This window comes from Crotalus tigris, unplaced genomic scaffold (genome assembly GCF_016545835.1).
Source record: "Crotalus tigris isolate CLP2741 ecotype Arizona unplaced genomic scaffold, ASM1654583v1 scf7180000018371.15429387391:27106975, whole genome shotgun sequence".
Lineage (NCBI taxonomy): Eukaryota > Metazoa > Chordata > Lepidosauria > Squamata > Viperidae > Crotalus > Crotalus tigris.
The window spans coordinates 9959457-10103635 of NW_024096970.1; the positions used below are offsets into that span (position 1 = coordinate 9959457).

General features: G+C 39.1%; 1 protein-coding gene across 1 annotated transcript; it reads right to left on the minus strand.

Annotated features, from left to right (window-relative positions):
* Positions 1 to 1850: 1850 nt before the first annotated feature.
* On the minus strand, positions 1851 to 79032 carry TOP1 (DNA topoisomerase I). The gene is made up of 21 exons (XM_039351364.1): positions 78875 to 79032; positions 78042 to 78066; positions 45993 to 46089; positions 42435 to 42570; positions 40264 to 40319; positions 39445 to 39522; positions 38789 to 38864; positions 37423 to 37520; positions 32359 to 32474; positions 27268 to 27389; positions 26476 to 26598; positions 24530 to 24717; positions 22358 to 22502; positions 21999 to 22142; positions 21201 to 21386; positions 20404 to 20472; positions 16458 to 16572; positions 15323 to 15450; positions 8450 to 8544; positions 5171 to 5320; positions 1851 to 3276 (listed from the first exon to the last, which is right to left on the minus strand). Exons 1-21 carry the CDS (start codon positions 78905 to 78907, stop codon positions 3174 to 3176), a joined length of 2283 nt encoding a protein of 760 aa, XP_039207298.1. The 5' UTR covers positions 78908 to 79032; the 3' UTR covers positions 1851 to 3173.
* Between the last annotated feature and the right edge of the window lie 65147 nt (positions 79033 to 144179).

Consider the following 144179-nt stretch of genomic DNA (forward strand, 5'->3'; position numbering starts at 1 on the left):
CTGGCTTCTGATCTACTGTACCTGACAGGGCTAACATTATTTGTGAACTTCTGAGTCATTTTGGAGTTGAATGGTGTGTGTCTACATTGAATTAATTTATAAAATAATAAAATGTATAAAAGAATAAAAACAGAGGAAGAAACTTACCTACCTACATGTGCAGAATTGCTATATGGTAGTCCTATTTAGTGACAGAGTTGCAATTAGCAATTTGGTCATTAAACAAAACAGTTGCTAAACGAAACTCTGACTATGCTTGTGATCTTAGTGCAATCTTTCTTTTGCTTTCATATCTGCAAAGGTAGCAAATGTGAGGATTGGTTGTAAAATTACTATTTCATCATCCTCTTTAACGTGAACAATTGTTAAATGACAGTCTCTATAATAATACACATATATATTTATCAGGTGGTTTTAGCTGCTGAAAATAGTAAGAAGCTCAAAGCCATTAAATACATAGAAAAGGCAAGGATACAGATGTCTTCTTCAATGTTTAGTGTCTAGTTTCCTTTCCTCACACTAATCCCATTTGTCCATTTCGGCAGTTCATTATTTTTTTAATGAAATTCTGACTTCTACAAATAGATCAAACTAAAGAACACAATGTAATATGTTAACATGCTGCTTTTTATATGAAAGGACTTCTCTCCAATAAATGTGACTTTGGAGGGGAATGGGGCAAGAACACATTTGTTTGCTTTGTAAACCTGCTGTTGCAATTGTTTCTATTTAAGTATTTCTTTATCCTACGCATTGTAGGAAAACCATATTAATCTTATGATGGCAAAAAATCAGACATAACCTGGTAATAGACTCCTGATTTTTTAAATCATCTACTCCATAATACTGAAAATGCCATTTTAGTATGTGGTTTCTACATGCACATTCAGATGAACCAAAGCATCATGGCCATAGTTTAGCAAGCAGATTTGTTTTTTTAATTTATTAAATAGAAAATTGAATTAGTCAAGATTTGACAACTAAGTATGATTAGATGTAGAAGCAGTCCCTAGGTTAACAACATCCAACTTAAGGATAAACCCTGCCTATTATTGGTGGCACACTGGTTAAAGTGCAGTGTTTCAGGCAATCTCTGCCCACGGTGTTGGGGGTGATATGCAAATAATGCTCAAATTGTAAACTGTCCAGAGAGTGATATATAGGGCAGTATATAAGCTTAAAGGCTATTGCTATAGATGGGATAATTTAAAGTTTCTTTTTAAGGCATTGTTCTTAGTTTTCAACTGGTAAAGAACAGATACCCTTTTCTCACCTCCAAACTGTAGCTGTGGATACAAACCTAAGTCAAAAGCTATGAACATGCAGAATTCTGCCATTTATGCAGAATCTTATCTGCCAAACATTACATGAAGGACAAAAAATTATAATCTAGGTAATGTTGAAAGCCAGTGGGCACTGGACTACTCAACTAAATGAGCCAATCTGTTACTTTCAGTTTCTCATCTTGTAGGAAACTCCTTTCATCCAATTTCAGCATCAATTTCTGAACAGTTCACAAATAGCACTAACATTTGTATGCATGTCCAGTGTTTTCCTAATTTCAGAGTGTATTTTGAAGATACTGTTAATTAATACACACTTTTTAAAATCTCAAAACTATAATCAAACTAACAGAAATATAAATGCTGAAGTAAAACTATTTGGTTAAGAGGGAATTGGGAGAATTTAAACAAAAAGATGAATAAACCCGATTTCTCCATCTCTAGTCTTGACCCGAATTTTGGGGGGCAATCCATTCTGGAACACCTCTTCTCCACAAAGAATTTTGCAGCTCTTGGTTTGCAGCCAACTACTGGCCTTCTGGGCACAAGAACACACAGATGCTGGCATTGTGTTAAGTTGTAGGAATTTATTTTAAATAACCTACAATTGATTAAAAGGGAATTCATGATAAAAATAGAAGATACTTGTCAAGGAGACACTGCGGGAAACTTGCCTTTGCACCACACTAAACTAACAATGCTTCTAAAACTAATGGATTATAGCAAAAAAAAGGTTCACATTAAAATTCTGCTTTATTTTTTTATTATTTTTTGTACACAATTACAAAAGAAAAAAAATAAAAGCCCTAAATCTTGATTTTTTTTATTTTTTTTTCCTGGACCAAAGCTCACTTCCCTCAAAATTTTATTGACCTTTGAAAGTTCTTTTTACACAATAAAATCTTTCAAGTAAAAGAGAGCAGAAAGGGTTTTTTTTTTTATTAAAAAAAAGGGGGGGAAAGAGAAAAAAAATCTGCCATAGGAAAAAACAAAACAAAACCCACAAATGTGGATATTCCTCATATATATATCTATACATATATATATAATGTACTCAGAACAAAGTATGATGGGAATACATTTTGTCACAAATTTATTTGTACTCATAATCTATTAACCCTCCCCAGCCCTTTGCCTCCTATCTTCTGCAAATCTACATGATCTTTAAGATCAAGAAGAAAAAAAAGTTTAAATATTTTAAAATAATTAAAAGTACTAAAAATTCACATTAACAAAAAAAGTAACACTCAAGTCAGGAAGGATCTTCCCATCATGCTTTGCTTTGAAGAGATGTTGCATTTTTTAGTCTAGGTTTCATTACCATGATGGTGATAAGTAAAAATGAAAACAACAGGGTGTTTCCAGGACCATTGTGGCCAAAACCAGTGTGCTAAGGGCTTCAGTTGTGTTAAATTAATGAGGGGGGTGGGGAGAAATTAAGGAGTCCATTTTCTATTAAAATATAGAAGTTATTGCAAAACCCTAACTGTAAAAACATATCGATATCTCATTGGATTCTGTATACAGTAGATAATGATTTCCAAGCTCTTCAGTGTAATGGCAAATTTGTCAGGTAGAACATTAACAAATTGTTCCATTCATTTGTCCTTACTGTACTCCAGAGATAAAACACAACCATACAGCTAGAATTTAGGTCTCTGAAACAGATTTAAATAAGTTGTCCATAGGACAACTGTCTTGGCTCCTCTACAATATTCCAGGCATATCTTTACTCAAAGATGTTGGGTATTCCATCAGACACTCACTTTCCCCTCTGACACCCCCCCCGCCCCCCAATATAAAGAACAAGTAAGGCTCACAGTTTATCAATCTCCCTAAAATCAGGCTACGCTCATTTTCTTCCATAAAATCCAGCCCATTAAAATCACATTAAAACTCGAAGTCTTCATCTGCCATGTCAATTGCCCAGGCAAATTTCTCTCGTTGAGTTTTATTATATATTTTTTCTATCGGTATTCCAAATTTCTTGCACCTTAAAATTGGGAGGGGGGAGAGAAAGAGAGAGGGTGAGAAATAGAGACAAAACAGAAGCAGTTGATGACAACAAAACTTAAGTACTGTACTCTCAAAAAGTCAAAATTTCAGAGATATACTTTCTAAATCCATAATACATACATGGTGGAGTAACTTGATCACCTCTAGAACCAATTCTTAAAATCTTGTCTGAAATCTTAGGAAACACTGTAAAGTAGGCATTCATGGAGGGTAGGAGCAAAAGCTTATAATTATGCTTGAAACTAATATTTAAAGTGTGTGTGTGTGTGTGTGTGTGTGTATGCATGCGTGCAAACATAGAAACATTGCATTTCTACAAATGATATCTTGATCTCAAAGTCACTACAGTGACTCCACCTTGAAAGTAATCAGAATCAGCCAATCCACATCTCTGATGGAACATATTCTACAATTCTGAATCATGTGCATTTTGCAGAGCACTACCATCCAAGGTTAAAGCATCAATGTATTGTTCCCCTGAAATTTATTATGCATTAGTTCAAATGCAGTCAAGAAACAGGAGTCTGAGGAAAAAGGCTATCCAATTTAGAAAGCAAGTGTGACTAAATCCTTATCCTTATGTTCAATATAGCATTTTCCATTTTTAAAAAAATTCATAAGAATCATCACAACAAGACCTCAGTATGACTTCAACACCAGATACCTACATGGCCTGTGGTTTCCTGAATCTTCAGAACATGCAAGTCATTATTTGCAACCCATGCTTACTATCGTTCCTTACTCTTGATTTGATTTGAATAGAACCTGTATTTCCAGGTTTGTGCATTTCTCCTTATGTTACATTACTGCCATTTTGGTCAGAGAGACTTCCTACTTACTGCCAGAATTGTCTGCTCCAAGTAGAATTTGCCTAAGAAAGCATGCTGCATCTCTTCTTACCTGAATATTAATAGGGCAGGACATTAAGATGGCTTTTTTTGCTCTAAAAAATTATTCACAAGGTCAAAACTATAAAACCTGCTTTTTGCAAAGAATTTGAAGCAGAATGCTGGCTGTGGAATTCTGGGAGTTGAAGTCCACATGCCTTAAAATTGTCAAGGTTGAGAAACACTGGACTACATAATGGGTGATGATAAGTTAATAAGTGATATTATTTATAGGTAACTTATTTATAATTTTTCTGTTTTAAGGATGTAAGCTGCTGAAAATGTTAGAAAAAGTGACAAACAGATGCATCAAATAATCTTCCATTGGTGTTTAGGCAATGTCATATTCATAAACTGGGAGCTTGGCTTTGTGCTGGAGCACACAGAAACTTTAATCCAGTTCTAAGTAAAGTAAGTGAACTATTATGAGTTTCATCTATTCTGTAACTAAAAAAGCCCCAAGGGCATCATTCAACTGTTACTTTTTTTTTAAATACCACAATATGAAGCATTTATTTTCTCCAGACTAAGTAAATACACCTGTTTGACTCACCTTCTTTTTCTCCTGAAGTTATTTTGAATTTGAGAAGGCTTGTTCCCACAGTTAACAGCAGTACTAATGTCATTCCTTTGTGCAAGTAAGATATACTATTTTGTTTGATACACCATTTTTGACTAGATGTAGAGAACTTCTTTGAATATTTTGGCATAATAAAAACACCTCACCAACAAAAATCCTTTGCTTTAACATGCTGCTTTTGCCACTACAATAAATTTCTACTTCCCAAAATCTTATTCTACCTCTACTGGATGTAGGTTTCATAAGATTGAACTGTATCTACATCAGCCTTTTGAAATTGCTGCACGAATCAAGAAAAGCGAAATGTACCCAGCTTAATAACAGAACTGTCTTTGAAAGCCAAATATGAACAAAAGCCTAATTTACTTCAAAATATTACCCCCCTTTCTCAAACTAGAACCTACCAAGCAACAGAAATTCTAGGATCCAGATAATTTAGTTTGGAGGTACTCAAGGCTATTTGCTTGTTTTCCTCTCGGTCTGTTGCTTGAACTTCCAGCTTCATCAGCTGTTCCTCCACCCTTTGTACAGCCTTCTTCTTAGTTTCCACAGTCCTGTAAAAGGTGAAAAGAAATAAACAAAACAGGTGAGAACATTAGGTAACTTTTTGAAATATATTTCTCCAAGAGGAATTAAGTATCCAGCAGGAAAAAAAATCCCTTGTGGACTGCTAAGCACATGTTAAGTTTACTCTTGTGCAGAACTGAGAAGGGATTATCGTCATTTCCCTGTACTACAAGTGTAAAATGCTTAACAATGCTTATTTCCCATAGTCTCCGAATCAGAGTTTATGATAGGTCAGGACTACGTCCCTTATATAGATTCGATGGACAGATAAGATGACTTATCTAAAGTGGCCCAGAAAGACCTTGGTTGGGAAGGAAATTGAATCAGAGGCCTTCTGGGCTTCATTCCAACAAATGTCTGTTCGTGTTAAAATTCCAGCTTTTGCAGGATGCTTAAATGCAGAGACTAGGAAGACCATAGCTATTGTTTTGCTTTGTTCTTTTGTATAGATTTTTTTTAAACTGAGAATATATATACCTGAGCTTACATATAATAGCTAAAGAAAGGAATTATCCTGCTATAGACAGAATGCTGCTCATAACCTGATTAGCCAATTCTGATGTATGTTTCTGAACAGTACAGATACGAGGGAACTCTGCCCAGGGAGAGAGCAAAGTATATATTACTGACTTCTTAGAGTCATGAGAAATCTATATACTACTAAAAACTGATGTCTATAACCTTCAGTTGGGTGAAATAGTGCGTCATAGGGCTTGAACCAAGGTCCTCAAATGAGCTAACCTGCAGTTCTGTGTCCAAAATCCAGGAGACATGATTCATGGGATTGAAATTTGGCAAATTTGGTCACTTCAATGCTGCTGCACTACCATGTTGCTATCTGAACATTTAATAGACTGATCCTGCCCTAGCCCTCCATAGCCTGGGTAGACTGATCCTGCCATCAGCTGCCAGAGGATGATCAGTAGTGATCAGGCTGATAGGAAGTTAGAAGTTGCTCCCACTCCCACTGATTTTTTGCCCACCCATGGTCATTTTATTTCTCTGTTTAGGTAAGGAAATATCTCTGAAACAATGACCCAACAAGTCAGACGTCTACAACATCCTATAGTTGAAGCATCTTTCCAGACATATCTGGGCACCTTTCTACTTGGTATAAGAAGGCCAAAATCTTGCTGGCTCAAATGTGCAGGACAGTTGCTACTGATATCTTTTCATGTCTTGTGACTCTTGTATATCCAGGTATTTATTTAAACAGTCCTATGTGGGTGTTCACTGCCCTTGCATTCAGAACCATATAAGGGAAGAAGAAAGCCTATTCTCTAGCAGGTTAACACTGTCATACCCCATTGCTTAACAATATTGCTCTTTACACATATGAAAACAAAGCTGCCTTTAATAGGCACTTCACATGACTAGGGGGCCAGATGAAAGGGATAAAACTCTGTAGCATCTCTCAACTAAAGTCATGTCTTTTAAATTTCCTATACTACTCAAGAATCAAAAATGCAAGATTGCATCTTCTTCTGCAGATGGCCATCCCAACATGTTTTAGATCAGTGGTTCTCAACCTGTGGGTCGGGACCCCATTTGGGGTCGAACAACCATTTCACGGGGGTCGCCAAACCACGTTGTCCGCCATTTTTTTCCCTTTTCCCTAGCTGACCTACTCCCTCTTATTGGTGGCCACACCCACTTGGGGGTCACCACAACATGGGGAACTATATTATGGGGTCACGGCATTAGAAAGGTTGAGAACCACTGTTTTAGATTATACTGATATATATGTATACTTACTTATATATGATTTGGAATGCAGGGAACCTACTAGTATACTACTAGTATACCACTCCTATCTATCTTACCTGTTCATTCAATCAATCACCCAATCAATATGATGCCTCAATCACAAAGGCAATTCTAATCTTTCCATTTCAAAAATGTCCTTTCCATGCCTGCAACAGCACTAGGGATTTGATACAGGAAGCAGTCCCAATCCCTTCTTTATGTTAAAGGACAAAATGATAAATACTGGTAGTCCATGATTTATGTCTACAATTGGGACTGGAAGCTCAGTTGTTGAGTAAAGCAGTGGTTAAGTGAGATGAAACATGACAGCTTTTGCTCAATGACCACAATCTCGGCTCTTCCAGTTGCAGTCGTTAAAGTAATCGCTTAGATCGTTAAGCAAAATGCTGGCCATTCTCCCCACACAGGAGGCCCCCTCACTATGGGTTTTTACAGGCAGTCCCCATTCTTGTGATTATTGGAAGCACCAAATCCCATGATTTGGAGAAAGGTTCTTTCAAATTATTGTGATAACAATCATATTACTAGCTTTTCTAGCCTAGAAAATTCTTCTAGTCTTCAGTGCAGTGATGTTTGCTGAAAAGAGGGTTAGAATGCTAGCAAAGGTCATTCTTCTAAAGCAGGGGTGTCAAACTGCCAGCCCACAGGCCGGTTTCATCATACCGGAACCACGCCCACCACATTGCAGGCAATCACGAAAAAGCTCCAATACGTTGCGCGACGTCACGTGTTGTCACAAGTTTGACATGTCTGTTCTAAAGGCTAGAAATCTTTCTACCCTTCAGAAGGATGATGTTCACTAGCTTTTCAATGCTCTTCCGTGTGCAGAAAAGAATGCTACTTCCAGAAGGTTAATTTTTCAAGTTGCAAGACAATCTATGCACAAATTCAATAAATGTGTCTATACAGAGGACATAAGAAATCTTAGGAAATGGAAGGACTGAACAGTATTTCACATGTTAGAAGGCAACAACAGCAACATAAATGTGTTTAAAAAACCAACTAAGAGCTTTTTAGGAGTAGGAGGAAACTATAAGATAAAAGCAAAACATGAAAGTTAACTACAGATTTCTACTTTATGATACCTTGCCTAGGAAACTTTTTACATACACAGTGCTGGGAACTGATGTAAAAGAGCAAAGCAACCTGTATGTATTTATTCAGAAGGAAGACTTATTATCCTTGTTCAAATCAGTAGGCACAAAATTGCAGGTCAAGATCTGAAACAGCATATTCAAAAGCAGAATAAATATTCAAATGACAGACATTTTAAAAGATCTTTCATTTGGGGCCAACATGATATAAGGAAATACTTGCAAATGTGGCTAACTCAAAGCAGTCAGACTTACTTTTTAGACTTCTCATCCCTTCGGATCTTGGCATCAGCTTTGGCGCTTTTTAGTTCTCTCTTGGCATCGGCCAACTGTTCCTTCTTGGCATCAATCTAGATCATGCAAAGAGATAAATCATAGTATAGATATGGGAAGAATTGCTATTGAAAAGCTGAAACATTTGGACAACTTTTTTTTTAAAGACGCTGTACTTTAAGCTTCCATAACACAATATCTAGAAGGAAATAAAACTCTCAAGAATATGTTTTCTATCTCATGAATAGTAAAGTCCAATATTTATTTATTTTTAAAATTTAAAAATATATTTGTAGAAGAGCAGAATTAATAGCTGTTTACAGTACCCTAAAGTGGATCAGCTATGGTTTTTAATAGGCAGAAACGGTAATGGTTTTGTTTGCAATGTATCTAGATTTTATAATAGTGAGAAGTGGGGCCAAAATTGCAATAGGCTTATATAGGTCCACACTACAGGAGAAAACATGGATAGCAAGATTTTAAGTCTGTGATGCTCGTTAAACTAGATAATTGTTCCCGGTGAAAGATACAAAGGTCCTGGTGAAAGATACAAGGGTCATCCCTGATCAATAGGGCAGCCAGCTCAGAAATGCACCTGGCTGATATGATAGCGATCAGGAAAGCAACCTTGTGGGGCAAGGACCTTAGAGCACTGGTTGTGAGGGGTTCAAAGGGTGATCTGGTGAGGGCCCGTAGGACCCGAGGTAATTCCCAAGAGGGATACCTGTGTACCATGGGTGGCTTGGTATTGGTGGCGCCCTTGAGAAAGGCGCGTATCCTGGGGTGGTAGGCCAGAGGGACCAAATTGGAACAGGTAAGTAGGGTTGATAGGGTCGACACCTGTCTACGGATGGTAGCAGGGGCTAAGCTCTTATCCAGACCATCAAGAAAGTATTCTAGGATGTGGGGGTCAAGTCCAAGATATCCAGTTGCCGCCTTCTGCACCACTGGCAAAAATTCCTCCATGTGGAGTTATAGATGCGATTGGTTGCTGGCCTGCGAGAATCCTGAATCATGGAAATCGCTCTGGCTGAGAATGACTCCTATGTCATGATCCTGCATTCAAGTGCCAGGTGGCTAACTGTAGCCACTGGGGTTCCGGGTGTCGCAGAACTCCCTGGTGGAGAGACACGCGATCCAGCAGGATTTTCCATGGAGGAGAGCGGAAGAGATTTACCAGGTCGGCGAACCAGGACCTCTGGGGCCGGTACGGGGCCACGAAGATTACCTCTGCTCGCTCCTGTAACAGTTTGCGAATGGTCGCCGGAATTAGTGGGAGGGGAGGAAATGCGTAAAGGAGACCCTCCGGCCATGGAGCTCAGAGGGCATCCATCCCCTCTGCCCCTGGGGATGGAAAGGAGAGGAACCTTGGAAGCTGGGCATTCACCGGTGAAGCGAATAGGTCGAGAACCAGATGACTGAACCTTTGTGAAATCTCTGCGAAGAGATCTGGGTGCAAGCTCATTCTGAGTGATCCACGGTCGACCTGCTCAGAAAATCCGCTTCTTGGTTCACCTCCCCCAAGATGTGCTCGGCCCTGATGGAGGAGAGGTTGGACTCTGCCCAGGAACCCAGTAACTGAGCCTCAGATATGAGGGACCTGGACCTGTACCTCCTTGCCTGTTCACGTGGGCCTTTGCTGCCACGTTGTCCGTGAGGACTAGCACGTACTGTTTCGCCACTATGTCGCGAAAGTGGCAGAGAGCCACTTGTATGGCTCTGAGCTCTAACCAATGTGTATGGCTCTGAGCTCTAACCAATTGATGTTGTGTCTCAGATCTGCACAAGACCAATGGCCCTGCACGAACTGAGACCTGAGGTGAGCTCCCCAACCAAATAAACTGGCATCCGTCGTAAGGGTGAGATAGACGGGTTCCTTGAAGGGTGGCCCTCTGGCTACCGCTGGCGAAAACCACCAGCGGAGGGATCTCAGGGTTTGGATGTGCACCCTCACCAATTGGTTGGATGAAACTGTTCCCAGCCTCTGCAAAGGGAACAGGAACCATTGTAGGTTCCTGGAGTGGAGCCTGGCCCAAGGAACTATGGCAATACAAGAGATCATTTTTCCCAGGAGTTGGGAAAGCAAGGCCAACGACACCACACGCTCCCTGCATACCTTGAGTGCTAGCTCCCGGATGCTGTCCCGACGGTCTTGTGAAAGATAGACCAGGCAGCCGACTGTGTCTATTATGGCACCCAGATGTAAAATTCGGGTCGAGGGAACTTTTTGAAGTTCACCAAACACCCGTGTTGTTGAAGGACCTGGATTGACAAACTCAAGTCCGACTGGGCTGTCAGAAGAGAGGACGACTGGATGAGAATGTCGTCTAGGTAGCATTGAATGCGTACCGGCACCAGTCTGAGGTGTGCTGCAAGCACTACCAGGATTTTGGTGAATACTCTGGGAGTGGAGGAGAGTCCGAACAGTAAGGCCCTGTACTGGTAGTGGTGGCCTTTGTAACAGAACCTGAAGAACCACCGGTGGTCGAGAAGGATAGGGATGTGGAGATACGCCTCCGTGAGGTCTATGGATGTCAGGAAATCTCCTTTTCTGATGCTGCCCAGGATGGATTGGAGCGTTTGCATCTTGAATTTCCGGTATGCAATGTGGTAATTCAGACCTTTGAGGTCTAGAATTGCCCTCCATCCCCCCGAGGTCTTGGGGACCACAAAGAGGATTGAATAGAATCCCTGACCTTTCTAACCAACTGGGACCGGTTCTACGGCTCTTACTTCTAACAGATGATGAATGGCCTCTTGCATGAGGCTCCATTTGTTTGGATTCCGTAATTGGGGGCAAGAGATGAAACGTCCCGGTGGAGGAGACATGAATTCCAGGGACAGTCTGAATCGGACGTTCTGGAGGACCCAGGAGTCTGAGGTGGTGAGCTTCCACTGCTGGCAAAAGAGGAAGAGCTGCCACCTATGGGAGGGGCAGCCCGGGAGTCACTTGGACCTCCTGGAAGGGCGACCTCCCCCACAAAAGAGCCACTTGCCCTGGTATTGCTGCCTGGATCTGAATCCGGATCTGTCGGCTGGACGATCCTGTCTGGCCGTGAAAGGGCGAGGGGGTTGAGAGGCCCCCGAGCCTGTTCCTGGCCAAAAGGACTGCCTGCGAGCGTACGGATAAGCGTGCCTGTCAGTCCGCCTGACGAGATGCATCATGACTTTTTTCTTGTCCTTATTCTCAGTTAAGTACGGATCTAGGGCCTCTCCAAACAAATTCCTTTTTTTGTAAGGGGCTGCCGCCAGGCACCACTTGGACTTGTCATCAGCTTGCCGGTATTTGAGACATAGCATCCAAAGACCGGATACGTTGGAGGCGATGGATTTGGCTGAAAATCTGGCTGTCTGTAAAGTGGCGTCTGAGGCGTACTCTGTCGCGGCAACCAGCTTGCTGAGATCCTGGTGGGTGCGTATATCGTCTGGGGGAATCCTGGCCTGAAGTTGCCTGAGCCAGAGAAGAGGATCTTGTAAAAAAGGAAGTGCAAGTGGCTGTTTTTACTGCCCATGCTGCCGCCTGGTGTGTCCTATGGAAGGCCATGTCCCATCTCCTGTCCTCTGCCTTCAGTGCCTCGGACAAGTCACCCAACACAGTGGACAAGGACACGAGTGAGCTTAAAGGGTCGTCCACCTTTGGCACCTCGAGGGCATCAGTCAAATCTGGCGCTGTTGTGAACAATTTTTTATCCGTTTGTCCTGGAGGTGGAAAGGTTCCGGGTGAGGTCCATTGTTTACGGACTGCGCTCAGAAACAGGGATGGGCAAGGGACATGGTGTTATGCCGCCAACGTCACAAAAAACACTGGATTGGCATCTGAAGTGGATGGGGGGTCCTGTTGAGAGGGACCTATGTTGGCCGTAGTGCTGGCCTTGTGCAGAAGCGGCACATAGAGGGCTGGATTGAATAGAGCCCCGGTTGGAGGGGGTTCTGGGGGATCATCCTCCTCTGATCATGGAATATCTAGCTGGTCTTGCTCTGTGGGCGAAGAGGCCCCAGTATATGAGGATCGGGAGGATGAAGGAGAACCGTGGTACACAGGGAGCCCTGATTGGGCAAAATAAGTTAGAGGTATGGCTGCCAATGGCTCCGACCCGGGTAAACGGTGGGACCATGTGGCCAGTGCCCTGTCCAATGCCCTTGCGATCAGGGCTTCAAGATAGTCATCCTGAGGGTCACCCCCTTAGCCCTGCTGCCGTTGGGGTAAAGGTGCTCTGGAGCTTGATCCATCCCGGGGGGTGGGGGAAGAGCGATGGAGCTATCCTGTAAGGACCAAACCACCTGGTTAGAGGTCGAAGCACCCAGAGGGAGGTCAAAGTCAGGGACCCCTGCCTGCTCAGATTCTACTCTGGTCTGTTTCTACACCCTAGAAAACTCCTTTTCTAGTACCTGGTGCCTCCTGTTTGCCTGTTTTTCTGCCAATTTAGAGGTTTTTCTGGAAATGGCCTTTGCTTTGGCCTTAATCTTGCCTGCCGCCTCCCGTTTGGAGGATCTGTGCCGTTCCTGGGCGGATGATGGGGACGCAGTGGCCGTAATTTCTGGCACCGTGGAATGGAGGATCATGCAAGGAGCTATCTCAGGGAGCACTGAGAGGAAGGTTTGGCAGGGGATAGATTGGCGGTTGGGTATAGCAGCTGTAGCAGGGAAAGTGCACTGCTCCACCTGACCGGTAACTCAGTTCCTCTGAGATCACTTGGAGGTGATGAGAGTGAGAATAGTACGCTCACCGGTCGGGTCAATTTCCAACAGAGGCCTTGAGGCCAACTGGAGCGCAGCCCAAAGGAATTGCTCAGTGGCCAGGTCAAAAAAGCCTTGCATCAGACAGGCTGAGTTTGTTTGGGCGCAGAGCAGCCTAATTCCTGCCTTAAGTCACCACCAGCTATGACACCCTCGTGTAAGTGATCTGCCGAGCCAATTTATAGGTTTTTCTGCTCAAAATGGCGGTCGCGTGTCCTATGGGTGGCGGCCAAAATGGCGGTGATAAACCGGCCAGGCTAGAGTAGCTATGATAAAAGGGAGGTGACCGCACCAGAGAAGTGTCTTGAGATGTCAGGAGGAGGCCAAGAGGTCCAACTCTCCCCTCAGGTGCGGCCAAGATGGTGGCCACCCCAATTGCCGGGCAGCAGCTCTAGAGAGAAGCTCCCCTCCCTCCTCGGAGCTCCTGTTGGCAGCCGCGGCTCTTTCCTGGCAACTAAAATGGTGGCTGCGACTGGCCAACGGCTATGGATAGCAACGGAGGCCAAGGAGCCTCGTGCAGCCTCTCTGAGCAGTCGAGGGGAGAATCGAGTTGCAATGCTGAACGCAGCGCTGGCGCAGGTAACACAAGGGGTGAGGAATCGTGCAGCTCCCTTGAGGCTAATTTACGAAATTCCCTAGAGCCTCTGTCTCTGTCTTCGGTGAACTGAGGATTGTGCGGTCCGTTTGCGGCAGCCAAAATGGCGGCTGCAACGAACAAGGCGAGAAGGGATAAGGCTGAAGCCGAGGGCCTCGTGTGCCTTTCTGGGAGCCCGAGGAGCGGTTCGGGCTGTAGTGCTGAGACCAGCACTGAAATCACTTTCACTGAGAGATTGGAGAGAACTGCAGAAGCCTCAGCAACACGAGTGGCAGCACTGATTCCAACGCTGAAGTCCTGAAGGGAGAAGGGGGAAACAGATGCTGAAGCCTCAGTGATAGTTCCCAGAGTCCTGGGGCAGGGAGAAGGGAAACAACCCCACCCCTCAGATTTTAAATGAACTATCTGGAACAGCACTGTTCCCAGCACTGCTGAGATAGTTTTGGAGGTGAGAAAAGGAAGAATCCACTAATGCAGTGGTTCTCAACCTGTGGGTCGGGACCCCATTTGGGGTCGAACGACCATTTCGTGGGGGTCGCCAAACAACGCAGTCCGCCATTTTTTCCCCCTTTTCCTTAGCTGTGCTACTCCCTTTTATTCTATTGGCTTTTGAAAGCCAATAGGAATTGTCCAGGCTGTCTCTGCCTTGCTGAGCCCGCCAAAAGTCCCATTCTGCAAACGGTGCTGCACCAGTTGAGTAGTCCTCGACTTACGACCGGTTGAGTAGCCCTCGACTTACGACCGGTTGGGGGTCGTGGCATTAAAAAGGTTGAGAACCACTGCACTAATGGATAAACTCACTAACTGTCAAAACTTGAGAGAGCCAAACCTGTTACATCTCTTCGAGCTGGAGACCAAGTCAAGACTGGGTTCTCCTAGCAACAGGGGGCGTGACAAGTTTGGCTAACTTGATCTCAAGAGCAGGCAGACAGAGAAAACCCATGGGTGGATTCTCCATCTCCTGTGCTGGAGAATACCTCTTACATCTAAAACGACAAGATCCTGAGAACCAAATGCATTTTCTTTATATTGTTATTGCTATCACAAATTAACTCACTGCTCAATGAATGTCTCATGCTGGTTCCATACAGGTTGGTAGATTTCTTTTTTTAATTTCCCAATCTAGGGCTGAAAGAGAGTAACTAGCCCAAAGTCATCAGGGCTGGCTTCCAGGCCTGAAAGAGGACTTGCTTGCTTCTAATTCAGCACCTTAACCACTACACATATTATTCATGTAAATCTAATTTATTTTGCTTTTACTAGATATCGCTTATTACTGTTTTTCAGAGTTAAAAGTTACAGACATAGAGAAACACAGATTTTAGGATGGCTTAATATGATGAGATTGCACAGAAAGAAGGTATTTCTGTAATAAAACCAAATAGAATACATGGGAAGTCTGTAAAAAAACAAAAGCCCCAAACATTTGTGTAGTACTTTGAGAACTACGACAAGAAAGAGAGTTAACAGAAATTAATTAACCTTAGTATATCTTTTAACTAAAAATGGAGCACTCAAATTACCTTGGACTGTAAATTCATCATCGATTTTTCAAAGGTTTTTGGAGGTGCCCTCTGGTGGTTGCAAAGAATAGCAACAGCTCTGTTGGCACGGTTGTAAGACAGGATCTTTGCTGCGATGTTATCATCCGCTGGAAGAGTTCAAAAGAAACACATTTCTTTCTATATAGCAAGATTAACATTTATGAAAAGCTAACTTCCAACAACTGAAAAAGAATGTCAGAGAGTCTTGAGCACATATAGCAGTTGTGTCCCTAAATTATGAAGGCCAGAGGTTACTTTATGCAGTCTATATCTTTAGTAACTACTCTTAAAGTGAAGTGTGTATTGCAATTAATAATAATAAAGTTGGAAGGGACCTTGGAGGTCATCTAGTTCAACCCCCCCTACTCAGCAGGAAACCCTATACCATTTCAGATAAATGGCTGTCCAATCTCTTCTTAAAAACTTCCAGTGTTAGAGCATTCACAGCTTCTGGAGGCAGGTTGTTCCATTGATTAATTGTTCTAACTGTCAGGAAATTTCTCCTTAGTTCTAGGTTGCTTTTCTCTTTGGTTAGTTTCCATCCATAGCTTCTTGTTCTGCCTTCAGCCGCTTTGGAAAATAGCTTGACTCCCTCTTCTTTGTGGCAGCCCCTGAGGTATTGGAACACTGCTATCATGTCCCCCCTCGTCCTTCTCTTCATTAAACTAGACATACCCAATTCCAGCAGCCATTCCTTATATGTTTTAGCCTCCAGACCTCTGATCATCTTTGTTGTTCTTCTCTGTACTCTTTCTAGATCTCAACATCTTTTTTACATTGTGGTGACCAGAACTGGATGCAGTATTTCAAGTGTGGTCTTACCAAGACACTATAAAGTGATATTAACACTTCACATGCTCTTGATTCTATCCCTCTGCAGCCTAGACTGTATTGGCTTTTTTGGCAGCTGCAGCACACTGCTGGCTCATATTTAAGTGATTGTCCACTAGGACTCCGAGATCCCTGTCACAGTTACTACTACTCAGCAAGGTACCACCTATACTATACCTGTACATTTGGTTTTTCTTGCCTAAATGTAGTTTTCTGAAATCAGAACTGTTTCAATTCTGATTAACATAGAAAAGATGAGACAGGCTGTTTCAAAGGTACTTACAGGTTGTCAGTTCCTTCAGTTGTTGCTGTAGCGTAATAGAGGCATTATATGTTCGGAATACCTTAGCTGTCAGCCCTTCCATAAGATCTTGAAGATGCTTATTTAAAATGCTGGTCTAAAAGATGGAGGGGAAAAGAGGAAAAAATATATACCAATTCAACAAATGGTAAAGAATATAAATAAATTTAACTGGGAAGTGCAAACCATAGAAACAGTAACTGTACCCCAATCAAGAGGAGCTATAAAGTTGTGATATTTTGTACAATGGCCTGCATTCTCCTTCATATGATCCAAATATTTTCATTAATTTATTCTTATTCAACCTGGCCCTAAAACCATTTCAAATAATGAGAGTTGCAGACCTAAAAGTAGACTCCTCTACTTTTGCTTCCTTTTTACTCAGTTGGATAATTGCTGATGTCTGTATAATAACAGACATCAGCATGATGACTATTAAAAGGATGGTAGACATAAATGAAATACATGACAGCCATAGCAATATTTCTTTATTTTTTAAAGGAAGAGCAAACAAACAAAAGTTCTCTATACTTCTGCATCTTCTATTTTAGTATTTAAATGCATTATAAAACAATTCAAAGGGTATAAATGCTATATTTTTTTCATTATTGGAAAGATCTTTAAAGGAGATAATTAAAACAGTAATTTTTCTTGAGCAAAACAAATCCCAAATTAAATAACAATGCAAATATTGAATAAACAGTATCCACACATTCTTATTCCATTTCTAAAGGCTGTATAACATTTTTTTAAAAACTTAATTCTTTGCAAAAAAATATTGAAAATGCAAATCTCTAGAAAACTAAAAATAGAAACAACTAATGAAAATACAAGTCTTACTCTCTCCCCAATATTCCAATATACAGTAGTGGCCAAAATTGTGGAAACCTTTTGGGAAAAGTGTACAGTAGAAATGCCACCTTTGGTTAAGTTTCCACCAATTTTTCTTCTAATTTCTTTATAATTGTAACCTTGTTCACTTAATAATACTATTTTACATCGCTTTCTGGGCAACCAGTCAATCTCTGTACCATTACTTTAATTTTATTATGTTTTACAAGCTCACTAAATGAAAGAACACAAAAAACCCCCAACCAACTTGATAGCGATCACATAACACACTGACAAATGTCTTCCTCTCACCTTCGATACATGACATCAATAACTGAATCCTACTGTGATCTGATTGGCTCATTGCCAAAACAAGATGACACCTAACTGGCTCTCTAAACACTCACGCTCATTGGCTACAATCAGGTGAAGGAAAGCTACCTGATATGAACCTAAGCAAGTTGTGCTTCCTTTTTCTGGTTATTTGGCCATAACTTTTCATAGCATACAGTACAGAAAATTGAACAAACTTTGTTGCATTACATTCTTGATTATATTATCTTTCCACTGATATATAATTTTATGGTATTACTCCCCCCCAAAAAAGTGGTGTTATTAGCCATCAAACCTCAAAAATACATTTTTCCCAAAAGGTTTCCACAATTTTGGCTACTACTGTATGTATACACATGAAAGTATGTATACACACACATATATAAACAGCATAGCTTAATTAATTTTGAAAAGTCAAAAATCGTAAAAAGTCTTTCAGAGGGATGCAACACTCTTAAAATTGCTAAGATATTGGGGTGTGATCACAGAATCATCAAACATTTTGTTGGAAATAGTCAACAGGGTTGCAAGAAACATGTTGAGAAAAAAAAGACACACATTAATTGCCAAGGATTTGAGAAGAATCAAACATGAAGCTACCAGGAACTCATTATCCTTCAGTGCTGTCATATTCCAGAACTGCAACCTACCTGGAGTGCCAAGAAGTACAAGATGTTCAGTGCTTACAGACATGGCCAAGGTAAAGAAGGCTGAAACTCAACCATCACTGAACAAGACACATAAGTTGAAACGGCAAGAAGGGCCCAAAAAATATCTGAAGACAGATTTTTCAAAAGTTTTATGGATTGATGAGATGAGAGTGATTCTTGATGGACCAGATGGATGGGCCTGTGGCTGGATCAGTAACGGGCACAGAGCTCCACTTTGACTCAGATGCCAGCAAGTTGGAGATGGGGTACTGGTATGGGCTGGTATTATTATAGATGAGCTAGTTGGACCTTTTTGGATTGAAGATGGACTCAAAATCAACTTCCAAACCTACTACCAGTTTTTAGAAGACGCTTTCTTCAACCAGTGGTATAGGAAAACGTCCGCATCTTTTAAGAAGACCATGATTTTTATGCAGGACAATGCTCCATTCGCATGCATCTAAGTCAGCGGTTCTCAACCTATGGGTCGCGACCCCATTTGGGGTCGATCGCCCATTTTTCGGGGGTCGCCAAAGGCGGCGATCTGCCATTTTTTGCGGTGCCATGCACGTGCGCCGCGCATAGGGGCGGCACCGTGCACATGCGCCGCGCAGGGGGGGCGGCACCATGCACGCGCGCCGCGCATGGGGGGAGCGCCACGCACGCGCACCGCGCGTGGGGGGCGTCGCACATGCGCGTTGTGCATGGGGGCAGCAACGCGCATGCGTGCCGCGCGTGGGGCCCCCGCCCCCATGCGCGCGGCCTGGCGCATGCGCAGAACGTTTGTGTGATGGGGGTCGCCGTCACACAAACGTTGAGAAGCACTGATCTAAGTACTCCACTGCATGGCTAGCCAGTAAAGGCCTTAAAGATGAAAGAATAATGACATGGCCCCCTTCTCCACCTGACCTAAACCCTATTGAGAACTTGTGGGCCATTCTTAAATGGGAAATTTACGGTGAAGGAAAACAGTACACCTCTCTGAACAGTGTGGGAAGCTATGGTTGCTGCTGCACAAAATGTTGATTGTCAACAGATCAAGAAACTGACAGACTCCATGAATGGAAGGCTTATGACTGTTATTGAAAAGAAGGGTGGCTATATTGGTCACTGATTTTTTTTTTTTTGAAATGTCAGAAATGTTTATTTGTACATTTTGAGTTGTTTATTATTCTCAGTTTAACAGATACAAATAAAAGAGTGAGATGGGCAAATTTTCATTTTTCATTTAGTTGCATAATTCTGCACACGTAGATATTCTCCTAAGAAAGCCAAAACCTCATTTTTACTTTCTTAAATATTCAGGTTTGAGGTTTATTTCATTTTGGATTGACTGAGAGCACTGTAGTTGTTCAATAAGAAAATTAATCCTCTAAAATACAACTTGCCTAATAATTATGCACACAGTGTATATAGTACTTTTTTCACATTATTTTTTTCTGCCAGTGCAAATTACCTCATAGTCCTTTGTGATCTCTGAGCTTAGTTGTTTTCTTGCACACATTTCATTATCAAACTATGTAACATCATCAGTGTTAGTGTTGATGTTACCTAGTTTGGAAAGGAAATATCTGCATGAAAATATCAAACTCAGAAAACACCAAGGAACTCACAGTTCAACCTGTGAGTTACAAATATTCTCTTCTAAATTACCTGTACTTTAGAATACCATAGAGCCAATGACTGATGTGCTTTCATTTGCCAAATTTGTAAAATCAAAATTTGGCTGCTACCAATATGCTGTATCCTTTACTAAATGAAAAATTACATCTTTTAAAAGCTTTTTTAAATTCTACCTTTATTATTTTTTATAAATAATTCAAAGTGAACATATTACTTTTTCCTCCTCCTATTTTCCCCACACCTGTAAATTGAGTTGAGCTGAAAGAGAGTGACTGGCCTAAAGTCACCACCCAGCTTTCATGCCTAAGGCGAGACTAAAACTTGTAGTCTCCTAGTTCCTAGCATGGTGCCTTAAACATTAGATCAAAATGGCTCTCTTTCATTCCAAGCCATACCAGAATAACCAATAGGCATTAATTTCACAGAAGGAAGTTTAAGAAACATCCTTTCAAGCTTATAGCCTTCGTATGTAAAGAAAAGTAGATACTCACATTAAGTCTATCAAATAAATCATCTTCTGGCTGCTTATTCTCCATGAATAACTGAAGATTCTTAAATACCTGAAAAGTAATCACAAAGGACAGAAACATGACGCAAAGACAGAAGAGATTCTGCTGGCATGACATGACACTATCCTCACTATATTACCTATACTATATTAATATAGTTGCTGGACACACACTGTTTGCTAAGCAATGACATGGACTGTTTAGTTTTGGCTGCAAGTGCAAACTCAGGTACTGAAGTTTGTAAATCAAGATTTATGGCCTACATAATGTGTATAACCAGTCATGTCTATGCAAACCATAATCAGATACGTGATATCAGATTTTGAATCCCTTTATCTGCAGTGTGCTAGTTATGTTGGTAATATGTAACAAAAGTTAGCCGGCTATTATTTCACTATTAATAAATTTCCCAATTCACAACAAATAAAGAGGGAGTAATCATAAGGAATATAAGAGTTTAAATTAAAAATTTAAAAATACTAAAGGTAGGAATATTGAAGGTCAGTGATTATGACTGCATACAATTATTATCCATGCTCAACAGAAAAATGTGGTTTTATTATCAGCATTTAATGGAGACCAAGCATAGCAAAGTGATTCTACCTCTGTCACTTTTTGAGGATTTCCCAAAACACAAAGCTATAGCACTGTGCATGCTGAACTTGATGAAATATTGACCCAATCAAGTGGAATAAATACTTGAAAAGCAACCAAAAGATAAAGAAGATTTAAAAGATAAAGTTAGCCAGTCTGTAGATTTCTTTAAAAGAATCCCTTACCCTTTTCTCAACAGGTACTTTGTTATAGTATCTTATGGAGTCTTTTCCGGGGAAATCAAATTCTACTACATATTCCTGACCATCTAATTCTGGATGCAAATTAATATGTTCCACACGGAGGGAGCAACAGCCCACTGTGTCAGCAGTCTCTCCTTCTTCTTTCTCATTGCCAGCTCTCAGAGCAAGCTACAAATATTGAATAGTGAGACAGAAAAAGAGGTCAGTTTAAACAGTCGAAAACATTTTAATCATGTAATTCACTGATCAGCAGGAGGCTATTTTACTAAGCTAAGAAGCTATTTATTTGAACTTTCAGAGTGAGATTCAAGGTATCTGCAAATTCATTAGAAGGATTACACTAATTAAAAGTTATGCATATTTAGATTCCTTGGATCCATGAGCACGTTAGATAAACTGACATGGAAACTGATGTAAATAAGATAAGCACAACACAGGGTTACTAGCACAGATATTTCTACTGTTTTTCATTCTTTAATTACAGACTGACTGCAGAATATTCTATACACCTCTGATCCTGCAAAACAAAAGGCCAAATTATTTGTATGGTGGGTACATTCTAGTAAAGTAGATAGAGCTTTATCTGAACAGTTGATTTGTCAGATCAGGTCGCCCATCACAGCTTTACAAGATAATAATTTTTGTCTATTTAAATTCCTTCCTGTCATTTTTCAAGGATTTCTCCAGTACCTATTATATCTTGTTTATGCCAAAGTTGTACAAAGTTGGATTCAGGAGTTTATTTATACCAAAAAGAATCTGTAAAAGTCAGAATCTCACTTTGTCAATGAAGTACAATGCCACAGCCCTTTGCCGCACTTTCATCTCTTTGGATTTCCAATCTTCTCGATATTGATTTCGAATCCTATCAACGCATTTCTTTAATCTCCGAGCTATCTCGTATTTCTGCCAGTCTTTCTCACCCTGCCAAGAAAATCACAGGGAACGTTTTCATTTATTTTGATCAGAAAGAACTTAATTTTTGATTGATACTTTGATTTCAGAAGGGAAACGCAGTTTACAAAGATACAATAATTTATCTTTTTAAAAAAAAGTCTGGTTTGGATCTTCATAAGGCAATATATCTTTCCCAAAAGCGTATTAGTCGAGGCAGAAATAGTCTAGACACAAAACGGTACCTTGATTCTAGAGCTGGGATTCAACATGATGTACTTAATAGATCCTTGAATATTCTCAGTCCATGATACCAGCCAGGTTACTTTATTATCATGCCGAATCTCTTTCCATTTATGTCCAGGAGGAGGAGGAGGGACTTTAGAATTCCTAAGCAGGAAAAACACAAATATATTTCAAAACAGGAAAATTCACAAGGAAGCTATAGAATATCAGCAAATTTAATTGTTCAGCAAGATTCAGGCAATGAACAGTGGCATCATAAAACTACTACAGACATTATGATACACTATTTCACATGTTATTTTATTTATATCCCATTTTTATTATTTTTATCAGTAACTCAAGGGGGCAAACATATCTAAAACTCCCTATTATTCCCACAACCACTATCCTGTGAAGTGGCTGGGCTGACAGTGACTGGCCCAAAGTCACCTAGCTGGCTTTAATACCTGAGGGGGCTTCTTCAGTTCTGACTGGATGGTAGGGGAATGGGAAAATTCCCACACCATCCAGTCAGAGGTGACAAAGTTTCTTGGATGAGAAGCGAAACATCTTCAAAGAAAAACAAGAAAGTCCAGTCGCCTCGTGAAAAAGCATCTTTGGGATAACTGTGACCTGGATGACTGAGAATCTCCATAGACACTAAGTGGGCATTGAAACTCACAATCTCTTGGTTTCCAGCCTGATGCCTTAACCATTAGACCAAACTGGCTTATTATTATTAGTCACACAGTTGGAGTTTTTATAGAGTCCTTCCCAAAGACCTAGCAGATGGGCAGATGTTATCTGATTATCAATATCATTATTGAATATTTCATTCAATTTGTTTGGTTGCCGCTTGCAACTCTGGATGAATTAACATCCAGTAATCGTGGACGTTAATGCCTAATAATCAGACAAGCTTGAACATGTGAATCCCAATTTTATACATTTATGAATAGATTTATAAATGAGAATTTATTCTGAGCAAAACTGACAGGCTGGGCTTATAAATTGCACAAAGCCAGTAATGTGGTAAATCAGGTCATTGTAGCTTATTCAACAATATGAACTTTGCCAATAAGCCACAATTTTAAGTAAATTAGCACAACTTTATGGCCAATTTCTACAAAATTAGTCTAACTGGCTTCTCTGACTGCAGAGGAATTCATTTTCTCCAAGGCAGCACAAAAGCCAATCAAAAATAAGAGAGATAGACCATGCTGTCCTTCTTTGCCTGCCCATCATTATTTGCCTCAATAAGATTGAATTGTAAATTTTAAAAACCCTCAGATGATAAATAGTTCATTGCAGTATAAAGTTTTGAAGACAGTAAATCAAATGTTGAAAATTCAGGCTCACAATGACTTTGTCCTGATACCTCTCGTTTTGCTCCATATCCAATGCTATCCATTCCTATCCTCCCACCCTTTAAATTTGTTAAATTATGGGTAAAATTCTGCTCTTCAGACATAAACCTACTAATGATTGTTAAGTTTTTCTGCAATGGGTCCTAGCTACATTAGGTCTTGAAACAAAGAGTTTCTAGCAGATCAAACCCTGCCAGTATCTTGAATATGAAAAAATCCCATTTGGGATTTTGCTATCTACATGGCTTATGAAAAATGTCTATCCTAGGAAAATATGACTGGCTACCACTTCCCCAGTATTTAGGAAGAAGTCAAAACTATGTCTCTTTTGACCTGCTATTATACTAATTTTGTCTTGATTTTAGTGCTTATTTTAACTGTATGGATTTTGCTGTTTTTATTTTTTATATTTTATAAACTGTCAAGAGTGTATATAGCATCAGAAAGGCAGTTTGCATATTAGAAAAGACTGCCTATGTGTCCCAACATAAGCTGATCTGAATTTTCTACAGAAAAAATAAGATGTAAATGTAACTACTTCCAGTTGACATATTCTGAATATGAGTTACTTTAACACTTCACACTACATTAAAGAAAAACATACATACATACATACATACATACATACTAATGGCGTGATATTGTTTTATGTATTTTGAACAATTGGCATTATCTGATAAAATGCACTGGTCTTCCTCTTGCAGGAGAGGTTATGGATAGAACCAACTTGAGAGAGATGCTATCTGAGTGAAAAGCTTGTATTTAACTGCTGTTCTCTCTAATCAGAACTCTTTCCTAGAAATATGCAAGGTCTCCCATTCTCACTTGCTACAATTGATGATGATGTCTTCAGGCATTATTCGTCGCTTCAGCATGCCCATTTTGGGATGGTTACCACGCCCTCTGAAGAGACCTGGAGGCTCAATCTTAAAGTTGGCAATTCTTTCCTTATGGTTATCCATGATACAATAACCATATTCTTTTAATAACCGCTCATTCTCTTCTTTAATTTTCTAGAGGGACATATACACAAAGATAAAAAATTGTAACATATCCAAAGTCACTATATCAATTATTCAGATCAAATAAATTAATTAGCTGTTGTGTTTAGCAGATTTCCAGGCACAGGATTCTTAGTGCAAGTGCAGTACAAGAAAACAGCTATGTATGCCATTTGGTCTATACATCATTGAAAGGGCTTGAAAGTTTATCAGTGAGATCATCTGAGTGCCTTATAACCATAGTGTGTACACTTACCTCAAGAAATTGCATACAGATGCACCAATAAGTGAATCCCATTTAGTTCAGTGGGTTTATTCAGATAGGTAGCTCATAGTGTGCCCTCATATACTAATCTAGGGCTAAACCTAAATGAACATAAATTTATAATCATCTAAGATAAATTTTCCTCACTCTCCCCAGTTTTCAGGCTTCCTTGTTCAAAACAAGAAGTGCTGTGTATAGTGTATTATTGGTGGTTCTGAAAAAAGTGTTCAAACTACAGGTAAAAACCCATATCCCATGTTGTTATCTGACTGATCCTCCTTAGTATCCCAGATTTTATTTCTAACAAGATAATCTATGATTCAATCATCAATCTGCAAGATTGCTCATCCTTTTGTATATAATACAGAACCAATTATTTCAGATCATTTTTTTAAACAAAGAGAAATAAATAGGAATGTAAGACAATGGCCTAGTTCAGAGATATCAAGTAATGGGTGTTACAGGATAGCAGTTTAGGCTGATATATTTTCCCCATCAGATTCCACTTTGCCATATCCTTCCCTTTCTGTGATCATGTAGCAAGAGAATGAAAGGATTTTGCTTCCATTTTTTAAAGTATCATTTTATGTAATGCCTATCTTGCAATCATAATTCTGGACAGCAAATACTGGATAAAAATAAACAGAACAAAAAATAAATAAATACCAAAAAACATCAACATAATAATGCAGTAGCACGAGACTAAACTCAACTCCCATAATAATGTCAGAAAAAAGCTACAATGATGGGCTTATCCAATCGACAGGCTCTATACTTGGGGGAACACCTAGATCTTCAAGGATTTATAAAATGCTCACAAGGTAAGGGCCAAATGAATCTCAGGGGATATGTTATTCCAAAGGGCAGATGCTGCTAAGGAGAAGGCCTACCTTCTAGATCTTCCTAGATGGCACTGCTTAACAGATAGTCCAAAAGCATTCCTACCCTTCCAGATCTAATGGGCTATGCAGAAATAATTGGGGAAAGGTAATCTTATAAATAACCTGAACCAATGACACGAATGGGTTTGTAAGTTATAAAAAAGCACATTCATGTGCATCCAGAAGCCTATTGAGTGCCGGGTGATTCATGGAATGATAACATAGGCATATTGTAGTATACCTATTGTGGTATGGCTGTGCTACCACATTCCAGCCAAGTGGTCTTTAAGGACAGCTCCATGTATAGCACATTACAGTAAGGCATAAGCAATGTAATGTCTTCTGATCCAAAACAAATCACAAGACCAATGTGTACAAAATCCTTTGGGACCATAATTACCATCTATTTCTTAAACAAGATCTGTGAATCTAGGAGGACCCCTAAATTGTGCATGATTTCTGACTGGTGTAATGCAGCCCCACTAAGAACTAAGTATAATGCAAATAAAGATATTTGTAAAATCTGATATACTGAGAACATGCAATGTAGCTGGAGAACATTCCAATTATGACTTCTATTTTTCAAGGGTAACATTTTTAGAGCCTAATCCTAAATAAAGATACCTGCTTTTCATCCTTGGTCATTTGCTTTCTAGCTTCTGTTTGGGCCTTGAAATACTGACTCATGTGATCAAAGTCACATTTGCTGAGGCTGGTGATAATTCCCTTTTCTTCTGGAGTCATTTCCTGCAAGAAGAAAAACAGAATAAAGTATTATTAGTTAAATGAGATAAATAAAATAAATGAACATAGTTGTTTATTATATTTATATCCTGTCTTTCCTCCAGGAGCTAGGCTTTGACTTGAATGTCAAAGTAGAAGTAGGCATATAGTACAAAAATCAGCATCTCTTCGGACATTTCTAGTAATCATGTTAATTTTAATAGCAAAGACTTTTTAAGAAAGCTAACAAGAAACAATGTTGCTGTTAGTAACAAGCACCTAGCTTCCTTCTAAATTGAACTACACTACTAAAAGGCATGAGAAAGCAGTGTTTTAGCTTTTATAAATTTAGGTTTTATAATCATATAAATGAAACTGGATTCCATGCTTTAAGGTTCTATTAGAGCAGAATTCCCCAACCTTTCCGGCTTTGTGGACTGGGGGGGGGGGGAAGGAGATGGTTCTGCATGAATGGAGTACGTGCACATGCCCACTGCTCGCAGAAGTGCGTATATGCATGTGCGCATACTCGCCCACCACTTCCATGGCCTGGTTCCAAACGGTTCAAGGACTGCAGCAAAGGGGTTGGGGACCCCTGCATTAGAGAGAAGTTTTCATCTACCAAGACAGAGATTATGTAAATGTTCATATTTTTAAAAGGTGAAGAAGCCCACCACAAACTATTTTCCATACCTTTCTCCAGTCTTTAAAGAAGTTTTTCCTGAAGATATCCTTTGTAGTATACTCATGATCAAGCATTTTTGCAAAGAAAGTTGCAACCTCTTCTGCTTTAGGACTGAGTTTCATGACTTTACCTGAACAAAGAAAACTATGCATGAAATAACAACATTCTACAGATATTCAACCTTCCAGCTACTCTTGGAAAAGATCCAGAGACACACTTAGCAGCAGATATACAGTGCAAGCCAGAATAACAACCCTACAAACAAGCTATTTTGTTTCAAAGGAAAATGACAAATGTCTTGAGTTTTATTCCCAATTCTATAATGGACGGTGTGACCTCAGAATGGGCCACTAGATAGACAAATCCAGCTGAGAAGCAGAAAAAACATCTTGTGAGGTGATCTGGGATTGATTTGAAGTGTACAGAATTCTTTGGGAGATTAGATGCATCACTGCCCCACTGGCCAGGTGAAAGCCAGCAAGTGGCACTGGAGATGTTGAAAGTAGTAGTTAATGCATTCTTGGAAACGGGGTTGATTCTACTGGCCATGAAAGAGAAGCCGTCCCTTGACCAAGCTGAACTAGATAATTATTGATCTTCAACCCCCCCCCCCCACTTTTTTTTTTAAAGAGGGGCTGTTGAGAAGATAACTGTAATGGAAAGTGTGAATGACCTTGGGGAAGAGGAGAAGAGATGCTGCCTAGGAAACAATCAGGTAAGAGAGTCAACCCAGTGGGTTGAGTCAGAGAAAGAAATTTAGGAGGGACCCCGTAACAAATCAAGCAATTAAAAGTGGCAGTGGGAAGTTTGTATTTTCAGATCTGCAAGACTGATGTCAGCTCTCCTAGGTAAACCAGACAAGAGACACAAATAGATGAATTAATTCTACTTTATTGTAAGGCTACATTAACAGAATCTTGCAAGGCTGAAAGTGCAAACTTCCCACCTCCACTCTTAACTGCTTGATACCACTTGTGCTCTTGGTTCTTAGTTTTTTTTCTAATTCTTGTTAATTTTGATCTTTTTATATTTATTATAATTGTAAGCATTGTAAGCAGCCCAGTCACTCTGGATAGTGAGATGGGTGTCATATAAATGTAATAATTAAAAAAATAAATAATGAAAGATAACAATTCAAAACATAAGAAAATTTGACTTTTACTATTCTGGATTACCAGAATGCTTTTATTCCAGAAAAAACGTGGAGTAAGAAATGGGCTGCAGATCCATAACTACTTTAGAGCATCACACTGGACCAAGGTTGTGACAAATAGAAGAATATTGGTATTTCTAAATTCCCCAGCGATGGACTGGGGAATTTAGAAGGGCTATCTTCTTCACATTTCAGCAATTTGTTACTGACCCATTTTCCCTTCATTCAAGAATATAATAGAAGCTCAACATGAAATCACAGATATGTGGAAAGGCAGCTTCTTCCACAGATAAAAGTAAGCAATTGTTGCACTAATACATAGTACATCTGATGTCTCTTTTTCCTACCCAATATGCCTAACACACACTCAGGCTGCATAATTTGTCAGCATTCCACAGCACAGCAAAGCAAAACAAATACTTTAGGTCATTTTAAAATATGTGATTCTTGAGAAATCCAGTGACAAGTATAGTACTTCTACTTGTGTAATTAAGACACAGGGAAAAAGCAAACATTACATCCTTTTGGGTATGTTTGGCAGGAGGAAGGAAGAATTTCCTGTTTTAAGAACATTAGTCATACTAGGGGAAGCAGCTGAGAGTTTTCACACGTTTGATCAAAATGTCCCACAACCTAAGGTATTTTTCAAATGAATTCAAAGAAGATTTGGTAACATAGCAGCACACATGTTGCTCTCTATTATAAATACTGAACTCTGAAGGACAAAAAGTGATGGTATGTTTTTTTTTTCCAAATATACATAAATACAGTCAGGAAAAAAGGAGGAGTCTTAGTATTTAAAAAGCAAGTGTCCATCCTTTCTGGCTATGTTATAAGCACACAGATATCAGTGTATGGAATATAAGGAAAATGCCAGCTCTGTTTTATTTATTTTCCCAGAAGTCTAAATATAAACATTTAAGAAGAAATAAAGTAACAGGACTAAAAGTATCTCCTTCCATCTCTCCTAAGAATCCTGCAAGGCCAGAAGCAAATGACGCAGTACAATAAAAATCTGTGGTAAAGGCAGAACTTTAACATAAAGGCAGAATTGGACTGTGATAAAACTATGACACACTTGCAAATTCAAGTACTACTTTCTTGTCATTCAATAATCTTATTTATCCGTCCATCAACCTCTATTCAGTATTTTATTTAGACCATCCAATTCCTAAACAACTAAAAGAAAATAACTGACTAGAAAAACAAACGCCAAATCAAACTAAACCAGAGCTCCGTAATTACCCTGCCTTCAGACCTAGGAGAACAATGTTAATTTAAAGTTTAAAAATATTATTTAATATCTCAAAAATAACAAACAAAATTACAATCATTAAAACACATCCATTTTCCTATAATTTAATTTGATCTTTGGTTGGAAAAACATTTCTGCGTGTATAAGAACACTGTATCCAGCTTTCACCTCTGATAACAATATTGAATGTGCATATAGATTAAGAACAGGTCAAAAGCTTTGTCCATGAACTACAACCGGACACAGGTAATACAAAACCTTGCCAATGAAGCAGTTGCAATTTTCAGATTCCCCTTCAGCAATTGAAGGAGAAAGGATTTATAGACCCTAAATTCTCAAATATTGAGGGGGAAAAAGAAGGGAGTAGTTAGTGTATTGGGCAAACAACGCCCTCCTGGATTCAGCATATTCATAGAGATTCATCTAGAAGACCACGATATTGTTCATATACCTCATACAAGGTCTGACCATGTAAATACTTCCAAAAAGGCAACTTACTCCCTCTCAGTTAACATAGAATGCCTATGGAGTCTAAGGAACTCCAATACAAGTTTCCCTTTTTAATAAATTAATTTATTTAGCAGCTTCATCTATATCCCACTTGCAGAAGCAGAACGAGCACACAAACGGGCAGTCTATGTTACTGAACAATCATCTGGAAAAGGCTTTGATAAACATACTATACTAGTATATCTGTCATGGCTCTAGAAATTCATGTTTGCTAGGGCCTACATGCAGAAAGCACAACCCACACTTTAAAACTCCTTTTAAGCATATAAAGAGACAGCAACTGAATGACAATTCTTCAAATCAAATGATAACTTATTAAAAATAACCATCTTGGTGATATCTTTTTATCAGTCTAAATGTCACCTATAGATTAAACCAAGTATAATTTGAAAAAAAACCTTGCACTTTAATAGTTAATAAAATATTTATTTATTGGATTTATTTGTCACCCATCTCATAGCAAACAACTCAGGGCGGCTTCCAGCATTAAAACATTAAAATCCTAACAGATAAAATATATTTAAAAGAATAAAAATAGAAATCAAAGTAAAATAGAGTTAGAAGATGGGGAAGGAGGAAGGTTGTATGGGGGAGGGGGAAGAGGTGGGATTACCTCTTAATTCAACAATCACCTCCAATGTGATTGGAACTGGGAGCTTTATAGTGCAACAAGAGCATACTATACACTGTAATGTAGCCATAACAGAAAGTAATGATTAAAAACAGCTAAAAGAATTACTAAAATGCTGATGTAGTAGCAATGTATGTTAGAAGCTACAATAAAAAGGATTTGATGAAGTAAATGGAAAATACAGAAAAAGCAAAAGACATTTGACTACTTCTTTCCTCTCTACCCACAATAACGTGATATATAAATTAACAATAGCAATAGCATTTAGGCTTATATACTGCCTTATAGTGCTTTACAGCAGGGCTTTTCAACCTTTTCACCGATTGTACCACTTTTAGGATATGGCAATATTTGAGTACCACCCATCGCCTAGCAAGGTGTCAAAACCTTGATGACCAAAAATTGGTGGATTCTCCATCCATCATGCTGGAGAAAGTGATAAAGTACAGGTAGTCCTCAACTTACAACAGTTCACTTAGTGACTGTTTAAAGTTACAATGGCACTGAAAAAGTGACTTATGACCATTTTTCACATTTATGACCATTGCAGCATCCCCAGGGTCATGTGATTTACATTTTCATGCTTGGCAACTGATTCATATTTATGATGGTTGCAGTGTCCCGGGGTCATGTGATTCCCCTTTTGCAACCTTCTGACAAACAAAGTCAATGGGGAAATCAGATTCACTTAACAACCATGTTACTAATTTAACAACTGCAGTGATTCATTTAACAAATGTGGCAAGAAAAGTTGTAAAATGGGGCAAATCTCATTTAACAAATTTCTCACCCCTTCTCCTTTTATATCCTCTCCCCTCTCCCCCTCCTTTTATATCCTCTCCTCCCCCCCCCTCCTTATACTCTTATGTTAGGAGTTTTAAACTTGATTTCATTGAGGGCCATATCAGCATTGTGGTTGCTGTCGGGGGGGGGGGGCTGTGTGGCCAGCTCTATGTCACTCAGGTCGGGGATCTGGGGGTTAGGCTCCTTCCCTCCCTCTTTCTCATTCGCATCTCCTTCCTTCTCTTCTCCCTTTCTCCTCACAGCTTCTCTCACAAAAAGCCTTTTCTTTTTCTCAAGCACACTCCCTCCAAAATTCTTCGCATTCTCATGCACACATCCCTCCAAAATCTTTCCCATTCTCATGCATATGCCTCTCCAAAATCCTCCCCATTCTCACATGCACGTCCCTCCAAAAGCCTTTCCCCTCTTTCTCTCTCACTTCTCTGACAAAAGCCCTTTCTCTTCTGACTCTTTGGCTCATTCCCTCCCCCACTACTCTTGGCTGGGCTGGCACCACCTGCTAGTTGCCAATGCCCCACCAGTGGTATGCATACCACCGATTGAAAAGCCCTGCTTTACAGCACTCTTTGGGCAGTTTACAATGCAGAAGCATTATTTTGCATATTGCCCCCAACAACCTGGGTCTTCATTTTACCGACCAGCAAAACTATTACCATTTCTGAAAACTCATAGCTTATCCAGTCTTTAGGATGCTGTAAACAGATATTAATTCTGCTCTTCTATAAAACGCCAGTTTTATAACTTACCATCATAGTAGAATTTGACATTTTCAGGCATCGGTTCGTATGGCGGAGCAAACACAGGACCTTTGTGCTCCAAGAATTTCCATTTAATACCTTCAGGATAACGTTCTTCTTCCCACCTTTAAAACAGAGGAAGAGGTGAAATAAGGCTAGCATCCATTCAGCTACTGCACATAAATCCAGAATCTACAAAGCAGTATCACAGCATTCTATCTGAATGTCTAAATTAGTCAATCAAAGAGTATTTCATTGTTCTGATGCGCCTAAAAACATCTCTATATTTATTAATATTAATAATGTTAATGCTTTTCATTTAATTTCTGGACTTCCTTTTATGTCACATCATTAACTTTTTTTCTGTACAAATGTTAGAATTACTTATAGTCAGGGTATTCTCTAAAATAAAGAACTTCAAAAATAATAGGCAATAAATCAATGCTCTCTACTATACAAAGGTACAAAACAGGTAAATGAGGATAACAGAACAAAGCTGAATTCATTCTTGCTAATAGAGTACTAAGTTATATAAAATAGTACTTAAAACTTATAAACCTATTAGTAACATATAATTCATAAAATCCATATTAATATAAATTTAATATATTTCTGTATTAAAATGCGAAGTTAAAATATCATCCAATGAAACTGAAAATGACTATAAATTACCATTTTTGAAAAGTATATAAAATAATGTACGTGTGTTTGTGTGTGTGTGTAAACAGTTACATGCTTTGAAATGCCTGACCAAGGAATTTCAACACCAAAACCAAGTTTCTGAGTTTATATGCCAAGAATGAAACTGAGAATCAATTTTTGGATCACATTAGAACAGGTTGTATAAAAGTAATGCACTAATTTTTAAAAATGGGCCTTATCAGAGTTCTATTAATAAACAATTTATCTAGAACCAGCATCTATTCAACGGGACCCCAGTATAATTTCAGAATATCTTATATATGTGAATGCCTTCACCTAGGCCAGGGGTAGGGAACCTTGGCTCTTTTATGACTTGTGGATTTCAATATCCAGAATTCCTGAACCAGCCATGCTGACCTAGGCTATAGGAAGCTCTAATGTTGCACAAGTGTATATTCAGATGTCTCTTGTCTCGTGGTTTATTACAGAAACAGATTCCAAAGATCATTTAAAATGTTAATAATAACAATCTGTTATGCAAAACATGAAGCAGAGAAATACATTTTGGGTTGGTGGTTTTATTTTTTTTGTTTGTTTTTGGCCCACTGAAATAAATAGTATGTAAAGGTCTGTATTTTCGGCAGAGATCATGATGTGCAAGCCAGGAGATGCATTTCTTTAAAATTCTTTTATCTGGAGCTGTTGGAGCAAGCAGCACTATTGACATCAGTGAAGTAGGTGGGAATAGAAAGTCTCGGGTGTTTTTGACTTGGTGAGAGGTTAATTTTTCATTGGATGTGATGCTAGAAAGAATTTTTTTACCCTCTTGTCTTCCCATCTCTCTTCCCTCCTCACAAAAAAGGTAGAAAATATCCTGTCATTTCTCAGTGGTTTGCCATTGGAATTTGGTGACATATTTTAGAGGCACTGAGCATTTTGCTTGCAAAAAGCATATTATGTGAAATAGCCCAAAGTGTGTTGATGTAACTAGGAAGATAATTACTGCTTGAGCATTTCAGTAAAGGTTGGCCAGTATAGGATAGCAGTTATGATACAGGATAAGATAATGGTCACAAAACTTAAGAAAAATACCACAGCTTTTGAAAGGTAAACAAAGAGATACCGCTTAGATTATTTCTCATCCATAAATGTATATATTCCAAGCAACTATTAAACACAATGGCTATATATTAGCTTAAGACAGAAGCAAAAACAACCAGTACAAAACATATGCATAAGACTGCATCTCAAAAAACAGCAATAAAATGGAATGGACAATAAACAAGGCAACAAAGACTGCTTTCCTTATTAGTCCACAGTAATGAACCAGGGGTCTGTTCCGTTTAAGACAGAACCACAACAATTGTGATTGATCAGTTCTTTATGCTTCCTTCCCTCTTTATAGTCAAACAATAACATTCTAGACATACCAATACTAGCAATAGCAATAGCACTTAGACTTTTAAACAGCATCACAGTGCTTTATATCCCTCTCTAAGCTGTTTACAGACTCAACACATTGGCCTCAACAATCTGGGTCCTCATTTTATCGACCTCAGAAGGATGAAAGGCCGAGTCAACCTTGAGTCCTTGAGAATCAAACTGCTGGCAGTCAGCAGAAGTAGCCTGCAGTACTACATTCTAATCACTGCGCCACCACAGCTCTGGAAGCTAAACACAATCTAGCTCCCAGAACTGAAAATGGAAGCATATCTTTAAAGTTCACCAAGTTACACAACAGTGTGTTGTGAGTGTGAAGTGAAGAACTACAAGATATGTGAAAACAAGGAATGAATATAATGCCAATATATTCTTGAGTTACTCTTATTTAAATAATAATAAAAAATTTGCACTGAAAATTAAACCAATAGTTTTATATTCTAAAGTATGCTTAAATAATTTCTTAAAAGTTATCACTTGTTTATCATTTGATATTCTCATTGGGGAATTTTATTTCTAAACACAAAGCTGGTTAGCTGAAACAATAACAAAAGTTATTTTGTAATAGAAAATAAAAATGAAAAAGAAAAAATATACATCAAAGTATTCAGTATATAAAAAGGGTGATATGCAAATATAGTTTATTTAATCAGAAGCATTCTTAACCAACTCATGCTTAGTTTCTAAATAGTTCTGTTATAGTTAGGGGTGGGGTTGGTTGTGTTATTTTAAAGGCTAAAATTTTGAGTTCAAAAATGCAATAAAGGGATTTCATAAAATAATGGGGAATGACACACTGATTTCCTCTCACCGAGAGAGCTTCTAGTTCTCCAAATTTCGTAAATAGCACTGAGACTAATAACAGGCTCCTTAGAGAAGGCCATTAATAAGTTCATAGCCTTAAAGACGAAAAACAAATCAGATGAAAGGAAGAAAGAGGGTGAAAGGGAGGCGGAATAGCTTTGCACCTTCAAAAGACAGAGAAAGAGACAGGGAGGGAGAAAATGATGATGTTGTGAGTTATCAAGATATTGCTCTTGACCCCAAAAACTCACTGTACATATTAGGACAAGGACACCATTTTTTTTTTTAATCAGGCTATAGCCACTTGAATCCTAGCTCAGCCACCTGGCCAATAATTCTCTCCCATGTTCCTGAGAAAGTTCCCTGTATATCTGATGGCGTATTTATTTGGTTACTTTATACTGGTAAAGAGTTACTTTTTTGTATTCTCTACCTGAAATGATTAGAGTAAGCTGTTGAGCCTTTTACAGTAAGAATAAAATCACTTGCATAAAATTGCCACTCTCACAACATCACATAAAAAGCACCAATACTTTCCCCTTCTATCAACTGGGATTATAGGTTGGACCAATTTCTGTAACTTCTTCCTGTGCTCCTCTCTCTCTTCTGGTCTACAAACCATTATTTCTGTTCTTCTCTATGTCTTTTTGCTTCTTCTGACTAGCAAATTCTTTCTTTGCTGTGCCATGCAAAAAAAATTTCTAATCTATCCCCTTTTCTAGTATTACTGAGCTTATAGCTTGAGAAATAACTATAGGTTATCTTCTGTGGGCATTTTTAAAATCAACTCCAGGCTCTTTTCTTTCTTATTGGCTGCAAGATGGGTTTGACTATGCCATGCCTCCTTTTGTTGTTACTCCACTGACAAATTTATTTGCAAAAGAAGCATTTGTGGCCTTAATTCTGGTGGTAAGGTCCTTTAGATTTCAGCAGGATTCCTCTTTTTTTCCTTCTGTCCTTGTACTTTTTTTTTTATTTCCAAGAATCTGCCATTTATTTCTTTAACCCTATTTCTACTAAAATTTTGTCATGTATTCTTAGGACTTATCAGATAAGATGCAGCACTCAATGATCCCTTGTGAACCAGTGAATTTTTTTTTATTTGTATCATATTAAGGATAGTATATCAGTTTCTCTAAAAAGGAGTTTTTCAGAAAGATAATTATGCTTTTTTTAAAAAAAACAACAACCATCTTTGGGGATCAAGTATGATAGGTTATATATACCTCAGTATGAAAAATATGAAAATATCTCAAAGAGCAAACTGGTTGTCATTGACAGGGAAAATAGAATGAATTACTGCAAATTATGCATGAATTGTGAAAACTGTGTGTATCCTGATGAAATTTTTACTAAAGATAAATTGATTGAGAAATGATACAATAAGCAAATACTAGTGAAAAGACAGATCTTTTAATTTATTAAATTTTTTGCCACCCATCTCAAGTGAGAAGATTAGGCAGGGCGAGGGGACTAGCTAGGTAGTACATTGCATCTTATGAGTAAAGTAAAGATACCTAGGAGTAACCTGAGTGCAGACAAACTGGACTTTAACAATGTTCTTTAAAACAAACATGGGTTGCCAGGATAGAAACGTAAGGTGAATGGTGATGGTATAAAAGAAAGTTAGCTATATTTCCTTTCCTTTTTCTAGTCTCCTACTGTTTATTTTATTGGTTTATTATTTCCTACTTCTTTTCTATGCTATGTATAATATTGCTTAACATGAAAGAAAGAAAATTACACAATGGACATATATATATATATATATATATATATATATATATATATATATATATATATATATATATATATATATAGATATGTTTTCTGAGGTTTTCGCGGGTGTTTGTATGTAGGTCTTTGGTTGTTCGGGTTTTCTCCCGCGTAAAATTGGAAGTGTCTTGGCGACGTTGAACGAGTCCATTCGTCATCTTCAGGGCTTTTCTTTAGTGCTTTCAGCTTCGTGACTGCTCGAAGGAACGAAGCTGAAAGCACCAGCCTGAGATGACCCCCGAATTGGGACTTCGTCGAAACGTCGCCAAGACACTTCCAATTTTACGTGGGAGAAAACCCGAACAACCAAAGACCTACATATATATATATATATATATATATATATACACACACACACACACACACACACACACACACACACACACACACACAAATGTATGTAGGTGTTACCATTTCCATTTTTGTTCCTCTTCTTTTTTTGTTTTTTTCTTTTTCATATCTCCTGGGGGCTTCTTATCTTTGCTCTTTATTTTCTTCGGTTTGCTCTCCTAAAAACAGATAAATGAAAACGTACCATGGTAACACAAGATTCTTTTATATTTTAAAATTTAGCGTAAAATGAGATCCATTTGAAATATTCTTAATAGAAAAGGAGGTTTAACATACAAGTATTTTAGTGGCTTTATACACTGGGGCTACAAGAACGTTTTATCAAAGTTAATATATCAAGGTTATTATGAATAACTATTTTTAAGTGAGATATAATAGGTCTGAGCAACATTATCAACACTGCTCAATTTAAAATTTGATTTTCTTTTAAACCTTATATAATGCTACATGTATAAACAAAAGAGAAAGTATATTTTCAAGTAAATATGCTATATTCATATTGCAACATCTACAAATTTGTTTAATTACCTCCATAGTTCAGGCTAAAGGTACTGTGTTTCCCCCAAAATAAGACCCACACCGAAAATAAGCCCTAGCCTGATTTTTGGGGGTGGGCCTAATATATGCCCTACCCTAAAAATAAGTCCGGGAGGTGTGGCCAGCACAAGTGGCAGCGAGTGTGCAGGGGCCGATGGTGTCTAGCGCAGCACAGGTAAGTTCCAAGCGCAGAGACAGAGGTGTATGTGTGTAGGGGCGGGGGGGAGACAGGCAATCTGAATGTGCCCTTTTCGCCCAGAGGGAGACTGGAAGCTTCGTCTGCTTGCGAATGGCATGTTTAGAAACCAAGCGATTTGCTCCGTCTCCAAGCACCCCATTTGCAAGCAGACAAAGCTTCCAGTCTCTCTCTGGGCAAAAAGTGTTGGGATGCCTATGTGGCTTTTGGAAACTGAGTGAAATGATGGAGACTGGAAGTTCTGTCGGCTTGCAAATGGGGCGCTTGGAGACAGTGAATTGCAGTCTCTGGGCGAAAAGTGTTTGGGTGCCTGTGATGCACCTCCACCCCCCTCCCCTACCTGCCTCGCCTGATGGCAGTGGCATGGCATGGTGCGCCGCATGGCCTCCTGTCGTCAGCGGCTGCAAAAGTGAGCAGGCAGCCACACAGGCTCCTGTTGGATGGGGTTGTTGGTGCCGCAGCCGCGAAAGCAGGTGTTGGGAAAAAAAATAAGACATCCCCCGAAAATAAGATCTACTGCCTCTTTTGGAGACAAAAACAGTTTATAATAAGACCGGGTCTTATTTTCGAGGAAATAGAGTAGGATTCTTACTATATATATTGGACAACATTTAAAGCTATGTCAGGATCAATACTGATCCACTGTCATAAATTGTTGGCAGTCCATAAGATAAAATAAAATGTAAAAAATACCTCTTCATCTTCCTGTTTTCGTTTTTTTGATTTTTTTACATCTTCGGTTTTAATCTTCTTAGGTTTGTAGTCAATACTGAAATTGCAAAATAATTGCAAATAATTCATTTCTTTTTAGCCCCATCAGTTCTATTTGAATATTAGTGCTTGAAAAAATTACCCTGCCTCCATTTCAAAAGGTTACTTTTTTGTCTGTCTGTCCGTCCAATCATCCATCTATCTTCCTTCAATTTGTATGGCTGTCCATCTCAGCAAACAACTCTGAGAAGTAAACATTCTTAAAATAAGGTTGTCATTAAACTGTTGGTTTAATAATTGGTTGCTTTAGAAGCCTTTTCCAAGACTATAGAAATTATCCCAGCATCTGACAATAAATATGAATTATCTATCTATGCTACATCTGTGAAACAGCATACATTTAATGCTTTAGTGCTTGATTCAGCCTACTGCCCCTTATATTGATCAACTTTATTCTAGAGAACCTCTGCAAAATAATATAATCATGCCATCAACTGGAAAACATTCTGATGTACTCTGAATTGTAGATTCTATACACCAGATATAAATTTGTGTTCTGATCTTATCAAAAGAGATATAGCTAATCAACTCAGTGATGAAGGCTCAGAACTGGAAAGACAACTGAATTTAACACTCACTCATCATCCTCTCGGGGTCTCTTGTAATCTTCTTTATAATAGCCATCATCATCTATTTCTTCCTTTATACGTAGTGGACTATATGATGAAGGAATATACATATTTATTAAAAAAAAATCAGTTAAAACATCAAGAATTCACTCATTATCATTGCATTCTTATCTACTCTGGAATGAAGTACTTGCAATATTCAGTGTTAAAATAGAAACAAATTCCTGCAAGAATTTCATGACAAAGAGCAAGAGAATAAAACTCCTCAACAATAAAACATAAGCCTCTGAGCATAAGCAAAAAGTTTTCCCGTCAGTTATATCTAGGGCACGGTGCTCATCTCTGTTTCTTGGCTGAGGGAGTCGGTGTTGTCCGAAGACAATTTCCATGGTCATGTGGCCAGCATGGCTATACACCAAAGGTTCACAGAAGGCTGTTACCTTCCTACCAAAACAGTACGTATTAATCCACTTGCATGCTTTCAAACTGTTAGGTGGGCAGGAGCTGAGGCAAGTAATGGGAGCTCACCCTGTTTCACAGAGTTCAAGTAATCTGATACACCATTTCAATATTTTAGGTTTTTTAGAACAAGTCCTTTTATTGGCTCTCTGCCATCTTTCAGCTTTCTCATGCCCTGATTCAGGATATAATAGGATAGATCTAATTTAGCATACTAGTAGGGATGTGCATGTTACCTGATGTGAAAGAAACACTGTGCTAATTTGCAGATAATACAGACCAGGACTACTTATTGAAACTTATTTCATTCTTTTCAGACAAGAACAAAAATTCAGAAAGCATGTTCGTGCAAAGTCATCACTTGCCTACCTGGAGAAGCCATTTTCCTTTTCTTTCTTTATTTTCATTTCACCAGATGATTTACTCTAAAAGACATAAGTGAGAACTGGGTCATTACGATTTTTAAAAATGACATTAGATTTTCTCCCCATGGGACTGACAAAAGACTTTGCACCAGAAGCTTTTGTGCAGAGAAACTTTTCAGTCTGTGAGACTAATCTCAAACATTGCATCTTTTCTATTTTCTTCTTCTAACAATGGCATTTATTCTTACAAACTTAAGATAGTCAAATACAATGTAAAAGCTTGTTTTTAATTTTAAATGTCTTAAATTTGTGACAATAAAACACATTTTTACAATGTTCTAAGCTTACTAAATTTTGGGAGAAAGTAGTGATGACATTAATTTTCAGACAAAAATATTCTGTTGAACTACATATGTAGCACTTGGAATTTGATAATTGGATATTTGGATTCTCCATGCCCTTACTATGGCTAAATGATAGACATTGCAGTATTGGAAAAGTAGATGTTCGGCTCCTTTCACTTAATGGATTGAATATCTAATTGCACTTGCCAGTTATCAGCAGATCGCCTATTGACATAGACTTTCTATGGAGAAATGTAATGAAATATAGGGCTTATTTATATAAAATGCAGCACATAAAATAAGCATGATAATTATATGAATGCATTAGAAATACAGATGTATTTGAATAATCACATTAAATAAGTATAAGAATTGTATTTTAAAATTATATATTTCTTTTTTATTCTATTGCAGGGCTTTTCAACCAGTGGTACGGGTACCACCTGTGGTACATTGGCACCTGGCAGGTGGTACGCAACCATGCTAGAAAAGTGGTAGCGGGGGAGGGTAATGAGCTGAACTGGTGGCAGCACCACACAAGCCTGAGCGAGAGATGGCTGGAGCTGCAGGGCTGTCAGGGCTCAGTGGAAGCCCCAGAATCAGCACTTCTTTGGGGGTGTCAGGGCTCAGCGGAAGCCCCAGGATCAGCGCCAGGCTCCAGCTGGAGCTCGGTGCTGATCCTGGCACTTCTGCTGAGCCCAGAAGAAGCACCAGGATCAGCTGGAATGTTGCAGCATCTCTAGGGTCTTGTGATTTACATTCAGATGCTTGGCAACTGATTCATATTTATGACGGCCACAGTGTCCCAGGGTCATATGAAGTGACCAAAACCTGCTGTAACCACCCAGCAGACAGGGGAAATAAAAACCAAACACCCCCCCCCTTGCCAACAGAAATGCTCACAACAATGAAAACCTCGGACAGGAGAAAGAGCGCCACCAGGTGGGCAGGCATCTTGCTCAGCTGTGGCTTGTAACTTTGAACAGTCACTAAGCGAACTGTTGCAAGTCAAGGACTACCTGTACTTTATCACTTTTTTCCTTTTTTTTTGTGGTCATCAGGTTTTTGACACCTTGCTAGGAGACTTGTGGTATTCGGATATTGCCATATTCTAAAAGTGGTACAATGGGTGAAAAGGTTGAAAAGCTCTGTTCTATTGTGTCACCTTTTTAAAAGGTACTTTCTATGTATTTCTTTTCTTTGACAATATATGCATTTTTATTATAATTATCTTTGTACCCTTTTGAACCTTTTTCAACATTTTAAACAAACAAAACATTCAAATACAATGAAGTTGTACACAATTTGTAACTTCATTTTATCCTCAGAACCTTAACTTTTTCTTGGTATCAAGAGCTGCAGATCAGATAACTTAGAACAGTGGTGGCGAACCTATGGCACGGGTGCCAGAGGCAGCTCTCAGAGCCCTCTCTGTGGGCATGCGCGTCGTCGCCCCAGTCCTAGGCCTTCAGCTGGGTTTTATAAAACCTTTTTGCTTTAGGCCTCCGCCTCCGTGTACAAAAAAAAAATGGTTCAATCAATCAGTCAATTTCAACTTCTTGGGGGGAAACAAAAGATCTTGCAAAGTTGGAATTGACTGATTGAACTTTTTAGTCCCACCCAGTCTGCTGTTACCACTGCGGCCATGTCCATCCAATGGGCCACACCCACCCGGCACCCGACGATGCATAAGTGGGTTTTGGGTTGCAGTTTGGGCACTCAGTCTCTAAAAGGTTCGCCATCACTGACTTAGAACATGAAAGCAGAGAGTGGCTTTATCCCTAATAAAAGCACAACCTTAAGGAGTAATATCTCCATCATAGTACTGTACCTTTTCTTCCTTTCGCTTCTCCTTCTCTCTATCTTTGTGTTTGTCTTTGTGTTTGTCATGTTTTTCTGAATTACCATCTTTATGTTTGGTTTTCTCCTTCTCTTTGTGTTTCTTCTCTGAAAACTCTTTGTGTTCACTGTAAGATTTAAGAATATTTTCAGTCAGAGAAGAGGCAACTGGAAAAAAAGTCACATTATCAGCATCCAAATAGACTTATCAGCATCTAAAGCAGTGGTTCTCAACCTGTGGGTCGGGACCCCATTTGGGGTCGAATGACCATTTCACGGGGGTCGCCAAACAACGCAGTCCACCATTTTTTCCCCCTTTTCCTTAGCTGTGCTACTCCCTTTTATTCTATTGGCTTTTGGAAGCCAATAGGAATTGTCCAGGCTGTCTCTGCCCTTGCTGAGCCCGCCAAAAGTCCCAGTCTGCAAATGGTGCTGCACCAGTTGAGTAGTCCTCGACGTACGACCAGTTGAGTAGTCCTCAACTACTGGTTGGGGGTCGCGGCATTGAAAAGGTTGAGAACCACTGATCTAAAGTTAAGCTTTCAAAAATTTATTGCAATGATTGTATCGATAGAGGAAGGAATACTAGTTATCATTAACTTAAACTTTCTATTTCTTTTCTAGCAACAGTAAAGGCAGTCTGCTTAAGAGAAATCAATAAAATTCACAAGTAACTGCATTCCTCTGACACAATTGCAGGCCTATGTGTGATTTGCTCAATGTAAACCAATTCAAATGATCTTAAATACATCACTAACTTGATTCTCAATGGTGCTATCCCAGCTCAGTGAGGACCATGTAAACTTAAAGAAAACAATACAAATATGCATGTATGACTCGGTTTCTTTAAATTACTCAATACTTTCTCTTTAAAGAAAAGAAAAAGAGGCACAAACATTTCAGCAACACATCTTTATTTGTCTAATTATTCTCCAGGGAAACCCAGAAAATCTGTGCAGAGGGAGTAAAGGTGTCCCAGTCTTTTCTCCAGAGGAATTCTCTCAACAATTATTTTACTGAGCGTTCCCCCCCCCCCCAAAAAAAGAATTTCCCACTAATTTTTAAAGATACTTAGATGCTACTTGAACCCTGCTGATTCTTTTAGGATACTTTATACTTCTGCAGCTTTTCATTTTCCCTTTTATTATCTTCATACATAATTTTAGCAGCAGCAATACATCATGTTCAATATGTACAAAATTATGCTTATGGAGAAGACAAACTAAGAAAAACCTAATAAGTGACATTTCAATTCGTACTTAAACTGACTATGCTTTCCAAGCCATAGAAATATAATGGTTGAATTAAGATCCAGAAAAGGCCAAGTCTAAACTCTTCTAGGATAGCCTGCCCAAAAGTAAGTTTCACAGAACAGAAAAAAATGATGTATAATGTTCAGCTGTTATCAGTCATTTATATTATGACCACATAAAGAAAGCAGAAACATCATAAGCACAAAGACAAACTTGTATTTTAAAAAGATTACCTCCTTTTGAGTTATCCCCTTTTAAAACTGTGATTAGCCTGACTCCAACAAATATTCAAAGCTAAAGCTAAACAAGCAAGTATTCTGAACATTTTCATATATTTATCCTTTAACAAAAATCTACCCCCCCACCTGGTAATTTATAAATGGACATATAGTTATTCACTTATTGTACAATTATAATCAAAAGAAACCAATATTTTCCAGTGAGTTTTATCTCATCATAAAACAATGTTATCCAACGAAATATTTAAAACAGGAAAATACTTCAAATCTGCAGTTTTTGCCTGTGTGAGTAACACAGGTCTTTGAGCGAGTCTTGACTCTTGATGACTGCCTGGGAAAGTCCCTGCAGTTTTCCTAGCAAGATTTTCAGAAATAGTTTGCCATTATCCTCTTCCTAGGGCTGAGAATGAATGACTGGCTCAATGTCACCCTGCTGGCTCCATGCCAAAGGCAGAATTAAAACCAACAATCTCCCTTTGTATGTTTTGAAATTTCTTTTTACCCAATCTTAGATTTGTGATCTTAAAATTAAAAAACAACAATATGTGAATGAAGAGAAACAAAAGCAGCTTTAAATTGTTTTCTATTATTATGAGTACCTGTTCATAATCTTTCAACACAGATCTAATTTTTGTGGCCTTGAACTTAAAGAATGTATGAAAAAGTGGGCTAACAATTTTAATTACAATATACAGATGAATCAATGGGAAGATATGTGGCTAAAAGGGTGAAAGTTACATTGGGATATGATCTCAAAGGGAATTTTTATAAAATGGTATTTTGTTGGTACATGACGGCAGAGAAATTATTTAGAATATAGAAAGGCACTTGAAATATATGTCTTAAAAGTGAACAACATGACGGGACATTTAAGCGTCCTTGGGGGATATATAAAAAAGCTAAAAATATTGGATTCAAATACGTACAGTACAGGAAATTCATGATACGTAAGATACTGAAAGATTAATATTCGATTCAAACCAGAACTTTTCCTTTTATAGTTAACTGTTTTAAAAAAAACATGGAAAACTATTTCAATATATGATTACACCAACATAGTATTATATGCACAAAGATTCACCATGGAGAATGCCTGGTGAAATTGATAGAATTTGCTAACATGGATAATTGACTTCCATGATTAGAACAGAGGTCATCAACCATTTGCACAAATGCTGCAAATGGGGCAATGCTAGCATCTGCAGGACACTCGGGGTGGCTCTAGTGCCGGCGTGATGCTCAGGGCGGGGTGATGCTAGTGCCAGTGGGATGCTCAGAGTTGTGCTAGTGCTGGTGGGATGCTCAGAGCAGCACTAGTGCTGGTATGACGCTTGGGGGCAGCACTAGCATGAGTGTGACCATGCCTTCATAGGGCCCAGTGGCCTTTTAGTTGGCTGCGGCCCACATGTGGGAACCCCTGGATTAGAGAACAGACACCTATATTTCTTGGTAACTGGAAATTCAGTAAGTTTAAACTTTTCTATTTCTATTTTTCTTCATTTTTTTACTTGTACTGTTTGCCTTTTTCTATCATACTTTGTATTAGTATTAGTCTTTATCATCTTTTTAAATTTTTAAAATAAAAAATTATATCAAAATGTATTTTTGTAGCCTTAAAGCTTTTCTATTTCAATATCATTTTATGATGTGACAAGATCAATTATGCGTAACATTTTAAATGGTCAGCATTTTTATGTATAAAAATGTAGCAGTATCACAGATCTATCAAGATGACTTACTTCAAGATATACTGTGTTAATATAAATAATTTTATAGAACATGTAATTATTTTATGCTCCCCAAGGCTATCTATAAGATCAAGTATAACCTGCCTACCAACAGGGGTCTTATCAGGTTAAATCAACCCAAAAGAATCAAACCCTTTAGAATAATCAGAACATTAATAAAATATGAACTAAATTTTTCAACTGTTAAACTGTCCAAATTCATCTATGTAATAACAACCAGATTAAAATAATCTAGAGACTATAAAAATTTATTCAAGATTTTGAAAACTTAGATTTTGCAAGCTCAGATCATAAAAGTACCTGGCCTTACCTGTTACTATACTTGGATTTTTCTTTGTCTTTATCCTTCTTGTGCTCTTTGTGTCGATGTTCTCTGTCTTTGTGTTTATCTTTATGTTTGTGCGAATCTGTGGACAGAACAGCAAAGAAAGGAATTAAGTAAAACAGGGAAATAAAGCAGTTGTCCAAATTGTACAATGCTACTAATTATACATTGGTACCCCAGGCTGTGAGACACATGCTATCAATGTTCTGTCTTGGTGGCTAGGCATTGTAAGGGTCTTCATGGGAGAAAAAGTAACTTTATACAAAAGCAACACAGAAGTGCTATTTGCCCTGTGATAGAGCAGGTTTACAATTTGGAAGTCCTTTAGTATTCTTGGCTCCTACCAGGTGGCTAGTGAGAGCCTTTGCCCAGATATGGAATATAATTTATAGCCATACCTGATTCAGGAGGTCCTAGATACAGTAACTCATGTCTTGCAATGTGATTTATGCAAGTGTGCCTTAAAAGACTAGAAATTAAAACTTGTCCAAAATGCAGCACCCCATGTATTAATTGGGAACATGTAATACCAAGGGTCCTGCCCTAGTTCCCAATTCAGTTCTGGGTACAATTTAAAGTATAGCCCTTAATCTATAAAATCCTCCATAGCTTGGCACTTAAGATGTGCCTTGTCCAATCTTCAACTGTGGTAGAACTGTCTCCTTCACTCTGGCTATACTTGGTAGTGCTTAAGTCAGCAATTTTTCTTCCACATAGGGACAAGACGCTGCATCTGGTTTTAAGATTTAAAAACCTACATAGCATGGGACCGGATTATCTGAGGAACTGCTTCTCCTCAATTATATCTTCCTGTCCCACCAGAAATAGTAGAGAAGACAGGCTATGGGTTTCACTGGTTAGAGAGCCACAATAGTGGTCAAAGTATGGAAACCTTTTGGGAAAAGTGTATTTTTGAGGTTTGGTGGCTAATAACACCAGTTTTTGGGGGAGAGTAGCACCATAAAATTATATATCTGAATGATTGGAAAAAAATGCAATTATCTTTGTTGGGGAGAATTGCTGCGGTTAAAATGAATGTTTTGCCAAAGTTTCTTTTTTTATTTCAAATGATACCTATTTTAAAGAAAGAGGTAAATCTAGAAGAATGGCAGAAAGGTATTAATAAATTTATCTGGGCGGGGAAAAAACCAAGAGTAAAACTTAAAATTATACAAGATGTTCGAGAGAAAGGTGGACTCAAGGTACCGAATTTGAAACTGTATTATGATGCGGTGGTTTTAACACTGATTAGTGATTGGATTAATCTAACAAATGTAAATATACTCCTTTTGGAGGGATGGGATTTATTATATGGATGGCATGCCTATAATAAAAAGGTGGATAGGGTTTTTAAGTCTCATATTTTAAGAATTTCTTTATTGCGAATTTGGAAGAAATATTACAGAACCCTCACAACCTTGGCTGTACCATCAGCCCTGGGGATTGGAGAATTATTAAATCTGTTATTATTAATATCCCGTTGTCCAATATTTTTTAGATTTTTAAAACAATCTCTTTAATGTTTTAAAATAAAGTGTTAGAATTAACAGCATTTTTCTCATTTTGACATTGCAATCACTGTCAAACAGGCTAAACTGAAATTCTGATTTTCCCAAAAGTACCACCTGACCTTAATAAAAACTGAACCCTGGTCTCCCATAATCCTGGGGCTAGGAAACAATTATCCTCAGAATCACACTATTCTCTTAGGAATTGCTACCTTATCTACTTTGCATATGCAAACAGGAGGTGGGGGGATATGAAATCCAGCTATGTTACAACCTTGAGCATTGTTCATTCTAGATCCATTTGACTGGTTGATTTTTCCCATGAGTCAAAACACTTAGAGTAGGCATGTCATACTTGCAATGTCACGTGACGTTGCATAATGTATTGTGACTTTTCCCCCATTGCTGGCAATGGGGTGGGCGTGGTTTCAGCATGATGCATCCAGCCTACAAGCCAGCAGGTTGACATGCCTGACTTAGAATAAACTTGTTCGGGAATCTAACTGAATAGCTACACTGGCCACTCAACAGAGTGTGATGATACATGTTGCAAGAGAAGCCTAGATCACTTGGGTTTAGGCTGTAGTAGAAAATTTTCTAACACATTCTTACTTTAGCCATAAGGAAGCACAAAAAAGTACGGGTGTTCAACATGACTTTTTTGTTTTTATTCCTGTAAATGCAGCAAATTTGTTTTCACTAAGCCATGTTACTTTGTTCAGTTTCCTAAATACACTAGCACCTCCACTCCATTCCCATGTCTGAATTAATAAACTAGGAATGTAATTATATAGTAATCTTCACAGCAAAAGATAAAAATCTAGGATTTGTTTTTATTATTGCAATTGAGCTATATAAGACTTACACAGTAAAATGAGGTGCAAGTGGGTAGATATGAAAAGAATAAGCAACCATTTAATTTTTATATTCCATGCTTAGCTACAGGTTACCTAAGATAAGTCTGTAATTAGAAGGTAATTTTATACTTTTTCCAGAGAACAAATCCCAGTAAACCATTAGGATTTAACTTTTCAGTAAACATTTATAGGATTGTGTTGTTAACTGGAGAGCAATGAGATACATACATACATACATACATACATACATACGTGTTCTTAAGAATACTAAAAATAAAAAGGTGATTCCTGGGTAAACTCATGTTTAGCTAGCAATAAATGCAAGAACACCAGGAAATTATAAAACTATAAAAAGTTTTAATAAATTTAAAACACCAAGCTTTCGCAGGCAACTGCCAGCATTATCAGGGTGGTTTCCAGTCGATGGGAGAGGCTATTTATGGCTGTGGTGTTCTTTGCGCCTGGCTCATGGATCTCATCACGGGCCCCAGCCAATCCATCTGCACTTTGATCCTAGTTTCCATGTTACTGATTGTTTTCTTCCTTTCCTTTGTACCAACATTCTCGTCCTTTTTCTCCTCATGTGGTCGTGGGTTGGGGGAGCTTGCACGTTTTCGTTGTTTGTTCTCCTTATCCTCCTTCCTGTTACTCCCCCTCCTCATTCTCCTCCCACCTTGCCTCTTTCCATAGTCTTTATTCGCAATTATCACCTCATTGCTTTCTCCTACATAACCAGCTTCCATTGTAGTTGTCTTATCGTGACTCCCATTCTCTGATGTTACTTCACTAACTTTCATTTTCTTGTCAATGGGGCATTTCCGACAGTACTGTCAGAGTTTGTAACATTTTTAGCTTGGCTGTCACTCTCCCCTTCCCACAAAATCCTCGGTGTGGGGGTCATCCCCTCTCCGTGGCTTATACTCCTTTCCATTCCCTGAGGGTGAGCGATCGTCTTCAAGGGAAGGGAAGGGGGCGGGTTTTTCAGTTCCCGGTTTCTCACCCCCTACCTATTTCCAGGGGGAATCCCCCTTCTGAGATGTTTCCTGGGGCGTGCGGGAGCTGCAACGTTGGGAGCGATCTCCTCTTCACCCTCATGGGTGATCGCTCCCAACGTTGCAGCTTTTAATTATATATAATTGTTGATTATTATTACAATTGATAATTAGCATGGCAGGGACCCTCATGCCTCACTTAGTGGCGGCTATGATAGTAATTGCCACACCACTAGATGCAAACAGCGGAACAGGGAAAAGAAACAGCCCAATTAAGCTTAGCTGAACAGCTGGAGCAGTGTAGCAGGTAAAAATGCAAGAAGGGCGCTTAACACTAAATAAATACTCAAAGGAGACAATGCTATAATATAACAGATGAGGTATTTAGAATGGCTGATCCTCGTCATTAGTCATGTGGCGAGCCAAAATGGCGCCTGCGGCCTGGGGAGGAGAAGAACCCAGAACCCCCCCCCCCACAGATATAGGAGCCCCTATATCAGTCATAAAGGCTCATGGAAAGGATTTCTCACATTTAGATCTCAAATAAGGCCAAAAAGAGAAAGTAAAGGCTGGCAGGCAAATAACGACGATGGTACGGCGAGCCCCAAAATGGCTGCCGCGACTACCGAGGATGGAAGAAAGAGGCAAAAACAACTGTTTTAAAAGGAAACCAATGAGATGCTGGGCAAAATGCAATGAAAAGAATTGATTTCTGTGAGCCAGGGACCCGATCGAAAGTGCTGTGCAGGGAGCTGTTCAGCTGGAGAAACAGCTGAAGCAACCAGCTAATTTGCAACCTAGGACAGTGCTGATCGCAGCGCTGCCTAAATGGCAAGCAAGAATAGAAGAATCCACAGAGTTTAGGTAAATAATATACAACCTGTCCTCCAAAATGTTTTTCTGAGAGCCAAATTACACGTCTCTTCTGGGCTGAGACCAAAAAGAAACTGGGGCATGGTCTAGTCCAGCAGGGGCGTGGCAACTTTGATTGATTGGTCTAATTGGGCTAGAGGACTTCTAAAACCCATCTGTAGATTCTCCATTCTTTCCATGTATCCTGTACATAGACAGAATAAAAAGTTAGGGCCTCTTTACAGGGCTTGTCTGAATAAACTAATATACAGGTATTAATACTGATGTTGATATTAATTGTATACCAGGAATTATTTAGAAGAAGTATGATAATCAATATTTATAATGATTTCCTCAACACACCTATCAAAGAAATGGTTTGAATTTCAATCCTTTAATGTACATTTCAGTAGATACAAAATGTGGCTTTATGACATACCATAAATGCTGGCGTATAAGGCGACTTCCGCGAGCGCTGAAATCGGCGCCAAAGACAGGGGTCGTCTTATACGCCGAGTCGTCTTATACTCCGGAAATACTGGTAGTTTCCGGCGTATAAGACGATGTTCTAGGAATGCGGCCCAGCTATAAAGACGGGGGTCGTCTTATACGCCGGAAATACTGGTAGTTTCCGGTGTATAAGACGACGTTCTAGGAATGCGGGCCGGCTATAAAGATGGGGGTCGTCTTATACGCCGGGTCGCCTTGTACGCCGGCATTTACGGTACACATTAAAATGAAAATAGAATAGCCCACAGAAAACTTCATTTGCCTTTCAAAAGAACCTTATAATTCCCACTGAGGTCAATATTTTTTATCAATTCTGTTAACCTTTAACAATAACTTTATCTCCAAGAAAAATTATTTCATTGTAATGGATACAAAGGGCTTTCTTAGATAAGACTGCCAGTCCATTCCACAAGAATCACATCCAGACAAATCAGATATCTCCTTTTGCTATGTGCAAGCTCAAGCAGATCTTGCCACAGTGAAATATTATCAGGGAGCAGGATGAAGCAATTTTAGGATTACGATACAGTACAACCTAACCAGAATTTGGTATTTTAATTCATTCTATCAAAACAGATATGTTACAGTCAAAACAAGTCATATCTGGAATAAAACATTTTGTTTGCATAATACACAATAGTTCCTTGCATATGTTTTCAAGTAGTTTGGTAAGTACTGCAGCCTTTCAAATCTTTTCATGTATTCTGGAATTCATTACTCAGAATTACATGTATTCATTCTTAACACAAAACATTTTGGAAACTAGAATATTGTAATACAATTGATTCCCAAAACTGGTATCAAATCAGTGTTTCAGGTTCCCTTTTCCACTCCAAGCATTTAGTGAAAAGAACAGCTCTCAATATAGTAATTTTATAAGGCATTTGTTTATATAAGGAGAACATATGCATAGGATTGACTATACACATCTTCAAGGATGCATTTCAGCACTTAATATAGCTAATGTCTCAGTGAACTGTTTTGCCAAGTTACGCTTTCACTCGTAAATCAAAACTGAGATATATGTGCAGTAGAATCGTATTCCCTTTTTTTTCAGATATACTCTAGATCAGTGGTGGCGAACCTATGGTACGTGTGCCAGAGGCAGCACTCAGAGCCTCTCTGTGGGCACGCGTGCCATGCCCCGAAGATGGCAACTGTCCCTCTTCAACCAGCCGCCCATTTAACTGGCTGAGGTCCCACATGGTCAGATGCATCCCAGCACCCATGCGCTCGCTGGCCTCTATGTGCAGGGGCCAATGGTGTCAGGCAGCAGCCGCCTCAGTCTGACCTTGCCCTGTGACAATGGCAACCCCCGCACTGCCTCGCTTTGCCTCACCCAGCACAACGAGCCTCCTGCCCACCACCCCACCTGCCAGAGACGCCCTGGATCTCCCCCAACCCTGCCCGGCCCCCACAGGCGTCCCTCCTGAGCAACATCGAGGTGATCACGCCCACCTTGTCCACAACCACCCAATCTGCCATGACCACCACAGCCACGCCTACCCAGTAAGCCACACCCACCTGGCACCCGGCGATAAATAAGTGGGTTTTAGGTTGCAGTTTGGACACTTGGTCTCTAAATGGTTCGCCATCACTGCTCTAGCTAATGTTTTTCTTTTCCTAATATTTTATACAAAGCTATCAGTATATTAGTTCCCAATAGCAGCAGTTTTCAAATCAGTTTAAGTAACAAATAGTTCTATAAATTAATTTCTGGTTAAAATTATAAAAAGGAGACAAGTTTAATTATTTTTGGCAAAGACTTCTTGTTAAGAATTATGCTTTAGCTGAACTAGTATTCTCATTAAAATAAGGAGAAGTTTTCGATGACAACACCACAGTAATCTGCCAAGATTTATCAGCACAATTTTAAATTAAAATTAAACAGAAAAATTATTGTGAATCATGTTGCATATTTATTGCAATTTTCACATTTTGTGCTGACAATGCACTAAGAAAATGAATAAAATCCAGAGAACTATCAAACTTCTGAGGCTTCACTAGTAATCTTTGCTCTTACACAAACACTTAAATGTATATGTATATTTGCTTGAACCAAAGACATTCCTTGAAACTGAGGGACACAAGTTTTAAACTGTAATTTAAGCATGAAGTTCTGATTTATTAGATGGAAGTCAATCCCATTTCTGGACTAAGTGCAATTCAGGATACTGAGATGGGGCGTTGTCTTACCTGAACGCCTTTTCTCAGTACGGAGATGGAGAATCCACCAATGGGTTTTCTCTGTCTGCCTGCTCGAGACCAAGTAGCCAAACTTGACACACCCCCCTCTTGCTAGGAGATCCAGTGTTGACGAGGGCGAAAGTGGGTGAATCGGTTTATCCTGTAATGGCGTACGAATGGGGAGGGCGAGGACCATGTCGCAGCCCTGCAAATCTCCTCAATGGACGCCTGAGTGGCCCATGCCACAGATGTCGCAGCCCTGCGAGTGGACTGGGCTGTGAGATGACTTGGAGCTGGCAGAGAAGAAGACTGGTACGCCTCTACGATACAGGCCCTGATCCACCTGCCTATGGTGCCAGCGGACACCTTCTGTCCCAGAGAAGCCGGATGGACGGAAATAAAGAGGGCCTTAGATCTGCGAAAAGGCTCCATGCATTTGATGTAACATTGCAGGGCCCTGTGGACGTCCAGTGTGTGCCACTGCCGCTCCAAGTCATGGGAAGGATTGGGACAGAAATTTGGTAAAATGATTTCCTCTGCCCTATGGAAAAGCGAGTTGACCTTGGGCACGAAAACAGGATCCAACCGAAGGACCACTCGGTCTCAGTGGAAGATGCAAAGGTCATTCCTGACCAAGAGAACAGCCAGCTCAGAGATACGTCTGGCTGATGTGATGGCAATTAAGAATGCAACTTTAAGAGATAAGGGCAATGGAATGGGGCGTTGTCTTACCTGAACGCCTTTTCTCAGCATGATGATGTAGAATCCTATAATGCCGTATAAAGGAAGAGGGAGAAGACCAAGTTGCTGCCCTATAGATCTCCTCAACGGAAGCTTGGGTAGACCAGGCCGCTGACGTGGCTGCACGGTGTGTGGAGTGTGCGATGATGTGTGTCAGAATCGCGAGAGACTGTGACTGATAAGCGCGAGCAATGCATGCTCTAATCCATTGCTCAATGGTCGAAGAGGAGACCTTCTGATCCATGGAAGAGGGTTAGAAAGACACAAACAGGGCCTCTGATTTACGAAAGGAAGAGATCCGTTTAACATAATGGCGCAGGGCCTGCGCACATCCAATTTATGCCACTGTCTCTCTAGACGATGTGACGGGTTAGGACAAAAAGTCAGGAAGAACCAGATCCTGGGACCTATGTAACCAGGTATTGACTTTCGGGATGAAGGAAGGGTCCAATCTAAGGACTACTCTATCCTCAAAAAAAGTACACAAGTCGCCCCTGATTGAGAGCACGGACAGTTCCGAAAGTCTGGCCGACGTGATGGCTATTAAAAAGGCAACTTTCCAAGAAAGGAATTGAAGTGAGCAAGAACGCAAGGGTTCAAACGGTGGGGATATTAGGGCGCTGAGCACCTTTGGTAAGTCCCACGAGGGATAACGATGCACTACAGATGGTCTAGCGTTAACTGCCCCTTTCAGAAAGGCACTAACTGCAGGATGTTGCGATAATGGAACCAGACTGTCGCAGGAGAGAACCGCTGACAAGGCCGCTACCTGTCTGCGGATGGTGCTATGTGACAATCCCTTATTTATACCTTCCAGAAGATAAGTCCAAAATGTTAGGAATGGTGACCGACAACGGTCTAAGATTCTGCTTAGCACACCACGTGCAAAAAGTTCCTCCACATGGCATGGTAAATTCTATTGGTCGAGGGGCGTCTCAAGGCTTGAGTCATCGAGATCACCCCAGACGAATAGGACTGCCTAGCTAAACTCTCCCGCTCAAGTGCCAGGTGGCCAACTGGAGCCACTGGGGATCTGGATGTTGGAGATTCCCTTGACTGAGAGAGACGTGATCTGGTGGAATCCTCCATGGTGGAGAGAGGGACAGATCCACAAGGACGGCAAACCACGGTCGCCTTGGCCAGTGTGGAACAACTAAGATGACTTCCGCCTGCTCTTACAGGAGCTTGCGGATGGTTGCCGGTATCAAAGGAAGAGGAGTGGCAATCCCCTGGGCCACTCGCTACGGAGAACGTCCGTTCCTTCTGCCCCCGGGGACGGGAACCTGGTGAAGTACCTGGGCAGTTGGGAGTTTGCTGGTGAGGCAAACAGATCCAGTTGTGGTTGCCCAAATCTGACCGAGATTTCCCTGAACAGAGCAGGATCCAAGTGCCACTCCGAGTGGTCGACCGTAGCTCTGCTCAGGTAATCCGCCTATCGACTCGCCACTCCCGATATGTGTTCCGCACAGATGGACCCCAGATTGGACACTGCCCACAGACCCAGGTCCAAGGCTTCTAGCACGAGAGTCCATTATCTGGTTCCTCCCTGTCTGTTGATGTGTGCTTTGGAAGCCACGTTGTCCGTCAGTATTAGAACATGTTTTCCCGCCATGAGGGCGGAGAACTGACAGAGTGCCAAATGAATTGCCCTGAGCTCAAGCCAATTGATGTTGTGGGTTAAGTCCGACTGGGATTACTGACCCTGTGCCATGTGAGTCTGTAGATGTGTGCCCCAGCCAAACAGACTGGCGTCCGGGTCAAGGTGAGCCTGGGAGGCTCTTTGAAAAGTGACCCCTTGGTCACTGCGGACGAAGTCCATCACAGAAGGGATGACAGTGTGTGGTGTGGAACCCTTACCTTCCTTGTGGATGCACTCATATTCCATTTCTGGAAAGGGAGGAGAAACCACTGGAAGTTTCTGGAATGTAGTCTGGCCCACGGGACGATTCCCAGGCAAGAGACCATCTTCCCCAACAGCTGCGACAGCTCTACCAAAGGGACTACCTTCTCTCTCCGAACTCGGTGGACGAGTGTCCGGATACTGATCCTGAGATCCTGAGAAAAGTAAACCTTGCAAAGCTGTGAATCTATTATTGCTCCTAAGTGAAGGAGTCGAGTCGAGGGGATTATGTGACTCTTCTTGAAGTTCATGGATAACCCGTGCTCCTGAAGAGTGTTGATTGTGATTTCCAGATCCGATTGAGCTGAACGGAAAGAATTGGATTGAATGATGATAATGTCCAGATAACATTGTACGCGCATCGGGATTAACCTGAGATGGGCTGCCAAGATCTTTGTGAATACCCGAGGAGCTGAGGAAAGCCCAAAGGGTAGAGCCCTGTACTGGTAATGCTGGTGTGCGTAACAAAACTGGAGAAATCTGCGGTGTTCTGGGAGTATCGGAACGTGAGGATACTCCTCTGTCGGGTCTATGGAGGAAAGGAAATCCACTTTTCTGATGCCGGCCAGAATGGACTTTAGGGTCTGCATCTTGAACCTCTTGTAGATCAAGAAGTGGTTTAGACCCTTCAAGTCCAATATGGCCCTCCATCCCCCAGAGGCTTTTGGAACCACGAACAGGATGGAGTAAAATCCCTGTCCTCTCTGTTCCGGCGGTACGGGCTCTATGGCCCTTATCTCTAGTAGATGAGAGATGGCCGTGGATACTAACTCGGCCTTGGCTGCGTTTCTTGATGTGGGGCACTGCAGAAAGAAGTCCGGGGGGGGGGGGTTGCGGAAAAGTTCTAAGGTGAGACCATGTTTTATGGTATCTCTCACCCAAGAGTCGGTGGAGGTAATCCCCCAAGTGTCGCTGAATAGTGACAAGTGACCACCTGTAGGAGTCCTCCTTGGCGTCACTTGGTCCGACTGTATGGACAACCCCCCCCCGATCCATGGAAAGGGCGCTTGGACTGGAATTGACCCTTGGATCCAGGGTTTTGGCGGTCCTGCTGTCGATCCTGTCTAGGAGGAAAGGATTGAGAACCTCTGGTCCAATCCCAGGACTGCCCGGCCTGAAAGGGCTGCTTCCAATCCCAGGAACCTCCTGCACGAAAGGGCTGTCTACGAAAGTCCTGTTGAGGCCTCCTATCCAACTTTTTTGAGGGGTGCGCCAGAATCTTGCGCTTATCCTTATCTTCTATAAGGTATGGTTCAAGAACTGGGCTGAATAAATGTGTTCCACTGTACGTGGCTGTCAATAGACGCCACTTGGATTTTAAGTCAGTCCGCCACTCTTTCAACCACAGCAGTCTGTGAGATGAGACTGTGGCTGCAATGGACCTGGCGATGCATCTGCCATGTATTCAGACGCTGCCACTAATTTCCCTAATGTCTGGTGTGCTTACACCTGATCAGGAGGAATGAGGGCCTGTAGTTCGTGGAGCCACATGGATGCTCTTGCGAAGAAGGACGAAGAAGTCACCACCTTAATTGCCCATGCTGAGGCCTGGTGGGCTCTACAGAGAGAAAACTCAAACCTCTTGTCCTCCGCCTTTAGTGCCTCTGCCATATCTCCTGGAATAGTTGATGTAGAAAACAGAGAAGTTAATGGAATGTCCACAGTAGGTCCCTCTAAGAGGGAGGAAAATGAAGAGGAAACATTGAAAAGTTTCTTTTCTGTGCTATTGGGAGAAGGTAGAGTGGCCAATGAAGATCACTGTTTCTCCACTGTGGTGCGGAAAACCTTGGGACAAGGTATTTGTTTCTCCTCCACCACCTGCTCTGAAAACAAGGGATTCGATTCCGGTGTAGTGGAGGTAGATGGCTTAGGCTCCTCTTCAGGAGCCAGGTTGGCCATGGTACAGGCTGTTATGGTTCCGGCTAATGAAACACTTCAAAGAACTTCCAGGCATTATTTTCCTAAAAATCTTTTATTGAATCAAAATATCGGCACAGGCACAACAGAGGGATGCTAGGATCTAAGTTCTCTTCCTCTGAGCAGTTAAATTATCAGCATGTTCCCTCCCTAAATTAGCCATCGTATCTCACATTATCCGATTAGTGTGAAGATCAAATGTTTTCTTCCTCTTTCTTTCCCGGGCTTTACCCCGAAACCCCCTTCTGCTCTGTATTAACCCCATAATTACCAGACAATTCTGCATATCGTCAAAAGCAAGAATATACAATATTTGCAGCGTTGACATCCGCCCCCCCCTTACAAGAACAGATCCTGTAAAGTAAACAAAAGCAGATGTTAAGGGTTATCTTTCGGTTTGTTGGGGTGTTTCATATGAAACCTTTTGACCAATCTGTCAGCTTTCACTTCACTGGATTTCACCCAGGTGGCTTCAGACAATGGGTATCCCTTAGGTACTGCAATTTCCCTTTAAAAATTCTAGAATCAAGAATACATTTTACTTCATAGTGGGTCTGTCCCGTTACTATGAGGGGCCCAGGCGCCTTCTTTGGAGGAGGTCTTAAAGTGGAGCCCCGATAAGGCTTCAACAAGCTACAATGGAAAACTGGGTGAATTCTCCCCAATGTGACTGGGTTGATGATCCTTACTATGGGGAAAGGTCCCAAAAATTTTGGTCCCAATTTCTTGCTGGGCAATTTGAGGCATAGATATTTAGTTCACAGATAGACCTTTTCCCCAACTTGGAATGTTCTCTGGGGAGCCCTCTTTTTATCAGCCTGTTTTTTATAGGTTTCAAAAGTCTTTTTTAAAGCAGTTTTTGTGTTTTTCCAAACTTCTTCCCATCCCCTCACCCACTGATCAAGTGTCTGGGAAGTGGAGGGCAACTGAGGATATTCAGGTATTGGGCTGAACTCTTTTCCTATGGCCACTCTGAAAGGTGTGTAGCCAGTGCTGCTGTGCACAGAATTATTGTACGCCACCTCCGCAAAAGGAAGGAGATCAGTCCAGTTCGTCTGTTGGTAAGAAACATAGCATCTAAGATATTGCTCCACCATTTTGTTAGCGGCTACTGCGGCCCCAGTGGTAGTCGGATGAAAAGCAGATGATAAACCTTGAGATGATCCAATTGATTTAAGAAAACTTCTCCAAAATATTTCTGTGAACTGCACCCCCCCTGTCCGAGATTATTCGCTTAGGGGAATCAAATTGTTTCAGGAACAATTTGGTCAGTCGTTGGGCAGATGGGAGTCCTTTGTAGGCAATAAAATGAGCCTGCTTCGAGAACAGGTCTATTACAGTACAGATGACAGTATTTCCACTACTTTCAGGTAGGTCTACTATAAAGTCCATAGCTATTTCTTCCCAGGATTGAGAAGGGTTTGCCACGGGTTGCAGTAACCCAGGGGTTTTCCCCCGGATTCTTTTCATTGTGGCACATACAGTACAACTTTTTACATAGTTTTCCACATCCTTTTTCAGCCCCGGCCACCAGAATTGCTAGCGGGTGAGGTGTAGGGTTTTCAAATATCCAAAGTGTCCAGCCTGTTTTACATTGTGTCTGTGTTTGAGAGCATTAAGACGGAGCGCTTCTGGCAAATATAGCTTCCCTCCTTCGTAAGCCAAGCCATCCCTGCATGTTAGGGCCGCTTGATTATCTTTGAACCATTGGTCAGTGAGGAGCTCTCGTTTTATTTTCTTTGCTTCAGGGTCATCAGGATTGGAGACCCTCCGAGGTGTAAGTTGTGTGGCAGTTTGTGTATTGGGAATAATTGCCTCGTTAATCTCCTCTCGTTCGCTTTTGTATTGGGGTAACCGGGATAGCGCATCAGCTAGGAAGTTCTTTCCTCCTGGTATGTACTTTAGAGTGAAGTTGAAGCGGTTAAAGTACTGTACCCACCGCACTTGCTTTGGGGACAATTTGCAGGAGTTTTCAGTGCTTCTAGATTTTTGTGATCTGTCCATACCTCAAATGGCACCTTGTTCCCTTCTAGACAGTGACGCCAGTTTAATAGTGCCCATCTAATCGCGAAGGCCTCTTTCTCCCAGATTGCCCATCTCTACTCGCTCTCAGTAAATTTCTTAGAGTTGTAGGGGCAGGGTTGCAGGACCCCATTTTTGTTCTTTTTGCAGTAACACAGCTCCAACTGCCACATCGCTGGGATTGGCTGAATCACAAAGGGTTCAGCGGCAAATAGTCTCTTTAAATTCTCAAAAGCTGTTTGACAGCTCATTGTCCATGCTAGTGGCTGGCCCGGTCGTGGCTTCCCTCCTCCTTTGCCTGTTTTGAGTAATTCTGTAAGAGGTAGGGCAATCTCGGCAAAAGAGGGGATGAATTGACGATAAAAGTTGGCAAAACCCAGAAAGCTCTGTAGCTGTTTGCGAGTCTTTCGGGACTACCATTTGATTATAGTTTTCACATTGGCTGGATCCATTTCAATACCCTCGCTGGAAATTCGGTAGCCAAGATAGTCTAATCGGGTTTGGTGAAATTCACATTTCGACAATTTGACATAAAGCTTGGCGTTCAATAGTTTCTTTAACAATTCTCTCATCAGCTTTATGTGATCAGTCATATTCATGCTGTATATCAGGATATCATCAAGATACACCAAAACCCCTTTGTACAAGTGATCATTAGGACCTCATTAATCAACTGCATAAATACAGCTGGGGGGGCCCTGTAGCCCAAATGGCATGACTTTGAACTGATAGGACAGTTGAAGGCAGTTTTCCACTTGTCTCCCTCTTTTATTCTCACCCAGTAGTATGCCTCTCTGAGGTCTAATTTAGTGAAGACACTCCCCTTAGCCAGATGGGTTAATAAATCCTTTAGAGAGGGAGGGGGCGTTCAGGTAAGACAACACCCCTTCTCCAGCATGATGAGTGTAGAATCCATCGGATGGGACATACCAAAGCCTCTCATGTCCCTACGGGAGGGGGAGTCTAGGCTTGTGTCCCCTGAGAAGAAACAACCTGTTGTAGGACGTGTCTGCCAAACGTGGCGTCAGCCGCTGCAAACCTATCTATCCTATAATGCCTGAAAAATGAGGAAGGGGAGGACCACGTCGCTGCCCTACAAATCTCAACTGAAGCTTATGTGGACCAAGCCGCAGACGCAGCTGCGCTGTGCATCGAGTGAGCCGTAATGTGTGCAGGAACGGGAAGTGACTGAGAAAGACAGCCCAAGCAATGCAAGCCCTTATCCACCTACCAATGGTCGAAGATGAAACCTTCTGACCCATGGCGGAGGGTTGAAAGGACATGAACAAGGCCCCCGACTTGCGAAAGGCCGAGGTTCGCTTGACGTAATGACGCAGAGCCCTGCACACATCCAATTTATGCCACTGTCGTTCCAGACTATGTAAAGGATTCGGACAGAAATTTAGCAGAACTAAGTCTTGGGACCTGTGAAACAAGGTATTAACCTTTGGAATGAAGGAAGGGTCCAATCTGAGGCCCACCCTATCCTTGAAAAAGGTGCACAAATCACTCCTAACCGAAAATGCGGTCAACTCTGAAATCCTTCTAGCCGATGTTATGGCTACTAGGAATACCACTTTCAAAGACAGAAAATCAAGACAACAAGAACTGAGAGGTTCAAACAGAGGAGAGGTCAGAGCCTGCAACACCCTAGGTAGGTCCCAAGATGGATAGCGATGTACCGTGGGTGGTCTAGTGTTAACCGCCCCTTTGAGGAAAGCACTAACTGCCAGATGTTGCGACAGAGGAAACAAGTTGTCGTAGGTAAGGATCGTTGACAGGGCCGCGACCTGCCTGCGGATAGTACTAGGTGATAAACCCTTGTTCATACCTTCCAGCAGATAGTCCAAAATATTGGGAATTGTGACCGAGAGCGGCCTGAGATTTTGTTTAGCGCACCATGTGCAGAGGTTTCTCCACGTGGCATCATAAATCCTATTAGTCAAGGGGCGCCTTGAGGCTTGAATCATTGAGATCACCCCAGATGAATAGGATTGCCTAGCTAAACTTTCCCACTCAATTGCCAGGCAGCCAATTGGAGCCACTGTGGATCTGGATGTTGAAGATTCTCTTGGCTGAGAGCAACTCGGTCTGAGGGAATCCTCCACAGTGGCGACAGCGAGAGATCCACAAGGTCGGCAAACCATGGACGCCTTGGCCAATGTGGAACAATCAAGATTATCTCCACCCCTTCCTGAATCAGCTTGCGGATAGTTGCCTGTAACAATGGAAGGGGAGGAAAGGCATAAAGAAGCCCCCCCCCCCAGCCACTGGCACCGGAGGGCGTCCGTTCCCTCCGCTCCCCATGTCGGGAACCTGGAGAAGAACCTGGGAAGTTGAGTGTTCGACGGGGAGGCAAAGAGGTCCAGAGGTGGTCGACCGAACCTTATCGAGAAGTCCCTGAACAGTGCCGGGTCCAGTTGCCACTTCGAGTGGTCCATTGTGACCCTGCTCAGGGAATCTGCTTGTCGATTCACCTCCTCCGAAATGTGTTCCGCCCTGATGGACCCCAGGTTGGACTCTGCCCACAGACCTAGATCCAAGGCCTCCTGCATGAGGGACCAGGACCGGGTCCCTTCCTGCTTGTTGACGTGAGCCTTGCCGCCACGTTGTCCGTCAGAATCAGGACATGCTTTCCCGTCACTAGGGAAGAAAACCGGAGTGTTAAGTGAATGGCCCTGAGTTCGAGCCAATTTATATTGTGAACTAGGTCCAATCGGGACCACTGTCCCTGGGCCAGATGAGTCTGAAGATGGGCACCCCAACTGAACAGGAATACCACTGGTGTCTGTAGTCTGTAGCCAAGGTGTTCATTGAGGATGAAGACCACCATAGGAGGGGTTGAGAACCCTGACCTTTCTGTTGAACAAACTGAGGTTTTGTTTCTGAAAGGGAAGGAGGAACCACTGAAGGCTTCTTGAGTGAAGCCTGGTCCACGGGATGATCCCCATGCAAGAAACTATCTTTCCCAAGAGTTGAGACAGCTGTACCAGGGGCACTGTCTTGTCTCTCCGAACATGATGTACCAGTTTTCGAATGCTGACCCAATGTTCCTGTGAAAGATAGACCTTGCAAAGGTCTGAATCTATGATCGCCCCAAGATGTAGGAGGCGCTTTGTGGGGATCGTGTGGCTCTTTTTGAAGTTCACTGAGAACCCGTGAACCTGAAGGATATGTATCGTGACTTCCAGGTCTGACTGGGCCGACTGGAAGAAACTGGACTGAACTAGAATGTCGTCTAGATAGCATTGCACGCAAAACGGCATCAACCTGAGGTGAGCTGCCAAGACTACCAAGATTTTTGTGAAAACCCTCGGAGCTGAAGATACACCAAAGGGAAGGACTCTGTATTGGTAATGCCAGTGTACGTAACAGAACCGAGGGAACCTGCGGTGTTCTGGGAGTATGGGGATGTGTAAGTACGCCTCTGTTAGATCTATGGAGGAGAGGAAATCCCCTTTCCTGATACTGGCGAGAATGGACTTTAGGTTCTGCATCTTGAACCTCCTATAGGTCAAGAAATAGTTCAGACCCTTTAAGCCCAGTATCGCCCTCTATCCTCCTGAGGCTTTGGGGACCACAAATAGAATGGAGTAAAACCCCTTTCCTTCTTAGTCCTGTGGTACTGGTTCTATGGCTTTGATTTCTGTCAGATGGGAGATGGCCGTGGCTACCAAGTTTGCTTTGGTTGCATTTTGGGACACCAGACACTGAATGAAACGGTTTGGGGGAAGAGAGTAGAATTCTAGGGTTCTTAATAACCCAAGAGTTGGTGGTGGTCGCCTCCCAAATGTCGCTGAACAGTGCCAGGCGACCCCCGATGGGAGAGTCTTCCCTGGCGTCACTTGGACCACCTGTATGGGTGTCCACCCGATCCCCTGAAGGGGCGTTTAGATTGGAATTGGCCATTGGCTCCCATGCTCTGGCGGTCCTGTGGACAGTCCTGCCTGGGGGGAAAGAATCGTGAGTCTCTTGACCAATCCCAGGACTGCCCTGCCCAAAAGGGCTGCCTCCACTCCCAGGAACCACTGGGACGGAACGCCTGCCTACGGAACTCCTGCTAGGGCCGCCTATCCGACCGTTTGGAGGGGTGAGCCAGAATCTTGCATTTATCTTTGCCCTCAATATTGTGTGGTTCAAGGATTGGCTCGAACAACTGTGTACCACTGTATTGGGACGTGGACAGACACAACTTTGGCTTCAAGTCTGTTCTCCTCTGTTTCAGCCATAGTAACCTACGAGAGGCAACCCTGGCTGCAATGGATCTGACAGAGTACCTGGTCAAATGAAGAGAAGCGTCTGCCACGTACTCTGAAGCAGCCACTAGCTTCCCTAGTGTCTGATGCATGTGAACCTGATCCGGTGGAACAATTGTCTGCAGTTCGCGAAGCCACATGATTGAAGCCCTGGCGAAGAAAGATGAAGTTGCGGCCTTGATCGCCCATGCCGAAGCCTGGTGCGCTTGGCGGAGAGAAAGCTTAAACTTCTTATCCTCCGCTTTCAGAGCCTCAGCCAAATCCCCTGGAATAGCAGATGTGGAAAACAAAGAAGTCAGAGGAGTATCTACAGAAGGGACCTCTAAGAGGGAAGCAAATGAAGAAGAAACATTGAACAGTTTCTCCTCTGTACTATCAGGAGAAGGTAGAGTGGCCAGGGAGGACCACTGTTTCTCCACTGTGGTACGGAAAACCTGTGGACAAGGAATCTGCTTGTCCTCTACAACCTGTTTGGTGAACAAAGGGTTAGACTCCTGACTGGTAGAAGGTTTCTCTTTCTGTACCGAAGTGAGGTTGACGGTGGTAATGGCCTTTATCAGTAAGGAACTGAAAAGAGAAGGATCAAAAAGACCCGAAGTCGGCGCCTGTTTGGGCGCTGCCTCCTCATCCTCTGACATGGGCATGTTAGCTATCTCCAGGTCCACAGATCCCTCCTCCCCTAGCTGGGAAGAAGTCTCAGAGACATCTGAACCAGAGAGAATGGTACGTCCCACTTAAGAAGGAGGTATAGAAGGTGGTGGTGGTGGTTGGAAGGGTCGTTGTCCCCTAGAAGACATGAATTGCATAAACGCATTGTGCATGAAAGCCTGAAACTGATCTGATCTTACCACATATCTCTTTCTTCTATAGAACTAGCAACAGCCTCAGCTGGAATAAATGTGGCCTCAGGACCTTGATGAGTAGATGATGATGAGGAGCGAGGGGGACCAACCTGCTCAATTTCCCCCTGAGGAGACCAAGCCCTTGGGACATCATGAGAAGGTGCAAATGGAGGCTCAAATGGAGAAGTATCCAATGGAGTGGGGGGAATCAGTTCAGCTTCACTGGATAGGAGTCTTTGGGCTTTGGAGAATTCTCTTTCCAGTGCCAAATGTCTCCTCGAGGCCTCTTGCTCGGCTGACTTCGAGGGCTTTTTAGTAGAAATGTGTTTTGTCTTGGCCTTTTTCTTCCCCCCCCGCGTCCAAATCAGTAGATCTGTGCTTTGTTTGTGCAGGGGGAATATCAGAGCCCTGTGATGCCTGGGGCGAGGAACTGTCTGCCATTGCAGTCTAGATAATCTGAATAGGAGATATCCAGAAGCAGGGGGAACCCAAACACGCAGCTCTAGTTGACAGAGATGGAAAACGATCCTCGCTCTGCACAACAATGGCAAGGACAGCCAGACTGCTCCCTAGAACTGCCTGTCTAGGCCAGTGACAAATGCCACTCTCTATGTGGAACAAGTGGTCTAAAACAGTTCCCCTTTGCTCAAGTCACACCAGAATAAGGATACATGACAGAACCACCAATAAGTAATTAGAATAATAATTCCAATATAGGGCAGAATCAAATCTGTGATTCGTATGAAAAACAAGCTGTAAAACTTTCCCCCAGTGAAAGGCCTGGTAACACAGGCAGGCCTCAATGTGTTTAAGAGGAACACGAGGTCTCCACAGATTGGCTTCCATTCCTAGGGACACTCTGAAAATGGCTGCCGAGTCTAAAGTCATACTCAAAATGGCGGCCACCCACAATAACTCTCAAAATGGTGACCGCGTCCTGTGCACACGGTCAAAATGGAGGCCACGCCCGTTCAGAGCCTTCAAGAAGGCAAAAATGCCAAAGGAAGGAATGGAGGGAATCAACCTCCCTGCTAGGACAATAACTTCAAGGAACAGCCAATTTAAATAAGCACTCTCCCCCAGTCACTGAAAGAAACTTGCTATTAGTTGCGCAGCCTCCACTGCGATCTGAGTCCTGTGGCCAAGAGGAGCCTCGTTGTGACAAAGCCAGAAAAGGAAGCCTCCAAACGGCCTGAGTCCCGAACGACACCGATCTCCAAGGGCCAGCTGGGAGGCTGGTCTGCGCTCTGCTGTTCCGTCTGATCGGCAGTGGAAAAAACCCCGCTCGAAGAAAAAAGGCCTGCAGCCTTCTTCACAGGAGCCTGGAAGGCTCCAAGCCAGAAAGCCCCTTTTCAATTTTGAATTTAAATCTCTGCCAATTTGATCCCAATTACAACAGAAACAAAAGAAACACTACATTTTAAATGACCAAAAAGAAGGATTAACCTAATTAGATTTAAATAGATGAAATTAACTTAGCCTAGTTGAGGAGCCAAAATTTCTGTGCCTTCCTGAGTACGAGACTAAGTCAAAACTGGGAAGACACACCCAGAGGGAGGTGTGACCAAAGTTCTGACCTAGTCTCTTCTGAGCAGGAAGGTTGAAATTACCCATCCGGTGGATTCTACACTCTTCATGCTGGAGAACCATCTGGCTTTTTTGGAAATTGACCGAGAAACCATGCTGTTGGAGGACCTGAATAGTGAGTTCCAGATCCGACTGGGCTGCCTGGAAGGAGGATGCTTGAATCAAGATGTCATCCAGGTAACACTGGACACATACCGGTACCCTCTTCAAGTGGGCAGCTAGTGCAGCCAGGATCTTGGTGAACACCCTGGGTGCCGAGGAGAGGCCAAAGGGCTTTGTACTGGAAATGACTGCCCTGTAACAGAACCTGAGGAACCGCCGGTGATCTGGGTGGATGGGGATGTGGAGATATGCTTCCGTGAGGTAAGACTGAGAGATAGCCATGCCTCTTGCTGGGACACATTTACCCAGTTCCGACGAAGGCGAAGCAACAAAGCCAGACGCGTTGGTTTCCAGACTCCTGCTCCAGTGCCCAATAATCAGTAAAGGGCGGGAGTGGATTATCCATCATCATGCTGAGAAAAGGTGTTCAGGTAAGACAAGCAGTTGGTGGAAGCGAAATTGGAACAAGTAACAAGACTGCTCCCCTGACCACCTGACCAGAAAACAATCTATCTGGGCTTTGGTCACGGCAATTGAGTCAGATGCTGAAGGCATGGTTGGGGACCCGCTCTGAGCTCCGCCTGGAGGCCTTAGGTGGCCAGTCAAGGTGCACCAGAAAAAAGGCCCAAATGAAGGGCGCAGAGGGCCTGAAAAAAGGGCCTGGCAGGGAAGGAACAGGCTCAAAATGGCGGCTAACAATTTGAGATTATATTGCAGTGAGTGATATGTGATAAATGAAACACACCCCTCACTTGCGGCCTGGGTCAGGCCAACTACTGTGAGTAGGCCTCGTGGGGCCTAAAGAAACTCCCATGTGGCGGTCAAGATGGCAGCTGCCGGGAGTTGCTGAAGCTTGTTTGTGCCCAGAGGTGTGCAGCCTAAGCGGGGAATCAAAATCTCTAAGGGGCTGAGCAAACTGAGCCAGCGATGGAGGACAGAGAATCTCTAAGGGGCTTAAATTAGGACGCTGAATCAGGCCGGTCGTGACTTTTTTCCTTTGGCAGCGGCTCCAAAATGGCAGCTGCAACCTGTTCTGCGGTGAGCACGGCCTCCGCAGAGCTCAAAGGGAAACGTCCTAGTGCTGGGGCGATTGCGATGGCAGCAATAAACGCTCGGCGAAAATGCGCTCAGCTAGAATGCTTCCAAACGGCAAGCAAAAAGAACGAGGCTGAGTTTAACTTCGTTGCCTCCAACGGCAACCAAAATGGCGTCCGCGACTGTCCCCGGCTGCCGGAGATTACTCCGGAGGTCCTGAATTGAGATTCTGCCCAGTAGCCCAGGGAAGGGGGGGAGAATGAGGGAAATATTCTAAGCAGTCCCTGCTCAGAAAGTTTTCCCCAGAGCCCTGGGGAAAAGGACAGAAAGGAAACTGCAGAGACTTCCCCCCACCCCTCAAATCATTTGATTTGAGTTAGCACTGAGCCCAGTGCTATGGGGAAAATAAAGAGAGATTCCAAATTTATTTAGTTAATTTTTGAGAATAATTATAGGGAAAGGAGAATTCACCAATGGAGTTCTAACCTGCTATCTGTTGAGAGAGCCAAACCTGATACGTCTTCAAGAGCTGAAACCAAGTCAAGACTGGATCTCTTAGCAAGAGGGGGTGTGTCAAGTATGGCTACTTGGTCTCAAGAGCAGGCAGACAGAGAAAACCCACTGGTGGATTCTCCATCTCCTGTACTGGAGAAATTTATGTTCAGATCTCATAAGCTATTATATCAGTGTTTTTAAAATGTTCTATCTGATCTATAGATGTGCTTAAGAAATTGATATCTATTTCAGTATCACAAAACATAAAAGGGAGATATATTATTCCATATTTTCTGGCTAATTCAAGATTTCATGAAATCATGAGCCACCAGGACTTTAATATCTTTTGAAAATCTTGTCATTATATCAATACACTTTTTAGGTTAGGATATTACAACAAATGCCAAACTTGTGAAGGGTTAATAGGGGGAAAATACTGTACATTTTTAAAACTGTTTTTTGTCCCAATTTCTGTTTTGTACTTTTGTACAAAATAATTTGTTTTTGATCTCCATTTAATCAGATATCATGTAATGAATATAACATTACACGAACATAATAATTAATACTATAACTTCCCTGAACCAAACAACCCCATTGTATTTATTTTCACAGCAGAACAACACAGAAAATGAGGAAATACAAGGAAATACATTTGGATTGTTGAAGCAACAAGGGTGATGCTTTGTTAACCCCTCTAGATATAAGGATTCTTGTCCTGATCATAGACATTTTCACAACACTAGTTGGAGTAGAAAGTGGACAGCAATAAGTATTTCCATATACTGACCTAATTAGCCTACTGTGCATCATCGTATTGTGGCAGGTGATAGATGGCTTGGCATACATTTTGTATCCCAAAATAACAAACAAGCAGAACTGTAAATTTGCAAGAAATTTTAAAGCATGAGAAAATAAACTTTTTCTTCTTCCTGTAATGCCAGTGTCACCCTAAAGAGGAAAAGAAATTTTATCTTATATCTGACAAGTTACACTTTACTATGATTTTGTACTACAACTGTAATAATTTGATATAGTAAATATTACATGAAAGCCTAAAATATGTTTTAGAATCTTTTCCTTAATAAGCCCTAAATATATGTCTAAATTTAGAGCAAATATTTAATGTTTTTCTGCAATATTATCCCATTTTGGACCAAATGCTAAACAATGTTATTGGCAGCTTGCAATTATACCAATATATGTGTTCTCGTCCTTGAGTTGTTTGTAATAATAAGGGTGGGATATAAATAAATAAATATCAATAGGTTCCATACTTAAATCACACATTGGCTTGGAAATATTTTTGCACATTTCCCCTTTCCAGAACTGACTTCAACTTGTTATTTTGCAGTTTTGCATGAAACTGTTTACTTCAAATCAAGCCACAACTCGGCAATAAAATTAAGATCAGGGCTTTGACTAGGCCATTCCTTCTGTTTCTGTTGTGAATTTACTTGTGTATTTATGATCACTGTCATGTTGCAGCTCATGGACAAGTACCCTGACACTCTGAAGAAAATATTGGTACAATCCATTGTTTTGTAAATGACTGTGAGCTGTCCAGGTCCTGAGGTTGCAAAGCAGCCTGAAACCATTATGTTTCTACCATTATACTTCATGGTTGGGATGTGGCTCTTTTGTTGAAATGTAGTGTTCTGTTTTCAAAACAATTCCACTTCACTGCATCTGTCCAAAAGAACAGACTGTTCCATCAGCATGTGGAACATCCAGTTAGTCTTTCCTGAGATGGAAAGTGGAATGCTTGTGGGACAGCAGGAGTTTTCCCCTTTCCTAACTTCCCATGTACATGACTTTTCTTCAGTGCTTTCTGTCATGAACATTAATATCAGACAATGCTGCAGATCCTTTGTCATCAGATCAGGATTGTTTGTGACTTCCCAGAATATTATACACTGTGCTTTTGGAATTATTTTTGATGGACATCCATTCTGGGGAAAAGAAACAATTATGTTGCATTTTCTCCATTTCTTCATCATCTATGGATGATGGAGGACAATTTTTTTTGCAATAATTTTGTAAACATTTCCAGCCTTGCAAGTCATGCCATAATGATTTTATTCATGTCTACAAATCTGTATCATCAACAGCAAACTCTAATGGTGTCAATCAACGTGTATGCATGTTTTTAATAGGCAGCAGCCATTCAAATTCACACCTTATTTACATCTCATTGAGTAACATCTGACTCAATTTATCTACTTAACAGGACTGATTATCCTAGGGCTTCATCACCCATTTCCAACAAAGACAATGAATGTGTTTAGTAAAGACATTGTTTTTGTTACTAGAATTTAGATGCTTCTCAATTCATTAAGGTTCTGAGCAGCTTACAAAAAATAAAATAGAAAAAATTAAAAGAATAACTAAATTCAAATACCTAATGATATTCAACTTCATAGCTACTGATACACTGAGGAAAATAGTTCTAGCAGTAAACAACCCTAGCTATTGCAAAGAAGAAACTTATAGCAATAGACCGTAAAGGCTTTCCAGAACTACAGTACCAGGTTTGGGGACTTTCCTGAATGCCAATCGAATTGGTGCTGATCCCACCCTGGATATAATACTTTATGCATAATGGCACAATATGGTTTTTTTTTTCCTGTATGTTTTTTTTAAAAAAGATCTATTTTCTATTAACAGACTTAGACAAAAGTCTGATCACATTGTAGTCACAGTGCTAGAAAATTATGGATAATTCTAAAAGGTTCAGAAAGTTTCTCTAACCACTATATATTGACACATCAGAAGGTCACAAATTACAGCTTGCTGCCACCTACAAATCCATGGCTTCTTTTCAAGGATGGATTAGCAATCTGAAATCATGCTGGGTTTGGAGTATTTCAAGAATCCAGTATGTCTATAAAGATAAGTATTTGCTATCTCACTGCAAGAGATTTTATTGAATCCAGAAAGAGAAAAGAAAGAAAGAAAGATAAAATATACATAAACAGTAGGTAACTCAGACATATCAAAAAATAGTGGCCAAATCAGGCAATAGTTTACTCAGAAACTTAGCCCAGGTGAAGAGAAATTTTAAAACAAGCATTTCAAAATATGCAAAAAAAAAAAAAAAAAAAAAAAACACCTCTATGAATAAGCCTAAAAAATTTCTCTTACATTTCCAGGATTTGTTTTTATTTTGACACAGAAGTTAAAAATACTGAGCTAGAAACCAGGAGATTAGAAGTTCTAGTTCTGCCTTAGGCATGGAAGCCAGCTGGGTAACTTTGGTTCAATTATTCTCTTTCAGCACTAGGAAGAAGGCAATGAATGGCAAACTACTTTTGAAAATGCTGTCAAGAAAACTGCATGAACTTGTCCTGACAGTAGCCAGGAGTGAAGGCTGACGGAAGCAGCAATATGTAAGCAATAAATTGTAATAAAATCTGTGCAGTTATTGCTTTTATCTCTGAGTCTTGACATTCCTGAAACACTTTGAAAGCAACTACTCTACTGTGACACTAGTTAGCAAAATTAAAAAACAGTACCGGTAATCACATTAAAATAAGATAAGCTTAGAGTGAAAATGGATAATCTTGTTATACTGAATATATTTTTTTTCTACTTTGTCCACACATGGTCCTAATTTCTATTTCCTCCTATGAAGTAAGTTTTGAAAATCTAGTAATATGCTGTTGCATACCAGTCATAATACTAATTAGGAACAGAAATATTTTCTTCATGAAAAGTATGAAGAGTTTAACTTTGAACATGAATCCAATATTTGCTTCAACAAATTAACATGACAAATCAATATTATTCAGTATGTCATCAGTATGTCATTAGAGGCAAACTGTACTCCTGTTTTCTAGAATGATTATATTAATCAATAATATTTCAGTTGCTATTAATTGGTTCATAAAGAAATGACAGTTGGCAATGTAAGGTGCAGAGTTTCTTATACAACAACCTACATTACAGCAAATAGTAACTACATTGCCTGCAATAAGTAGCACAAGAATATATTAACAACAGGATGGATCTAAGATGGAATGAGAAACTGAGCAGAAAGTTTCAAAAACAGCACTTGCACATGCCATTTGACACACATGGCTTTGCTAAATCCAAGGTTCCTTAAATTTATACTTGAAGGCAAAGGGCATCTTAAACTCCTAGTGCAGTACCTATTGAATAGTTTGGGGTATCCTTTATCCAAAACAAGAGTCTGTAATATTGACAATGAAAGAGTGAAGAATCAAATATACAGTTTGAAATCATGAAACCTCCATATACAGTAGGTCCTCAACTTACAACTGTAATGGAGCTGCCCATTACGCTTGTGAATCATGATGTTTATAAAGCAGGTAGTCACGTGACTAACCCTAACCATCCTGATTTTATGATTTTGCAATGGCCATTAAGCAAATCATCATAGTCATTAAGTGAATCCATAGTTGTTAAGGAGGTGTTTTTGCTGAGCACAAATTAAACAGCAATTTATAGCAGAAATGTTATAAATTGTGGTCATGAGACTGTGGGATGCTGCAAACCAGAAGGGGAGACGTCCTTCGTAACTTCAAAGAGTCACTAAGTGACCAGTCATTTTTAAAGACGGAATTATCCTATTGTACCAGCGAGATGTAAAAAGAGTAGCAGAATGTGGGGGAGAAGTTAAAAGAGGGATAAGCCTAGAATCCCCACAAAGTCACAAATGGACTAAGTCCAATCCCACTCCCCAATTCAGTTGGCCCTTATCTAACTCCAAGCAGGTGTTGATCATTAGTTGAGATTACTGTGCTTAGGTTTTTAGCAATAAAATTAATTTGACTTTCATGTGGGAACCTAGTCTTTCACCCTGACACCAGAGTTGTTAATAAACAATCAAATTTAGCTAATGAGCTCAACCATAGAGCACTTTCAGTATTTTGACTCAATTAGATATCACATTTAAGACTATTCACATTGAAATGTGAAGAACTGAGATAAAACTCTTAGCAACTTGTCAAATGTCACATACAATCTTAGCTGCAAAGCCATATAGAAGGACACTACAGAGACTATGCCTATAAAGTGCAAAGGAAAACTGTAGCATGTATGGTTTGATTTGCTGCACCAGGCTTTCACATGACTTGTTTTAAAAATATTAAATATTAGCTGATTTAGGAAACTTCAAGCAAATTCATTTTCTAACAACACTAAACACAGATATTCCTGTTTCAATATTGAGTTTAGACACAAATTAATTCAAGTCATCTATATGATCTGTAATATCCTTACACTATTTATCACTATTTACAAATGAATATTTTATCCATCTTATTAAACATCTTTTTAATATCTTTTATATGCAAGGCCCTTTTGTTAGGTCTCCTAAATATAGAGTAATACAGTGCTACAGTAATAATTTTCTGGACAACAAAATGCTGTAAGTCTACAAATATGACATATGCAGCAATATACTTCTTAAGTTTGGCTGCAATTTGCATTGCTTCTGATTCTAGAATTACTGTCATCTTCTTGAATAGTAATAATTGACAGTCAATCTAACCCTTCTTTAAAGCCATCCAAATTGCTGACCATCACCTCCACAACTCTAAGAAATGGATCCTGCTATAATTAGAACTTATTTCCAAGTAAATAAACATGGTTCAAATTATATTGCATATATACTTCAGTGAGAAGTGCTTACAAATAAATATGTACTTCAAAAAGTCATAGGTTCAGATGATTAGTTCAAACCTCAAAAAATAATGTACTGGTATTACTGAGATAATATCTTGTAAAATCAGATCACATTCAATAACTTTTGTTGAGAATGCATTGCAAGTTAGTTGAAATGTATTATTCCCTTAAAAAACACACAGTCTTACGCATTACAAAAGTTATTGACTGACTCTTAGCAGCTCCAAATCTTTATTTGTAAAATGAAAACAACAACAACAACAACAAAAAAAAACAGCCACGCTTTGCAAACAATGCAGATATTGAACGGCAAGAGGAATTCAAACACATACACTCTTTAGCTGGGGAAAAAATTCTGCTGAAATAGATTTCAGAAATTTTCCTTGGCTTGACATTCAAATTCATGTTGCAGAAAAGTAATTTCCATGGAACTATTAAAACACATGTAACACCAATGTCTGTCCTCATTATGACAGGGGTCATTTACTTCCAAATGCTCACTATGTAATAATTTTAAAATCCTAACCACCATTTGTCCAAAATGGTATAGGGTTTCCTGCCTGAGCAGGAGGTTGGACTAGATGATCTCCAAGGTCCCTTCCAACTTTTTATTATTATTGTTGTTGTTATTATTTAGCTTTAGTCCTCTAACCAATTACATCCTGAAAGATGATGTAAATCCTGCAATCAAATTTTCTACCATAACTGGATAAAGTTTCCAGGTTTTCCAATAGACAATAAAGATACAATCATTAGAGTAAAATACTGAGCATATTCTTATAAAAGTCCATTATGCTGTTTTAAGTTTGCAATGGATCTATTTTACTATTCACAATCTAGTTATTCTAAGGATTGGTCAAGTCCCAGGAGAGAGTAATTGTCACCTAGTTGTTAAAGAGAAAGGAAGACAACCAAGGAAGCCACAGACCTGTCAGTGTGACATCTACATTGGAGTAGATCTTACATTAGCATTAACAAGATCCAGCAGGAGTTTGCCAGACATACAGTTAATCTATTATTTGACAGAATATGTAGGCCAAGGGAATGCTGCAGACATAATGTATCTGGACCTCAGCAGTCTTACTAAGTTTACTAAATTTTCCTTTACAAAATGATAAAATAAGGATTAGAAGATGATACTGCTGGATGGTTCAGTACTCAAAGGCAACGATTCATCTTGAGAGAACTATTCAATAGAATGCCACATGGCCCTGTCTTGCTGGTGAACATTTTTAATCACTAATTTGGACGAGGGAAACTGTTTGCAGATGAACAGAATAGATAGCATTAATATTTTGATGAAAGAGAAAATTCAAAAAGATGTAAACAGGCTTGATTGAGCCTGTTGAAATAAATAAGATGAATTTAAAAAAAAGGAGAAACGTAATCTCCTGCATCTGTGAAACAGGCTGCAAAACAAAGTTAGGAGTCCTTCAAATAGAGGCTGCATTGTCATCTGTCAGAAATGTTCTATGGCTCCTGCACTGAGCAGCAGACTGAACTAGTTGACCTCTAGTCCTTTGAATTCTATGGCTCTACAACATGAGCAGATGGCTAAAGTGCTTTCAGAACTGCACTCTGACAGAACATAGTTGAGGCAATCTATGAGCTAGCAACACTCTGTATGTAGTTAAACATGTATGTTAGCTTTCAAAATGGCAATGTTGGTTGCAAATATACCATATATTAAATGGGGAAGGAGAGATATAGGGAATTAAATTAGCAAATTTTTCTTTGGCCTAAAATGATCAAGATCTAGAAAGATTTTCCTTGGTGCTTTACTCAAATGTTTAATAAAATTTCTTAAGTGTTTGATGCAAACATGTATCTGTGTAGTGAGAAAGAATCCTCTAAACAACCAAAATAAATCTTTAGATATTTATAAGAATATTAATACTTTTAAGAGTATGTAGAAATAAGAATCTTAAGTTAAAAACATAACATCCAATAAAAATCATATAAATTGCATTTTAGGAAACTACTTAAATACTGATAATCTAACTAAGATATCAAAGTTATATCAGTCAGAATCTTTAAAATCACTTTGTTTCTGAAACCATTATAGTTTAATTTTATTTGCAAGTAAGTTGCTATATAAATACCAGTCTGATTCCCTGTATATCTCCCATCAATAACAACAAAAATTCTAGCTATACTTCTCCTTAGCTTATAAAATCTGAAACTATGTATATAAGGTGGCTTAGCAGCACATTACAGTATATCAAATGAGCATTCATCACATGAATACAGATACTGTAATTCCACATTAATAGCTAATATATGTTGAAAAATAGAGAATGTTATTTTAATCAGTAACAATTTTTAAATAAATGTAAGGAGACAATAGCTTGCCAATTTTGCATTTTAAAAACATTTTGCAATTTTAGAACTGAAGAAACTTTATCAGCAGAGATAATAGAGAAATGGAAAACTCCATAAACATGCTAGAGTGATGAAAATTAAACTAATTTAAAACTACTTATTAGGAGGCTTTTGTCAGCATAAAATTGTACCAAATCAGTTTATAATTAGTAAAATAAAAAAATACATAACATCTTTATAATAATGGCATGCATAAGTCAAATAAATATGTAAAAATAACTTTTAGATAAAACACCAGGGCACATTAAAATGGATATTGAAAACACTAACAGCAGAAGGCAATGATAGACTGAGAAATCAGGAGCAATATATAATATACTGTAGCAAACATACAGTGTATATTACTGATTGGTAGAAAACATGAAAACAAATTTTGTCTTAGCAGCAAGGGCAGAGAGGACATGGCTACTGCCACTGTTATTACTTAAACAATATTGAAACTTGTGACTATTAATTACTATGATAAAACAGTTGAGGGAAAGAATGGATCTATAATAGAAAGAAAAATTATATATGTATCCCTTCTGCTTGAAATAGCCAATAGAAATAAACTAGAAACATCTCCAAGAACAAGATACAAAAGATTAGTTGCCAATTCTATGTTGAGATAAAAGAGCTAGTATGACAATTATGTGCCTGGACAACAAAACACATGAGTTAGATCCTCCAATATACATTATACATTAAGCCAGAAACTGAAAGACTCAACATAGTTTCAACTGAATTATTATTCAATTAAAAAAAGGATAGCCAGAGCACTGGAAACACTTTCAAGTCAAATTTTAAACATATGTATTCATATGTAATTCATGTGCAGGATTATCTTCAGTTTAACAATTGTAAAAAATAACCTTCATGCTTAAATTTAAGCAGTTCTATAAACTTCATTTGGGGATCAAGGATATTCTTTTAAAATTTTAAATCTCTCCAATTAAATACATCTGTATATAGAAAGAAACCATATCTGCATACCTTAATATACTGTTATTGTATCAGAAATGTCTTACACAACAGCAGGAATGTAGGTGACAGAGTCCACTAGTAACCAAGTGTTTAAGTACGTTACTTAGAATATGGCAATGTTTTATGAAAACAAAATACCCCAGTACCATACAGCGTCTGAGAGCTGAATTCTAAGCAAAATCACCTTTTTAAAAGGTGGAGCAAACCATCTTGCCATTTTTGATAGATTGCTATTCCAACTTTTTGTCTCATTTTCTTCTTTCAAAGGGCTGGGGAAGCTTGCTATCCAAAGCAGTTCATAAGATAATGACTTCCTCTACCCATTCATATATCATACAGGTTTTTTTTTTTTAAAAAAAAAATACACTATATATTCTTTCTCAAACAGAAGACAAAAGAATATCCTGCACCAACCATTAAACTTTACCAAAGTGATGTGGGATACTATCCTGAAACCACCCACTGAGTTTTATGGCATTTTATTTCGGGATATTAAAACAGAAACCCCACCCAACCAGTTTCTACATTTAGACCTTAAATAGGTTCCTTACTCAAATAGAGAATCTGTTCAAAAGCAACATGTTGCAACCACCTTTTCTTATAGGGGGAAGGGAAGGAAATGGAATGGACTGAAAGAAACAGACCTGGGGGGGAGAAGGAACTGGGGAGGAGATATGAATAAAAAAAGACAACCAAGCGACAAAGTCAGGCTTTCAAACTGAAAACCAAAACCAAGCGATGTTTCCCCCTTTTCAGAATGGATATCTTAAACATGGACGTTGATTATTTCGTATGTTTTGACTGCGGAAGGCTCCTTCTAGGCAGCTCGAGGGAGGTGGAGGAGAAGGAGAAAGACACACACAGGGAAGAGAGAGAAAAAGAAAATGGCGCAGAGACTAAGTCCCGACCGTCGACAAGGCGACTTTCCAGGGTGAACAGAGGCCCAAGAGAGATTTTTAAAAAACAAAGGAAGACTGATCTAGGGTCTCAATTGTCCTCACTGCGGAGAAACTATGTCAGAAAGGTTGAGGGTCTTAAGATTTCGGAGAATTAGGAACCTCGATGGGAACAATAGGGCCGGTGAGCGAGGAGACGGGACTTAGTCTCTGGGACGCCATGTCTGTCCTTTACTATCCTTAGCAATGCAAGAGAAGGGGAGAGCGGAGAAAAAGAGAAAGCGGAGGGAAAAAAACCAATCCCATCCCCACTTTTACAAGGTTAAGGAAAAGACACTCACCATTCGCTCGGAAATCTGGATCAATCTATTATTAAAAAAGAAAATGGGACAATACGTTTTAAAAGGCATCCCAGGACCAAGGAATAATTTCACAAAAAAACTACGTGCTTTTTTAACAAGCTAGCCTGGATAAGGGGAAGAAATCATTCCTAAGCACCGTACACAAATACCTCGACTAAAAAAAAAAAAGACCGAATTGCGATTTTAACTACACCTCCCTTCCCCCACCATCCTCACCGAAGTTTTGCCCTCCAGTTTTAATTGCCTTCCTCCTCGTGCGTAGCTCTCAATTCCCAGGTTTCCTCAGACCTCCCCCCTCCACGTCCCCCCACTCTCTTTTACGAGTCCCCCATGTCCGGCAAGCGGAGGGAAGAAATTGGCAAAGACAGAGAACTGGCCACCTTAAGGACCTTTCCCTTTTAGGGAACGGGGGCCAGTTTAATCAGGGCTTATTGAAACTTAAAGGGAACCCCGGAGAGAAGCAAGGAGAGGCGGAGGGGACAGAGAAGAGGCCAAAAGCTCGTAATATGATTAAGGGCCCATGGACAGAGCCAAGGAAACAGGATTTTTTTCCCCTACACAAAAAGAAACCTCCGAAAAAAACCTGGGAGTAGCACCCCGTCCCCAAAGTATCTAGCAAATTGTACCTGGCCTGAAAATATTATCACCTCAGTCTTTCTGAGGAATGGCTAAATTATGGGCATAAACCCTTCTTCTCCATCATCAGAAATCCTCCACTTTTTTCTTCAAAAGAGAGAGAAGAAAGGCCTCAATGTCCACCGATTTTTCTTTCTTTCCCCTATTAACTACTAGAAAAATGAAAGTTCCCTTACCTGGGAGTCGTTATGCAGCTGATCCCCACTCATGCCTATACCACAGTCGTAAGCAAGAAAAACCCGGGGAGAGGGGAGGACTTGAGGCCAAAGGAAAACCACAGCTCCCTAAACAGCCCAGTCAGTTGTGTAACAGACTAAGTCCTCATTTCCATTCACTGCGCAGGCGCCGCGACTTTTAAATGGTGGGGCGGAGCTAAATGAAGCTTCGGAGGCTAGACGACAGATCCGAGATAAGAACGCCCTTCTTTCCATAACCCAACCTATTATCTGCCTCTCCTTCAATCAGTAATATTTGTGCTTATATTTGCATGTAGGCCACGCCCACCAGCTCTTGGTTGGCCTGCCTCCTGTCCCTGACTTCCTACGTAGCCACGCCTCTTCCTTCTCCGCCATTTACGAAAAATGCCGGTTGCATTTCCCCCCTTCCCTTGCTTCCGTCTGCAAAAGCCGGGTTCCTATTTACATATCCTGTCACGCCCTTTTACTCGCCGCCAATAAGCAATAAGAGGAGGTCTTGTAATGAAAAATTACAAGGCCTCCTCTTATTGCTATCTGAGGGAGATATTTTATTGCGACACATTTGTACGAGCTCTAGCACGAGTACGCTACGCATGCGTAGATTTCCTTTTGGAGACGCACTTTAGAAAAGCAGAGTTCTCAACGTGCGACGCTTTACAGTTAGGGATCCCGGGGTATGTATGGAGACGAGGTAGAAGAACTGTCTTGTTATTTTGGTGCTTATTTCCTGTTTTGTTCCTGCCGCAGTTAACAAAAAATGAAATCTGGGTATGTGGACGTTATTAATATATAAAGTCGGGTTTGGACTCATGTTAAATTCAATCCTGATGAAACTGGCTAGACACGTCTATAAGAGACAACCTCCCTCCCAGGTCTGTTGCATCAATAATAGGCTGTGTTTGCATGACCCATATCTAACTGAACCGTAATTTTTTCTACTCAGTTTTCTGAGTTTGCCTAAAGCCGAATGCAAACAACACAGGCTGAATTTATACAATAAAGATAGAATATTGCTGTAACAGTGTGCTAAGTGAAGGACAGTGAATATAGACAATCTTAAAACACTTTAGCGAACAGAAGTCTTTTGTAATATATTTCGGAGGTTTCTGCATGTCATCTTAATGATGAATGTAACTGATATCTGGTAAGTATGTTTGAATATTAGAATGTTCAATTAGAGCTAAATTTCAGCCATTCATAATAGCTCAGCTTGATCTGTTACAGTGAGGATGTTCAAGAATAAAAGAAAAAAATCTATTAGCTTCAGTTCTTGTAGGAACGAAGAATATAAAATGTTATAAACATTTAGCTGGAAATAACTTATTTTCCCCCCATGGGTTAATATGGCAAGTAATTATTCCATTTTTTTCTGGTTGTCAGATTTGATCTTGAATACAGCATCCAGTGATGAGCCACACAGTGTAAGAAATATTCAGAAATGTTGGAACAAGTTTAAAGAAGAGCAATGAAAATGATCAGGAGACTAAAACTTAAACCTATGAAGAGAGGTAGAAGGCAATGGGAATGTTTTGGCTTGAAAATGGAAGCCTAAGAGATACACAGCATCACTCTTCAAATACCTGAAAGCATGTTATAGAGAAGAAAGACATTTATTATCTCAAATAACCAGAACAGAGTAGTTTGGCAGGAGAATTATTTACATAAGAAGAGAATATAGGTAATCTTTGACAACAGTTCATTTAGTGACCATTCAAAGTTATAACCACTGAAAACGTGACTTATGACACAACTATTGTAGTATCACCATGGTCACATGATCAAAATTCAGATGATTGGCAACCGCCTCATATTTATGACTATTGTAATGTCCTGGGATCATGTAATTATCTGTTGTGACCTTCTGACAAGCAAAGTCAATTGGGAAGCCAGATTCACTTAACAACCATGTTACTAATTTAAGAACTGTAATGATTCACTTAACTGTGTCAAGACAAATCTCTCACTTAGTAACAGAAATGTTGGACTGAATTGTGGTTATAAGTCGAGGACTGTCTACTGTTGTCTTCAATGGTTCCGTTTAAGCAGAGGATGGACCTTCCGAAGTAAATACTTTAATTTGGATTTTTGCACAAAATAGGAAACTGGATTTGATTGTTTGAATGTCACCTTCTATTATTATGCTTATGAACTTGTTTGTATAAATGTGTAAAGGTTCATACTAGAATTTCTTTCTGAACAAATGTTACCAGTGCTGGAAATGTGCTGTTTTCAGGCATGCTGCTGGTGGAGAGCTGAATCAAACTCATAAAAATATTTCAAGAAATAAGTACAAAAATATTGTATTTAACTATTCAGATTGTGTTATTTTAAAAATTAATGACAGTAGGAAAGTCCAATTATGATCAAACATGGCTTATAAGTACACATAGTCCTTGACTTACAACAGTTCATTTAGTGACCACTCAAAAGTTACAACAGCACTGAAAAAAGTGACATGACCATTTTTCACACTTATGACTTTTGTAGCAGCCGCATGATCAAATTCAGATGCTTGGCAACTAGTTCATATTTATGACTATTGCAGTGTCCCGGCGTCATGTGAACCCCTTTTGTGACCTTCTAACAAGCAAAGTCAATGGGGAAGCCAGATTCACTTAACAGTCATGTTATTAACTTGTCCACTGCAGTGATTCACTTAACAACTGTGGCCAGAAAGATCGTAAAATGAGGCAAAATTCACTTAGCAAATGCTTCACTTAACAGAAATTTTGGGCTCAGTTGTGGCCGTAAGTCGAGGACTACCTTTATGCATATAATAAGTGAGGCACAATGTTATGTAGATTTTCACAAAACATTTCCTCATTCTAGATAGTCCTTGGTGCCAAGTTTTAACAAGAATGTTAACCAGTTGAAAGTCTGTGTGCAGAAGAAAGCATTCAAGAAATCAGGTTCTTTGATGAAAATGGAAAAAACTGAATATTTTTTGTCATAACAAGACATAATAGAAAGGAAAACCCCATATGAAATTGGAAGAAATTTCTTAACGTTAGGGACTGCATGACTAAACAACTTATCTCAGGACATAGTGAGATCTTTTTCCTCGACTGCCAATATGAGGATAATTTGTCAGGGATGTTGCTATTTAATTTAGCCCAACTTTCCAATTTTGGAATTGATATCAAAAGTTCCTTCAAATTCTAAACATACATGCGTGCATGTGTGCACACATACACATCTTACTTTTGAATTGACTTCTGGTGACTGACTACCTGGACCGCTTGCAACATTTTCAGAGGTAGTTTGCTCCTGTCTTCTTCCTAAGACTGAGAATGAGTGAGTGGCTGAAAATCACCCAATTAAGGTAGAACTAGAATTCAGTCTCCTGGTTTCTAGTTTGGTGCCGTTAGCCACTGCAGTAAAGTGGCTCTCAAAGTTTTGTTGCTCTACTACAAAATGTTCATGTAATGCTAGGGAAGATGACATGCTGCATTGATGCTGTGCATTGACACTAAGTGTTCAAATACTTTTGTGTACAAAATACCACAAAATGGTGATGCTTAGATCACGTTGTTTTTTGTTATGATAAGTGATCTAGTGATTTCAAAGTAATTATATTTGTCCTTATTCTGTGCCAGGTATGGAATCACAAGATTCTATGAAATAAGGTCATTGTTTTAAACTTAAACTTACCAAGCACAGAATAATAGCTGAAGATATCCAAGTTATCCAGCAGCTGATTTGTATTGCAAAGCCAAAGAAGGTGGTTGTCTTCTATGCAGAAAAAATTCTCTTAGTTCTACAACCAGGAAAACAAACTCAATTGAAGAGAATATCCCGTTCCATGCTCATATTGGTGCTCAGTCTCCAAATAAATATGTAATATATATCCTTTTCAATGGTATACAGAGCAAGAAATGGAGTAAAAATTAGTAAGCCAAAATGCATGAAGATGAAAAAACTAGTTTATAGTAACCTCGTTCAATATTTTTTATCCCTTTCTATATTTGCAGTTATTTCTACCTTAGCAATACATTGATGCTTGCAATATCTTTCTCAGCTCTTGTTTTGAGGATCTCATAAACTCGATTTAACAATTTCTGATTCTTTTTCATCCTCTAAATCAATTCACTTTTTCTGCATATGTTTGCTTTGCATTTTAATCTTCATTCATTCTTTCTATGACCAAAACATTTCAAGATTTTTATATATACTGGTCACACACTTTATATTTAATTGCATTTGATTTAGTGAAAGTTCACTCAAACATTTTCAACCACCCTCTCTCTCTTTGGTATCCCATTCCTGCTGCATTCAACATTTCTTATATACAATACTTACTTTAATATAACAAAGCCATTTTCATTTCTTTTGACAAATACTAATTCCTTACAAGTCATTACTCTTCCACCAGCATTGATTAATATTGGTCTACTCATTTTCTTTAACATGGAAAACATTCTACAGACATTCATTTACTTCTGTAACTCTCATTTATGTATAAATGCAATTACTCATTTTATTTTCCCTTCAAAGACAATTCTTGTTATTTCATTTTCATATCTATACTCATAAAATGTAGTTTCTCTAACAATAAATGCAAAATATCAGGTTTATTTATTGATCATATTTATATGGCCACTCATCTCACGTGTGGTAGCGTAAATTTGGCAGTATACAAAACAACCATAAAAACAATTTAAAAACATTCAAAAAGTACATTCAAAAATTAATATTATACTCCAATGATGGCAAACCTTTTAGAGACCGAGTGCCCAAACTGCAACCCAAACCCACTTGTGCATCGTCGGGTACCAGGTGGGTGTGGCCCATTGGGTGGGTGTGGCCCATTGGGTGGGCGTCGCTGCGGTGGTAACGGCAGACTGGGTGGGATTAAAAAGTTGATTTCAATTCCAACTTGCAAGATTTTTTTTTTCCCGCGAGAAGTTGAAATTGACTGATTGATCGAAGCTTTTTTTTTTTGTACATGACAGCGGAGGCCTAAAGCAAAAAGGTTTTATAAAACCCAGCTGAAGGCCTAGGACTGGGGCGACAGCACGTGCGCCCACAGAGAGGGCTCTGAGTGCCACCTCTGGCACCTGTGCCATAGGTTCGCCACCACTATTATAGTCTATAAAACATTCTCCACCAACAACACATCAAAGTTATATATGCATTTATGTCCTCAACGTCATCGTTCCAGGTTTTCTTTGATAATATTCTTTGTAGCTATTTCTGCCTTTATTCCTTTATCTTTTGTACCGATATTTTTTTTTATGCCTGCACTGTTAGTGGTCTCTTGCAATATTCCTTTTTCTGGAGTTTGGCACTCACTCAAAGTCTGGACTTGACTTAAGTGATGATACTTCTATTACAGAATCAAGGAGCTATACAAAAATAAAGTGATGCTAGTAAGTGAGGACTCTAATGGTATTTATGTGCATATCCCTGGATTTAAATTCTGAGCTGTTTTCTTTTGCAACAAACTGCTTGCAGATCTTCCTGGTACTGTCCCTTCAAGTAGATTTTGATTACAAAACTCTTCATTCCATTTTGAATTCCTTGTTTTGCACCTTTCCAGCTCAATTCACAGTTCATCATTCCATCAAGTAGCCTTCCCTAAGCTACTTATACATGTATAATATAACATCATTCTGTGGCAGTGTGCAACAATTTTTTTTATTCTGTTCCAAGCAGGTTCTAAATCCTCTACTTCCACTAATCCACATTCAAGGCCTCTTGAATTCTTGTATCATTTTCTAATTCTTTTTAAATAATTCTTTCCAATCAAATCATACTTTTAAATTCCCTTGCCACACATATGTATGAATAAATTTATGCTTAAAGCACAAATTCCAAACAGACTTGCTCCTGAACAACTACTGACCAGTCACTATTCTTACCCATTCTTCCATCTCCAAAAATGGCCTGACATTTTTTCCCCATACATTCTCATTTTGTGACAGCCCACTAGATTGCTCAGATCAACCTACAGGATGGCTAAAATTAATTTTATTCAGATTGGCTGTAATAAAAAGAATCTTCTAAGTTTGTTTGTGCTCTACCTTTTTTCCTCCTTAGAGTTCAGTGAACTAGAGAGGCATCTGCCTGATCCACTTGTAGATCTGATCTTAAATCCACCAGGTAGACTAGATCAAGAAACTTGTGTGCATTTATCTAATGTACATGTTTCCCAAAAATATATTTCTGATTTGGGTTCTTCCATTAAGAACATTCACCAGTATGTAACAAGACCATCATAATTATGAATTTCTAATCTTATAGATTAGAATCTTATACTTTCACTTTCCTTTGTATCTTTACCATTTCCATAAGATAAAACCACCTTCATTCAAATTAAAAGTGTCTTTGCCCTGTCACTTAGTTTCACAGATATACAGCATATTTTATTTATTTATTTATTTATTTCATAATTTTGTCATTCATTCCTCTTTGAAGCCAAGTCACTATTTCCTATATGATATTAGATGGATATATAGACTTGACCACTTGTTATGGCCTTGATCAATTGAAGCTTTCACATAATGTTTAGAAGGCCAGATCCTGAAGTTGAAACTCAAGTACTTTGGCCACCTAATGAGAAGGAAGGACTCACTGGAGAAGAGCCTAACGCTGGAAAGATTGAGGGCAATAGAAGAAGGGGACGACAGAGAATGAGATGGCTGGATGGAGTCACTGAAGCAGTAGGTATGAGCTTAAATGGACTCCAGAAGATAGTAGAGGACAGGAAGGCCTGGAGGAACGTTGTCCATGGGGTCGCGATGGGTCAGACAGGACTTTGCAACTAATAACATAGAAACTACTCATTCGTAAGGACAATGGTAATGACAGTACCGGTTAATTTTTGCATATTTTAGCTAATATGGTTACAAATACCGCCAAAATCTACTCTAAGCTTACTTGTAGATATTCTGTGCAGATTTCTCTAAAGCCGTCGAGTAGCAGTACATGCAGAGTAAGGACTTCATTTGCTCCATCATTAAATTATGGACTAAGTAACATTTTTCTCTTTAGCAAAGAAAAGGTGCTATATAAACATGACACTGAGGAGTTATTGGGCTACAAGAAACTCAAATTGTTCTTGTCTTTCTGCAGTGGGATTATTAAAAAGACCAGAAACATCTGAAGATGTGACTTTATAACATACCAATAGACACAAAGGGATAGTCTGTAGAATAATAATTATTCTGTGACTAAACAGCTACAAAGGAAAAGCAAAGATTATGATAACAATTATTTACTGATAAACTATTGAGTTAATTTTCAGAGAACTGGGCACAAGACTCTATCCTTAACATCCCTTTCTGTTCAGCAAATAAGCCATAGTGACCAGTAGATGTAAAATATACATTATATAATAGCACGAGAGCCTGGAATATATAATATACTACATTATAAATTAGTATTTTGTTTTGCCTTCATATGTTGTGCAAACACACCAATATGATTTATTAATCATGCTTTAGTGCATTGCATAAGCACCACCTATATATTTCTCATTTGTATACATTTATACAAACGTATCTGAAGAGTCCTATCTAAAGTAAAATCTCAGTCACAGTCATTTCAAAATTCATCCATTTGCTCTTGGATAGTTTCATATAATAAACACTTAGTGTGATAGATTTCTCTTTGTATACTGCCCCAGGCACTGTTATAGCATAGTATAAATAATAACAACATCTATATTTCAAACTGTTAGCCTCCCCATTGTATTATTTTCAGAACTGTTTCTCCAAAATGTGACATCTAATCTGAGCTGGGTTTCATTTCATTTCTCTGGTTTCATGCAAGAGCTGCTCTACCACATAGTATTTAGTGCAACAATATCTAGCACAGTAAAGCACAAGTTGCTTGTCAATATGAGAATACTACTACATTAACCATGCAGACTCATCACAAGAAAGTAATTATTGATTTAAAAAAGACTGACTTTGCTATTAAATGATCATAATGCCTCTCTAGGTACTAATATCAGTATGAATCAGTGACCATGGATTCCTTTAAGGATCCAGTTTTTAACATGTTCCAGTCCCTCATTCCTTTTGTATAGAGATAGAATTTTGTATATAGACTAGAATAGAGCTGGAAGGGACCTTGGAGGTCTTCTAGTCCAGCTCCCTGCTCTAGTACGAGAACCTGTACTATGTCAGACAAGTGACTGTCTAGCCCAGGGGTGTCAAACCACTCCCACCCCATTGCTAGCAATGGCAAAAAAGTCATGATATGTCACGACACATGTGACGTTGTGAGTTTGATACCCCTGATCTAGTCTCCTCTTAAAAATCTCTAGTGATGGAGTGCCCACGATTTCTGGGGGCAAGCTATTCCATTGGTTAATTATCCTCACTGTCAGGAAGTTTCTCCTTAGTTCCAGGTTGCTTCTCTCTTTGATCCGTTTCCAACCATTGTTTCTTGTCCTGCCCTGTGGTGCTTTGGTGAATAATGTGACTCCCTCTTCCTCATGGCAGCCCCTCAAATACTGGAATACTGCTATCATGTTTCCCCCATTTGTTCTTTTCTTTAGACTAGCCAAACCCAGGTCCCGCAGCCGTTCTTCATATGTTTTAGTCTCCAGGCCTTTGATCATCTTAGTTGCTCTTCTCTGAATTTTTTCCAAACTCTCAACATCTTTTTTGTGACATGGTGATCAAAACTGGCTGTGTGTTGTCTGCTTGTACATGTGTTTGTGTGTGCGTGTGTTTGTATAGACAAATGAATTTCAGGAAAAGACAGATTATTTTCAGCCAAGAATTACAGCATTTCAAATGGTACTGTAATATTGCTAATGATATTTTTATTAGTTAACAGTTTTTTATATTGCTAGCTCGCTATTGTTATAATAGCTTGCTCTATTGCTGCTATCACTATTATTAATACATTTATTATATATTCAAATAGAGGTGTCCCAGCTCCCTCCCTGGATATCCTTTTCCTCCTGCCCATTATCCACTGGCTTCTTTATGCCAACATAATGGGGGGGGGGGTTTGAAATGAATTGGAGCAGCAGATAACTGCTGTTCCTCTGCATTTCTAAAGTTGCTTACTTGTCAGAGAGAACGTAATAGGAAGGAGCAATGGCATTCTTGGTGTGGTGTGTGGCTCCCTCGTAGGCATAATGCCATCTTACCATGTCTTTGTCCACAAGGACAGGATAGTTAATGGCACCTTGGGAGTCCATTTCAGATGTATTTCCATCAAACGATTATGACTATGCTTGTATTATACTGCATAAAGGAAAGTGGAGCTCTCTGCATTCAGTAGTCCTGCCTTCTTCCTTGCAGCCATTCTTGTCCTCCCACTGTGGAAGAAGGTCTCCAGAACAAGAGACATTGTTTTTATTTGTAAGCACCCTGCTAATTTAGAACTTCAATCATGCAGGGTTTTAAATAACACAAGAACTTTAGGTGAAATGCAGGCTTCTCTCTTCATATTTTCTCCAGCAGGAAAACCAGGCTCTTGAGAGATAGGATGTGATGGTTCTGGCCAGAGTATATTTTCTTATCATTTCCCCTTTGATCATTCCCTCTCTCTAGTCAATACCATCAGGCCACCAATTGAAGACTATTGAGACCTTTCCCCTGACAGACACAAAGATAGGAAAACAAATATCCTCCTGAAATGGCTCACAAATCTAATTAAAAATATTTAAAAAATCCAGGGCAGCGAAGCTAATAACATCGTGGATGGCACAATAGCTAAACAAGCCTGTCAGGGCAAATTATAGTCAAGAGCAAATATCTCCAGTGGGAAGTACTACATAGTACTGTAGCACTTGGTGCTCTTTTGAGTAATTTAGCTAATAAGCCATGTTTTCTATTTTACTATCCTCTCTATCCATTTTTTTTAAGTATTTGAATCTTTGCACCCCAGTGGTCAATTAATATTCCATGCCAAGCAATTTACTCAAGTAATCCTTGGATTGTTTTATTTTGTTTTTTAAAAATAATCTTAATTCTCCCTCCAAATGCAAATCAAACCTGATGGTTCTGCATTTATGTGAATAGTCATGTTTTAACCTATAAGACATGACACTCATAGAATATGACTGTTAAATGTACATTCTTGGGCTTAATAGTAATTCCAAAATCAAATGTCAGTGAATCATAAGGGACTGAACTTTGAATTTTCAGGAGACTAGTATTTTAACTTAGCACTGAAATTTACTAGCAGTGCAATCCTACATACACACACTACAATCTGAAGTGAGGCTCTGAATGGACACTGTTTATACTCTATAATAAGATCACAGTCTGAAATGTCAGTTACCATTTCCAATCTACTTTTTGGAATTATTATGACTAACCTGGTGGTATTGGATGCCAGCCAACTTATTTATTAGGTGATCTATTGTTTAGATCAGGGCTTTTCAACCTTTTCACCCATTGTACCACTTTTAGGACATGGCAATAACCTAGTACCACAAGTCGCCTAGCAAGGTGTCAAAAACTTGATGACCCCCCCAAAAAAGGAAAAAAGTGATAAAATACAGGTAGTCCTCGACTTACAACAGTTCGCTTAGTGACTGTTTGAAGTTACAATGGCACTGAAAAAAATGCCCCCCCAAGCCACAGCTGAGCAAGACACTTGCCTGCCCACCTGGCAGCACTCTTCCTCCTGTCCAAGGTTTTCATTGTTGTGAGCATTTCTGTTGAGGATTGGAAGCGGTGGGGGATGTTAGGTTTTTATTCCCCATCTGCTGGGTGGTTGCAGCAGGTTTTGGTCACTTCACATGACCCTGGGACACTGTGACCATCATAAATATGAATCAGTTGCCAAGCATCTGAATGTAAATCACAAGACCCTGGAGATGCTGCAACATTCCAGCTGATCGGCTTTTCTTCTGGGCTCAGCAGAAGCACCAGGATCAGCGCCGAGCTCCAGCTGGAGCCTGGCGCTGATCCTGATGCTTCCTCTGAGCCCTGACAGTCTCAAAGAAGCGCTGATCCTGGTACTTCCGCTGAGTCCTGACAGTCCTGCAGCTCTAGCCATCTCTCGCTCAGGCTTGTGTGGTGCTACCACCGGTTCAGCTCATTCCCCTCCCCTGCTACCACTTTTCTAGGATGGTCGCATACCACCTGCCAGGTGCCAATGTACCACAGGTGGTACGCATACCACTGGTTGAAAAGGCCTGGTTTAGATTACTCCTCTATTTGCTTTTGTTTCCTTTTGGCCATAACAAGTGCTACTGTCTGCCCATATCTGCTTTTTCTGTGCAATTGTAGGGATTGATACTAGATGGAGAGCAAGTAAATATTGTAACTGGCAAGCCACATCAGGGTTTGCTTGTTTTTTAGCTTAGCACATTGTACAAACCAAATGAATTATATTTTAGTCAACAGATCCTGGTTAACTATAAAACCACCAGTGACTGATTTTATTTAATCATGATTTATTTTTTAAAAAATCACAGTTGACTGGGTTCATAGAACACACCAACATTTATTTATTTATTTACACACACACACACACACACACACACACACACACACAAATGTATAAAATCGCAATAAAATACAGGTTAATAAATTAAAACCAAAGAAACCAAATTCTAATTTAATCTGTTTGAATTGGGTCAGGTTTTGTTATCCTGTACTCTTCATAGCTCAAGTTAGCAATGAAATAAACCTCATTTACAATCGGCTGCAACAATATGGATTTCCAATTTGAATGTATAGTTTAAAAGACTCTGCCTGCACTAATGTAGATAGGCCCATTACTTGGTACCATCAAAAAGAAGGGTGATTTTAAAAAGCTTTTGAAGAACAGGCACAAAATTTCATACTATATAACCAAAATACAGAACAGCATATCTTATTCACAAATATGAGTTGTTTTTTTCCAGAAGTTTATTTTTGTTTTTCTTTGGAAATCTGGGTTCTTCAGAGCTGACTGATAGTCCCTCTCATTCAAGAGGGTACTAAAAAAGAAAATGTTTCTCTTCACAGTATTCAGCTATCATAGTGCACTCTATGTTCTCTGCAAGTTGCTGCATGAGAAAGATTTTGTTTCACCGGGTATAGATTTGCAGTGATATTATAGTATTGCATCATATAGCAGATATATTTTTAACAATGTTGTAATCCGGGCTGTATGCTTGTTTTACAAATATAAGCTTTAAAAGTCAGGCAACTATTTATTGTTTTAAACCAGGGTAGTAATCTATAGCCTTCCAACTTTAGCTGAACTAGTAATCCTAGCCAGCATGACCAATGGCAAAATATTTCAGCAATATTTTGACAGCCAAACATAGTTGGTCCATGCTTTAAGTCATTTAGTAAATTATGGGATTATTGAAAATCTGTATGATGTATATTAGTATGAGCATTATTTAATGCCATGTATCTACCAGTAAAGTGTAGAAATAGAATATTAACAACATAGCCAATATATTAAACATGTGTAATTATGACCAACAAGAACTATCAAAAATAAATATTATAAATAACACAGAGAAAAGCAATATCAGTTCTCTAAAGATAATTCCTAATTAGTGGGCACAATGGCTGAGCAGTTAAAGACACTGAGCTTGACAGCCCAGGTTTGAGACCTGAGCGCAATACAACGGGGTAAGCTCCCGTTCCTGCCCCAGCTCCTGCCCACCTAGCAGTTTGAAAGTATCAAATGCGAGTAGATTAATAGGTATCACTTCGGTGGGAAGGTACCATTCTGTGTGTCATGCTGGCCACATGACCACAGAAAATATCTTCGGACAATGTTGATTCCCTTGACTAAGAAATGGAGATGAGCACCACATTTTATCAGACACCAGTGACCTTTTAATCCCTAACACTGATGCTAACTATTTTCAGCCTGAACACACCCTCCATGATAGCTAGGGATCTTATACCAATAGATTAGTTATATGTGCAATTATGCTTTATTTACTATGATGTTGGCAAGAAGAAAAAAATAGCTAATTCCAATTTTCCAGTTTTACATTGGTTCCAAGTGACTTATATCATGAACATTTGAAAGGATATAAATGTTCAGGATCAAGTTCCATGGTTCACCCTTATCTCCATGTTTTGATTTGGTCTCACACATATTGCATCCTTGCATGCGTGCATAGCCTCTGTGCACTAACGTATAGAAACTGATCTTGATTTGCATGTTCAGTGGTCATAGGTATGTCTTATGATAGAGTTTTTGCTGTTCTTCCATAGTTAGACTGATTCAAGTTATTCAAGAACCACATGGGTACAAATAATATGAACATTATCTTAATCTTAAACAACATTCTCAGTCAATATTGCACAACCTAAGCATAAGGAGAGAAGAATATTAACTCAGACTGGGGAGCCCTAAAATTTGCATAGGTATAAATCTAGAGGGGAAAAAAATCTAGATTGGAAATAATCTCTCCCCCCCCCCAAAATTGATTGGCAGCTGAAAGGGGGGGATAAAAAATATTTGAATGAATGATTGAAAGTGTCTGTAATCCTGAAAAGTAATTCTCCATGATACATAATTTTATTTGTTAGATTTAATTTTTATTTATATCCATCTTTTTTGCAATAACTCCCTTCTTCAATTTTATTCCCATCGCAACACTTCAGCAGTTTGGGCCAAGAGATAGTCCAGTTATCCTGTTAACATCAATGGAATGTAGCCTTGAATCTGGGTCACTCTGTTCTTTGTCCTGCAGTAGATCTTTGCAATTATGCTAAATATTCAGTGTTTTTTATCTATCCTGCATTAACTGTATTGAAAGAACACCCTCATCCTTATCTCTGTCATTCTGTTTATAAATATTTATTGATCTGGGAAAAATTCTGTGGCATAAGTGAAGTCTTTAAATCTGAATTAACACACCTTTACTTTTGACACAGCTAAAATAGATCTGTTAGCATTTTTATCATTAGCAATGCTGCATAACTGAGAGTTATCTAATACCACAGTTTTTCTATTTTGAAAAAGCACATATATAACATTTTAACCCTGCCTTCTCCAATTTGATATTTTCCTAATGAGTTGAGATGAATTAGCTGGTGATTCTAAAATATTATACAGTGATCATAGAAGTCTCCAAATTTCCTGAAAATGTTTTTGGTCCATATTTGTTTATTTCTGGATATTACTGTATTAGCCTTCCCGTTAAAAATCTGATACAAAGTATATATAAAAAAAGGGAATGTAAATTCACAAGATGAACTCTGTTCAGATTAAAAATCCACCTAGTCCAGAGGTAGGCAATCTTGGCTCTTCTATGACCTGTGGACTTCAACTCCCAGAATTCCTGAGTCAGCATGGCTGGTTGAGGAATTCTGGGTATTGAAGTCCACAAGTCATAAAAGAGCCAGAACTAGTCCAATCACTATTTAGTAGTCTTTATAGTAACTGTTTATTTGCCTAAGCATTCTAAACAGTGCAGAGAAGAGAAAATGGTAGAAGGCTTGGAGGCCTAATCCTATGGTTAAAGAAACTCAAGATGTTTACTGTAAAGAAGATAAGGTTGAGAAGAGACATGAAGAGACTCTGTCATGGGGCAGAGGATTTGGGTTTATTTTCTGTAGCAGTGTTTCTCAACTGTGGCAAGTTTATGGTCTGTGGACTTCAACTTCCAGAATTCCCCAGCCAGTTCATCAACTTGCCATGGTTGAGAAACACTGTTCTAAAGGTAAGACAAAAACCAATAGGTGGAAGGAAGGCTTTATAATGAGAGATCAGGACTTCCTGACTATGAGAGCTATTAAAAGTGGAATAGTGTTCCTCTTGAAGTTGTGGGTACTATATTACTGGAAGTTTTCCAGAAAACAATGAATGGCCATTTGTTTTGAATGATATTAGAATTTGGGCTTTGGTCAGGGCTTTGGGCTAGAAAACATCCAGACCAGGTTTCCTTCCAACCATATGATTTTATGATGGATATGGCTTTATAAATGTATCTAGCCCTCCGTTGAGCCATCTGAGCAGGTGGCAACCAGCATATACTGTTATAGATGAATTCCATTTATTATTTCAAATTTTTGGCATTGTCTAGTCCAGTGGTTCTCAACCTTTTTAATGCCACGACCCCCAACTGGTCGTAAGTCGAGGACTACCCAACCGGTCGTAAGTCGAGGACTTTCCCTGCCCGGGAGCACCGCGCATGCGTGGTGCCGCCCCCTGCGTCAGCCGAGGCATAGCTGGCAAGCGGCAGACACGGCACAGGCTGACCATAGGCTGGGCCACCAGCTGGCCCAGCCCAAGGGAGGTAAGGCACCCGCCGGGCCACACGCATGCCAGCAACCCTCCCTGCGCCCACCTCCCACCCCTGGCCCTCTTTTACTTACATTTTTAGTGGTTGCTCAGCAGGGAGGGGTGGAAATTTCCAGACAGCTCGCCTTCGCTGCAGACAACTTGCAGCACCGTTTGCAGAATGGGACTTTTGGCGGGCTCAGCAGGGCAGAGACAGCCTGGACAATTCCTATTGGCTTTTTAAAGCCAATAGAATTAGACTCTATTCAAGAGAGTCTATTCTATTGGCTTTCAAAAGCCAATAGAATAAAAGGGAATAGCACAGCTAAGGAAAAGGGGAAAAAATGGCGGACTGCATTGTTTGGCGATCCCTGTGAAATGGTCATTCGACCCCAAATGGGGTCCCGACCCACAGGTTGAGAACCGCTGGTCTAGTCATTCTGTTACTTGCCTCCTAAAATGGGGAAAGTTTTGACTTCAATAGATGAATTTTATTAATATTATAACCTGATGCAGATATAGCTTATATATGAACAACTAGATATAATTTTCAGCCTAAATCTCTTGGTGTAAAAATTTAAAAATTCTTTCAAATGAAACTATTTGTAATTAGGATCTCATTCTGAATGTGCTTTCCAGATCCATCTGATAGATACCTGTTGAGATTCTTTGGCTGCCTGTTGGAAATAATGATTGGCCTACTCTTATTACTCATCAGATGTAGTTGTTTTGGTTGGTTAAATTAGGGTTTTTAATCAGTAGATTTAAACCCAGTTCATATATTCTTTCAGCATACCTACCTATCCCCAACAGTAAATTAGATTTGTCTAATCTGAATATTACAAATCAGGTAGCAGGGAGCGTATGCCAGCTTACTTTATGAATGAGTGGCTGATGTGGAATTTGAATGAGTCAGTCTTACGTACTTGTTACAAACAAAATTACTCTGGGAAAATTGTGTATTGTGTACATATAATCATGGAAATAATGTAGTTGGATTCATACATAGTATTGTCTATAGTGTGTCATTTAACCTATAAACCATTTTCTATGTTTTAGTGTGTTGTATGAAACATTACATTTCTTGGTTCACAATTAATAGATTAATGTAGTTTGTGAATCTATTCATTGTGATGTTTGGGTTTCCATGGATCTTAGATAGGCTTAAACCTCAAATCACTTGTACAGTGTAAACGTTTATAATACATATGTACAAAATATGTAAATTTATACAATATGTGAATTGGAAAATTTGCTTTGAAATGAAATATTTCTTGGGAGCCAGGGGTTTAGATTGCTTTGGGTAAATTTCTGGTTACATTTGATATCAACTTCAAGATGGCACAATACAATCCACAATATTCCAGCTACTTGAGGACAAGATAATTGTATGGTCAAGCTTGTTCATGGTTCTATGATTTTAAGTGAACATCAGAGTATTATTTAATTACTAGCACATAGTATAATCCCATGTAATTATAAGCTTGAGATAAGTAGCTAACACTGCCTGCTTGGACTATATAAAACCTCTTGCTACACCGCTTCTCTGTAAATGAATCAGACTGTTGAAATGCCATTAATTTCAGGGAGAAATACAAAGGCAGATCTTTGACTTGTTCTCATGTAGTAGTAATCATGCATTGTCCACATGCATAAATCTCATCTGACCATTTATAATTGATTGGGTAGCAAGTAGGTGATGTGGTAGATAAAAACAAGTTAAAGTGTAAAATTAAGAAGCTGAAGATAGAATAGCTGCCCATCCACAAAAAGATTATTGGTTCCTTGGTAATTTAATCTATATTGTTTTTCAGAATAAAAGGGATTAAAAAACCATGAATTTTGACTTCAATAAATATAAAAGAAAGTAGAATCTCAATACAATAAACAGAGAGTCTCCAGGATAAGTTCTCAAAATTTCCTATGAAGGCTTTTCTTACAGGGAGAATATGCTTCAAACTGGTAGGAAATATTAAGAATAGAATAGAATAGAATAGGACTGGAAGGGACCTTGGAGATCTTCTAGTCCAGCCCCCTGCTCAAGCAGGAGGACCTGTACCATCTCAGACAAGTGACTGTCTAGCCTCTTCTTAAAAATCTCTAGTGATGGAGTGCCTACGATTTCTGGCCAGCTGTTCCACTGGTTAATTGTCCTCACTGTCAGGAAGTTTCTCCTTAATTCCAGGTTGCTTTTCTCTTTGATCAGTTTCCAACTACTGTTTCTTGTCCTGCCCTCTGGTGCTTTGGTGAATAACGTGACCCCCTCTTCTTGGTGGCAGCCCCATAAATACCGGAATACTGCTATCATATCTCCCCTATTTCTTCTTTTCTTTAGACTAGCCAGACTTCTTATACCTTTTTCCTTATTCACTAAATTCAAACATCACCACAGGCATGCAGTTTGCTTTTTTAAGTATAAGAATCCAGGGTTATTGTGACTTATTCAACAAACTGTGGGGCATAAAAGGAGCCTCCTCAAAAACTGCATTGTTTCTGGCAATTGGGCATCCCCTGGGCAATGGTGTTGTCACCTGCAAATCCTTTCAACCTAGAAGCACTCTTCAGTTAGCTTTGTAAGTGCTTCTGAAACAAATATGGCCAGATTCAACAAATCATTATTATAACATTGGATCATGAGGACCCACTCATTTCTCTCTTCTTCCTGTCCTGTCCTCTTCTATTGTAGCTCTGTCTCATCTTTCCCTAAGTCTTCAGGGAAGTTTCCTTCTAGTTCCTCTCTTTTTTGGAACTTCCTGAATTTATTTCCTATCTCTGACACCCATTTTAATACCAAATCCTTGAATTTTACCTCCTAGTATTTTTTGTTCTTCTCTTCTTCCTTGGCTCACCCAGCCTCTAAATGCATAGCTTTCAGAATGTCTACCTATCATCAACTTTATGATGAGTCTTTTTCCAGGGTACTGACCTTTCTCTAATCATTTGAACCACTGAAGCTTTCATTCCAACATATCTCCCTTGTGAAGATCCATTTTATGGAAGCCAATCACTTAATAGGAAGGCACCCATCTTTCCAGCCACAATTTATGGGAGAGGTTATCATTTGAAAGCAACAGTGAAATTTTCCTTCTCCATGCATGAAGAACCTGCTGCCACAGCACTATTTCTCAACTTTGGCAATTTCTAGGTGTTCAGATTATTAATCTCAAAATTCCTTATTGTCATTCATAGGAATTCTGGGAGTTGAAGTCCTTGCACCAGGAAGTTGGCAATGTTGGTAAGACTTGTGCCCAAGCCTAGCACACACTGAACTTATTATTTTGATTTTAATAAGTTCAGTATTAAAAAGTGATATGCAACCACTGGTTTCCAAAAAAAGATCTTTTTGGGAAAGATTGTATTCTTTTTCCATATTTATTTTTATATAATCTACATTTAAAAACTTATTGCACATTAAACTCAAAAATGAGTTTTAATCTTTGTTCTCAATGTATCACAAGAAAATGAACCATCCCCACAGCTTTCATCTTACAATTATAAGAAACTGGAAGTCTGATTTTTCTCTGCACTTAAACAGGATTGTATAGTACAAAATATATCTTTGACACTTCACTGAAAGAGTTTGATTTATCTTTTCCTTTGCATCAGGATTTGATAGTATCATTTTCTAGGTTGCTTTTAATGGCCAAAAGTGCACTGAGAAAGATGACAAAACAGGAAAGGTCTAACTAAAGAGGTACTTCCTGTTGCATGCTTTAAAACTACCACTTGTCTGCCTTAGCACAAAACAGCTGTTCTATTTGGGAATAACCTGGTTAGATTCTTGGGACTAACTATAATCAGCAGTGATTTATTATCTTTCTATTACAGAATGCTAAATGTCCATGAACATGAGGTATGAAAATTCACCAAGAGATAAAACAAGACCAAAGAAAGCACAGATCTCGATGTTTGAAAGTCCCATGGTAGCCCTGCTGAACTAAAAAAGAAAAAAAACCCCATTAATTAGATGGGCATTTTGATTTATTTATTTTAATATAATGTATTGTAGAAATCTATCCAGTATGATTTTCAAACCACAATTAATACTTTAACATGTCAATAACTTGATATGCTTAATTGTTGCTTAATGAAAAAATTTTAATACCACCATGTGGGAACTCCGTGTTAATCCATGGTTTGTTTTAACTATGAATTGTGGAGCAAACTGCAGTGGCTAGGTTCACACAATAAATAACATGAGAACCAAAGAATATAATGGTTTAATGCTGTATCCACAAAGCACATATAAAAATAAGATGTGGAATTGTTCTCCAACTCTACTATTAAATGAAGAAGAATCAAGATGCATAGAATTTTGAAACTATTGACTTAAGTAGTGAAACTTTCCTGCTAGCAAGTGTCTTTTATCTCTTTTGGTAGGTTAGCTTGTGAGAATCGCTGTTTTGGGACAGTGCATAACAATTGCCCAAATTGTTATAAGCTCTGATGTGACATCTGCTAGTTTCACTTCTCCTTTCTGCTTAGTTTCATTATATATGACAGGATAGCCCTATGTCCCTTTGGCTACAGTATTGCAGATCTACAGCCTAAGATACAAGAAATTATGTAGCGCTCACATATTAAAATGACAAATGGGGAAGATCATCTGACTTGTATGAAAACCAGCACATCTAGAAACTCAGTTATAAAATCTGTATGAATGGTGAGTGGAATTATCTTGTACTGATCATTCGACGTTCAAAGACAGGGACCAGATCCCTACTATTTAAAATTTTTAGATTCTACCTGGGAAATGGGTTTTCCAAAATAATAATGTAGGAATTAGAACAGAGATAGTGTTTCTTTGTTTTGCTTTAGCAAAATAATAAGTAGCAGAATGACATTTTAGTTCAAGAGCAGGGTTTCTGATTGCAACAGTGAAGTTTTATGATTCTAGAGAAGATAACCTTTTTTGTCTATTGAAATGTCACCCTCTCAATTTGCCTATATCTTTTTGCTGGGGATTAAGAGAAAATATGATTAGGTTTATGCAGTATGCCGTATCATAAACTGTTTTGTTTGGTATAGGTTAGCACAGTATATAAACCAAATATTGTGGTTTCTGGATTATGGCACATCATGTTCTTGGAATTCAAGTCTAAGAAAGAAATAATACAAAGCCAGTATTGTTTTAATATTGTAGATCAGAGTTTCTCCAATTAATCTAATTATTCCACAGTCAGCATGGCAAATGCTACCAAACTGAGGAGGGATTTTATAGCAATAAAGGTATAAATTACAAACTGTTAAGTACACAGTATAACACTGCCAGTAATGTTGAAGCACTATCCTATGCAAATTTACTGAGAACTAATTGCAATGGGAGTTACTTCCAAGGAAATGGATATAAAAGCATCGAGGTCATGATGTATGTGATGTTACTAGCTTATCAGACTTTTCTCTTGCTATTTTAGGAGGAAACAGGTCATTCAAGAAATGAGAAACTAGAGTGTGATAATTATTAGAAAGAAGGATAAGACTGCAGCACAAGAACTGCACCATGTGCCTTAATTTCAAATGAGTTTCTACATATAGTTAATTAAATCAGGAGAACCGAAGGCTTACAATGGAGGGGCTGTAAAGAGGGAAGATGGCCAGCTAGCTGCCCCTTTGGTCAACACAGGCATCCTGCATTTGTCCATTGCTTTGACAACTGCTAGTTTAGATCTAGATATCCCTGACCCTGTTTGCTTTTTGTAAAGCTCTGAAGACCTAGTTGTTTCCACATGTGTTCAGGCCAGGAAGTTAGACAACTCTATTGATGAAGTGGTTGGAAAACATCTTTACCTTGGATGTCATAGGCTACTGTTTTTATCTGTTGGGCTTTTAATCTTTAAATACTGTCTATAATCTTATTGTGAGTTGGGCAGACATATAAATTATTTAAATAAATAAAATAAATAAATACAAGTTACAATCAGCCCACAATTGAACGCTCACATTGTCCTCCTTTCTCCCTCCATTCTTGGATGCCCACTGATGCTAGATTTATTACCTTCACCCTAACCAGCTCAATTCTGGCAATTTGGAGTTGTAGTCCTTTGCCTAAAAGGGGGAATCCAGATGTGTGGACTGATTGTGATTTTGGGGGATGGGACTTTATTGTGAGGGTCTTGAAAAAATGGAAAAAATCTTGAGGATAATTGTCTATGGAGATTCTCAGTCATCCTGGTTGTCCCAAAGATGCTTTTATGTTTTCTTTTATCTTAAGGATAACAGAACTGCCAATAAAAGTCTGAAATATATAGTACTAAGCTTAATATAGTTAGCCAGCCACTGTCTATTAATCCAATATTTGGTTTAGTTTATGTTTCCCAGCCTGCATCTCTTTCCTCAGATCCAGCATGATGATGGTTGGTGACAAGCAACAGGGAGAAAGCAGAACTATTTAACTCGTTTTTTTGCATCTGTCTTTACACAAAGGGAAAAAACAGACCAACCTATCAAAAATAGTGCCATAAAAAACAGAATAGAAACACAAGTTAAGATAGGCAAGAAAATGGTAAGTGAGCACCTGTCCAGCCTAGACGAGTTCAAATCGCCAGGACCAGATGGATTACACCCCAAGGTTCTCAAGGAACTGGCAGATGTGATCTCAGAACCACTGAACTATATTTTTCAAAGATCCTGGAGCAATGGGGAACTACCAGAGGACTGGAAAAGAGCTGATGTAATTCCCATCTTCAAAAAAAAGGAAAAAAATGGACCCAGGAAATTACAGACCTATCAGCCTGACCTTAATACCTGGGAAGATCCTGGAAAAGCTAATCAAACAACGAATCAGCGAACACCTAGAGGCAAACAAAGTCATTACTAAAAACCAAGATGGGTTTGTCAAAAACAGATCATGCCAGACAAATCTTATTGCATTCTTTGATCAAGTGACAAAATTAGTGGATCAGAGGAATGCTGTGGACATAATTTACTTGGACTTCAGTAAGGCATTTGATAAAGTAGATCACAACCTACTACTTGACAAGATAGAAAAATGTGGGATAGACAGCATCACCACCAGATGGATCCGTAGCTGGCTGACCGGCCGTGCTCAGCAAGTGATCCTCAATGGAACCACATCTACATGGAAGGAAATGTGTAGTGGGGTTCCCCAGGGCTCTGTTCTGGGCCCAGTGCTCTTCAACATCTTCATCAACGATTTGGACAAGAGGATAGATGGGGAACTCATCAAATTTGCAGACAACACTAAGCTGGCAGGAATAGCCAACACTCCAGAAGACAGGCTTAAGATACAGAAGGATCTGGACAGATTTCAACACTTGGCACTATCTAACAAAATGAAATTCATTGGTGAAAAAAGCAAGGTTCTACATTTAGGCAAGAAAAACCAAATGCACAGGTATAGTATAGGTGGTACCTTGCTCAATAGTAGTAACTGTGAGAGGAACCTCGGAGTCCTAGTGGACAATCACCTAAATATGAGCCAGCAGTGTGCTGCAGCTGCCAAAAAGGCCAACACAATGCTAGGCTGCATTAACAGAGGGATAGAATCAAGATCACGTGAAGTGTTAATACCACTTTACAATGCCTTGGTAAGGCCACACTTGGAATACTGCATCCAATTTTGGTCACCGCGATGTAAAAAAGATGTTGAGACTCTAGAAAGAGTACAGAGAAGAGCAACAAAGATGATTAGGGGACTGGAGGCTAAAGCATATAAGGAACACTGTTGGAATTGGGTATGTCTAGTTTAATGAAGAGAAGGACGAGGGGGGACATGATAGCAGTGTTCCAATATCTCGGGCTACCACAAAAAAGAGGGAGTCAAGCTATTCTCCAAAGCGCCTGAAGGCAGAAGAAGCAATGGGTGGAAACTAATCAAGGAGAGAAGCAACCTAGAACTAAGGAGAAACTTCCTGATAGTTAGAACAATTAACCAGTGGAACAACCTGCCTCCAGAAGTGGTGAATGCGCCAATACTGGAAATTTTTAAGAAGAGACTGGACAGCCATTTGTCCGAAATGGTATAGGGTTTCCTACCTGAGCAGGGGGTTGGACTAGATGACCTCCAAGGTCATTTCCAACTTTACTACTACTACTGCTACTGCTACTGCTGCTGCTGCTGCTGCTGCTGCTGCTGCTGCTGTTATTATTATTATTATTATTATTATTATTATTACTTGATTCTTCACCAATCTGCTCCAGTTCTGGGTCTGAATTTTAAGAGTGAACCTGCTTATCTCCAGTATTTTATCTCTGGTATTTTATAGCAAAGCAGAGCAGTTTCTAGCCATTTGTCAGGAGGTGGCCACGTCCTTGATTTCTGATGAGCAACTACATGCCTGTAGTGATGCAAAAAGCTCTTCTCAGAAGTAATTAATGTAATATGGCAACATTCAGTGAGCACAATGAAAAAGATTTCCTCTGACTTCAAATGAAAGTGAATAAAGTTTTTGTAAAAAAAAAAAAATCCGGTAAAATTCAAATTCATGGGAATATGGTGCTTCCTCAGGTTTGAATAACACTGTATAGAGGAAGGGAATGTATACCAAACTCCTAAATCAAAGCAAATATTCATTATATTCATATTTGCCAGTTTAGGTCTGCTTCTTTCAACCACTAGCCATAATGAAAAGCAGTTGATTAAAATAAGAATAAAACCAATTAATGAAACCAGACAATAACAATTAGGCCTAGCCATTTCTGACAGAAGGCATATCATATATGCTTGAAATGAGTACTTAAGTAATTGAGCTGGTAATCGGATAGTGTTTGAAATTAAGTACCCCCATTGGCACTGGACAACATGTAAATCAAAAACATCTTGTAACTGCCACAGTGATTTCATAGTAATTCCATTAATAATCTAAAATTGTTCATATAGGAAAATATATTATGTTGCAGTTTTCAGAAGTACATATTGTGAGATGATAAATATTGTATGCCTGTTTCCGAATCTCAGACTTTGTACATAATTGGTTCAAAATGGCAAAGATAAGTTCATTAGATAGAAGACAATGTTGTTGTTTCCATTGTACAATTTGGAAGACATTACAGCCTAATTCCAATGAGGTTGTACGTTTAAAATGCTATTGTATGTTTTTCAGAGGCTTATAGTGGATTGATTTGTGAATCTGCTGTTACTTGTTCATGTTTGCAGTGCAAATATGAATACAAACACTACACAGAGACATGTATACACCAGAAGCAATATTTTTCTTGTTCTGAGTGCCACAAAAAGAATGCTGGTATCACATACTTTTGGCATGTTTTCAAGTGTTCAGTGTTTTTAAAACTCAAGCCTATTACATGTTTACAGGAAATTTTTTCCACATGTGAAAAATCTTTTTATGTAGAAGATGGAATTTAATTTAGTGGCTAAATGGAGACAACAAGGATGTACTTCTTTCAGTTTCACATCAGGCATGTTCCCAACTTAATTATTCAGATAAGAAAACTGTAATATAGACTGTAAAGTCCTTGGTGCCTTAAAATTGTTATCTAGTCTAGTAACAAAATATCTGCAAGTAAACAACCAATCTCAGAGAGCAACAAGGACTCCACAGTTCAGCCTAGGGCTGCCTATATTCTCTTGTATTGTAATATAGATTATACTGCAGCATTTAATGATGTTGCAGTTATTCCATCAATAACAATAAACAAAGTCGTTTTCTCCAAGATAGTTCTTAAATACATTATTCCTAATAGATTTATATTTTATAAACAGATTAGCAGCCATCCAAATTGAAAATGATTCTTTTCCAAGCATGAGTCTCATAGAGTTCTCTTGAATAAGATTTATTGAAATGGAAGGATTGCCATTATAAGAATTTCAACAATTGAATGTTTTCAGTTCAGAACAAAAACACCCTTAATGTACAATTAAGGCACAGATTCTCTTTCTAACAGCCTTCTGATGAACTGAGAAGGAGGCTATTCTCTTCATTGAGTATGGGAAATTTGTGGTTGCTTACATAACAGACCTGACTCTTTCACAAGAATGAATACTTACAGCATTTTGAAGAAGGATTTTATAAAAATAAACACTCATGAAAGTAATAGTTATTTGGAATACTTTTAAGGTTTGTGATAGTATGATTACTTATGTAATCTTATAAATCAGGAAAATTAGAAAAATATAAAGTTAAAGAAATTTTGAATACATTTGCAAGGTATGGAAATGTCTAAAGGTTTTATCTCTGTAAAATTAGAACACAGTTCCCTTTATGCATTTCATACAGAATGTTCAATTAATGACACAAATCACAAACACTTTGGAATCAAGGAGTAAAGAGCTGTGAAATAAGAGCCTCTCATTTGAAATGGTTAACTGCAAAATATTATCACTTCTTTTATTAAAGCTTCTTGGAGCAAAGTATACAAAACTATGATCTAATATATCTAAATAACTTTTAATATTTATTTTTAACCTCAACATTATAATATTGAATCAGAGGTTACTGAGGAATAAATTATTCATGTTAAGTTATCTACATCAGGGCTTTTCAACCAGTGGTACGGGTACCACTTGTGGTACATTGGCACCTGGCAGGTGGTACGCGAGCATCCTAGAAAAGTGGTAGCCGGGGAGGGGAATGAGCTGAACGGTGGCAGCACCGCACAACCCTGAGTGAGAGATGGCTGGAACTGCAGGGCTGTCAGGGCTCAGCGGAAGCACCAGGATCAACGCCAGGCTCCAGCTGGAGCTCGGCGCTGATCCTGGCGCTTCTGAGCCCAGAAGAAGAGCCGATCAGCTGGAATGTTGCAACATCTCCAGGGTCTTGTGATTTACATTCAGATGCTTGGCAACTGATTCATATTTATGATGGTCACAGTGTCCCAGGGTCATGTGAAGTGACCAAAACCTGCTGCAGCCACCCAGCAGATGGGGGGGGGGGGAATAAAAACCAAACACCCCCCACCCCACCCCCGCTGCCAATCCTCAACAGAAATGCTCACAACAATGAAAACCTCAGACAGAAGGAAGAGCGCTGCTGGGCGGGCAGGCAGGTGTCTTGCTCGGCTGTGGCTTAGGGGGCACTTTTTCAGTGCTATTGTAACTTCGAACAGTCACTAAGTGAACTGTTATAAGTCGAGCACTACTTGTACTTTATCACTTTTTTCCTTTTTTTTTTTTGGTCATCAAGTTTTTGACACCTTGCTAGGCGACTGTGGTACTTGGATATTGCCATATCCTAAAAGTGGTACAATGGGTGAAAAAGTTGAAAAGCCCTGATCTACATCTTCCAAAGATTACATATGACCAAGCAGTTTATTTAGCTGCTTCTTTATTTCCTCAGGAAATAACAAATACTATTGAATCTACAAAAGCAGGAAAAGTTCCTGTCCTGATGGATATCCTATTAAGTGGGATAGGACACATATTGATTTGCTCTTATAATGTTTGAGGTTTATAATGGTAGTTTTCTGAATAACATTTTTCCAACTTCCTTTAATGAGGGTCACGTGACTTAATTTTGAAAGCTGATAAAGATTCTGCTGATAGTGCAAACTAACCATTGAAAACCATTTAACCTTGTTAAACTTTGATAGCAAAATTTTGACAGTGACACTGGTACATATATTATTTTTGACTGTTCATCTTGCAAAGTCTGGGTTGATAAAAATATGACAAGCATTGTATAATATTAGATTACTGACATTTATGCTACATATTCAGATACATTGGAATTGGCAGTGATGGCCTCATTAGATGTCAAAAAGTCTTTGATATGATGCATTTCAAATTTTTGAAAGCAAATTTAGTCTTTTAAAAATTGATTGGATTAAAATGTGGTGTTCTAATCCTTCAGTGAGGTGTATTTCAGAAATTATTATTTTTCACCTATCAAGATGTCTTGTAGAATTTATCAAGGATATCTTCTTTAATTTGATGTCAGAAGTACCATCCTGTCTTGTCAAATAACTGAAGGCCAGGCAGAGCATAAAAACTGCTGGAATTGATATTTTATTTCCTATTCATAATTATGAACATTTATGCCAAATATTATTCATACAAGTTTGATGAAATATCAGGTTCCCAATTAATTAGAGTAAGTTGTATACACTTCCTATACACTCTAATGTATCTATGGAAATCCATACAAATTAGTATTTAATTTACTTCACTTTTACTTCTGTTTGTTATCTTGAAATAATTATTCCAAGAAAAATGTATTGTAGATATAAATACTTTAAACAGTTTTATCTCAATATTGATTTAAAGACATTGTTAAGAATTTCAGTGATCTTATGAGGAAAGATTATTGTAAAATAAATACTACCTCAAGAATATGCCACAAATATACTGATTCCCAGTATAGATGTTTGCCCCTTCCAATGCAGATGACATCTAGCTAACCGTGGCTGATTGCAAAAAAAAAAAAGGGGGGGGGGAGAAGGGGAGATAAGAGTTAAACAGAATAGGCATGGTTATTAATTAATTCAGTTTGAATACTGTCCAACTTCAGCTGACTCTGAGTGATTTACAAATAATAAAATAAAACATGCAGAGCAAAACCAAGATGGAATCTCAGTGAAATATACCGTAGAGAGAGAAAACAAAAATACGTAACTAATATAACCAAAAAGCCCCATCCATGTCATCTCAAGGCCTGGGAGAACAACCAAGTTTTCAAATTTTACACAATGCCAACAAGGTGGGAGCTGCATGAATTTGCTGATGTGTTGTTAGTGCAGAGTCACATCCATATAGGAGAGAAAAGATAACCACAGCTCTGTAAACTTTCAGTCTTGTAAAGAGACACATTGTGTTGATTGAGTATTCTAGTATACAGCTGCCCCAGAACATGGTTGGTGTTTTGCTGATCCTTAAGTTATTGTCAAAATACCCATTGCTTGAGATGATGGTTTCCAAGTATTTTAAGCTGTTTACAATTGTCAGCTGGGTGTCTTCCACAGAGATTTTTGGTTGTATATTTGGTATAGGTTGATAAAGTACTGTAATTTTGTTCAGGCTGTTAGTCAGGTGGAAGAGCATAGCAGCCTCTGAAAATTTGTTCAACATCAACTGTAGGTCACTGTCTTTGTGTGCCAGGAGTGCACAGTCATCAGTAATAAGAGTTTCTTGAATGACTGGATGGAGGCACTTCATGCATTCAAGCAGCAAAGATCAAAAAGACAGTCATCCAATTGGTACTTGACATACACTTCTCCTTCAGACCCTGGACCACATGTGACAACTGCAAGCAAAGAACATATTGAACAGGATGGGACTGAGCACACACAATCCTGCTTCACTCCATTGGAAATGGCACATGCAGCTAATGTATTCCCATTGTAAAGAACTTGTCCTGTCATTCTATTATGGAATAGCTGAATCAACTACATGAATTTCCTTGGGCATCTGTAATGTCTCAGAATAGCCCAGAGAGCCTCCCTGTTTACAGTATCAAATGCCTTTGTCAGGTCAATGAAGACAGAGTAAAGAGGTTTGTTCTACTTGTTGGACTTGTCTTCTGGCAAATCACGTCTGCTGTATTCTGTTCTGGCTGAATTCCACATTGTGCCTCTGGGAAGTTTTTCCAAGACTGACAGGTCTGTTCAAAGAGAATGCAGGCAAAATTATTGCCTCCAATGGACAGCAGTGAGATACCCCTGTAGTTTCCACAGTCTGATTTGCTTCCATTATTTTTATATACAGCTATGAAGAGGGCATTGCAGAAGTCATCATGCATCTACTCTGTGAGTCAAGATATCTTAGAAGGCCTGGGTTTAGTGCTGTGTAGATCTCAGCAGGAATGCCATCCTACCCTGTTGCTTTCTTGATCTCATCAGTAGAGGGAGGGAGGTCTAGGGCAGGGGTGTCAAACTGCTGGCCCCCATGGGCCGGTTTCATCATACCGAAGCCGCACCCACCCCATTGCTGGCAATGCAAAAAGAGTTGCGATATGTTGTGACGCATCATGTGGCGAGTTTGACACCCGTGGTCTAGGGCATCCTAGACTGGCATCTGAGAAAACCCCCGTAAAACATCAGGATCAACTATGGGCAGCTTATTGAATAGGTTGTAAAAGTGTTCAGCCCAGTTGTATTTTAGTCCTTCCTGATCTTTGATTAGCCTTGACTTATTTTAGAAGGACCATAAACTGCCTTTATGACACTGAAGAATTCTCAGATGCATTCTACTTGCTCAGCCTTTCTTTGCCACCACTCATCTTTCGCCTGTACTTAAGACTACAAGTCCAAACTTGTCCTTTTTTTTTTTTTAGACAAATGATGGCTCATGCTGTCAGTCTGTATAAGCCTGGTTCTTGGCATTGAGGGCTGCTTAAATGGTCTTGTGGTTTTCATCAAATCAGTCTTGATTGCCAAGGTTTTCAGTCCAAGTACAGTTGTTGCAGATGACACTTTTTAAAAACCTCATCTACTTTTCAGACCAGGTTCCTACAAGTGTTAAATTGCCAGAGAGTTTTTCACTAAGTACATCTTGAAAACATTGGCCTGGATCTTGCAGTCTGCCAATGTTGAATATTGTTCCAATAATCTTTGGTTACTTGAGGACTGACTGGACCAGCCTGTGACTTGTCCAGTCCACTTCATTTAGAAGTTTTGAGCTTGTATAAACTAGTTATTAAATAGACAAACTTAATATTATGCAAGACGTCTGGGACTTGATTTCTGACTTTTTTTGTTTTTGTTTAAATCTGCTATGCAGACAACTGCCATTTTGGGGGAAAGAGTTTGGGAACAGGTTAAAAAAAAAGAACCCTTAAATGCCCCATATCTGCTGTTTTGGTTCCAAAAGTAGTCAATGGGAAATCACTAAGAGGCCCTAAGAAAGATTGTCCTCTTTTCTTCAGCTAGATAGCAACTCTAGGCTTCCTTGGCAAGTCCCTTAATAGAATAGAATGGAATGGAATGGAATAGGAATAGGAATAGGAATAGAATAGACCTTGGAGGTCTTCTAATCCAACCCCCTGCTCAAGCAGGAGAATCTATACCTACGCCATTTCAGACAAGTGACTGTCTAGTCTCTTCTTAAAAATCTCCAGTGATGGTAGTCTTATCTCCAGATACAAGCAAGATACATGAAGGATAAGCAAGAATGGGGAATTAACAGACAAGATACGGGGTTAGATAAAATACTGCTAGGCCCGGAAAAAAAACAAATAAAGAATATTTATAAACACCTGTTGGAACATAAGCTATATGAGGAGCAGGTTAAAGAAACAATGGTGACATGGGCAATAGATCTAGGATATAATATAAATATGGATCAATGGCAGCAAGTACGGGAGCGAAATAACAAAATCACAGTGGCGACAGCATATAAAGAAAGCCTGTATAAGATGGTTTACAGATGGCATCTCCCTCCGGCCAGATTAGTCAAAATGTATAACGGATATTCATCTATGTGTTGGAAATGTAAAAAAGAAAAGGGCACCTTTTTCATGTATGGTGGACTTGTAGAGAAGCACAGGTGTATTGGCGTATAGTCTGGGATTGGGCAATAGAAATGACTAGGCAAAACATTCAGTACAAACCGGAGACATTACTATTAGGAATACTAGAGAAAAATGTAAATACACATATTTAATTATCCATGTGGTCACAGCAGCAAGGATACTATTTGCTCAAAAGTGGAAAGCAATGGAAGTACTGAGGGGGGAAGCATTAATAAAGAAAATTATGTATTGCACAGAACTAGATAGGATAACAAAAAGATTAAAAAATCAGGAAGAAACAGAATTTTATCAAATATGGAATAGATTTTATAGATGGAGGGGAAAAATGGAGGTCACAGTAAAGATAAACTGAGATAGAGACTAGAAATGTATAGTTGTATATAAGTATATTATATGTAATTAATGTACAATATGGACTGAGATGTCAGTCGAAGACGATTTACCATGTTCAATGTTTTTAATCCTTTTTTTCTTTGTACTTAATAAAAATTTAATTAAAAAAAAATTAAAAATCTCCAGTGATGGGGTGCTCATGATGTCTGAAGGCAAGGTGTTCCACTGATTAATTGTCCTCATGTCAGGAAGTTTCTCCTTAATTCTAGGTTGCTTCTTTCCTTGATCAGTTTCCAACTATTGTTTCTTGTCCTGCCCTGTGGTGTTTTGGATAATAATTTGACCCCCTCTTCTTTGTGGCAGAGCTCAATTCCTGGTGACTATATGGACACATTCATCTTGTTTTCTTGGCAACCACATCACAATGCTTGTCATTCTCTTCTAGGATGTCTTTTTGACTTCCCTGACTAATTTATAAACATAGGTAGAATTTCCTGGGCATCTCCCAACCAAGGGTTAACCAGATTGAACTCTGTTTTGCTTCTTCAGATGGCCCAGACTGGGTGTTGCCATTTACCTGGGCAGAGAACTGCCTTGGAAGACTTTTCAGCACAAGTAGGAAAGGAGTAGGTGAGGACAGAGATTCAAACTGGGATGAACTCAGAGGACTAACAGGAACTAGTATTGTCATCAAAAGGATGAAAGCAGCATTGCATCATCCCTTTTATACATGCAATGATGCTTTCCTTATTTATTCATTTTTTCATTTCATTTTATTCAGCATTCTACCCCACTGCAATTTAGTGACTTTTGTTATTTATATCAAACAGGAATTAAAATGTCCACAGTCAAATTAAAAGCAATTTTAACCCCAATTCCAGCAAAAAATAAAAAAATAAAAAAATGACAGTGAGACAAAACCCACCCTGTATGTATGGGTGTGTATGTTTGTGTCTGTATACACACATACGCAGAGAGAGAAAGAGAATGGGGGGAGGGGGTGGACATGAAAAAAGATGGGATCAAATATAAGAGAATATCCTCTCAAACAATTCGGTTTTAACATTTTTCCAAAAGTCAGGAAGGGATGGGGCCAATTTGCCTCAACTTTGACCTCTCCTGAAGATATCTCTGTATGAATGGATCAGTTTCTTTCTTGAGTTATATTTGGGTTTTGTCTATTAAATATAGCCACTGGCATTCCCTTTTCTAGCTCTCCAGAGTGTCTTTTTTTAAAAAAATCCTCCCTGATCAGCCAAAAATTTGTCGGAAATAGCTTTCCTTAAAATGTTTAAAATGCTTTGCTTGCTGCATTTTTGCCAGCTTAGCAGCTGATGAGGTCACTGGAAAAATAACACTGGTGAGCCCACCATTAAACAGAAGGTATTTTTCCTTCAGCAAATTGCATTAATGTCCCCTGCCTATATGTATCTTGACAGATTTCTAAATGTACTTTTCATAAGAATCAGTAAAATAACCTTTATGTTTCCTCAGTAGGTAATTTTGGGACTCAGAATTGCATTGTGTAGCCAGATACTCAACTAATTCTGTAATGACACATCTCCACAGATTTTCAGCAGCTGACAGATGGCTCTGAAGACAGATAAAGCTAATTTAATCTTGCCATTTCTCTTGTTTTCACCCAACTTGAATGTTCATAATGTAGGTGTTGAGATCTCCATCCGCCCCAGAAAAGAATGATGATGATGTCCTTATCATTTATAAAAAGCAAGATGGTTTTATTAGTCCATGAGGGAAAAAAAACAGTTCCAAATTCTACTGCATTGTAGAAACAACCCAAATATAACAAAAGTTCTGGATTTTTTTTTTCTTCAGAATTTTTCATCAGGTTTTGCAGACACACAGAAAGTCAGATGACATTCAAAGAGTACTATGGACTGAGTTCACAGATCATGCTGACCTTTTAATGTGATTTCTTTGGGTTTTTTCTGGAAAGTTGTTTTGGAATTTTGTATAAACTCGGCCACTATAATCTTATGGCTGTGGCTTACTGAGGATTCAGCAAAGTATGGCTTCATTTGATCCAAAAACTCAATCATAGCTTAAACACTGCTTATTTTTTTCAGAAATGGCAAATAAAGTTAAGATAGGTCTATAAATACATATTAGCTGTGATAAATAAACAATGTCTCCAGCCTTATATGTAGACTAACAAGAGAACTGAGGACTTAAAATAGGTAAGCATTCGGCTTTGTTGTTGTTAGAAATTGAATGTTGGGATAAGTTGAATTTCAGACTCATTCTCTTTACATTATCGTTGGCTGTCCATGCATTTATGGTGCAAAGTGAATTCCTTTTGAATGATAATCACATGGTAAACTGCAGTCATTTTTTATGACTGACCTAAAGTTGTATACCCTACTGACTTGGGAACTGCTTCAAAGTTAGGGCTTTGGCAATAAGGGAATGAAGTAATGTTACTGTTTATTTTGCATTCCAGAATATGCAACTAAGTTGGAAAAAATATTTTAAAAGGAAGTTTACATCCTTTATAAGATGGAACTCTAAATATGCACAAAAGTGATTTTCTTTCACTAATATTTAAAAGAACTGTCCGGAATACTTCCCTATCAAAATAATTTGCACTTCTTGAGAAGTACTTTCCCCTTTTTGAAAAATAAGCAGAATATTTATTCTGTTCAGGAAGAATGCACTCCAGACACGATGAGAGCTGTTAAAAAAAACTATAAAATTTGCCAGTATAAAAATGTCAACAATTTCTTATCATTTTTTTTTTTTTTTGGACTGCAAAGGGAGAATAGCTAGACTTTTTTGAGGCGCAAGAGACACCTAGTGGGCAAAAACAGAAACTGCAGTGTACCACAGCACCTATAAAGAGCATACAGTATACCTGTAAATCACTTTAATCATCATCATCATCCATTAAATTTATGTGTCACCCAACTTTCAATGTCTATGGGTAGCTTACAAAATGAAATAAGAAATTGTAATAAAATCAATAAAACATAAAGATAAAAGATGCAAGTGCAATGAGTCAAGAGGTCTTCCTCTCCCTCATCAAAGGCCTGGGTGAAACAAAAATGGTCATCAGTACTACTGTTTTAAAGCTGCCTACAAGTTACTCCTTTGTCTGCAAAGAGTCAAATATAAGCCTTTCAGTTGGGGAGTGAAATATTACACATTGGATTAATTTATATTTGGTGGGTTTTCTGGGCAACTTCTCTGACAGAGCTGAGCAGGGATCCTAGCATTCTTTACCACCCTTGACAGTCTTCCCCAATCCTACAGTTGTGTCGGGACTACAACCCCTTGAATACAACAGTGCCACGTAGAAGTTCCAGGAGTTGTTGCCCCAGTAAATATTGAGGTTAACAGCATGAGGGAAGTGAGCAAGAGCCATTCTCCCTTTGAGCTCCAATTTCCTCTGGATAGAAATGAAGAACACTTGGTTTTCTTTTCTCTCTCTCTCTCCCCCCCCCCCGCTGCCTTAATCATTTCTATTGTATACCACAGGGCAGGGGTGTCTGCAAGGGTGAATGTATCTAAAAAGTCAAGATAGTGTCCCCAATCATGTGATCAAAGCTCCCCCCCATTTTATGTGTGTTGCATGTAAAAAGATGCAGGGCTTTAATCACATGGTTGTGTCTACTATCCTATCTAACCCGTCCCACCCTAACACTCCTATCCAAGCAGGAATCCATTTTCCAAATCAATACCAGAGCAGATATTCATAGCTAGTTGGTGGTGTAGCTTGGATGGCAGGTACACAGTCAGCACAAAATGGCTGGGGTGTCCATTTCCATTTTCTCTGTCTATGTTAGAGTTCCAGTTTCAGAGCTTTTCCACTTTCCTGCCTAAAGATTTTTGACTTCTTTGTGTAAACTGACTGGATTTCATCCTGTTTATGGTGAAGATCCAGATGTGTTTCTAGAGCTACTGATTGGTGGAGGCCCTGACTCTATATTGCTCCCATTTGTGCTGAACACCTATCTTTTTTGGTGGTTTTTTGAGAATATATAGCAATAGCTCTTAGACTTATATACCATTCCTTAGTGCTTTACAGCCCTCTCTAAGTGGTTTACAGAGTCAGCATATTGCCCGCATCAACCTGGGTCACCATTTTACCAACCTCAGAAGGGTGGAAGGCTGACTTAACCTTGAGCCGATCAGGATAGAACTTCTGGCTGTGGGCAGAGTTAGCCTGCAATACTGCATTCTAACCACTACGCCACCAGGGCTCCTTAGTCTTCATTGATATATCTTTTTATATGCATTCCTCTATGTTCTTGCTTGACTTGATGCCTTCTCATCAGATATATCTACTAGTGGACTTAGGAAAGAAAGAGAGAGAGAGAGAAAAAAAACCCCTGTAGTTTTATTATATTTTTTCACTTGAGTTAGAACAGGAAAGTGACAGAATTCTGTTCAACTTCATCTTTCTTTTTTTAAAAAAGGTCCACTTTCACTGTTCCATTGGTGAACTTTTAAAAAGAAAAGACTCACCAGTTTGCTTCTCTATCAGTAAGCATTTTTTTATGATTGTGGAGGACAATGACCAATAATCAGAGGGCAGGAGGTGTTCTTGCCACAGAGTATAGTAGACAATTGAAATGGAAGGGTTTGTCTCAAATGAGACAAGCATTGTAGGAAAACTGTACAGCAGGGATCCCCAATCTGTCGTCCATGGCCCACTGTTGGCCCGTGGCCTATTTGCCACTGGGCTGCGTGAGAGGCTGTCCAATGTTTGTGTATGTGTGCGCATGCACAGTCCCACTCTTGCAAGCATCACAGTCGTTTGTGGCTCCACTCATACGAGCATTGCGGATGTCTACGGACTCATTTACATGAGCATCACTGCAAGCATTGCAGGTGTTTGCGGCACCACGTGTGAGCACTCGCATCACCACAAGTGTTGTGGATGCTTACAGCCCCGGTTGTGTGAGTGCTCACAACCCCACTCACACGAACAATGGGTGTTTGTGTGTGTGCAGACATGTGCATGCATTTACCCCCCCCCCACACAAAATCATCCCTTCTCCCTTGCTCCAGGCCACCAACCACGAAAGGTTGGGGAACTCTGCTGTACAGGACCACTTTTGTTGGCACAAATCAGAAAGCACTACTCATGATGGCCAGAAAAAAAAGGCAGGTAGAAATTGTCTTCCTTATCAGGATGACAGGAAGGATGATGTGCATTCCTGTCCTTACAAAATGGTCAGCGGGGTTTACTTGCACAGGGGCACACCACTGCTGTCAATTAGCCCATATAAAAGTAAGCATTGTGAAGGTTTCCAAGATATCCTAGATGAGATCTAAAAAATTCTTTTGTTTCTTTCAATAACCTAAAGGGATTTGCAAAATAAAATTCCAGAGACAGAAGAGAGACACCTGTGAAGGCTCACTAAATTAGGGGATTAGTCAGTACATTATATTTCAGTTGAACTCCTTTTCAGGGGCACCTAAAACAAAGCAATCCTGTGCTCTTATTATTGTCCAATAATATGATTTTTCTAAAAGAAAGATAGAAAGGAAAGAAGCAAAAGCAAACACATTTCTGTTGGTCAGTGCGAAAGATCTGTAGTATACATAAAGCAATCAAAATATAAAATCTATTCTTATAAGGAGTACAGAGGATGTTTCAAGTTGTAAATAGTCTGCATTTTAGCTGCCTGCATTATTCAATACACTTCTGGAAGGGCTAAAGGCACTGAGGAATCTTAGAGGGAGAAAGGGAGGACCACAATATATCCCCATTAACTTGCTAGCACATTTATTTATTTATTTATTTATTTATTTATTTATTTATCCAGTGTATATAGCTGTCCATCTCCTGAAACAAGTGATTCTAGGTGGCATACAACAAAGCTAAAACAAGTAGTACCTAAAGTCATCATCATTATCATTATTAAGAAAATTAAAAACTCTAAAAACAAGATAAGACAAGAAGTAGTAGGTGAAGGAATAATAATGTTGATGACGACAACGACGATGGCAATAATAATAATAATAATAATAATTGGCATTGACAAATTCGCCATCAGTCAATTGAAAAAGGTGTCCTTACTGGGAACAGCTTCCATCCTGCGACGATATCTGTAAATAGATCAAACATCCACATGTCCTTGGTAAGGACTCGATAGGTAGAACAAAAATGCCAAACCCAGTCTGAATCTCTGGCTGACTGTGCAATGGTTAAAAATAATAATAATAATAAATCAACCTTATTAGTTTGCTGGTCCTGTGAAGCCTACAGACCTGCTGGTATAACCATGTTTTGTTTCAGAAGCTTAGAAGCGATAGACCCAGTCACACCTCCTTTTCTGGAACCTATGTTTCATATTTGAATCAAATTAATGCAATTTATCCAATTTTAGCTCATGGTTCCAATAGAAAACAAGTCTATTCACCTTAGTCTTTGAATCTGGGCAATCGTCTCTTAGTACTTTGTACACCTTTGTACACCTTAGTACTTTGTACACATTTTAACATAATATTAGGAAGCAAGAACTGACCATTGTGCCATTCCAGTCATTGGATGGGGGCTTAGAAAAAAAGCATACTCTTCTTTTTAGGTAAAGTAGATGGAAGAATATAAGGAACTTGGTCTACCTGAGCCTACTCTAACATAGGTCATATGACATAATATGAAGCCCGTGATGTATGTACTTTCATCTAGGGCAGGATATGTACTGTGGCATTACTGTATATGTAAAATAATTTCTTGGCAACTGTGGCTATCTGTAGATATCTATGACTCTATTGTCTTTCCCAGAGTCCCTGTCAAATACCTTGGATTTCTGCTCCATAATCCCCATTGGCATAGATAGCACTTCATTCTGTAAGCCTAGTTTTATCTGGTCCATGCCCTTATCTATGGACAGTGTATAAATGAAAATATCCCTCCATGTAAGTGATGTTACAACTAGGGAAAAGATAGCTCAGTTTAAATGAAATCCTTATGTCAGCTGTCCTCTGCCAGCTGCTGATAAACTCCAAACACAGGAGGAACAGGTGACCAGCAAACTTTAATGCAAAAGCAAAGTCAGCACTGGGAGTGAATTGCTCCCAGTGCTTTACATAGTTGTGCTCCACCCACCAACCCCACCAACCCCACCCCACTTAGCAAGCCAGCATCCGGTATGTATAATAGGCATAGTACACCACCCTTCCCCCCCCTCCAGACACACCCACGGAGCCTCTGCCGTCCCAGCCATTTGTTCTGATAACGAGGCAGCTGGAGGAAGGGAGATGCAGCCAAGGTAAGGCGCAAACCCTCCCTCGTCCTGCTTATCTAGTCCCTTGTCCAGCTGGTAGGAGGAGTGTTCCTGGCTTCTGTCTCCTCTGAGGATGGCACCCGCGGCGTCTGGCTGCATGCTCCCTATTTCCCGGCCCATGGCAAGCCCAGGAGCTTGACAGGTGGCCCTCTCTACCAGGGCCCCTCCTGGAAGGCAAACAGAGACAGGTGAGCGTGCGACAAATCAATTGGTCCCTTCCATGGCCCCTCCCCCCGGTTTTCCAGGGTGCTGGCGATGGAAGGCCCGCACCAATCGCGGAGCATGTATGTCTTCCTTCCGCACCCACGATGCCTCCGACAGAGGGTACTCTTTCCATCTCACCAAGTAGTGGACTCGTCCACGACGGCTCCGGGAGTCCAGAATGTCTTGTATCTCAAACTGGTCGCCGGAAACTGGGCCTGGTGGTTGGGCCGCCAGGTCCCTGGGGGGACTCATTACTGGCTTCAGCAGACACCTTACTCATAGCGTAGCATTACTTTTATTTTTGGTTATGACATACCTAATAGCAAATTTAAACCAGATCATAAGCTTGTAAATTAGGGGTTAGTCAAAGGCTGAATTCATTCATTATCCTTCATGGTTACTCCATGAAACAAAGCAGTGTCTGGTATCTACTGGTCACTCAACATAATTAAACCTTATTAAAGCAGCTCCTTTGATGGTCTTTGATTATCTTTTATTCACGGTCACTTAAATGCATAACGTGCTTCCAGTGGCATTTTGAGCAAGGTGACGTGGCCAGTCTTGGTATGATTGTCAAATGGAGCATCTTATTTTTTTGAATGTCGGAGCTGCCAACAACGAAAGCGGAGCCCCTTTGTGAAATAGTACCATAGTATCAATTCTTAGATGTCAAGCATTTATTGTTAATCAAACTACAAAACGGTGTGAGTTTAAAATAGGTTACAGTGGAATGATTGCTGACATGGTTTGAGAGCTCCTTAAGATTAATTTTTTTTCCAGTGAAAAACATATTTTTTTGGGGGGGAGTATCTTTTTCTCCAGTGAAGTAAAACATTAATTGCTCCTCAGAGAAGAATGGGAGCCACTATTAAACTTAGTTGCAGTCTTGAATTACTCTAACTGTTGAGAAAAATTTCCTAATATTCATTTGGATTTGTGAATTATCTTTATAGAAGATAGTGCAAGAAGATCACCTATATTACTATTATGCAGGTAAAAAGAGTTTTGTTACCGTTGTGCAGTGAACCATAAAGACTTTGCAGATTAAACTCCTGAGCTATACTACCCACATCCTTTCCATCACCCCAATGTTCTTTGACAACACTATCATTCTCCTTAAGTGTGTATTACAGATCTATATAAAAATAAAATGTGTCTTTACTGATGATACAAAACTCTAGTCTTAAAATGTAATTGATGACAAGACTGTAAATCGTGAACAGCCAACATTGCCTTTTTTTGCTAACTCATGAGAAAAACCCATGATTCAGAAATCTTGCCAATGGCGTTATTAGCTGCAACTGGTCTACTGAAAAATGGTTACAAATGCTTTTTCTTTTAACTTGCTCGTAGAAATCATTGCTTTATTAATTATTGTTCCATCCTTCTGTATTGTCCTTCCAGCTGGGTTTTCTGGGAACTGAAACCGTGAAATATTTTATGCCTTACACCAGATCTTCTGTTTTCTTTGATCTTTGTGTCTTAGATTAACAAGTTTTCAGATTTTCTAATTTGAGGAGTCATTTCCAAACTGACTTGCCTGGTGAAAAATGTGTCCATGTGTCATACATTTTGTAGGCTGCAGAAGAGAGCACACAGCTTTAAAGAAGGCATATTCACTTCACAGGATAAGAGCCTCTTTGGGCTCAGGTACAAATGTATGTAAAGCACCTTACTATATAATATCAGGTGAAATGTATTACATTTTAAAAGCATTTTATAATGACATAGAACTGTGAAAAGCAATGGTTTTAGACCTATTGTTTGGTCTTTTATGTTTTAGCTCCTTATCCTCCATGTTTCTTAAAACATATGGTTGGTTTAAAGGGAAATTAGACAAATTTATAGCAAATAATAGCCATCAATGGCTATTAGTCCTAGTATCTATATGTTTTCTCCACTATCAAACGTGACATGATCATCAGTCTCAGTTCTTGAAAAATATATGACTGTGAAGATAATATTGGAGTTCTCTGCTGCTTTTTGGGCTCTCCAGATGCTCCTTTAAACATAAAATATTTCATGGTTTCAGTTCCCAGAAAACCCAGCTGGAAGGACAATACAGATGGATGGAACAATAATTAATAAGAGCAGAATGCAGGGTTGGTGGAACTTTCTACCCAGCATAGTCCTTCTTAGGTTTTAAATCAGTTTTTCTCAGCCTTAGCAACTAAGATGAGTGGACTTCAACTCCCAGAATTCTCTAGCATAGCAGCATGGCTGGTTGAGAGTTGAAGTCCACTCATCTTGCTAAGGTTGAGAAACTCTGCTTTAAACACATCTTAGATTTACATCTGTATGATAGAGTTCCTCCCCATTGTAAAAGCCCTTTGATGTTTGGGATGAAAGGGATATACAATTATTTTTAAAAGCCTTCCTTTGCTATTGGATAGCAAGATACATAGCATTTTTATTCTCTTGATTGACTATTTTCAGTAAGCATCCGACAAGGCTGTGCATTCACGGGGCAATTAAAAGGTTGAGAAATATAGTGATAGTCACATCACTCCCTTGTGCAGTGCTAGTTACAAATGAGCATTCTTTATGCGTAATTACCAGTCTGATAGGCTGGGTATATCACCTCACTGCTGAAAGGACAAGATTGGTCATGCTTCCATTAGGTGGCGCTGTTGCTCTGCAAAACAATAACAACAACAACAAAAGGGGAATTTGAAAGTTGTTTCTTCTCAGTGTTGTGCTAAATAATAGCTGCATGTTCTGTCAGACTCTGCGATTTAGATTCCCCAAATAGCGAAAGTGTCTAGATTTCTTGAAAAATTATATTTATTAAACAAGAGAAAGGTGAAGCTTGGCACTTTCATTTCCAACTTCTTTGGAGTTTGGGAAGCATCCAATGTTTTGCAACCAGCTACACAAACCTCTTACAAACTGCTGAATTGAATTGGTGTCTTATCCTGCCTTGGACGTTACTATAATCAAGGGCAAAGTGAAATTATTTCTGGACAGGGTGCTGTTTCTGGGCATGTAAGATGCTGTGCCGTCCGTTCACAGTTAAATATCAGGGAAAAATCTGAATTGATGACAGTATCATCACATCAGATCAGAAATGTCATGAAGGTGAGGGAAGTCTCACTCCTTCCCTTTCAGCCACACCCTTTTCCACCAACTGGCCCCCACAGTCTCCTATAGCCCAAGCTCCAAAGGCTATTGGCTGACTTCCTGTGGCCGTTCTACTGGCTTTGCTTCTTCTGGTGGGGTTTGGGAGGGTTCTAGAAATCTATGCCTCATTTCCCAAGTATCAGACTGATAAAGACAAAAGCGATTTACTATACTTAACTTTGGAAAATTAAAACGTTCCAAGTTCTCTCAAGTGCCTCCTGATCCATGCTTGTGGAGGCCCTTGGGATTAACATAAGTGCTTTGGCCCATATTAGTCCCCCAGTATCCTACCAGCTTTGCATTGGGATGTGTTAGGCCTGTTTTTACTCATGCGCTCCTGTTTCCTCCTTATTACTCCCAAGATCCTTTCTTTGGAACCTCGGTTCAGATTTTCACTGGTTGATTGATTATTTTGCTTCTTTGGAGGAAGGAGATTGGTTAAAATCTTCTTCCAAAAATTGCCCTTGACCTATAAACTGATGACTCTGAATACCTCTCAGCTCTTAGCAGTGATGATGGAGGCACTATGGCTATCCTCTTATCCTAGAGCCATTTAGGAATTGGCTGCTACTTAATTTGCCAGCTGAGTGTCCTTTTCTCCCAACACAATATCCATTGCGATTTATTTATGATTTGCATTGGCCTGTGACTGAATGAAATACAAATCCATCATGCACAAGCTGGGCCAGCAGAAGCTGCATTTTCACCAATCCTGTCATGGGATTGTTGTATTTTGACTGAAAGGTCTGTTTAGAGCTGGAGGGGATAAATTTTACAATTCAAGCTACTTGCCTTTTTTCATTTCATAAGGGGTTTACCTGAGGCAAAAATTCTCTTAAAAACTAATAATAGACATGACAGACCAAAATGCACAGTCAGGCAATGCTTTTATTAAGGCCAATTAAACTAGCACAAAAGAGTGTGAAAACATCTGAGTACTCCAAAAGTCTTCACCAGGCAAGATGTTTGAAAAAAATGTATGTGTATGTAGTATGTGTGAATTTGTCTGTGTGAGGAAAAAAGCAAGAAAGCCAGTTGTTTCAGTCATGGATTCTACAGTTAAAAGTTCAGTCAGCGTGGAAGTGAAGACTGAATGTAGCAAATTCTCACAATCAGGTTTACACTTCATATTCAGAAATAGGGCTTAGGGTTGCCCCATCCAACATGGCTGTTAGTTTCCAATCTTTTTCATGGACAAAGCTTATAGGTTGTGTTGTGGCAGAGAGCAGAAATAAAGTAAAATTATGGTCTTTACATTAGGGAAACCAGAAAAGTGATTTATAATTTATAAAATACATGAAAGGAGAATGACAACTCTGTCCCCAAAGGCTACTGCAAAATTTTAAAAACATGGATCAAGTCTCCTTGATGGATAGATGTTCTCTTCAAACATTCACCACCAGGATGTAGAGAATGATGAAAACTGTAATGGACGGGGTGGATTACATGCTTCACTCGTATATCTTACACAAAAAGGAAATGCCTCTGTGGAATATCTTCAAACTTTCTTAACAGAAAATTACGTTATTTTCATTGAGCTATATTTTAAAGCAACCATGCAAAAATGCCCATTCTTTAGGAATGGTAACATTCTGGAATAAAATTAATGCTGCTGTTGAGAGAATCACAGGTTTATAATTATGTTGAGATTCATTAATTTTCTGTTAACTTATCCAATGGATACCAACTAACTATCATAAATTAATTTCATACATGGTTACTGCTGCAAAAGCATGCTTTGAGAAAAATGAGGGAATACAGTCGGTCCTGTTGTTATGTGAATATCAGAACAAATGACAGGATAATGTTATAATATCAAAACTGGCAAGCTGTATTAGAGGGAGGGAGGAAGAGAAGGAAGGAAGGAAGGTTTCATTGTGGATTTCTTTTATTAATTATCACCATGGAAAACTCACAGTTCTATAAATGTAAACCTCAACTGCCAGCCCATTCCAGCAATTCTTCTTCCACTTTTAGGAGTTAATCCTGAAACAAATTAAAATTACACAAAAAACCCCATGTATTTAAAGGCACAGAAATGCTCAACATGGCCAGTACAATGCATAGATTAAAATTCAGCTTTTAATGGGAACTAACATAATTGCCACTTTCAGAACCCATATATGAACTGTAATGTAATAGTTTGCTCCTAACTGATTTTTTCTCCTGATGTTTGTGAAGCAGTTTATTACTCAAAGAAATGTCCCTCCTTCCATTCCAAAATGCATGTATTGGGAAAATTGTTTTCATATGAGGGATTATGTGCATTATTAGGGAATTATTATTTGCAAAAGATGTAGAGATTAGGTACAAAGCCTATAAAACCTATAAAGGTAATTTACTGAGAAGAAGATACATATATTAATACATAAAGATGCCCTTGAATGAAGATTGAATCTTGATGTTGAGATAGGCATATCCACGCACTTTTCTGATTTTGGACTGAATGAACTAAGCAAAACTAAACTAAACAAAAGCAAATCCAGCAGTATATATGATCCTTTTACAGACTGGTAAAATTCATTCTGAAATGGGGATCATGAAGAGCAGGATTAATATCTTAAATCCAAGAACCTTCTAGAATCTAGAATATGCTTTAGTGCAGAACATTTACATTTCCTGCATATTTAACAAGTGAAAAATACAATAGATATTGGCAAATAAATGAGTATGTGATCATTTTCAATCACGGTAGAGCTCTGACTGTTTTGAGAATTAGAATGTATTGTACCTGTCTTTGTTTTCACTTGGTCAATGCTAGAAGATAGGAATATTCTCCCTTGCGACTGGCTTGCTTTTTCTACAGCTGCAGGCAAGAAAATGTCAGTGAAATGGGAACAGAGAATAGGCAACCACAAAAGGCACTGTGGGTGCCTTTTGCAAACACATTTTGGCTACAGCATTTGACCCTACTTTAGGGCATTTCACACAACATCTTTCCAATGCTTGAACAGCTCTTTTGCTTTATCCTTTGCTTTTCCCAGCCAGCAGTAGCTTTGCTTAAGACATGGAACTGATGTAAATAAATTTAACAGGTAAACAAATAAGTATGGACAATGGCGATAGAGAAAGAATTTCCTCACAGAGAAATGAAAGAACTTATGTCTATTTTTCATTATTTTTCTTTTTTCAGTGGACATTTGTTCAGTCTGCTGATTTATTTTAACTATGCCTTTCTGTAAAATGAAACAGTAAGAGCACACATAGACACTAGAAGCCTTGTAGAAAAGGAAAATATAGGTGATAAATGAAACACTTAAATCTAAAGAATGACAACTATAACATTCACAGCGACAAAGGAGCAAGATGATCAAGGAGCAAGGAACTACAGCCTGCTTGCTTGTTTAAATGTGGAAGGAGAAGGGGTCAATGAAGCTTCCCAAGAGGACTTTCTTTGATTTGGCATCTTCACTGAAAGTGCCTGATCACTTTCACATGCCCATCATAAAGCAAATAGTGATTGGATGGACCCCAAAAGATGACCTTACCGAAGACCTATACAGTTATGACTTTAAGGCTGCCTGTACCCCAAACTCCTAATTTTGAGCCTAGATAACACATCAGAATTGTGCAATAAAATCTGAAACAGTCATCTGACTTTAAAAAGCCCTTCAATCTTACTTTCCACAGATCCTACTCATGCCAACATGCATACTGAAGCTATCCGCCATGGATGTTTTCATCCACTTATAAGTTAAATATATATCTCGCCATTGATATGTGGTCCATCTCTGTTTAGAGCAGAGAAGGGAGGCAGTTATTACATGTGCTATGGAGACATTTGAAAGTATCCAAGGTTTCAATTTAAATGACAAAGCAAAGGTTGTGTTATTAAAGAGGCTGTTCAAGGCATCTCCTGATAGGGTCAGCTCTGATTGCAAATTTTTGGTAGACATGTTTCTTATTTCCTGTCAAGAAAACCTTAGAAACAATCTCAGAAACTGTGAAATAATGAACCAACACTGCCATTTTTATGAGATAGAAACTAGGTATATGTCTTATTCTACTTTTGTATACATAAAAGCTGGCAGATGAGAGAGAGAGAGCGATTGTAGAATACAATTTGATGCCCAAATCACAGCAACTTATATATACCAAGAGGAGGAGGAGACAGTGAGGGAAATTAGCATCTGAAAATTTATTCAACTTGTTTTTAATAGTCTATGCTCATCACATTAGCCACTTGCTTTTAGACTGTTTTGAACATTTAGCCAAGAAACAGAGACAATGATAATCATGATGATGATTAATAATTAAAAATGATAAAAAGATGGCCTAATAATATATTTTTAAAGCACAAGTATCTAATTGCAGTTCATTAAGAGAACTCTTGAAATGTAGATGTGAATGATGTTCAAAGGCACCCGCAATCAAGAGGAAAGAAAAGAGCAGAGGGACTAACCCTTTCCTCAGGTTTATAAAATTACCTACCAAAAATGAGCACCTAAAGGGTTACTAGCTATAAATTGTTGCCTATGCACCAAGGGTTGGATATATATTATATAATAATAATGATAATCCCTTGATCTGATCTTGTGACTAGGATATTAAAATAAATGATAACTTTATTTAGGCTGATTATGGTCTTATTATACTTGTGTAATTTTGAAACATGAAAAAAGTTATTTTTAGTAATTTAAAGAGAGAGATATGTTAATATATGCAGAATAGGTTCACTTCCTGAGATTAAATTACATCAGTCACATTATCTCCAAACTGAACAATCTCAATTACTTTGTTTGTTTGTTTATTAAATTGAATTGAATTGAATTTATATATCTTCAATCTTGCCATCAGGCAACTCTCTTGTCTTTGGTGCCTCAGTTAAACTATATATTATATTTATTAAGCAAATTTATCCCTTAATTCACTGCTGCCCCAGTTAGCTGACTGTAGAAGTATACAGCATTAGATTAAGACTAAAGTTTATCATAAAGTTCTCATGAAGTAACATTTGAACATTACTGTGCTTACATATATTTCTTGGGGGAAATACAATTTTTGTGTCTTCCTACTCAAAGCTGTTTAGGTTCGAAAGATAGAAATAAACAATGTAGACACTTGTGCAGCAATATGAATTTCTGTAGAGAGTGATGCTTAAGGGTAGGTATTATGTGGAACTGTTTTTGACAGAATTCTCTGTCCATGGGAATGGAGATGGGGACTATGATAAGCCTGATGATGTGAGGAAGTTCCATGAACTTGGGCATGGAAATGGACATTTCATAATAATCTTATTTTCTAGACTAGAGTTCCCCAACCTTTCCAGCTTCACATTTGTGCAAATGGAACGTGCACGTGCTCGTCCATTGCTCACACAAATAGGGATGCACATGCATACACCTGCCACTTCCAAGGCCCGGTTCCGAACAGCTCAAAGCCTGGTGGTGGGCTGTGGCCCTGGGGCTGGGGACCCCTGTTCTAGACTATTGTTTGTTGTAAGATGCTCCTCACAATCTAATTTTTTCTAGATATTATACTTAAGGAAAAACTAGGCTGTTATATGGTAGGAAAAATACACATGCACACATATAGAAAAAAACATGACAAACAAAACCATCTGGTTACTTAATCAAAGCACTGTATTATGGGCAATGTCTTTGACTAAGTATTAAACATACTGTACTCTGGTATTATTTATTGCTTGGATTGCTACTACATCACTCTATTATCCGTACTTATAGAAAAAGACCCACTGTAAGTTTAATTAGTTAATAAATCACCATGAGTGATAAATAGAATGATGGATGCAAGTTTTTCCTGATCACTTTTTTATTAAGGAGAGATAAATCAGCATCGTGTTGTTACTGTAAACCTCTGAGATTGGCTTAAAATCTGGTAAACTTGAAATCTAGCAAGGGAGGGTAATTCACATGTCATCTGCACTGCAACAAATCGTTCTAGATAATTGATATCAATAAATCCTTTTAATTTTCCCTCAATCTAATGGGACTCATATGTCATGCTTCTGTTCCTTCATTTTCACCCAGCAGCTTTTGTTTCAGTTCTCTCTGGTGCTGAATGATTTTTTTTCTAGACAAGTCAGTGCATGCATGTTTGATTTCAAGCCCTGGCTCAAATGGCTCAAATGACGTTTATTCTAGGACTATTTGATGCACATTTACTAGTCTCTCAGCCAATCTGATATTGCATTAACTGGTTTTGTCCTGAATGAGATTGCAACTGTCCCCGAGGAAGCCACTTTTATTATAAATACAGCTTTTGCCTCCTGTTCTTCCTGTCTTGTTCTGTCCTTCAACTTAGATCAGAAGACTGGAGAAATAATAAAAAGCAACAAGTCTTTCTTTCTCTCCACATCACATAGGTAGAAGCTGTAGTTACATGGGACACTGAATGACAGTTTTGCTAATCATCCTTTAGCCCAATATGTTGTGTAAAACCATATAGCAGATGGGATTATTTTGTGGGTCAGTGACTCATGCAAATCAAAGATGTTTGGTAAGTAAGTAAAACTGAATAAAACGTATTTGCAGGGTATGTATAGGTGTGTTATTGTGTGTGTATATATATACACACTGAATGGTTTATTCAGTTTTACTTTGATCCACATGAATCACATCTACACACATGTAACACACACATACACTGCTTATAGTGGGAAAAAATGCAATTTAAATCATTTAAATCATTTCCAGCACAAATATCTGCATTTATAATACATCAATGTTGCAATTATGAAACAAGAAATGGGAACCCAGATATCAGTAGGTGGAAGAAACTTGCTGTATAGTATAAGGAACATTAATGATAAGTTAGATGAAGACCCACTACAGTTTCTCTCTCGCCCATACCCAACCCTCTGCCATATTGTTCTTTGTCGTACCTGCTGCTGTTGTTTTCCATGTACACTGTAGCTGTCAGATATAATATCCTGCTGACATAGCGTCCTTTGCTGTTATACTTGCTATAATACAGGAACGATGAATAGTGCCCCCATAAGTGCCTCTTAAGTTAATGTATAAGTACATTGCACAACATCATGTATTCAACAAGCTGTCATTTCCCTCATCAATTTTGAAGAGTGTTTTTACTTCCTGAAACGATTGGCTTGCAAGTCAGCTGGAGAAATAATCACAGCCATGGGCCTACCCTGAAAGCTGCAGCTGTAAATCAGTCTCAAAGGTTTGTGGGCACTTGCCTCTCCCCTCCCCAACTGTCACTCCAGTTTATATGGATATGCAGCACTATTGAAAGAAAAACCTGCATCTGTGTGACAGTCAAAGAGGTGCCAGCTTATATATGCACAAATTTTAACTTCATCAACAACTATTATGCTGAAAATCAAGCTAAGAGTCTTGTTTTAAGAAAGAGGTGCCCTGCTGGAGCCAATCAAAATGCCATCTAGTCCAACAGTGGCTACCAGTCAGATATTGGGCTCTTGTTTACAAGCAGGGATTTGATTGTTACAGCTCTTTTCACCAATTCATTTCCACATATCCAACAGTAGTTAGAATTACAATGCCTATAAACATGAAGTACCTCCAGTGAAGAGGAATGGACAACTTCTCTTGGGATTCTGACCACCGTTACCAGTGAAAGTAATAATACAGATAGTCCTAGACTTATGACCACTAGCCCAAAATTTCTGTTGCTAAGTGAGACATTTGTTAAATGAGTTTTGCTCCATTTTATGACCTTTCTTGTCTCAGTTGTTAAGTGAATCACTGCAGTTTTTAAGTTAGTAACATGGTTATTAAGTGAATGTGGCTTTCCCATTGGTTTTGCTTGTCAGAAGATTGCAGAAAGTGATCACATGACCCCAGAACACTGCAAACGTCATAAATATGTGTCAGTTGTCAAGCGTCTGAATTTTGATCATGTGACCAAGGGAATGCATGCTGCAACAGTCATAAGTGTGAAAAATGGCCATAATTCACTTTTTTCAGTGGCATTGTAACTTTGAATAGTCACTAAATGAACTATTGTAAGTCAAGGACTACCTGTATTGAGATAAATGGACAAATAATAATACCTGCCATTTTAGGAAAGAAACGGCTCTTGTGGGGCAATACATACAATTATTCTCCTCAGTGCAGGATATCTAGAGCTCAAAAGTCTGCTATTAAAACCTAACAGCAAAGACATCAGCAACAAATGAGAGGCCCTTTCACACTTTAGAGCAATTTTAGTAAATGAGTTGTTCCTTACAGAGCAAGATGGGCTTCAGACTATCTGTAGCCCACCACTAAGCAAAATCATTTAGCTGATCCTAGGAACATTGCCTCTTCTTCACAGCCTCACATTTCCAGAATGTTCTTTCTCAATAATCTCACCTTGCTTCTTTGGCATTTTTAAAATGAACCTTAAAACATTTTAATATTTTGCCAATATTTCTCCAGTGTATTATTACTTCTTTTCTTTGTTTATTTTTTTTGTATACTACTTCAAATCTTAATAATTAAAAATAACATAGAAATAAATACACTGGTTTGTGTGACTTTATTTCCTTTTTTATATGTAATAATTTTATTAGAGATTACAATTAGAAAAGTAAAATCTAATACAAACTACAAAAGATATAAGAATTAAAAAAAAAGAAAAAGTATGGAAAAGAAAGAAGAAAGAAAAGAGAAAAAAGGGTAAGTATATAAAGAAGTAACTTTCCCCTTCATCACAAGTAAAATTTTTAGTAATTTATCATCTTATCTTAAAATACAACAAATGGTCTCTGTTTCCCATATTTTATCTCTTAATTATAAACAAAATTCAAAAGCCTTGCCATTCTTTCTTTATCAGCAAAAGTCTTTAATAGTTACTTTAATAGTTTAATACTAAACCATATCTGTTTTAACCTTGATCAAATAACCAACTGTATATTTCTTTCCTGTACTTTTAATTATCTTGGTTTTTAATCCCTTCAAATAATGTATTGGAACTTAATTTCTTTTCAATTTTCTTTGTCCCTCCTCAGAAAATCATCAAAACTTTAACAGATCTCTTTTGTACATCCAATAAAAAAAGATTATCCAATTAACACTTCTGGTTTGACATTTATATGTCTCCTTTAAGTATTAAAACTTGTAGTCTGTTCATATCTGAAGTGCATGTGGTCAACCTCACAATCTCTTCTTTCTCTGGAGAGATTTTCTTGGTCAGAATACTGTGTCTGGTTCCTAATCTCTACTGTAAGCACCATCCCACATTGGCAAGGATGTCTAGCTTGCTATGGCCTTACTGGGAGTCTCAAACTGTTTATTTCCAAGTTACTTTCAGAAACAATAGCTTTTCTCACTTCTACGCAATCATAGGAGAAAATGCTGTCTTTTAAAGGCCCAAAGCCATGTTTTCATGCATATGTGAACATCCTGGTTGCTGTGTCATGGCTGTTAAATAGCAATAGCACTTAGACTTATATACCGCATCACAGTCCTTTCTAAATAGTTTACAAAGTCAGCATATTGCCCCCCCCCAACAATCTGGGTCATCATTTTACCAAACTTGGAAAGATGGAAGGCTGAGTCAACCGTGAGCCAGTCAGAATCGAACTGCTGGCAGTCAGCAGAATTAGCCTGCAATATTGCATTCTAATTACTGCATCACCATGGCTCTTGAAGAAAAACTATCTGAGCTTTCTTGAAAGATAACAGGAAAATATATTTTTCCTCCTCTCACTTTCCAATAACACCAGTTTCCTGCTTTCAAGTACCCCTGAACAAATGACCCTGTTAGTAGTGCAGCTTTTCACTCTTCTTCCATGTCTTCTGTTTTTCCTAACTCTGATTTGATCAGCCAAATCTGAAATGATGTGTGAAAGTAATGATATTTTGTAATTAAATATCTGGTGATGGTGCCTCTAATTTGTGATACATGTATTGTTCATAAAGAAAAGGAATCAATTCATTTTCTGACTGGCTACTCCTGGGACTCATAATTAGACCAGTCCCATTTTTTGCTGCCTTGCATATTAAGGAGCTGCTGAGATGCAGGGAGAATTTGGGAAGGTTTTCCTTTTCTTTTTTTGTGGTTAAAAAAAACACAAGATCTAATCATGTTAGCTCAGGAACATCAGGGGATTTAAAGCACACACAGGCATATATGCACACTATGTCAATGCTGCTAACATTGGATGTTCTTGCTTTGACAACAGATAGAAATGCAGCCATTTTCCTCTATTGCTTTTAGCATTAGTTGATGGGGGAATGTGGATGAGAGTCCAGCTAATCATAACAATAATAACTCAACCATGGGAACTCAAGGTCATTGGGCCCAGAGTTGATAGAGTTTTGGCGGGCTGGAAAGCTGGGAAGAAAGCCCGCGGTTCAAGCTAATTGGGGAATGTGATTTATGACTGTTTATTGGAGGAGGGAATTGTGCTTTGTTACTTTGTACCTAGGGGAGGGGAATTTAGTTTTTGATTTCAACTATGCAGTGCCTATACTTTGTTTCTTAAATAAAAGATCCTTTAAAGTAAACAATGCCTCAAAGTTCTTTTGAAGAGTTTCATCTGTTGTAACCATGACATTAAACTAAAAACTACAATTTTTACCTAACTATCTTGGGGTCCAGGGCCACTGTCTCTGTCCCTAGAATTGAGGGATAGACCGACAAAGAGTTGGAGAAGATCTCAACATGGAGAAGGAAGGAGCACCTGAAACCAGCACCCTGGCAGTGGCTGCTACTTCAGAGGAGGGAGCTCAGGCCAGCGCGCCGGTGGAGAAGGAAATTTTTCAGGTCTCTCAGATGGGGGCAAGACCCAAACATTGAGGACATCTGATCTGGTCATTGGAATGGACCTTACGCAGGGGAGACTCTAGACATCTTGAGATGGCCTTGCCACAATCAAGCGCTTCAAAGACGGACGAGGTCAAGCTGCAAAGAGGGGCTTCCCACAAGTTGCATTCCCTAGACTTGTGGAGAACCACGAAATTGACAACCCCTGAGGACTCGGGTGAGTGGAAGTACCTGTCCACAGTCCATAGTCAATCCGTGGAGAAGTTGGTGGAAAGATTTGAGGAGCTAGAGATGAAAAGTGGAGAACAACCCTCCTGTTCTCCATATGCGAGTGATCATGATGATCAGTGAGGCAGCCACCAACTCATTCCAAGGGGAAGCCCCAGTCCCACCTGCACAGGTCAAGCAGCTTCCCCATCCTCAAAGCTACCTACCATGGCCTCCAAAAGCCCAGACCGCCACTGGCGAGATAAGAGCCTGAGCCATCACTGGGACAACCAAAGCCCAAATCAACATGCTTATCAGCCACCCAGCCTGGGGCCTATACAGAAATGGAGATGTTGCAGCCCCCAAAGATGGGAGGCCAACAGTCGCTGGCAGTGCAGCAACCGAACTGGGGGTGGCCGCAGCCCCTGAATGTGCAGCAGCAGATAGGGGCCTTGCAGTAACTGGGGATGATGCAGCCACTAGGGGGTCAGCAACTGCTAGGAGTACAACAGCAGCAGTGAGGCTGGCCACCGTCTCTGAACATGCAGCAACCTCTGAGGGGCCCACAACTGATAGGGATCCAGCAACAACCACCTCCGGGGCCACAGGGAGGCCTACAACAACTGGGGATGCCACAGCCACCTGCAGATCAGCAGTAGTGGGGGTGGCAACAGCCCCTGCAGCAACTGGGGGTGCCATTTCAGCAGTTGCTGAGACCATTGGGGGTCATACAGTAATTGGGGATGCCACAACTGCTGGCAATGCAGCAACAGTCATGGGGTGGCAACAGCCCCTGAATGTGCAACAACTGCTGGGAGGCCTGCAGCACATGAGGATGCAGCAGCCGCCATGGGAGGCCAGCAACCGTTGGTGCAATATCCATAGTGGGGAGGCCAGCAACCAGCAGGAATGCAGGCTCCCTGGGGAGCACATCAACCACTGATGGAGACCCGGAGAAGCTGATCTTTTTCTTTAACCAGGTGCGCTCTCACTTGAATCGCTGTGCCTATTTCTACCCAAACCCAGCCGCTATGGTTGATATGGTTGCGTCCAGCTTGGAAGGGGAAGCATCTGAGTGGCTGAACAATTTATACAATGAGCAAGCACCTGAGTTGGGGGACCAATGGTTCAAGGACAATCAAACCTCCCTAACTTGCAGGGATGGTTTGGATTACAAAGGGGGAAAGCTGTAGTTGCCCAAGACCTTCCACCTTAACGCGCTCCGTCACGGCCATGATGTAAAACAAGCTGGGCACTTTGGATATTTAAAAACACTTACCTCATTCATCGACTATGCTAACATCGGATGTTCTTGCTTTGAAACAGATGGAAATGCAGCCATTTTCCTTTATTGCTTTTAGAGTTAGTTGATGCTGGGAGGGGGAATGTGGATGACAGTCCAACTAGTCATAACAATAATAACTCAGCCGTGGGAACCCAAGGTCATTGGGCCCAGAGTTGATAGAGTTTGGGCAGGCTGGAGAACTGGGGAGAAAGCCCGTGGTTCAAGCTAATTGGGGAATGTGATTTATGACTGTTTATTGGAGGAAGGAATTGTGCTTTGTTACTTTGTACCTAGGGGAGGGAAAATTAGTTTTTGGTTTCAACTATGTAGTGCTGATACTTTGTTTCTCAAATAAAAGATCCTTTAAGGTAAACAATGCCTCAAAGTTCTTTTGAAGAGTTTCATCTTTCCGAACCATGACACACTATTCACAGAGATGAAAACAATCTATTGAGACTCTCTTATGAACAAATCTACTCTTAAATAAACAAAAGTGACAAAGAGGATCACTGTACATTCGTTTTACACATTTAAGACTGTTGTCTCCACATTTTTAATGTTTCATGAGTTTCTTTTCTATTAGTGAAAGTGGTCGTTTCCTTCATGAGTAATCTAGGATATTTCGATTTCATATACCTGCCTTTCTTTTGTGGAGTAGGGGCAGATTTTCAGAGATTTGGATACATTTCCAAAATGTACATGTTGGCTGAGAGACGCCTTTCAACTTTTTATTTGTTTTAAAAAGCCAGGAACGCTTACAGCAAATTCCTTGTAAAGAATTTCATTCACAGCTTTTCCTTCAGGTGCTTCGTATCTGTGTCAGGGATTATAACTACACCAAGCAGCAAACCCTTTTCATTTTTAAGTGGGAATATACACTAGTCAAATTTTGTTCCTGCTGGGATTTACACATTTCCTGAAGAAAAATACTCAAAACTGCTTTCAGCATGATCAGTAATGGAATCAGTTTCATTCAATGTGATTTCATTCTATTTTTAAGAATCACTCTTTATTACTGGAACATTCTACTGTCTAAGATTATTAAATCCTCTTCAGTTTTAAAGCAGAAGCTTACAACTTGCTTCAATTTATTTATTCTTTGTTATATTGTTTTGTTTCATTTTCTACTTCTTGTCTTTAGTTTTGTATTGTTTGTCTTATTGCATATTGCTTTTAGATAGACAAGATCCTGCCTAATTTTTTTTGATAGTATAAGAGAGCAAGAAACACCATCTGTTTTGGAAGAAAATCCCGATGAACACAATACATATAACTGCCAAGAAAAGAGGTTTTCCCCATATAGGCTGAACATAAACTGTATACATGCTTCAGACATATATTCCTATATCTGCTAGCTAACCCTAACCCTAACTCAGATAAGTCATAGTATATGAGGTATTGCTTTGTGCTTAAAAATACAATGTATTTTAGTTAAGTCGTTAGCTTATCAGTTACTGAATACACTGTAGAGTTCTTGAAGAGCTTCATCTGTATTTCTTGGGGCCTAAGATGCACTACATTTATCTTTAGATCATTATCCGAAATAGAGCAACTTTTTCTTTTTATTAAAATAAACATCTGTAACAGGCTAGAATAAGTTAAATTATTACTAATCAAATCACTAAAAGCCTTTTGCATCAAAGCTTATAACAATGACTGCTGATGACATTTATTTGAACCATGCAAAGAAGAGAAATTCTGAACTACCCGTTTTGGATTGCTGAAATGAGTTCTGCTTAAATTCCTTTTATTTTTTTCTTAAAAAATCATTTTTAAATATGTCATGTATGACATTTGTCAGGAACTTTCAGACAGACAATTTGAGATAACATTATGTTTCCCAAATTGTAAAATATTCTTCATAGAGCCCTTTTTAAATTGTTGTATGTATTCTTCAGGAAGATTAATATTGATAAAATCATATTCCCAAATTTTGAGATCCCTGTGCAGTTTCTGTTACTGCTTTTAAAAAACCTTTCTATCAATTGCTTCAGGTTGCTATTTAAGAAACACATAATTAGAAACTTTGACATACCACATTTTAAAGTTATAGAGAGAAAGAATGGAAAACTTGATAAAAAGTCTTGATAAAAAATGAAGAAGTGTGGATTTTTTTCAGTATATTCAAGCAAAAAATATGTTTTTATACAGAAAATATGAAAAAATGAAGGAAATTTGTTTTTATAGATGGGCATTAATTGTTCTAAAGGTTTTATGAGCTAACTTTTTGCTGTGTTATTAGATACCTGTAAGTATCTGGTATTTTAGTGAATAAAATATTTGGGAAAAGAGAACCCATTAAAGAAGTGAAAAATGGATGATCAGAACTTTTAATTAAAAATATTATTTAAAAATTGTATTTCATTCCAGATAAGCTAAATATATTTTTTGTTTTATATATTCACAGTTATTTTGGATTATACAGAAATAATTTCACAGTGTGGTTTTTGCATGTATTTTGCAAACATCCAATTTGCAGTGCCATAGGGGTCTTGTATATTTTTCCTTACAAATTTGATGAATAATATTAATTTTAAATTCTTGCACTTCTTCGTGAAGTCTAAATTATATGTAATAATAACCTGAAATAAAATTTTATTGCAGGCTGAATGCTTTGAAATAAAGTAAAACTGTAACATTCTATAAAATGTATATAAAATCAAATGATACAGAGCACATAAATAATGGCATTTGAAATACCAACTTCATTTGCAAAGTTCCAAAATAATAAATAACAGGACACTATTTAACCATAAATTGCCCCTTTACTTTGAAATATTTACTGTCTTTTTATGAATATTTATGTTGTTGGCTCTGCTTTTTTCACCTAATAAAAATAATAACAAAGCAATTATAAATAGAGGATTAGATGATGTTGACGATAACTTTTCACTGTAATATGTCAGGATCTATTCAAGTAATTGTTGGTAGAGATTAGCAGACTGTGATAGAGGCATTTATTTAATTGCTCAGCTTTGGGAATCTATTTCTATTTTCATAATGTTTAAATCCCAAATTACCTTTTAAAATTCTGTTAAAGGACTTATTTTGGATTCAGGAGCAAATGGAGGTTTTGCATTGTGATGAAACTAGATATCTTTCCCCAAGTATTACACCATTCCTCTTGACAATGTCCAGACATTCCCAGGCTAAAACCTACCTAAACAGACATCCAGGTCCACTTTTCCTACGCTCTTACTGTTATGCTCAACAGTACTGAAGAAAGCGTCAGCATGACAGTATCTCCTTGTAACTACTTCCAAGGCAGAATTCAAGAATTGTTTTAGAAAGCCAAAATGAGTTTGTGACATTGTGATGTACCTGTGTGTAACATGTATGTGATACTTACAAAGGGGTTGAGCTTGTGTTACAATGTGGCAACAACTATTTGGTCATTTGCCCTTCTCTCTTCCCCACAGATATTCATTCCCCTAGAAATGTAGCATTGAGTAAGTGTGTGTGTGTGTGTGTGTGTGTGTGTGTGTGTGTGTGTGTGTGTGTGAGAGAGAGAGAGAGAGAGAGAGAGAGAGAGAGAGAGAGAGAGAGAGAGAGAGAGAGACAGACAGACAGACAGACAGACAGACAGACAGACAGAGACAGAGACAGAGACAGAGACAGAGAGAGATTCTTGATTCCTGACCACCTTCTTGATTTGTTTCTGTAATTTTCTTTGCAAGATGTTTGGAATTGGCTTCTTTTTTCCAGGACTGAGAGAAAGGGACTGGCTCAAGGCCATCCTGCAGTTTTGTGCCTAAGGTCAGACTAAAACTCTCCACAGGTCCAGTGCCCTTAGCCTCTGCACCAAATGCTTCTCCTTTCAGAGGCTGATACTTTGCTGTGGAAGCCTATGGAAACTCATCATCATCATCGTGATCACCACCACCGTTACCATCATCATCATTGGTTTCTTACACCTTTAGGTAGAAAAATCTGACATATTTTAATTGGGAAAGTCTGTGGGCAAAATGTAGCTGACTTTTTTTGACTCCTCTCTGCTGGATTCAGTAATACTTTTACAACATTAGGAGTTGGTATTGGATAGCTTAGAGAATGATCTTACCCATATGACAGAGTGACACATACAGTACGTGATTCTTCAGGAGAGAAAAGGTCTGGAAAAATAAAGTCCTCTTGCACAAGTACAAGCTTAGATTTGGATTCATGTTTCATAGCTTTAGATTACTCAAGTGTTAGTAGTGTTCTTATCTTATAAATAAAAACAAAGGGGCATATGACATTCCTATCTTATAGGCAAAAGTTGTGGTCAAAAAAATCTAAGATGGCAACTGAATGGTATAATCAAAGCCCCATCCATTTTTCATTTGCACACATACATGTCAAAGACACTGGCTGCCATCTTTGACTTTTTTGACCATACCCTGAAGTCACTCCTGCCATAGGATTGGAGTTTGAAGATCCCACTACATCCAACTGTCACATGTGGTCACAAGATAAAGCTGAAAAGCCAAACTAATGCTCATTTCACTATGAATCTGCTGCTGCGAAATTACATTTTCTTTTTTTTTTTATTAAAAATTTTTATAAATTTTTACAAAAAGACAAAAAAAAACAATACAATACAATACAAAAACAAAGCAAAATAAAACAAAGCTAAACAAAACAAAACAACCCTTCCCCAACCCTCCCCAAAACCCCCACTCCCTTCCCCCCCCTGGAGCTTCCCAGAGCAGAATATAGGTTTAATTAAAAAAAGTTAAAAAAAATTATATAAAAAGAGAAAAAAAGGGAATATAACACTAAAATATATGTGTATATATAAAAATAAAAGTTATAAAAAAGCTAGATGATATTTTTTTATATCCAATTTAAATTGTATAAACTTTATCCATTTATCCCAAACAGCAAAAAATTTCTCTTGCGATTGTTCTTTTAAGAAAGCTGAAATCTTTGCCATTTCCGCCAAATAAGACACTTTAAGAAACCATTCCTGCAAAGTAGGCAAAGATTACATTTTCAACAAGATACGATGTGGATTGTTTTAAAAATTGTAGGTCATTTTCCCCCTAGGAACTTGTAGCATCTTTTAGATCTGCACAAGGCACCCGTTGTTGTTGTTGTTGTTGTTTTTAAAATCCTGTGCCCCCTCTGACTTTGTCCTATCCAGATGGTCCTATCAGAGCCATCACTGTTCACCAAGATATTGTGACATATAAAAAGAGGGACTTTGTCATCATCCTATGATTGGGTTAAATAGATACCACTGGGACATTTATACTAGAAACTGGCTGTCATGTAGCTGGCTAAAACTTTTTTTTGGGGGGGGGGTTTGTTTTTACTTGTCCTGAAAATTGAGAAAGCTGCCTTCCACTTATCTACAGATATTAGAAACAATGAAATAAGAAAACAGATATACTCCATCTTTATTACTGTTTATCCTGCACACGATGCCCTGTTTTTACTGCCAGGCACTCCTTGACAATTTCCTAATAGGCACACCACTGGCCATCATTCCTAACCAAGGAAGATATCATGCCTTCAAAACAGTTTAATTATTCCAAGAATGCTTAGCTATTAGCAGAGACAAGAGAGCTTAGGGCTATTTTTCAGCATTAATTTTCCATTTGAAATGAATTCCTTTTGGTTACACTTTTTAAATGTTTCTTTTAATTAGACACAATTACTTCAGAAGAATCGCTTTTATTTCTATGCCTGAAATCTCAATGATAAAGCTGTTAACTGGCCAGGCTGAATGCTGTGTATGGCTCATTTAGCGAGTACACTAAAGTATATTGAACTAGGAAATTATACAGTGAATCAGCTATTAATTCATTTTATGATCCTTCACTCTAACATCTTGAATGAGCTCTTCAGGGGAAAATTTAGTCACAATACATATAATTGTCCAACTATATATGTGCCACTCATTTATGACCATAAGGTTACTGGCGCTCTGGATCTAATCGGAGTGCAACTGGGCAAGCAGAGTTGACTCCTAATCGGGAGAATATTAAGGAGATCATTAATGTTTTTTTGACCAGAAAGAACTGGACCACATATTATGTGTTTAGCAGTAAAATAAAAAAAAAAGTCAAAGTAGAGACATACACTATCAGCAGGGTTTAATTTGAGGCAAAAGTTCACTGAAGTAATTGCCAGTGTATATAATCCAACCCTAAAACACGAGGAATGGGAGCAAAGAAAATAATGCCTCTGAGTATACAGAGTTCAATTCCTCACCTGTCATTCCAGACTTTCATAAGGGCAGCCTCCAGTCTCCCTCAAATTATTCCAGAAACATGACTTACAGCGTGAAAGGGTCACAACTTAGAGAAAGAGTCCAAATGAAGGAATTCAGAAGGTAGACATTTTAGCAAAGAAGCCATAAAACATAACGGCTTGAGCCTCTGGAGAGCACCAGTCCCTTATTATGTATAGGTGGACTAGAACAGACCTGAAGAACCTCTAGAACAGAGTTCCCCAACCTTTTTGGCTTTGCAGACCAGTGGTGGGGGAAGAGGGGATGGTTCCATGTGAGCAGCCAGCAAGTATGCACTTGCCCAGCTTCATTTGTGTGAGCACCAGATATGCTCTCCTGTCTCTCGCGCAAGTGGGGATGGGTGCTTCTACAGCCCAGTTAAGAATGGCTCACAGCTCAGTAGTGGGCCACCGTCCTGGGTTAGAGACCCTGCTCTGGAACAATGGCTCTTCAACTGGGCATAGGTACCCCCAAGACGAATTGGGGCATATTTTATTTATTTATTTATGTATTACATTTATATACTGCCCATCTCACTGTCAAGCAAGTCTTGGGGTAAAGGAACAATTTGTAATCATTTGCTTGTGGTTAAGGGGCAGTTTGAGATTGTTACTGCCAAGACACATGTGTTAAACAACAGAGTTATCTTTCAGGGGAGGAGGAATAATGACATTATTTGAGACTAGGTAAAGGTGGGGAGGGTCAAACAGTTTAATACTGCTTTAGGAACTACTTCCTTCCTTTGCACTTAGGAGAAAATAAGCTCATCATGGATTTTCAGGACTACCAAGGGAAAAAGTCTCAGTGCTGGGGCAGAGATTAGTTTGCTCCCCTCTCTCTCAGAGAAATCACTGATTCTATGGTAAAGATGAGGATTTTCCACCCATCCTCAGGACTAACAGAGGCTCCCTGGGTGAAGAAACTGCCACACACTCTGAGAGCAGGAGGAAGGGAGGGAGGAGACAGCCCCCCTCCTTGTCTCTTGGTGTGGGGAGGACAAGGAGGGGGGCTGTCCCCTCCCTCCCTTCTCTCTTCAGAGCAAGGCTGGATGTGCTCCCATTCTCCTTTGAGAGCGGAAGGATAGCTGGAGGGCTTAGCTCTGCAAAAGGGGAAACTAAAAGTGTCATAAATAAATATTATTACGGTATACCAATTGCCGACACAAATTGGTCAAATATCAAGCACTTCAGAAATCACGTCAGCATCGGCTGCAAGTTGTTTTTGTGACCTCAATCAAGATTTTCAATCTGCTTGCATTTATCGATTGCATATGAAAAGGGAGAAGGGAGAGAAAAAACACACACACTTAGCCTTTATATTTTCCTGCTAAGGTTTGTGATGAAAGATGGCAGCTCCCCAGAGTCCTTGTTTTTTAAAAAAGAAAAGAAAAGAAAAAACCTGACATATTTTTAAAGTCTAACTCAGAAGAAGTCATGATGTAATAAATGAGATTATTCAATGAATAGAAAAATAAGAAGAATAAGCATGCAGTATATATGAATAAAAAGGTGAAAAAAGCTTCTTTTATTATTCCATCAGTGATGACTGTAAGGACTTGCCTCAGTTAAACCTCCCAAGAAAGCAGAACTCTTGAAACTGCATTGTTCCAAAATTTGTCTCCATCAGAAGCATCTTATTTGGATATTACTGGCAGTATGGAAAATCTTTTGAATTCAAAATGCTTCCTTCCAAATTTAATGCAGCATTTCTATCTTTACTGGGAGGGTTCTAACACTCCAGAAGTATGAGTCTGAAAGATCTGAAACTGAAAATATTTTGAGGTATTAGAGTAGGACTAGGGAGAGCCAGGATTAAGTCCAGGGAAGCTAACTAATGCTTTGGGCTAGTGACATTATCCCAACTCACAACAAAGGAAATCTTGAAAGGAAATGGAACCTGAAAGAGAGAGTGCTGTGCACCATGCCTTGACCATCTGGAGATTAGGTGGTACAAAAATCCAAGAAATAAATACTAATGAAGGTTGAAACTAATTGTTAATTACCCAGGACTGAATGCTTCAAGCTTGAAACATTTAAAATTCAAAGCTTTTTGCACATTCCTAAGTCTTAACACTTTAAAATTTAGTTTAATAAGCAGAAGTAGTTGGATAATATATGTAAATGTTGGCTAGCTGATCATCAACATCCTGACTGTTGTCCTTTTCAGGATCAGAGATTACTGAGTCTTGATGACCCTCTCTGCACCTTTGTACTGAAAATATATTCCTGAAGTGCACATTACAAAAATAATTGTGCTTGTGGCAGCTGTATTAGATAGTAATCATATTTCACCTCTTGGATTTTCCAGATCTGTTTCTGTTCAGTTTCAGCAAGATATCCAGAAAGGATATAATATATTTTGACTTCAGCAAATCATTTGACAAAGTACCCCATGACAAGTAGATTAGCAACTTAATTATGTGTGGGCTGGGTGGCATGACAATTAAGTAGATACATAGCTAATTCAACAATTACACTTACAGAGTGATCATCACTGGTTCCTCATCAAACTGGAGAATGGTTTATCATGTGGAAACTACAAGGATGAATCCTGGATCCTTACTCTTTGATATTTTTATTAATTAGTTAAATGATGAGGTAGAATTCATAACATATTTCTGGATGACACAAAATGGGATAGAATAGTTAATTTCAAAACAGTCCTGATTGGTTAGAGAATGGGCTTGATAATGGAATTTGTGGACAAGGTACTGGAACAACAATTGATTATGAAATTTGAGTCAGTAGTAGAATGTGACTGCAGAAAAAGAAAATGCCATTTTAGCCTGTATTAACAGAGATATTCTTTCCAAATCATAATAATAATTCCCCTTTTTTCACACTTTCAGGAAGTTCAAAGAAATTAGAAAAAAAATTCCAAAAACAGAAATGAGAATCAGGGAACTGATCTATCAGGGAACTATCCCATCAAGAGAGACCAAAGGAACTGATTACATTTAGCTTTGAGAAAAAGTGAGTGAGGGGAGATAGAATGGTATTCTTAAATATTTGAAAAGATATTACACAGTAATAATCACTTCCTATTTTGATTACAGGAATGTACTTTAAATGGAATTGTTCTTGAACACTATTTGCACTGATTCCAAGTAGGATTCTGGGTGCAATTCAAGGTGTTGATTATCACTGACTTCATTGCACAAACCCAGATTATTTGCATGACCACCTTTCTTTATTATTTTGGCCAACCTTTCAGATTTGACAGGGTGAGCATGTTTTGGGTTGAAGGATATGTGTCACTTGCCCTGCAGCCACATTACACTACTGGCTCAAATTTACTTCACAAATCAGCTGTTGTTCCAGTACCTTGTCCACAAATTCCAATCTTTATCACTTGGTTAAAGGCACAATTTAATATTTCTATAGGGTATACCATGATGCAGTTGAAGGAAGCTTTCCAAATAAAGTGTTCCTGTAATTCATAAAATTTGCAATTATTAACTAATTATATGAAGGATGATGTATGGAGGATATATGATTTTCATTATTAAATGGGTTTATGTATATGTTTTAAAAGGAAGGATGCACAAGTTCTTGCAAAAAGGAAGACATATAATTCATAATAGGTGAATAGCCGAGCCACGGGTCAAACCTGGATTATGTAATTCAGCCTTAGTCTCTCTCCTAGTATAAGCAATTGGAGCTTAACTAATTAAATTAGAGTTTGAATATAATTCTAAAGTGTAGTGCCAAATCTGAGGATCCAGAATCACCTATAGCCTCGGGGTGTGGACAATTTGTAATCTTTAATATAATACAGGCATTTATTCAGGTTAATAAATAATAAATGCTAGGTTAATTAGAAAATCATAGCATTAAAAAGAACCATTCAAGTCACCAGGTCCACTCCATTAATCAGTGCAGTGGAGTAAATATGGTGTCCCCAGCAGATAGCTGTCCATCTTACTTTAAACTATCACTTAAATTTTAATTAAATTTCAATGCAAATGGAACAAATCAAATTACTTTTTGACCTAGGCCATTTACTTCTTCCTGGGGCGAGCATTTGGACATCTCTCTAAGGCTACATATATCCCTTAGCCTAGGAAAAAATGGTGAACACCAGCTACAACAAATCTTCTGATCCTTGCAAGTCATCTCTGAAGAGGAAGAAGAAAGTGAAAGAACGGGAGCTTGAAGATCTTTGAAACTAATCCTTGAAATTATAAACCAGTTAGGATGTTACAAATGCTTTCTTTTACTTTATCTAAAGTTTATCATTTATACTTTACAGAGTCCAGTGTATGATGCCAGTTCTCAATGCCCAATATAAGAAATGGACTGCCTGTTGCTGAAATCAAGAGAATTGTCTTCCCATTCAGTTTTTTATCTTTTTTCTTGCTTGCTAGTTGATCTAATAACATCAGGCATTTCCTGCTCTGTTTTTACTGTAAAAGGTCAGAGATTAGAAGAAACAAGATAAAAAACAAGATATTTAAGTTCAACCCCTGACGACTTAATGGACCATTCATACAATACTCTTGGCAGTAATATAGTTGTTTTCTCTTGTGCTTTTTTTTCAAATTCTCTAGCCTAAGCCACTGTGCTGGGATTCTCCTGAAGTCTCCCATGCAAGGGCTAACTAGACCCAGTTCCACTTATTTTGTTAGCCTGCACAAGATTGCCCAAGTACTCTCACCAGCCGAGTCTGGAATTAACAAATCAAATAGTTGCCACCATTGGGAGATGCTTTAGTTTTTAAAAGAAAATGCAAACAACTTTAACATTCAACTCAGAAATGTACATGTTGGATATTAATGGCCATTAACCTAAAGCCTAAGAAGAATCTACTTTGATTAAATTGAGAAATGTTACCCACCTACAAAACATGTGTTCCTCCAGAGTATATGTATGGAATCAAAATTTTCCATTACTGTAATTCTCCTTTGAATAATTCAGTAATTTCATTTTCTAACACAAGTCACCTGATTGTGGTCTTCCCCACAAAGGGGAAATGTGCTGTATTTCATTTACATTATGACCATTACTGCATATAAATCAGCATGCACAGATTTTATTCAACTCAGTCTTATCTTGTTATCCTTTTAGTATTTTCTTTTTTTCTAACATGGCCTTAAAGGGCTGCTCTGTTTATGATTCTAGCAAAAAGCATAATTTTGCATTGAACAGTGTAATGTTTCACATATGTTTAAATGATTTGTTAGCTTTCAAAGAAATAAAATAACAAATGTGTTGTTAAAAAACTCCTTCCCTTCTCCCAATCTAGCCAGCTGAGCAAAAATCCAAGTGGATTGTGATGGATTCTATATCCTATTTGGACAGTCAATAGTGAGTGAGAACTACAAAATTCAGGAGAAAATTCATCCCTTTTCCTTGAGGCTATTGACTTGCCCAGGACTTTGTATCACAACATTTTTATTTTGTATAAAGCTTGCATTAAAAGGCAGACA

Bases quoted from the DNA above. Each gene is read 5' to 3' on its own strand.
- TOP1 (XM_039351364.1), bottom strand. From the start codon at position 78,907: ATGAGTGGGGATCAGCTGCATAACGACTCCCAG. The intron at 38,865-39,444 runs GTGAGTGTTAAA...TTGCAATTTCAG, and splicing joins AGACCCCGAGAGGATGATGA to TATTGACTACAAACCTAAGA. The intron at 37,521-38,788 runs GTATTTTTTACA...ATCTGTTTTTAG, and splicing joins GAAAACAGGAAGATGAAGAG to GAGAGCAAACCGAAGAAAAT.